Consider the following 144179-nt stretch of genomic DNA (forward strand, 5'->3'; position numbering starts at 1 on the left):
TCCCTTGGGGGATTCATCACAAAGGTCTATGAAGTCCTCTGTTAGATGTTTTATCGTAAAAAAGATGAAAAATTTACCTTTTTCTAAACCTGATTTTTACAATGTATCTGTTGACAAATAATTTTTCCATGTTAGTTAACATCTTGTAAAATTAATACTTTATAGAGCCCAAAATATTTAGAAAAGACTATTTTGCATTGATTTGATATTTAATTTTACTTGATTTTACTTTACTTTTTCTAAAGAAATTATCGATGAAACACAGATACCCTCATTTGTAATCATTTTGAATAAATACTAACTTTGTATATTGTTCTAAATGTCTTCAGATATGTTGATATTACTAGCACATTAGTGCTAAATTATAATTTTTATTGTCCTGAGTGTGCTGGTGTAACAAAAGAAGCCATCTAGCAGTCAGAATTTTTAAAATTATGATGTTACTACACATATATTTAATATGTATTTATATATACATATTATTTAAAATACTTATATTGTTTAAAAGCATTATATTTTTGCTATATGTCTTCAAGGTTTATACTATCCCAAACAATTAACCTGTATTATACTCTATCTTAACAAATCTTATAATAAAAGAGCACAGTTATTAAAATAATAGCATTTTGAACTATTTAAAGTAAATCATATTTATGTTTATTCACTTAAGAAGCTAAAGTTTTATTAGGTCAAGTATTATGGCTCTATCAGTAGCATTCTTGGGAACAATTTCATTGTTGCTAAATGGCTTTTCGATGACTTTTCTCATAAAAGAATAATGCCTGAGGAATATCATTAAGATTTTTCTTTGAAGATAAATTCAGTATGTGATTATAAGCATGGCATGATATATGTAATTTAAAATAAATATACAAAAGATAAAACTTTCTAAATAAAATGTTATCAAGATTAAATGATTAGACCTGGCTGGTGTGGCTCAGTGGATTGAGTGCCAACCTGTGAACCAAAGGGTGACTGGTTCAATTCCCAGTCGGTTCCCAGTCAGGGCACTGCCTGAGTTGCAGGCCAGGTCCCCAGGAGGAGGCACAAGAGAGGCAACCACACATTGATGTTTCTCTGCCTCTCTTTTTCCATCCCTTCCCACCTGACTAAAAGTAAATAAATAATATATTTTTTAAAATGATTAAATGATTGTCATTGTCATGTATATCCAAACTGTCCTCAAGTCAATGGAAAGGTAAAATAATACTAAAAATAGCAATGATAATAGAAAATAATAGCTGTCACAACAAAACAAACAATTAATGAATTCTTATAATGTGCCAGGTTCTAAAGGCTGTATCTCATTTAATATTTTTAAAAGATAAAAAAAATGATAGGGGCAAATAAAGCAAAGAAGGAAAAGAAGCTCTCTGTTAGCGAAGAAAAAATATAATTGAGATTAAAAAATGGAATATAATAAGAAGAAAATATGTACATCTTAACACTTAGTAAAGTTGGTGTTTTTAGCCTTTGAAATGAAGAGCAGCTGCTGACACTCTGAAACAGGACGGAAGGTTGAGTATTTGTATAGCACCCTCACACTATGCTTAGGAGTTTAGGCCTCTGCTGCTAGCTGTGCTCACCCAGCCAGACAGAGCAAGGAGCAAGTCATCAATTACTCCCCACTCAATTTGCAGGGCTACAGCCTGCTCTCTTGAATGTGTATATAACTCCCTGTGACTTGAATGAAAGTTAGGTGCGTGTAATTGAGGGCAGAATTTGACCCCGTGAGGTTGAGTGAGAAATGATTGATTGGTTTGAACACCAGTAGTTCTTCCTGAACTAATGGACTTCCACAGGGCCACACTGGCTCCTTGCAATTTGGTTCCTACTTTCTCTGGTCCTGGCTACACTGTGCAACATCTCCCCATCCCTCTCTCTCTTGTTCACAATTCCCAAATGTTCTGGAAAATTGAGTTGTTCAAGTGGCGGAGTGTCTAAAGTTTCATTTATTCTTAAATAATTCTTGAATTTAATGTATTTGCTTAGAGAATTAGAAAATAAATAGTACTTTGCTCATGATGAATAGAGAACAATAGTATTGCTAGGCAAGATATAAAGCTGCAAATATTCCTGTGTGATCAGGAGTATTGTTCCTTTTTCAAATACAAGGTAAAACTAAAGAAACTCAAAATGGTTGGTATTTAAAAGTGTTTACTAATTTTTCCACATGAAAAATAAGTATTGTTGCTTTTAAAGCAATAGTTCACACAAAGTATATCTTTTCTATTGTTATAATCTCTAAAGTTACCTGTTTTAAATAAAAACACGTATTGATTTATCATTTTAAGAAGAACTACATTTGACATATATTTTACATTTATATTTCTGATAGTTTGAATACAATCTCTCTTTTTTACTAATCTTTGAGTACATGGATGGCAAGGATTGTATCTATTTATCCTCACCACTGGCTATCTGGAACTATTCCTGGTACTTTCTGGACTCCTGGTATTTATTTCTTGTACCTATTCCTAGAACATAAGAAACACTCATTTTAAAAATCATGAATAGCCCTGGCTGGTATAGCTCAGTGGATTGAGTGCTGGCCTGCAAACCAAAGGGTCGTCAGTTCGAGTCCCAGCCAAGGCACATGCCTGGGTTGTGGGCCAGGTCCCCAGTTGGGGGCACATGAGAGGCAACCACATGTTGATGTTTCTCTCCCTCTTTTTCCTTTCCCCTTTCTGTAAAAATAAATAAATAAAAATCTTTTAAAAATTATGGACAGAGACAAAGGGGGGGAGGATAGAAAGTAATGAGGGGAAATGGGGACAACTGTAATTGAACAGTAAAAAATTAAATTAATCAATAAAGAATGTATTATGCAAAATCTTTACACAAACCAATTGCTCATAGATTTTATCAATTTAGATGTCTTGTTGCATTCATATTATTTGGAGAGTGATGAAATTCTCTGTAAACACTATATCCTAATTTGCTAGTTAAATAAAGACAAAGAGTTATTCTAGTTCATCTCTAAGTAATAGCCATTCTTTAAAGATTCATTTATATCAGCCAAAGTGACCTACTAGAAGCCTGGTCAATGATATGGCTGCCTGTTCTACTTAACGAAGTCCAAAATCAGTAGATGTGTTTGGGTTCAACATTGCACAAAGAAAATAAATTACATCCCCTTATCTTTGAAATATAAATGCAGTTTCAGAGCATGACAAGATTTTCACATGTTTTACAGATAATACTCAAGCATGAGGCAATTCTGTGAGTGCACTAAAAGCAGTGACCACATTATTTTTCAAATTTTACTAATGTGTTAGTAATTAGAAGCCAGTTTAAAAAAATTCTTTCTGTTTTTGTGTTCTTTACATTTTTTCCCCGGAATTAAAACCTTTCACTAGTACCCAAAGGCTCAAGATATCTGTGTTTTTTTAATTCTTTTGTGGTCTTTATAAATTTTGAGAAGTTATATTCTCATTGTCTTTTGACACTGGGCACTCTTCCAGGTATCTCTTCATTTCTCACGTGTTCTTGCAGGCTCGGTTTCCATAGACACCAGGAGCACACACAATATTCCTAGCAACTATTCTTAGATTTTCCTTTAACAAGACAATGTCATCATTTGCAAGTGAGGTTGTGTCCTATTGTTTGAGGTGATGTATAACAGGTGCGTCTTTCTTTTAATTTTAATAATGAAAATTCAAGTGATGCATTGATCGTGCCAAGTCATTGCACTTTGCTACCCTATTTATCCTTTTATTTTTCAATAGCACTTCTAACTTGTAGAGAGTTTTACACAGTATGAACTGCTTTTGAGCTATGCAAATATTCATAAATGTTACTCTCCAATTCACTTAGTGGAGCTAAGTGAAGAGTACATCAGCTTTCAACTACAGCAAACTGAGACAAATGTTGCAATTCAAGAGCAGTGCATTCTAAACAGTAGAAGACTCAGTGCATAGCAACCTGGAGCTAATTCAGTGTCTCAATTCAATGAAATCCTACACATATTTATTAAGCATCTGTACTTGGTAAGGAACTATGTTTGGCATTATTGTATATATAGAAATAAACAAGATACAATTGTTGTCCTTAAAATTTTATTACCCATCAGGTGAAATAGGAATGGGCATAAATTTCAAGTATTAAGCAAATTGTATTACTTGTGATAACAAAAATACAAACAAAATGCTGTGTAACACAGAAAGGAGTGAGATGCATGCTGAATAAAGACGTGTTAGAATGATTTATGAGGAAACAGACAATGGATCTGTATCTTGAAGGGTGAATAAGGTTTAAACTGATGAAGATAATACCTGATAATGACAAGAAATGCTTTTGATAATGAGAACAATTGTGAATGGGGCAAAATGGAAGCACGTAATGGAAGCAAACAATAAGACAAAAGGTGCAACTTTGTTGTAAGGTGGAAGGCTGGGTAGAGGGATAACACACGATGTACAGGGCAAATGTGTTTGAATTCAGATCATGATCTCTACAAATGGTCATGCCAAAATCTTTAGAGTTCATCTTGTATATTTATAAATCTTCCTCAGAATAAAGGTTATTTAATAAGCTGTAAGTTCATATCTTGATCATGTAGATAATATGTCTTACTCAATCCACCAGGTTCATTTTAAATATCACAGACTTATAAATTTATGCAGACACCTATTAGGATCACTCTTTATTATTTAAGTATTTTGTAGTCACTCATGAAAAAATATTTTTTATTTATTAATAAAATGGCTCCTTATTTCTGGAAAAGACCTAACAACACTTCATCTTTCTGAAATTTGCAAATCTGAGATCTCCCTTACGAATGCAGTTAAGCACAAATTGATAAAGAATGTAGAAGTGGGTAAGAAAAATTAATGTCTCACAGTCAGTGCATGGAATTACCTATTCCTTTTCACAAGAAGTACTTTTTTGGTGTTTTATTTTGTACACAGTCCTAATATGTGTGACTATTTGGTCCTTCAACACAAGAAGCAGCACATTAACAAGAGGAAGAACAGCCCTGCAAAGGGTCACTCAAGGTTGGTGAGACACGGCAGGGGTTGAAAATCAAACCTAGGGATTATACACATAATTTAAAATAATTTAAATTAGGTAACTTTGTGGCTAGGAAATAGTTGAAATAATTTTTAAATGTCTGATAGAATCACAAAATACAATTAACAAATTTGTATTGCTCTATCTCATAAAATAATGTGGATTTCTATGATCATTAGAAACACGTCCTCTTTGTTACATGTTTAAATGTATAAAGATTTAATAAGCACAGAGCAAAACACTCAGATATTGAAATCACACCATGCTTATTTTTAAATAAAAACTGTTTTAACAAACTAAGGTTATAAGAATTGGACCATAAGCTTCTTTATATACACACAAAATCTAGAAATGTTACTGATTTTGTTTCTATTGTTTGAAGTTGCCTGTTTTCATTTCACATTATTTCCTACAAGTATTTTTCTCAAAATCCAACTTCACCATACATCACATATTTCCAAACTATGATTAGCATGGTGCTAAGGTGCACAGTAGATTCCAGTAATTGTAAAATTAATGAATGAAGAAATAGATGTTGCCAGCTTTTGCTTTGTGGCATTAGGCTGTGTTCAGATCACTGACTCTATTAAGGAGAGAACTGCAAAGTTGTGAAGTACACCTACTAAGTCTAAGTTCACCTTTTGTCATATGAGCATTCAGAAGTAAATGATGATAGGAGGAACTGTTAACATGTCAACCCCATCGATGATAATGTTCTTCCATTCAATTACTGGACATATCTGTGGTAAAGCAGAATTGGTTTGATTAGTCTACTGCCAAAGTTTTTCCAGCATCACTGACAGAGTCAATTAGGATGTATCTACAAAGAAAGTGGAATTCTTTTACGCAATTTTCTTTTCTTTTTTTTCTTAGTACTACACATTTTTACAGAGAAAATGGATAACAGGCTATAGGGAAAAAATCTTAAAAGCATTAAAAAAACTTATGCTTTCTTTGGTAATATTTTTCAGTGCCAATGATTTATATTTTTAGAAAATGAAAATAATTATTTTAAATAAATGTGTAGTGGCCTTGCATAATCTAAACTAAGATAGATGAGCCATTACAATAATTCAAAGATCACAAATATGGAGGATGTTTGAAATATAGTAATTTGTTAATTATTTTTTAATCATCACCAAACAGTAGCAAATACTGGCAGACAAGACAAATGCCAGTGACAGTCTCTAAGTGACTTTTAGGCATGGTTTTAATATTCAGTTTATTAAAGATTGTATCTAAATTTGTATGTATATGCATGCTTCATAACTAAGGAAAATGGAGATGATCAAATATCACAGAAAGGGGAAAAAGTATTTTTTTCCAATTTTTTTTATTTAATTATTTTTCAAGTACTGTTTTCTGTCTATTACTCCCATCCCATCCCACCCCTGTGTTCCCCCGCCTCCCTCCCATTTCCACCCTTCTCAGTTGTTGTCCATGTATCCTTTATATAGGTTCCTCTAAATCCCTCCCTTATTTCCCCTGAAATTCCCTCCCCTCTCCCCTCTGGTCACTGTCAGCCTGTTCTCTATTTCAGTGTCTTTGGTTATATTTTGCTTGCTTGTTTGTTTTGTTGTTTAGCTTCCTGTTAAAGGTGAGATCATATGGTATTTGTCCTTCAACACCTGGCTTATTTCACTCAGCATAATGCTTTCCAGTTCCATCCATGATGTTGCAAAAGGTAGGAGCTCCTTCTTTCTTTCTGCAGCATAAAATTCCATTGTGTATATGTACCATAGTTTTTTGATCCATTCATTTACTGACAGGCACCTAGGTTGCTGCCAACTCTTGGCTATTGTAAATTGTGCTTCTATGAACATTGGGGTGCATAGGTTCTTTGGGATTGGTGTTTTAGGGTTCTTAGGATACAATTCTAGCAGTGGAATTGCTGGGTCAAAAGGCAAGGCCAATTTTAGTTTTCTGAGAAAATTCCATACTGTTTTCCATAATGGTTGTACCAGTCTGCAATCCCACCGACAGTGGACTAGAGTCCCCTTTTCCCCACACCCTCTCCAACATTTGTTGTTTATTGCTTTGTTTATGATAGCCATTCTCACTGGTGTAAAGTGGTATCTCATTGTGGTTTTAATTTGCATCTCTCTGATAGCAAGCAATATTGAGCATCTCTTCATGTGTCTCTGGATCCTCTGTATGTTCCCCTTGCAGAAGTGTCTCTGTTCAAGTCCTTTTCCCATTTTTTAATTGGGTTAGTTGTCTTAGAGTGAAGTCGTGTGAGTTCCTTGTATATTTTGGAGATTAAACCTTTGTCTGAAGTATCATTGGCAAATATGTTTTCCATACAGTTGGTTGTCTGTTTATTTTAATGCTGTTTTCTTTAGCTGCGCAGAAGCTTTTTATTTTGATGAGATCCCATTTGTTTATTCTTTCCTTTATAGTCCTTGCTCTAGGGGACATATCAGTAAAAATGTTGCTGCGTGAAATATCTGATATTTTCCTGCCAATGTTCTCCTCTAGGACTTTAATGGTGTCACGGCTTATATTTAAGTCTTTTATCCACCTTGAATTTATTTTGGTGTATGATGTAAGTTGGTGCTCAAGTTTCATTTTTTTGCATGTAGCTGTCCAGTTCTCCCAACACCATTTGTTGAAGAGGTTTAGAGCATAGTTTGTTCTCCTCTTATAAGGAGAGCTTTATGATATTAAGTTCTGTGTATTTACTGAACACGAACTCTCAGGTTTTGGATCCCTGGCACTAAAAAGTCCGTAGATTTGAATAAATAAATAAATAAATAAATAAGCGTCCTTAAGAAGTGTTATAGGCTCTTGTGTGGACTATGCATAAAATCTATGTTTTCCTTCTTTCTTTCTGCTGTTTGGTATTCCATTGTGTAAATGAACCACCATTTTTGGATCCACTCACCTACTGATGGGCACCTAGGTTGTTTCCATCACTTGGCTATTGTAAACAGTGCTGCTATGAATGTAGGATTACATAAATTCTTTTGAATTGGTGATTCAGGATTCTTAGAGTATATTCTCAGCAGGGAAATCACTGGGTGAAAAAGCAATTCCAGTTTTAGTTTTTTTTAAGGAAATTCCATACTGTGTTCCACACTGGCTGTGCCAGTCTGCATTCCCACCAACAGTGCACTGGGGTTCTCTTTTCTCCACAATCTTGCCAGCACTTGTGCCTTTTGTGACAGCATGGATGGAACTGGAGAGTATTATGCTAAGTGAAATAAGCCAGTTAGTGAAAGACATATACTATATAATCTCAACTATAAGAGGAATCTAATGAAAAAATAAGCTAACAAACTAAATGGAACCAGAAGCATGGCAACCTGAAACAGACTGACGGTGACCAAAAGGGAAGTTGAGGGGGATAATGGTGGAAAGAAGGGGAAAGGACTAGTCAAAGAGAATGTATGAATGACCCATGGACATGCACTACAGTGTGGGCATTGACTATGGGAGCGGGGGTGGAGTGGATGGAGAAGGTCAAAGAGGGAAAAATTGAGACAACTGTTATAAAATAACAATAAAAATCTTTTAAAAACATGTTTTCTATTATCATTTATTTTAAAATTAGAAAGCTCTGATTTCTGCCCCCTCTTTTTGTTAGTAGGTATATTTGTACTTTGAGTGAGTGAGTTTAAATGGAAATTTTGTTTTTTTTATAACTCTAGACATGAAAGTGGACCTTCTAACTTTATTATGAAAAAAAGCAGAAAACCACAGACTTCAACTTACTAAAAAATCCTTTATTAATTTCTTATTGAACTGATTAGAGCGGGATGACAGTGACAGGTGACATTTGGTATATTAAACAAAAAATTCATGTTTGAAATATGTTCTCTTATTCTGTCAAGTCATACTATAAGAGCTAGATGCTCTCATATCTAATTTACAAACCACCAAGGAACTGAAAATCATTCAAAACCCAGCAAAAAGTTAGTGATGATCTAATCATCACTTTGATTTAGAAATTGTAGATTTAAACCTCAGATAGTTTTCCATTATTCCACACAGTTAATCTAAAATTGACTAATAGAATATCTTATCTACATCCCTAAAAACTGATAACTAATGTATGATATTTGACTCATTACTTCCTAGAAATGGTTACAGATGAGGTTCGTGCCGTGGACGAAGGCTTGCTCTCTGTTACCCTCTCAGGACCAGTTTTGAGTCAACTTCTTTTTGCAGCTTTCTTTTCATTGGTAGATAAAAACAAACAAACAAACACAAGGACAGCAACACAACAAATGGGCCCAATATTCTTTCCTTGTTTTGCCTGCCTCTCCCAGTAGCCACTTCCCTCTTTGTCCTTGGGTCCTGATCCTGGCCCACAGGCTGACAAGCTGCCAAAGCTCAGAAAGCAAGATATTCAGTTCTCCCTTCATGGCTATCTCTGAAAACTGGAAACTCATCCCTGAGTATTTTTAGGAGAGTTTATTTAATGCTGGTATTTAAAAGAACATGAAAAACAATGAATAAAGCAAGATTCATTTGATTTACTTAGTCTCAGAAATAAAAACAAAAAACAAAAAAATCTAATAGTTGGTCATTCCTATTTTTTATTCAGACTTAGGTAAATTAAGTAATATAAGTCCCCTCTGTCATGCTTCCCTCTTTATTTCTAAAATCTAGAGAAGCATTTTACACATATCAGGTGCTCCATAAGTATTTGTTTAATGAAGACCTGCGGTGATGACCTACCTAAGCATATATATTCTTTGATTTCAGCCTTATGTTAAATGTAAATCTCTGTAAGTCTATCATTTGCCCATTTTTCTTGGCATGATTTTGCTTTCCTGAAATGTTTACACTGGTTATTATATTCAAATCTACTTCTTTGAGGTAAGGAATTATATTTTCTCCTATTGTCCAAGTAAGGGATTTGCAAACTGTATTCTCAGTATATTAATTGTAAATGTTGTTTGATAAAATGGGATTTTATTGCCTAGTTATGGGCACCACCAGCATAATTATGTTTCTGAAAGGCCCTGCAATGAAAGACCCTATATAACTTATGTCTAAGTTTCTTCTATCTTTTATTTGATCAAAGCAACTCCCCCCAAATGTGATATTTCAGCCCATGAAAATATCCTGTCCCAAGATATATATTGTCATACCCTGTTCTTAGGTAATATAAAGAATATTATTTCACAGAGTCATGTAATGGATATTTATTGATGAAATATATTCAAAACTCATAAGCTTTGTTAAAACAGGCTACACTTTTTGTCTCACCCTCAAGTTTTCAAGAACCTCTAATTCTGAGTCCATGGGCAGAACGGAGGTGAAGGCCGCACTCCGATTCCACAAATGATTCAAACCATGTATTTCGTTGCCAACTACAGCTACTTCCACAGGTTCTTAATATCATGGATGTATCCATGTATAATTCCTCACATATAGATCTCAGATTTATAGAACTATAGCTTGACAATAAACAAACTATCAAACCTGCAGTAAAAATAGTGTGTCCAATTCACCTAGAACAATAGAAATTTATTCTCTTCCAAGTTTTTAATGTATTTGTTTTGAAACAGAAATTGTCTAGAGTTGGCTGAGGGTCAATGAAGACTCATAAACAAATTTATATTCCATGGATATTTATACATGTGGATTCTAAAACAGAGTGACTTAAATGTTTTCTGATGAGCTATAGTTCTACTTATTTGTGCCTTGCAAATATGAATGAAATAATATATGTTAATATATACTTTGTGCTATAAACTGAGTTATAAAATTTAGATAGATGTAAAATATAACTTAGATAGAATTCTTAGTCTTGACCCACTACTGTTTATCCAATGAACTGAAATCAATTATGAATATGAAAACACATCTCAAGTATGCCTTCTGTGGAAGCCTGGCTCCTTGTTAGCCTTTCTTATGTTAACATCAATTATCTCCTAAATTAGAACTTGGGATACATCTTCATGGAAGACAAGTGTACTTTCAAAAATAAGAAAAATAATATTTGCTATTGAAACTGCCCTGGGGAAGATAAGATAACATAACTATGGTGTCATAAAGTATAGATATAATTGTAAGGTCTCCAAATGTGCTGAAGTAGTTACTCCCATAAAGATTAATTAATTAGTTCATTTAGTATTTGACCATATCTTTGTGACTTTTTCACATTAGTAATTTAAAAATCCATAAAAATTTATCCAGTTTTGTCAAGTTCTCTAACTACAAAATATTAATCACTTTCTGCTCATTGAAATCTCTTTTTAGTGGAAAACCGTTGTGATCGGCCTGCCAACTTATTTAGCACTTAAGAGTTCTGACTTATGGCACAGCCAACATCTTTGCCTAGCTGCCCAGGCAGCAAGGTTTGGGCTAGAAATCCTAACAGGAAGCTAGCCACTCCATTTCCGATGCTATTATAAAGTATCAAGGACACAACCCTCAAGATGATTTTACCATGCTATTGTTGTGTGTGTGTATTTACTAGGAAACCTGTTCCATATCTTCTCTCCCATGCAAGTCTTTCAGCCCCACTGGAGCGTATGTTGTAATGTGGGTACAGGCAGTAACACCACACAGATATGTATGTGTACTTGTCTGGGTGTGAATATAGTAATGTGTAGTAGGGCGAATCCAAGCAAAGTTCACTAGATTGAGGAGAATGAGTGAATGGGATGATTATCATAAGGTAATCATGCAGGTTTCTCTGAAGTGAAACAAAAAATAAAAAAATTCAATCAACGAAGTGAAGGAGCAAACTAAGTGACAGTGGTTCTCAAGTGTAGGCAACAACAAATAAAAGTCATTGACGAGGAAGCATGCCGGAGGGACAGCGGGAGACCCAAGTGGCGTTTGGATTTCCTTAGAGAAATGAAATGGTCGTTTCATTTCTTTAGATAGTATAACACTATTAAATCTCCAAAAACTGTTTTGATCTTTAAGGGAATAGTTTTGCTTCTTAAATTAAAGACACCAGTCTTGGAAGTCTTTCTTTTTATGATTCTGAATTATTTTCTCATTTTAAATTTACTTGTTTAATGCAAGGATAAGAACTTTGATATTTTGTTGAGACATGCAATTGGCAAGAGGTTAATATCATTTTCAGTACACAAAATAAGATATATGCTCATATTTCCTGTCTTCAATATATGTCTTTAAATTTGTTTATGTGATGTTTCTAATAAAAATAGTGAATTGTTTTGCAAAATACAGTTATGACAGTAACCAAGTTAAAGGAGGAAGAGAGAGCTAAATGGCTTCTACATTTGAAATGTAAAGTTATTGTTTATTGTTTCAATGGATCCCTGAGTGCTGGCCTCTGCCTGCTTGTTTTGAACTTGGATTAGTTATTGTCTGTCTTTGGTTTTGAACACACCCATTTTGAACATGTATCCCCCACTAAAGCCCCTCGACCATAGGTCTTTGCTCTGCTTCTTCACTGCCTGCCATGACTAAACTTGGGCTTTGGTGGCTTTGTGTGTACCTTTTGGAATGCCATGCTTCCCTCTGTAGGGCATGTGAGTATAATAAATTGTTGAATTTCTTGCACCTCCCATAGTGTGATTACCACAGCCATGCGGGATGATCCTTGCAGACCTCACAAAGTGGCTTACTCCCCCACTTACAGCACTGTATTGAACATAAGTATATAAATGGAGGGCTGAAAATAAATGATTTGTTTTTATAAAACAAATGCTTACTCTATCTTGGGATATACAAACCAGGCTACCACATTTGAGAATCCTCAGAACAACACCAGGTACATTATGTGATTAAATAAACAACTCCTTTTGGGTCCACAAGGGACTGAATGTAGTTTGTCTAATTGTCAGGACAGGTATAGGAGAGAATGCTGTGCACAGGGTGAGAGCTGCTGCCGAGACAGGAAGAGTCCAGGTCAAGTGGGCAATGAAAGATCAAGAGCAGCTTTGATCTCAGTCACTTCCCAGAAGCCAGTGATCAAGGCAGAGTTCGATGAGAATTCAAGATGTAGAGCTCATATAAAGGACAAAACAAATGGCAAAGCCATGGGGAGCAAGCACTGTGAGATTAATGGAACCAGGTCCTAACAAGATGTTAGAAATACAGGCGAGATGAGTTCAGAGATAAGTTGAGTAGTTAGGAAAGAAGTGGGGAATGAGCAATGGCAACGAGAAGTTGAAAGAGCAGTGATGCTTACCTCAGACTGAGAACTTGCAAAGAATTCTTGTGATGACAAGAGCCAGTCTTCAAAAATAGCCCAAATATGGTCTAAACAGAAGTTACTACTGCAGGACTCCAGCAACCTGGTTGTACTGGAGGATGTGTTTGAAGAGTTGTTTCTGACAGGAGGTGAACAAGTGTGGATTTATGGACCATTTCACGAGGCTACAGGGAGTTGCACTGCAGCTCTAAGGTATAGCTGACCAAACACCTTGTCTAAATCCAGTGTTTATCAACCACATTCCCTTTGAGGTCTCTTTAGAAAAGACAGGATGTGGGGCTGTTTATTTAATGGAAAAAAAGGTGTGCATGAAAAGAATTTTGCAAGCATCTCCCTGTGACTTTACAACACTCTGCTTCTTCTTACGCCCACATAGAATGAAATTAGACTTTAAATCTCATTACTGAGATTGAGTGCTTTACTTGGATTATTTGTGTTGATGCAAATATAAATTCTTTACTCAGTGGGTTTTAGAAAGTCTGGCTGAGGGGATATACCTGTGGAAATGAGGAGGTTCTAACCTCATCAGTTTAAGTGGAGACCATTTAAATAATTATGTTGCACCAAGTAATATATCCTAGTGTCCTATGAATCAATGCCACTTTTTATGTCTTTAATTTTCATTTGTACTAATAACTTCAATATGCCTTTATTAAAGGTGACCCTCAAAATATCAAAGATTAACAATGTCATTGCAGTGCACATTGATTTTTGATTGAATTAGTAATATTCTTTATATCTGCAAAGAATACATACTACCTAAGGCAGCACTTTCTTCTTTATTCTAATTATTCATCTTTGCAATATGTAGTTTTGGTATATTTATGCCATGAAAATATCCTCAAGAAAATTATAAACCTTAGGATAAAACATTGACCTAAGTGTACTCTTTTATTTTTCTCCACAGCCTAAATATTTCCATACTTAAAAACTGTAAACTTATCTGTGCTAACTCTGGGCCATTGTCTAACTTATGAGACAAGATACTCTTTAATGAAAAAATGCATGTCAAGAAAGATGTGGAAGTAGAAGAAATTAGTAAGTATTAGGCACCAACTGTATAGTAGAACTCTCTTGGACCATTTACAATAATAGTGAGTCCTTACAACAGACCTATCAGATGTGGTCCATTAAACTCATTTTTTTTCAGGATAAAGAAATGGACATTGAGAGGATGAATTACCTGTCTAGGGCCACTCAGTTGGACAGTGGCTCGATTTCACACTCAGGTCTCTCTCTTACAGCCTGGGTAGCCAGCAATTACTCTGTGAACCCTGGATACACGAGGAAGTGGGAAATGGAGCAAATCAAATATGAACACTTGGGCAGTGGTGCCGGCAGCAGGGAGGAATAGTCATCATCTGGAATAGATTGTATAATATTTTTTCTGTCCTCCTAGAATATTTAGTCTGTATATAGGGAAAAGATGTTAAGTATCTTTTGGCACAGACTTCAGTTAGTCTAAGAATTTTAAAAAACTAAAGCTAGCACATTCACTGAAATTCTCTCAAAGCCACTGAGGTACACTTTTTGCAAAACTGAGCACACATACTCACCCACTTGCTTTATCCACATCCAGCGCAATGCTAGGATTCTGGTAACGCTATCAGAAACTAGCATCTATTTTCTCCCATCATCAATATGCGCTGGCCTCATGAAATGCTTTGTTCAATAAAATGTAGGAAAAGAAACAGTGTAACAATTCTAAGACATGATCTCAGAAAGCTTGTGCTCTGAGAGCCAAATAAATAATAATTACTTGAAAGTGACTGTCCCCCACACTCAAACCTCCAGCTAATAGCAGACAGAAGAGTAAGCCCAGCTAAAAACAGCCAAACCTGAACACTGTCATCAGATGTACCCAAGTGATCCTTGGCAATATAAATGCTCTTTGTTTTTAATTTTGGGGTGGTTTGTTATGTAGCGGTAACTAACTAATAGCTGTTGAGCATGACTTAAAGCAACACATACTCAGATATTTTACTTCAGGGAAATAAATGAACGTCAGTGGTTATTGGTGGAAGCCAAGATGGCCCAGGGATTCTCTCTTCCTCTGTGAAGAATACACACATAATGTTTGACCCACGCATATAAGGTATTTCTCGATTACAAAAATTTCTAACATGATTCAGAAAGAAAAATAATTGTCTGGAATGCACGTCTTTCTCAGAAGTAAAGAGTTGTGGTAGGCAATGGAGTTTCATTGTTATCCCGTCTGGAAATATTGCATAGAAACTAATATCCTGGAGAGTTTACGTACAAAGCTATGAGGATTGTAAGTGAATTTTAAAATTTCACTGGGTATCTCAAAGAATTCAACAAGATTTCTTTCTCTCAAACTGTATAAAAATGATTAAAGCCTAGGTGTTCTGTGGTTTTAACAACATTTTCAGAAAGCACGTTCTCAACCCTCTGTTTGTGCCCTACCTTTATAGACATGAATAAATTGAACCTGTCAGAAGTGTTAGGAATTTTGAAATGAAAAGTCTGGCAGGAGAAAATAGATTCAATTTCTGCTGAAAGGAAATATTTCAGAGAGCAGGAAACCGGTGTTCCATTGTTCGTCATCCAGACATTAGAATTTAATGAACTGTTGGAAGGACTTGCATCATTTAGAAGGATTTTGATTTTATAAATGTCTGGTACATAAAGTATTCTACAAAATGTACACTATTGAGTAAAGTTTCACACTTACATAGATATATTTTTGAGCCCTGCCTACCTTCCCCAACAATTTTAAAGTAATTTGTGGTATTGAAAAGCCCATAAGACAGGATTATAAAAATGCATATCTGAAAGTAACACAAACACCATTTAAGTGGAGGAAAAATAAAATTACATTAGATATAGGATGACATGATTATCACTAACTGCAAAGTTGGGTTTTCTGCTTTCAGAGAGGGAGCTTAGACATAATGGGTTAATAGGGGATTCTTATGATTCTACTATATATTTTAGGCACTTCTTTAAGCATATTATCTGGTTTATCTCACTTGATCTACAACACAACAATCCTATGATGGAAATCCACAAGGTTGCGTACATATTCTATTTTGTAGCAGAAGAATTACAGCATTTAGAGCCAGGTGCTCTAGTTCATATCCTGGCTTCACCCTTTGCAAGCCATGTAACATTCTCAGGCTTCGTTGTTCTAATCATTAAAATGGAAGTACCAAGTAACTCATTCACTTACTTATTCATTCATTCATGAAATTGACATATATAGAATATTATTTTGTTATAAAAAATAGCTTATGTGTGTGTGTGTGTGTTTGACAGAAAGAGAGAGCAGATTCAAATAAATAAATGTGGCAAGTATTTTATACTCATCTCCTAAATAAAGAGGGAAATAATTAATAATCTTATAGGTAGCCCATAGCCTAATGTCAAAAATAAGTAATTAGACAAATCACAAAGTATCAAAAGGAAGTGGTATGAATAGTGTATTAGTATAAAACTGCTGTGTAACAAATGACTATGTAGTGTCTTAACCAATGTGTATTTACTGTTTTGCATTTTCTGTGGGTCAGGACTCCTGGCATGGCTTAGGTGGGTCCTTCGTCCGCGGTCTCACAAGGATATAGTCGAAGTGTTGGCCAGCCTGCTTTCTCATCTTGAGGCTCCACTGGGAAGGAGTTCAGCTCTAAGTTCATGAAGATTATGAACAGAATTTAGCTGCTTGTAGCTGCCTGAATGATGATCAGAGGTTTTTGCTTTTTGTTTCTAGGTGTGTTTCTTCAGTCTGGCTGTCCACTTCATCAAACCACAAGAAAAGGCTCTAGTCTAGTTTGCTAAGACTCTTGTTTTACATGACATAATGTAATTATAGGAGTGATACACATCATCTTTGACAAATTCAGTGGGTCAGAAGCAAATCAAATCTCTAGTCCTTCCAATGCTTGGGAGAAGGGGCTTACGCAAAGGCATAAGCACCATGAAGTGGGAAGCACTCACAGCACTCTGGGTTCTGTGTCTCACACATGCACAGAGAAGAGAATAAGAAATTTGATTCCAAAGTGTGCCAGAGAGAGGTTTACAGCTAAAATGACAATGTGACAGTTGAGGCTTTAAAATATGTATGAAATTTCACCTGGTGAAGTAGAATAACAGGAAAGCGAAGAGGAGGTATTCAGATAAGTCCTATGAAATTTTATAGGAATATGCAATGTAGAGGTTATTATCCCTCATATACCCTGCTGAATAATGATCAGTAAACATTGAGTAATTTATTGAAATATTTTAACCTAACTATTTCCCTTACATACACATTATCTCTTCCTCAAATTTGGCATAAAGTTAAATTTACAACTAATCACATTTAAAAATGAAATTGAAAAATTTCAGCTAGTTCACCAATGTCTTGCTTTTAAAGAAAATTCTTAAATTTACCAATGAGTTGATATATATTGGGGTTGTTTATGGTTTTCACTTCATTTATGCTTTCTAACTTGTATTAGGTTGTGTTCATATTTAATATGTCCTACTCAAGGTTTAAAACATTTTTGTGGGGTATCAATGTTGATTCGTGTGAGTATCAAGGCTTTAACCCAAAGCTTTGTTTGAGCAACATTTTTCTAATGTTGATTCTGTTCTCACCAAATCAACTAAATGAAGTGACAAGCGCCAAACTCAGTTTCAGCATCAAAAATGCTGTGTTTGCCAATCACTCAGTGGACAGTTTGGACCTCCCTTCTCTTTAACAGACGGATTTGCACTTGCATCATCTACAAGTCAAATCGATGTATCTGGATATAAATTTAAAATTAAATTATAAAATAGAAATAGAAATGGGAGCTATTAAAATATTTTTAATCTACTAGGTGGTCACAATAATGTTGGATATGCTTTGGAGAAATATTGTAAGCCTACATCTTTTATAACATAATGTTGATGAACAAGTAAAGAGCTGCCAATTATGGTCTGATAAACATATCAATAAATGCAAGGTATGTTATTATTATCTTTTTTCTTAATAGCAAATGAAGAGTTTACCAATAAAACTTGTGTGTACTTGCACCTTATCTTTTGCCATTTAATTAGATGAATATAGAAACTCAATCTTTCAGTGAGCAAAAGTGCAAGTCCAAACCCTTGGTACAAACCCTTACTCCACCATTACGAGTTATGTGGCTTAAATTAAATAAATTAGACCTTCTGTTCCTCAGGTTGTTCATTGTAAATTTAGGATAAAGATTGTATCTATCTCATATGGTTATTTTGAATTTTAAATCAGTTACTATGCATAAAACGTTTAAATAAGTGCATAGTTAAAGTTTCATGAAATGCACAATACATGCTAGTATTATTATTAATATTTTGTGAAATTGAAGTTATAAAAGGCCAATATGTTTTTACTTCTGGAATTATAGATAATTTCTTTTTAGAAAATTCAAAGAGATAACTAATTTTAATATCACTGAAATATGCCTAAATTAAATTAGAGGCAAATTTGTAGTCTGCTGCCATGGATATGACCTAAAAAATATTACATAACAACATACACATCTGTAAAATATTTTTGGATTTAGTAACCTATCATTTGGATAACATAATGATTTATGGTGCTAATTTTCATCATATTTTTTATTTTATTTTTTAATTTATTTTTTAATTTAATTCTTGTTCAAGTACAGTTTTCTGTCTTATATTCCCAGCCCTGCCTGCCCGCGACCCAGTGCTCCCCACCTCCCTCACATTTCCACCCCCCACCCTTAGTTATTGTCTATGTGTCCTTTATACTTGTTCATGTGAGTCCATCCCCTTTTCCCCTATGATTCTCTCCCCTCTCCCCTCTGGACCCTGTCAGCCTGTTCCGTATTTGAGTGTTATTGGTCATATTTTGCTTGCTTGTTTGTTTTGCTGTTTAGATTCCTGTTAAAGGTGATATCATATGGTATTTGTCTTTCACTGCCTGGCTTATTTCGCTCTCATCATATTTTTTAACTATGTTTCCAAAAGTAAACAGTTAACCAAAACAAATATTTGTATCATTGAAATACTGCATTTTCTAGAATTTTAGTTTGCAAGAGTTGTATTTGTGAAAAGCTTTTTGTTCTTTTATTGTGAAAAACAGTTGCTTGTTTTGAACATATATTTATTTTTATTAAAATATTTTTATGCAATTATATAGACTTTAAAAATTAAGTCTCTTGGGTTATCTTGGAAATGTTTGTTTTCTTGTTTATTTATTCATTTGTTTAGGTGGAGTTCTTTCCAGAGCCAATAGATATGGTGGCTTATTTCTATGTTCTCACAATGAGAGCAGCCAAATTGATATTTCACTTTCTGCAATTATTGAATAGAAAAGAAACTTTGAAAAATTTTATGAAATCTTTTAATTTCATAAAAAGTTACCCAAAGTTACTTTTAAAACATAAATGACCCTTAATATTTTTGAACACACTTGGTCTCCAATTTTGTTTTTTTTTAAATTTATACAAACGACTAAATCCAGTGACAGTAAGATTAAAATTCTTACTAGTTTTAGAACTTTTTTACATATATAGAGGAATACATATCTATATCTATATCTATATCTATAATCTATCTATCTATCTATCTATCTATATATATATACAAGGAGAGAAAGAAGAGATTCTCTATATTTTGAGATGAATAGAAGTAGACTGTTCAAAAATAATCAATAATGGTGTATCTAGATGTATAATTATAATTTTCATAGGTTATCATAGATCACACTTAGCCAACACTTAGATTAGAGTGATTAATGAATATGGGTGGATGTTCTTTTTAATTCAGGAAATTTTCTAATCTGTTAAGAAGTCTTACTTGACTTATTAGGAGAGATATTTATTTTATGTTCTCAGATTTTTTTCTTATAATATTTTAGTCACAAATTTATTTCTTCTGGTGTAAGTATTGATTGATATCTTTCCCTCCACTTAGTTCTAAAGAGACAGGAAGCATCTGTTTCTGATTCACTTTGAGTCCCGGTGGACGCCACCTATCTGGTGCATGGCGGCTGCTCAATAATTGAGTTGATAGATGAGTTAGACTGTGGAATTTTGTATGGATGAAACTCATGTGTGAGCATTGCATTATTAGCACGCAAGCCAATTTTGATTAATTCAGAAAAAAAGATGTAGGCATATAGAGTAGACATTTTATTAACAAACAATTTGGTAACAAAACTTGAAGAATGTCATACAAATGACCACTGAAATTGCTTGTTTTCCCTAAGAATATCATTCATAATTTTTCTATGAAATATTTTTCTGAAAGATATTTGTCAAATGCTCACCATATCCCATCAGAATACTGAGAGCAATATAAATGTGACAACACATTATGGAGTTCACTGTCTAGTCCAATCCTGGCTCCCTACTTGGTTGTGTGGTCTTGAACAATGGTTACATGCCACCAACTTCAGCTTTCTCATCTGTAAAGTGGGCGTGGTAACACCGTGTATTATGTGGAATTTGTGTAGGAGAGAACACATCACTGCATACAAAGAATTTAGAACACTAGCAGTTAATATGTAGTGTTCAAATGTGCTTATGCCTCTTAAGACATATATTATTTGGGCACTACTATACTAAATATTTAGGTAAAGAGATTTTTCACTTGAGTGCCTAAGTTTCATGACAATGTGATGTATTTAAAGTGTAACCCCTGCCTCATATCCAGGACCACCACCAGCTCCAGCATCTAAAAATTCAGTAAATTACTGCACATGTGTAGGGAATGAAGACACGTTTAACATTGTACATGTCCACTCACTACTTATTTTACTCTTAGATATTATTGTTCTGTTTTTGCCTCTTTGAAAATTTAAGGAAAACAGAAAGGTAAAGTTCTGTTACTGACTAAAACACTATGATGTTATGAACTGAAGAATTCAGCTGACTTTATTTCATGGTTTAAGGTAGAAAAGTACTGGAACAGTGGCATAAGACAGTAGAAATAGAACAAAACTTCCATTTATTATTTAACTTCTTTCAAGTGTAGGATAGGTACAGGTTTCTTATTATTGGAGATAAACCTCCAGAGGTTAGCTGAACTTAAAAAGAAGCATTGATTTGAATTGTTATAAAAGTAAATGTTCCTACTATAGTATTAAAAATTGACAGGCCAGAACCTTATATGACTATGTGCAAGTGTGTAGTAGTGGTGGGGGTTCTACTTGATCCTGGTTAACCCCAGTTTCTCCATTTCTTGTACGGTTATAAAGTTCACATCTCCAGACAGGAAGCTCTAGCTTGAGGTAAGAGCCTAAGGGCTACCAAATGGCAATTTAAGCCTCTCATCTTCTCCTTTAAGTAATTCTTTTCCAAAAATTCAGTTATTTACACTGATACTCAGTATATTACAGACCACGCTTGTGCGGAACTAATTCTCATCTACAGTGCTAGTTCTGTGATATCTACCTGCAGAAGGTAAAATGAGAGATGTGGTGGATGTGGAGGAAATGAGTGGTTCTGAATGATAACCGAGAGGTAATCTATAGCTAAAAGTAAAATTGAATGTTGAGGCCAAGACTGTGAATAAATAAATATTTCATAAAGTAGTAAAATATACTTTTTAAGAAGGTGAATTTTAGGGTAATGGCTACAGTGAAATACTGTGGGCCTCTGAGTTCAAATGCTGATTAGTTATGTGATGATCTTACTAGCTATGTGACCTAGGCAGGCTGATTAACCACTTTGAAAATAAAAGTACTTATTATTGGGAAAATTAATAACCTAATGTTTACAAGGTGATTAAAACATTTCCTGGCACTAGTAAAATAATAATAAATTCTTCTGAGTATGAAGAAAATATGAAAACACTGAATGGACAAACATATTTCAAATATGGCTACATTAGGAAGAAACATTATTGCCTACTCTAAAATTGCTGCATCTCAAATAGCTCACAGATTATTTTACCAATTATTTAAAATAACTGACAATTTCTATTTTGTACAAGTTGCCCCAAGAATTAGATAAAAAAAGAGAAAAAGGCTTAATACTCTTATTAGGCTAACATCTTCTTGATATAAATAATGCCATCATAGAAAATATTATAGCTACTGTTTATGTATTAACATACATTTAAAATATGTGAAAGAAATATCTGTTATTTGCAACTTATTAAAAATAAATTCTAATCAAATGCTGCCTACATTGTAAATGTTAGAATAGTTGCAATTTAGAATACCTAGCAGGGCAATCCATCCTATTAATAAAACAAGTCTTACACTTAAGTCTAGAGATTGTTTTAATTACACAAGTAAACACTGTTAGTGTCTTTAAAAAAAAAGAGAGAGAACTCTCAGATAAAAAAGAATGGAATAAAAATGCTTTCATACCTGATGGAGAATTTTTTAATGTAGTATCTTTAAGAATAAATATATCATAATGATGCCTACCATTGTGTCTGAGTTTCAATATTGGAGGCCAGGGCCATAGTTACTTTTTACAGCCTTATATATGTAAATACAAGAGAAAAAGAAAAAATGCCATTACATTTGAGTTATGTGATCATTCCTTTAAAAATATGATAGAATGAGAGAACGAAAATCTTGTAACCAATGTCAGCAAGTCTGACTAAATTCTTACACATGTAATGTTTAAACTTAAGGTTAGAGTAACTATGTTTCCCTAGTTCAACATTTCTGAACTAGAAAATATTTTCTCACTATTAAGACAAATCACAAGTATATAATGATCACTTAAATAGCATGGAATATGCTTCAATGGATAAAATTTAAAACCATCTTAAAGTACATAAAATATTTGAATTAACTTGATCATTGTAAAATGTTTCTTCCTGGTACATAACTCTGCAATGGCAATTATTTTCACAACTATACCTCCACAATTAGAAACTCCCATAGAAAGGTATCAGTCTTCTTTTTAAAGATTTTATTTATTTATCTTTATAGGGAAAGGGAAGGAGAGAGAGAGATAAACATTTATGTATGGTTGCCTCTCATGTGTCCCCTGCTGGGAATTGGCCTGCAACCCAGGCATGTGCCCTGACTGGGAATTGAACCACAATCTTGGTTCACCAAAGACCTGTGCTCAATACACTGAGCAGCCAGGGCAAGATATCAGTCTTTTAAAAGGAATTCTTTACCCATTCTAATATTTATATAAGATAGAGATAGCTATTTCTAATCAAAGTTAAAAACAGTCATTCGACTTTGATAAAAAGTTACAGAATAAGGATTGCTTTAATATAAAGTATTATGTTAAAATATTATAGAAATAAAACCAGTCTGTTTCTTGAAAGGACAGGCCTCAGATCAGTGCAAAAATTAGAATAGTGAGAAGCAATCCCATGTACATGAACTTGATATATGATAATGGTGCTACACAGACAGAAATGCCAGATTGTTTAGCAGATGGAGATGGGAAAAACTGAATTTCTGTATAGAAATACAATAAGCCTGGTCCTTGGTTTTGTACTGTATATGATGGAGGATTCAAAAAAGAATAAAAATATGCAGGAGAAAAATATTCGTATACTAGAGGTATGGAAAATGTATTATCAAAAGCACAGACCTTGTAAGATGAAAACTGATAAACTGAATTTTATCCAAATAAAATTATCTGATAAAAGAAGGGCATTACCAATCAAGAAGCTATTTTCAATATTTCTGGTGACTACTATGTATCCATTAGCAAGGAACGGTTAGGTGATGTGTCCTGAATTCATACTGAATTCATGAAATGGAGGCAATGCAACAATAATCTGCAACAGATACACAGCAACAAAAAGCTCAAGGTGTTGAACAAGAAAAATAACACAAATAATGGTAACCCTTAATATTATTTGTATGAATACAAACCTGCAGATTGACATTGGTTTTCTTTGCAAAGACACGTATTAGTTAAGAACCTATTTAAATATTTTACAGCATCTACATTCGGGAGGTAATGGTAGAAGTGGGAAAATGAACTGGAGAAGGGATTTACATGCATCATAGTAACAAGTGAGTTAGAAGAGTACAGTTTCTAAATTATCTACAATATTTTAAAAACCAGAAATGTATGAAATCTACTGTAGAACGATTTATTTTCTAAATAGAGTACATCACCAACATTTTTAGCACAACACTGAAAAATAGTAGTAGCAGTAGCAGTAGTACTGAAAATAATACATTCATTGAGAATTTACTATGTTCATTTTACCTACATAAAATAATGAGTAACTGTAATTTCATTATTTAATCCATATAAAGGTATATGGCTCCCGCAGATAATATTATGGTGCGTTTATCTCAGTTTGTTCTCTAAGTAGAGGGTGACCGTGTCATCCAGAAAATTCTTACGGTAAACAACAAGAGAAAATGCTTCTGTCATAGACAAAACACAGCCATCAGAAAGAACAAAGAACAAAGAATACTCAGGGTTTAAAAGATAAAGATTTGCCATCAATTGACCATTTTCATTACCAATAAACAGATACCAATTTAAAGAGTATAATCATGGAACACAAAGCAATTCAAAGACATATACTTACACTTAAAGGCAATCTTTAAGCAGCCCTGCGCAAAGACAATGATTAGTGATGTGCTGGAGGTAAAAACACAAGCAACAGAAACAGAGCCATCTTCTCAAAAGAAAATCCAGGCAAGAAATGTTCCTTTAACCATGATAATTAGGCTTTATTATCCCCTTTAATAGAGAGATGACCATTGAAAACCTACATTAGAGCACACCCTGCATCTTTTTATCCTTTTTACAGTCTGTGATTATACTTTGGGGGAGGAATACATTTTTCTCTAGCTTTTTAGGTTCTTATGGCTGGTCTAATAAATAAATTGCCATGAGACTAAGTAGTCAGAGAAAATACCAAGTTTAATTATATACACATGTATGGGAAGTGCACGTAAAGTTAGAGTCGAAGACCCCACATACATGATGTCCAGGGACAGAAACATAAAGTGTGGTATGTATGGCCTCCAGAGACAAAATATGAGGAACATGCCTTGGGCCTTCAGAGTGAGGGATGGTCATTTGGAGAATGACAAGAAGAACAAATGCTCAGTAATTTGATGTTTGATCTGCCCTATAGACAGGTCATAAAAAGTTACTTCTAGTAATAACTCTTATTATGGGCAAGGCACCAATTTAGATTCTTCTAAGGAGTTTAGGAAGGGACAGAAGTTTCTCCTGAGTCTGAGAGGTCTTGATCACCGTCAGTTCAAAATAGTCCACATTCCAAGGTGACACATCTTGGCTCCGAGGCCCATTTTGTACCCTTTCAATTCCCATGACAATTTTATATAATTTTACTATTTTAATTTTGGTAACTCTGATATTAATATGTCAAGTATATACTATCTTATTTGTTATATATTGAAATTTTGACCATCTTATGCATGTTTTTTAAATTTTAATATATTCCAACTTTTGTAAGATATTTCTTTAATGTATATAAAGTGATATAATTGCATGAAAAAAATCTTGTTTTTGTGTCTCATTCTCCACATTTGCTTTAGATTCCCTATCATTTATATACTATTGTATATATTTTATTCACAGCTGGAGTTCCTCCTAGTGGTTTTCTATATTTAAAAATGTAGTTGTGTTATTAGAAACTGCAGACTCGGGAGAAGCTTTGAAAACTCGAGCACACGTTAACCTTTTGTAAGAAAGATTTATATTTGCAAGAGAATCTTCATTGGTAAGGGTATCTCAGTGAAGAAGACAGAAAGTTAAGTCTTCCTAACAATCTCACACTGTTTTTACAGTGTTTTACATGAAAATCTCCCCAAACTGGCTATCCACCCCCAAATCCCTTGTCTTTAGGGGAAGATGGGATTTAAGGTGAGGTCTTGGCCATTTCAGGTGTTACTCAGTTTCCCTGCCGAGGAATACATGTCATTAAACTTCTGCTTGTTTTTCTCTTGTTAATCTGTCTTTATTAAGATTTGTCCTTACCTACAGTATTTTGCTATGCAAAATTTGTTTGGTTTCATCCTTAATTCTAGAAAACTTATATTATTTAACTTTTAAATATCAATCTTGGTACTTTGTGTGGCTATGTGAATGTTACTTATTGTTTCATTACAATGCTAATTTAGTAAAAACTCTTTAAATATCAAAACATCTATATTTATATTATATATGATACTGCTTATGTTCTTATATCATTTTGTATAATTTTACCATTTGATTTTATGAAATTAAAAGTATTTTAAGTTATGTGATTCTCATAAGTAAAAGACATTAGAAAATCTTTTAAAATATTTTTTGAAATTTATAAAACAAACTTGAGAAATTTTTGTCATTTTTCTTAGATATATATACATATGCACTACACTTTAATTAGAACATTCATTTCTCAATTAGATATTTTTCAATATTTTATCTAAATTTTATTTTACTCTATGTTCATGATTAAATATGTTTATCATATTTTTCTTGGAACGGGTTCATTTCTTGAAATCTTTCCTTGTAAAGTAGACTTCTTAATCACCAGATAAATCTTATAGCTCTCCTCTATACTTTTAAGAATTTGAGTCACTGTTCTCCATTAGAGTCTAAAATTGGACACAATATTTCAAACCTGATCTTTTGAAGGCTTTGAGTAATGGAAATACTACCTCCCTGATTTATTTCTAATCCTTGTGCTTGTGTAATTTAGGAATTTGCAAGGTGTTCACATTACTGACTTGCAAAGAACAGTCTTCACATTCTTCCCGACCTCTGAAAAAAACATTTTCATCTTTCTAAAATATAAATTTGAGTATCCTAAAAATATGTTAACAAGAACCTAGGCAAGTGTCATCAAGCCTTATTCACGACATTATAGTGTATGAACATAGTTTCCTACTAACAATTCCATTAGTAAGCCTAAATATAAAACTTCATTGAAGTTGATGTGAATCTGTTTCTTGAATGATATCTTTAAAGTCTTAACAATGTTTTTATATTTCAGAATATAAACTAAAAATTCTATTGTAGTTGTATTGACAATAAATGTAAAGGGGTTGAATGGAAATAAAGGAATAAAGAAGTTATTAAAATTTCTAAAAATATAAAGGTATTATTAATTCAAGTGATATTTTGGCATTTATGTCATTTGACATCGTTTTTAAAAGTCTTCATTCTTCAAACATTTCCCTAAATTATAGTATGTATTTCCACTTGCATATTCTACACAATCTGCAATTTATAAGTAACAAAGATTGTATGTTGAGTTTGGGTAAATTCCCACTGGCATAATTTTTTAATACCATTTCAAGTGACAATGAAAAACAGAACATATTTATTTTCTGCTTAAAAATTTAACAGAAGATCCTAAATATACCACTAATTTAAAAAAATGTTTGTCCTGGTGTACCAATTTATCTCACTTGTCTTAATTTATTGAAGTAGAGAATAAATTAATTGCCAAAAAGTCCACCAATTCCCCAAATTTTCTCAGTAACTCGGAATAACTTCAGTAGACAATCCATATAGTTAGCAATGAGAAAGAAAAGGAATCACAGTGGAACAGTCGTTTAATGTTTTCTTCTGCTGGTCCAGCTTATTCAAATGTGTACTTTTTCCCTATATGAATAAGCATCTTACTTTTTACTTATTCATTTATTTTTCAGTTTACATCCTTTTTATATGGAACTATAAAGAACATCATTGTAACATGGAATATTAACACGTGTGCATCATCTCCTGCTCTGCACCAATTACTTCTCTCATCAGGAAAAGCTAGCTCCTCAATGATATAGAGCACCACTGAAGGAAATAAGAGGATTAAGTTCTCAGTGCAATATGCTCTAGTTATATGGGCATAGTAATGAAACATCGAGTTAGGACAACCATGTATTTCATTAGCGACCATAGATTAAGAATGAATTCTCATACCAAGAACACTAGATTAATATCATTCAACAATTGGGCTGGGGTGGGGAAAATGTAGACAACTGTAATTGAACAACAATAAAGTAAAATTTAAAAAGAAAAAATTATAATTGTACCATGTCATATTGTCAACAGAGCAGGATGTATTAACTGACTAGAAAGCCTTGATCCAGATTTTGATCTCCGTGTAGAATTTGCTCAACCCAGTTACTCTCCCATGGCAGTACGTAGGTTCCTGGTGAGCAATGAGAGAATTCCTATGCGGTCTATTCTCATGCTTTGTAAGTGAGTGCTAGACATCACCTAAGTTGTTTCATTATCTAACTTCTAATTATTTCCATTATCCTGAACTATTTTTATCTTCTTGAACTATGTCTCTTCTTCCCAACATGATGATTATGCTTCCTCCTTAACAAAATACTAAGATATTCTAAAAATAACACATTCAAACTTCTACTACCTTACCAACTTTCATTGCCATTCATGTATTTCTTTTCCTTTCTTTCACATTATAAAAAATAAATCTATATGGCCACTGTCTCCAACATTACTTTTTGGATTACCTCGCACCCATCTCTTCATAGAACCCAGTGTAATAATTAAATAATCTCCTATTTTTTACTTCTTTTCTACTACCGCTGGTTACCTTCATTGTGGTTTTAACAGTCTAGACCAATTATTGTATTTAAAAAGAAAACCACATTACCAAAACCAATAACATCCACACATTTCTCTCTGAAGGTCATTCTATATGTCTCACTTTTATCGCCAAAACACTCAAACAGTTTGCTCCAATTACTCTTTGTACTTTCTCATTTTACTTTGTATGACATCTGTTCTTGGTGTGCACCCTTTCATCGACTTAGAGTATTCTGAGAAATGCTTCAGAAGTTTTTACTCTATGAGTTTAAGTTATTTTTTTAAATTATTTTCTTTAGCTTTTGAACCTCTGGAATTTTAATATTTTGTTCTTCTGATTTCATAGGTTCCTTATTTCTTCCTCACCATACTCCTTATTAAATAGTGATGTAGAAAATGATTAGCCAGAGTTCACAGCAATAAAATTTGTTCTTTATTTCTGGAATAGGAAAAATTAGTAACAAGTGAAGAATTAGATGGAATGTAATTTGGGAAATTAGAACCAGATTATCATTAAACACAATCGCACATTGTACCTTATTTTATAACATTTTATGTACATTTTTCATGAAAAAAATATTTTCTATCCCAAGTAATTATTCCTCCGGTATTTTAAAATTTACCCTGAGACTAAAAGGTAAAACCCCTGGGAAGTAAACTGACTGCTTGCAATATTTATGTCATGCATTTTTATAGTACTTAGCTTCATAGAATAATCACTCCCTTGTTTCTCTTGCTGAATGATTGGGAGTACTCATTTGGATTTTTTTCTCCCTTGATAAAATTTCAGACTTTAAATGAAAACTATTAAATACTTCATTGATCAATTAAAATAATATAACAGGGGTCTAACATAAAAAATTATTGACATTAACAACTCTAAATTTTTTTCCTATCTCATTAGAAACCTATTAATTTCTATAGGCTGTGTTTTTTATGATCCTATATCAATTTTTTCAACAAAAGTGATAAAGAAACAATATGGAATCTGCCATTGTCTCCTACACTTTGTTGCAGTTTGCTATTTCAAGTGAAATGTGCTTTGGGGCATTAACTAGAAGAAATGTTCAACAAATAAAAATTATAATATAGATTTTTTATTTGCTATATTTATTGTTATTACTTGGCATATTAAAATTTTATTTATATTTACTGCCCTAGGAAATCTTGATAATATTCAGATTCTGGTGATAATCATTTGACCAATAATTTCACCATAATTATGTAAACAATGACTGGGCTGAGGGCGTGATAACGTTTTTTAATGATGCTGTCTGGAAGGCTTGAGGGCTGAGGTATGAGGGCTGAGCATTTACAAAAATTCCTTGCATGTATCTGTAAATGCTCACATTCTTGATCACAATATATCAATATAATTTGTCATCTTGTTACCATCGGTATTTAGCTAATTAATGAGAAAGGTGAGCAAAATTAGGCATCGAGTTTAATAAACTAGGGAGCAAAAGCCTGCTTGCTAGACAGAAAGCTACAACTTCACATACCAGGGGATTACAGCCTTGCTCTGCCAAGGGGATTGACATTCCTCCCTCCCCCTTCCAGTACCAGATTGTTGGGGGGCACTGGGGGAGGTGCTTCATCAAAGAGGCCTGTCAGTATAACTAGGGAGTAGGGCCATTGAAATCTCAAGAAAACTTGGGAAATTGATTGGTCATTTTGAAAGAGCATCTAGTCTATTTCAAACCCCAACTCTTGGTTATAATCCCAGTGGAACAGAAAGTCTCTCTCTCTCTCTCTCAACCTAGATTTGAGAGAGAGCCTGAATTCAGGTTGGATTCAGCCTGTATTCAGGCTGAATCCCTCCCTTTTAGGAGGGAGCCTGAATACAGCAACACAGCAACACAGCAATGGACTACAGCTGGAAGCATGCACTAGGCTAGCCAGATGCTTGACTGGGCTGTACTTTAATATGGAGCAGAAACTCTGGTAATAACCTTTATATTAGCCGTACTGAAGACAAGATTGTACTTTTTCCATGATGAGATAGACAGAGATAGTATATTGGGAAGTCAGGAGGGGAGCCATCTTAATTTTATACCATCAGTAAAATTTACCATGGAATCCCATCCTCCTGTGTGTGTCTCAGGAAATTCTCGTCCTCATGACACCACAAAAAACTCATTATCCACTGTTTATATATGCATTTCATGTTATCTATATTTCATCAAGAAAATAAAAAAGTTTTAATTTTAGCTGGAGAAACTCTTGATAAAGGATTCCAGGTGGAAATAGCAGTCATATTTAAAAGTGGAAATGATAAAATTTGGGGGGGGGGGACAACAGGCTTTATTTTAATTAACAGTATTGACTTGGATAAAATAAAGTAGAATAGGACATACAGATTACAGTCTTGTGCTGCCTAACAACCAGGATACATTCTGAGAAACGTGTCCTTAGGCGACTTTGTCTTTGAGTAAATATCATAGAGTGCACTTACACAAACATCTAGTTTGGTTTAGATTATAATCATAATTGCTTACGTGCTATACTTTCGTATGACTGTCACCAGTAAACAAAGATCAGAGGTCAAATACACTAAGTGTGCACAGCCAGTCAGAGGATGACTCCGTGAATCTCAGCTGCAGCGAGGATATCGAGTTTCCCAGCGCAGCACCAGGTTGCACTTCCGCGGGGTGGGAGGGCACGTTCGTTGCCCAGGTAACTGAGTGCGTGCTTTGCAGACATTCTGCCCTGATGCAAGGCTGACATAGTGCCAGGGGAGTCTCCCTTCTCAGCCACGAAGGTGGCAGGGGAGGCTCTTACACTGACATTGCAATAAACCTTTCCCCTGCCTGTCCAAATAAGGGGTGGGACCAGGGGAAGGTAGGCATAAGTGTCATGCAGGTCAAAATGTCCCAGGGGAGGTGTTAGACCAAAGAGGGCTGTCAGTCTAGCCTCGGAAAAAATGGAATTTGTTAGAGGTTGTGCCACCCACCCAAAGTGCGTGAAAGTTTTGGAAGTCGATTGGTCATTTTGAGAAAGCACCTGGTCCATCCCACAGTCAAACTGATATAAACTGAGGGGAACAAAGAAATGCTCTCTCGCCCACGCTCAGGCTCAGGACCTGCACTCGCGTAGTGTTTTTGCCTATTCTCTCTATGGACCACGTGGCCCATGGCCTTTAGGCAGCAGTCTCTTTTTTAATTTTTTTAAATTTGCTAATGAAACATTAATATTAAATTTTATAAGAAAATACTATTTTCATTTATATAATATTATATATATATATATTTTAAATCATTTAGGAAGCAAAAACATATATTTGTCATTTGGACATAAATTTCCTTGTTAATTTTAAGTGCATATTTGAAATATCAAAAAATGAAATGAAAAGCTGTGGAAATGTGTGGTTTCTGATTCTTGGGAACAAAACAAGGCAAGAATTCTTTCTGCCTTTATTGAGCACATAATAAGCTGCAGGGTCTCTATAAAGCACAGGGAGATCAAGCCAGAGGGATAGATGAGGTTTATACCATGAGTGGCTTTGTGACTTAGATTAGGGAGGTTAAATTTTTCTTGCAAACTATGAACACATTTTATTTGGAAGTGTAATTAAGACCAGTGTTGCATTTTACATAGATTACGCAGGCAAGTGCTTGATGAAAAGTATTGAACCAAAATTAAAAGCAAGAAAATAAGTATAATTAACAATCAGAGAATTAACATGGACGTTTATAAAGTTGTCATGTTTAAATGACAAGGTGATTATACTGGAAACAGAAAAAGGGCACAAGAGATATTAAACATGCTACACTTCGATGACTAAAGGAGAAAATGAGATGGGAAAACCACCAAGGATGAATCCTTGAGGCCTAGCATTCATGATGTAGGTAGCAGTACACCTAAGTAGAGAGAAAAATAAAGAAAAGGGGGAATTAAGAATGATTGGAAGCAAAGATGAAGTTCATTTTAGACATGGAGCTTAAGGTTGGTTTAAGTCATTCAAATGTCAATAACCCGTAAGCAGAACTGAGAAATTCGGCTCTGGGTAAAACATTGGAGGCGACCCTGAGACTGGGTATAGATTCTAGAGGCTGCGGAGACAAGTAAAATCCCAGGTGGGAGAGGTCTTCCTCTTCTGGAAAACTAAGTTTGCATATAATTAAACAATTTCAGGAAAATTTATTTCTCTAGATCACCCCCATATAAACAGTAGCAGAAGTTTTAGATGTAAATAAGATCCCCTAGGATTTATATATAAATCAAGAAAAACAGAAGTCTGAGGGTGAAGATCTCTACATTTACTTTTAAGGGTCAAGGCTGTGGAATGGCAACTTGAGAATGAAAATCATTGAAATCCAGTTAAGATTAAGGGGGGGGCAGTAATGTGGGAACACGACAAACACTAGGTGGAGCTCAGAGTTCCCCTTTACCAATATTCCTGTTAGCAATGGGACACGTTAAAGGGAATGTTATTTTTCTGCACGAGACATGGGCATGGTCTCCTTTTTATGACTTTAAAAACACTGTTTTCTTTATTTTGCAGGAATATGGTGTTAGGGCCAATGTACTGTCTTTATTCAGAAGTGTTTGGGGCTTTGTGCTATACCGACTACATTGTTATAATATAGCACTTTGTTTATAGTGTTAGTTCTATATATGTAGTTTATAATTATTACATATTATATATTTGCATATTATAATTTATATATGTATGCATAATTATAAGAACACAATTATATTGTTATAGAAGAAACATGCAAAATAAATGGAATATCTTCAGATCAAATAACTAAAGGGCCTGTGCAGAGATGTCACTTGGTCAAACATTTGAGGAGGCCTCGAAACTGGATATAAATTCCATTTAATCTCATTACCTGAAATTATATTACATTATAATATATATCATATAATACTATTTTACTTTATGCTGTTATATGATATTGGATTGTAATATAAGTTTATTGTTGAATCATTGCTGTGTAACTAACCACTTCACAATTAGGAGTATAAAATGATTTTATTAATTTTCATATTCGTTTGTCAGAAAGGTGGGCAGGGATTATCTGCATCCTGATGCTTCACATGATATTTGCTGGGAGGCTTCAGTTAGCTGTATTCAGCAGGTGGCTGAGCGGGCCTGAAACATCTCAGACATTTCACTCTCATGTCTAGTGTTTCCGTATTCCTCCATATGTCCTGTCCATGTGGTTAGTTTGGGCTTCCTCACAGCATTGTGCTCTGAGAGTAGTTGAACTTCTTACATAGCAACTGGCTTCATGAGTGAAACTGGGAGTCTAAGATTCCTAAGGACCAGACCTGGAATGGGCACAACGCCACCTCTGCTGTATTCTGTGGGTCAAAAGGGGTCAAAAGCTGCTCAAATTCATGTGCTTCAGTCTTAATAGGAAACGAACCCCTGAATGATGTGATTTCTGCCCAATGGCATCTTCTTATGTCTTCTCCTTTCAAAACTAGATTCTTGAGTTATCATCTTTTATTGTTCCTCCAAAATAAAGCTCTGCCATCTGGGACCTTCACGCTTTATCCTTTTGCTTACTTAGGTCACTAATGTGTGACATCCACAGAAGGTTGCTGCTTATCTTGGAAAGCCCAGTCTAAATGTCACCTGTAAAATATCACCTATAACCACCTTATTTTAGTAACTATCTGATTTAATTGTAGGTTATCTTTTATGAATAATCGTCTTTATTATTTATAATTGCATCCATATGAATATACACAAATACATATTTGTGGTATTTGTCCAATTATTTATGTTCATTGTCTCTCTCCTCAATCAAATATCCATTTCAGAAAATAACATCAATTAATGTTCTAAATTTTTTTACAAGATAAGTAAATACTATTGTGGCAAATTGTATTTGCTTAATGAGTATTTTTAAATGAAGAAATGACAAGAAAACATCTTATAATTTAATGTTCAATGAAAAAAGAGATGGCAAATTTGAAGGAGTGGAATGAATATTGAACACATGTTTGTGTGTGTGTGGAGAAAGTTTAGAAAAAGATTCATTATGATATTTTTTTTATCTTTGGGTGATATACTTGATAAATTTTTTTCTATTTTTCTATTTGTTCAGACAATGAAAGATGGATACTTATATAAAATGTGTTATGTAGTTGCAATTTCTAAAATTATTATTTTTATTTTTAGATAATTGTAGGCTCATATATAATTGTTAAAAAATACACATGTATCTTTCACTCATTTTCCCCCAATATCAACACTTTCCAAAAGTATAATACAGTATCACAATCAGGATATTGACAGACACAAGCAAGACCTCACAGAGATCCTTAGAGTTGCACTTTTGTAGCCACACCCACTTAATTTTAAGCCCCACCCCTCCTTAATCCTTGGCAACTACTAATCTGTTCTCTATTTTTCAAATCTTGTCATTTCAAGAAATTTATATAAGTGGAAGCATATGGTATGTACACTTTTGGAATTGTCCTATTTTTTCTTACTCAGCATAACATGTCTGGAGACACTTTTAGGTTGTTCTGTGTATCAGTAGATTTTCCTATTTGCTGCTATGGTCTGAATGTACCTCAGTTTGTTTAAATGTTCACCCATTGAAGAACATCTTGATTGTTTCAAAGTTTTGTCTACTACAAATAATTGCTATGGAAATTGCTGTAAAGTTTTTGGTAAAGATAGGCTTTTATTTCTCTGGGATAAATAGCCAGTAGTGCAATCGCTGGGTCATATGATAGCTACATATTTAGGGTTTTTTGTATGTTTATTTTTTTAAGAAACTGCCAAACTGTTTTTTAGAGTAGCCATATCATTTTATATTCCCACTAGTGGTAGTTGAGTGATCCAGTTTCTTTTCAGTCTAGCCAGGATTTGGTATTAACACTATTTTTTATTTTAGTCATTCTGATAAATATGGAGTGATATTTCATTGTGGTTTTAAATTGAACTTCTTTAATGGCTGATGATGTAGGACATTTTATCATGTGCTTAATTGCCATTTGTATATTCTCTTTGGTGAAATGATTGTACATTTGCTTAGGTTCTAATTGATTTTTTAATTTATATTATTGTTGAGTTTTGAGATTTCTTAATATATTCTAGGTAGTAGACCTTTGCCAGAATGTGGTTTCCAAACATTTTCTCTGTTTGTAGTTTGTCTTTTCATCCTCTTGTGTAAGAGTAATTTTAAAAATATAATTAAAATTTAATATTATTTATCACTAAATAAATTTCTTATACAACTTGAAATTTTGTCTCATATTACTCTTGCACCTTGGATATATTAAGTGCCAGATAAGTGTGAATTGTAGATTTCCATGATTTATTTTCACTTAAAACTTATATTTTTCTAAAGCATAGAAATAACTCATGATATGGTTTTATGTAAATTAAAGCTAACTAGGTTAGATCAAATATTAGTTTTCTTTGAGGATGTCTTCAAGTAATTGTATAAATCACAGAGAAAATTATTACCCATATTGCCCTTGGCATGATGCTTTCTTTTTCTGCTATTTCGTGAAAATGGATCTCATACGTATAAAATTTGTGCTGTTCTTTCTGCTGACAGAGAAACTTAACTCAAGTCCCCCTGTTATTAAGCTAAAGTTAAAAGAGTAACGCTAAAGAAATTTCTCTCTTGTAAGAGAAATGTGAACTTTGCAGAAAGTAAATTGGCTAGGGGAAATTCAATGAGGTGCCATCTAAAATGAGTAGATAAGGTAAAGAGAGTGCTTAGCAGAACCTGTAAGAGAGCAATTCAGATATTCCTGGTGATAGCTCAGAGGTTTGGATGCCTACGAGTAACCTAAATCTGCAACCACTGGAAAGGTATTGACCAGGCACATTGCCTTGGGTCATTTTTGTGTTTATCTTTGCTTGTTATCTGCCATCACTGTTTACCATTCATTATTTATCATACCATTCCTTAAAAACAGTGGAAAACAAACACTTAAAACTCCAAAGTCTACGGCAACTTCCCTGCACATGAACTTTCTGTGTCCAGTGTTCATGAGCAGTGCTCAATTTGCTATTCTGTTCAAAATGGAACTACAAACGTTTTAATGAAATTGCATTCAAGCCAATATTCATGTATGTTTTGACAGTAAGTATATCTTGACTGTCCCAAGAATTAAATTTATATATTTTTAAATTCTTAACTGAGGACATTTGTTCACTGCTTTTAGAGAGAGAGGAAAGGAGGGAGAGAGAGAAATATCAATGTGAGAATCATCAATTGGCCACCTTCTCATTCGCACCCTGTCTGGGCATCAGACCAGCAATTTGCCCTGACTGGGAATCGAACATGTAACCTTTTGGCCTATAGGACAACACTCTAATCATCTGACTCACATTAGTCAAGGCAAATTTCTATTTTAAATATGTCTTTGGTAAAGTATACACATTTTAGTCCATATATACATGACATATACACATATATGCACACAAATCAATAAATCTTCCCCACCTTTATTTAGCATTTATGATAATCAAGAAGTCTATAAAGCCATTCATAACATTATCTAATCTAATCCCTATAACACCCAGTGAACTGGCAACTACCTGCTTCTTTTTAAAGATGAGGAAATGGGACTCAGTGATCCATAAAGTTGTCCAATGTTGAACTAGTAATGGACAAAGCTGGTGTTTGAACCCAGCTATCCTTAGATTGAAAGCTCAATAAATTAACAATTAAATGTTAAAATATAATTGTAAATATATTAGACAATAGATTAGTACATTTTAAACTTTAGTGTTAAAATGTCTTTCTAAATCACAAACCATTTCAAGAAAATATAATGATGAATTTGACCACAAAATAATTTTAAAGACAAAAAATGAAACAATTAAATTAGTGTCATATATGACAAATAGCACCATATTTAACATATAAGGATCCAGCATTAACCATTTAAAAACACAATTGAAACAGGAACAAAGATATGTAAAAGGCATTTCTAAAAGAAGAAATATAAATAGAAAATTAATCTATAAAAAGATGTTAATATACTTAGTAACTAGATAGGTAAGAATCTTTAAAATTGAAGAAATCATTTTATTAACCTATGAGATGGGCAAATATCTGTGAAGTAAAAAAGTTATCAAAGAAAATAAGTTTGCTTTTAAATTACTGGAAAACAGTCTGGTTGGTGTGGCTTAGTGGATTGAGTGCCAGCCTGTGAACTGAAGGGTCACTAGTTCGATTCCCAGTGAGTACACATGCCTGAGTTGCAGGTCAGGTCCTCTGTAGCTGGCACATGAGAGGCAACCACACATTGATGTTTCCCTCTCTTTCTCCCTCTCCTCCACTCTATCTATAGATAAATAAATAGAATCTTAAAAAAAATAAACAAATAACTGGAAAGGAAATCCAGGCTTTAAAAGCACTCATCATCATTTAAAGAACATAAAAACAACAAAAAAAATTACTAAACTTTGAAGAAGAAGCACAGCAGAATTATCAAATATACCAACTTTACAATAACCTTGTTTATGTTAAAATCTATCAATATTCTCACATTGGCATCATTATATCCACAAAGGTAAGGTCTTCAGGTAAGAGCTATGCAAAAACCAAGGATAAAGTTTTTCTGTTGGGAAACTAGCAATTTATGGAAAATGTCTGGGATTTCATTAAACTTGGAGCCTAGAACTAAACAGAGTGACCCACTTATTTATAGATTATCTCTCAGTGCCAAGTGTTTTGTTTCATTAGGTTTTGTGATGATGGGGCATAATGTACATGCTAATTCATAATCTGCTGGTATTGTTTTCGCAATTTAAACAATTGAACAGACATATTGTAAAAAATTCAAGAAAATGTGAAAAATCAAGCATAGCTAGTACAAGAACAAATACATTCACTGTTCCAAAATTAAAAAAATAAAGTCGTCAAAGTAAAAATCCTTTTTAATCTAAGAATTTACTTCCAGGAATATATAATAGAGATTTGAACATTTGAGCCACAATTCATGTATCAAAACAGCCATATTGATAATGTCTATAGGATCCAAATATTGGATACAATTCTACATGTCATTCTGAAAAAGATGAGTTAAATAAATTTTAATAAGTTATTTGAATAGAATAATATTTATTAATTCAAATTATAATTTCGATCTTTTTGCTGAAAATTGGTTAATAAATATAAGGAAGTAACACACTGATCTCACTTTAGCGAAGATTTATATATTAGTATAGCTAGGAAAACATGTATAACAAATGGTAACTAGAATTAATACTGGATGCCCCGTTTCTACTTTAAGAATTTACTTCTTAAACAGAAAATAATGAAAAATACATTTCAAAAATAGTATACTAAAAGTATGACAATAGACTGAAATAACCCAAAATTAGAATATCTAATTTTTATAAAATTTAAGCTAAATATAGGCCTGGCTGGTGTAGCTCAGTGGATTGAGCATGGGCCTGCGAACCACACGATCGCGGTTCGATTCCCAGTCAGGCCACATGCCTGGGTTGCAGGCCAGTTCCCAGCAGGGGACTCATAAGAAGCAACCATACATTGATGTTTCTCTCCTTCTCTCCTTCCCTTCCTCTCTAAAGACAAATAAATAAAATCTTAAAAAAATAAAATAAAATAAAATTTAAGCTAAATATAAAAGTACCCTTTAAAGGTTAAATCTTTACTAAATTACTTTTTTTGAGAATGAAATGTAAAGTCTTCAGATTTTCATATGCTCCATAAAAGACGCCATTTTGTTTTTTGACAACTTCATAATAATATTTTTTTTAAATTTAGGTTCTTTTTATCCCTACAGGGAAAACAGTGAATTGGCATGCACCAAATAGGTTTTTGACAAACAATATCTTGCATTTAGCATTACAAGTACTAAAAGTGAAGCTCAAGTGCTTAATAAGGTCTTAATAGAGCAATATTTTATTATAGCAGAAACACCTTACATGAGCTCATGAGAGCAGTTCTAATATGCTGTCAAAATAATCATATACTTTTATTCTGTTCTAACTGCAAATTTCTTCTTCTCCAGTTGCCCAGATATATTTTTTGTTGTTTATCTTCATTTTACCTAACTAGTTAAAAAAAGGCTTCATACCATAATATAAAAAATGAAGCATAGTTTAATAACCATATTAAAGTATTTTTGTTTTATTTTCATTTTCCATATTATGTTCTCAAAATCATATACACCTTGCTAAGAGAAACTAATTATACTGTTTCTTGACATTGTTAGTGAGGAGTTAGCTAAGATTCCTAACTCTCCAAATTGGCTGCTGCTTCAATGTTTCCTAAAGCAGTTAATGTTGACAAAATACACGTAGCTGTTCAAACTAAAAAAATTGGAGTGGTCCTTGATATACATCTAGGTCATTCCTCCAAAAGGTCATCAAAACCTTAACCATCTGGGTCCTTCTATTTAAACTACTATGTTTTTACTTGAAATGCACTTCATTTCACATTAAATACTGTAATAACATTCCAACTCACACATATATGTGTGTATGTGTGTGTATAAGGTCACCATTTATTTTGCAAGCATGTAAATCTGATATTATCACTTTCCTATTTAAAAACCTTTATTATTCCCAGTAGAAAGGAAAATACACTTTCCAATTCTAGTTCAAATGTCTTCTCCTTTTCCTTCTAACTCTATATCTAATAGTAAAATGTCTCTATTGGACATTTTATTGTTGACAGTAGTTTTACTTGTATTTGTTGGAATTTTATCTTTAAAAAATTGTATTACATTTATTTGGGTGACATTGGTTTATAAAATTATATAGCTTTAAAGAATATGGCTCTGTAATCATCTGTATACTGCATAGTGTGTACACAACACAAAGACAAATGTCTTTTCACCACTATATGTTTGATCCCCTTTACCTCCCCTACCCTCCTTTCCCTCTGGTAACCACCATACCCTTCTCTGCATCTGAGTTTTCATTTGTTGTCTTGTTTGTTCCTTTGCTGCTTTCACTTTTATATCCCCCATATGAGTAAAATCATATGGTTCTTGAATTTTTCCATCCGGCTTATTTTGCTTAATATACTATTCTCAAGATCCATCCACTTTGTTGTACATGGCGGAATCACATCTTTTCTTACACCTGAGTAGTAGTCCACTATAGATGTGTACCACATCTGCTTTATCTAATCATTGATTGAAATACACGTCTGGCGTTTCCACGTCCTGGCCACTCTGAATGAAGCTGCAACAAACACAGGGCTATATAGAGCGTTTACAAATAAATGGTTTCAATTTTGTGCATGTGTGTGTAGATACCTAGAAGACAGAGTTCTGGGTCATATGCTGACTCTATTCTTAATTTTTTATATTCTTTTTTTAAGGTTTTTTTAAAAATTAATTTTCCAAGTACAGTTTTCTGTCTTCTATTCTTAATTTTTTAAGGAACCACCATAGTAGCTTTTAAATATCACTCCAGCTCCACTCCTTTATTTATTTACTTTGCTATTATCTTAGATCAGTGTTCTTAAAGAGGAGTAGAGGGTAGGGAGAGGCAGGTATGTGCTCCCAAGGGACATTTGACAGATACCAGAGACATTTTTGGTCATCAAAACTGGAGATGGGAGCCGTGGGTGTTGCTGAACATTACACAATGCACAGGACAGCTCAACATGGCAAAGGATTAGTCAAAAATATCAATAGTGCTGAGGCTGGGTAACTCTGCTTCAGATCAAACCATAATTTATTGTCACCTAGATAATTGCAACAATCTGACAATTGATCTTTCTTAATCAATCTTGCTCCCATCCATATCATTTTCCAAACTGCAGCCAAAGTATTCTGTCTACAATTTAAATATGGACCTGAATTTTGTACTTAAGACTTAAATAGTTCTTGATTATAAGGTCTGAAAAGACTTATAAGTGGCATCATCATTTGGTTCCAAATTAACTCTAATTTCTTCTGTCATGTTTTTCCTTTCTCATAATAAGTGTCTACTGTACTGAAGTGCTTTGCAACTTTTGAACATCCATCCTGTCTCTTCACTCTCTGGTTTCCAGCATTTTAACACGGTGCACTCCCAGCCTGAGGTTGTGACACTCAATATTGAGCCTTGGTCCCTTGGGACATGTGTCTACCTCCGAGGAAAAATGGAATGTAATTAAGAATCAGCACAATAACAATTGTATCACTGGAGTTTCTGGGGGAATGGGTCTAGCTGTTTTGAGACCAAAAACTTAGTTTGTTTTCTACTTTAAGGGTTCAATAAATGTTTGGTTTCATTATTGTTGTTATTACTACTGCTTTATTTAACATAACTTCATGATTCTCTGAAGGCAACGTTTTCTCCTGGTTTGTTTGGCAGTGGAAGCTGGAGTTACCCCACCAGGGCAGAGCTCCAAAGACACGCTTCCCTTGGCTTGCAGACTCCCTGGGGATCAGTGTGGGTGTGAGCCTGCAAGTGCATGTTGAGAGTCCTGTGCACATTGGATACCATTCCATCTAATTAACAGGCAGCCAGCCACAGAATAATAGCGATGAAGAGGACAGGTTTGGAGACATCTGGGAATTCCTCCTGCCAAACTTTGAGCCAGAGGGAAAAGTCAATAGAGACAAAATTTCTGGTGATATTAACTGGTATAGAAAAGGTAGGGCATGTTGTATTTTTCTTTTACCTTGTTTGATATCAAGATGCTTATGTACAAAACAAGTCACATAGATACCAATATTTCTATTTTAAATTTTAAAGCGTTTTTATGATAAAGAAAAATCAGTAATTTTTCTAATCTGAAGGATAGTACTTTGTTAGTAAGATTAAAAAACATTTCACTGGCTATGCAAACAGAACCCACATTTTTCTTACACCATATTGTTTGATTTTTGTTGACCTTACTGCCTAACTTCTCTTGAATTTATTCTAAATCCTCTCCTCTCTCCAAGTAACTGCATAGCAGGTTGGACACAATTTTTTTCTTTTATGTTACAATGGAAATAAATTTCATAAAAATGTATATCAACAATTTTCTTATGGAGTTTTTAATAATTCTCATTTTCATATTTAAGTCCCAGAAAAGGAAAACTCAAACAGATTTTGTTTCTTAAAAAAGACTTCCCACATAGAAAATTTGAATTTCTATGATTCTACTGATATTTTTCAGTTAGCCACAGTAAAAATAGTTGTTCAAGAGAAGAAAAGTTAGCTTTTATCTTATTGACATATTGAAAAGAGGAAATGAAATGAGTTCAAGTTTGATAAAAAAGTTATTTTTAGAAAATATGTAAGTTTAAGTTTTCTAAACACTATAACTGAACATTTCTAAATGACTGCACTTAATTTTTCAATCATTTAAAACTGTTTTCCTGGTAAATGTAGGCATTTCGAAGCCCTCCCAAAATCCACAGAGGAGTTATTTCTCACTTATAAAACCCAACTATTTATATTTTTCATTTGTTTTATTCTGTTAGAGACAAATGGAGACATAAACTTTGAGGAAAAAGGAACTATTAAGTATGTTTCATGCTGCAGAAGTGTTTAAAATTGCAACTCTATCTTTTAAAAACTGTCAATTAAAAAAGTAATTCTCATTTTGTCATATTCAAGAGGAAATTTATTCAATGATATTCAGAAATGATCTATCTAATGAGAGGTCAGATTATACTGGGTAAGAAATAGAATATATTACAGGAAAACATTTTTTAAGTAGTGTGCATATGCAATGTGGAATTACAGAAAAATAAAGCACTGTCAGAAACTACTACAAAATGAAAAGTGAATATGATAGCTTTAATCTTAGATATGACACAAAGTAAAGAAACTATTTGGGAGCTTTATCTATCAGATATTCTTTCACTCCTTCTTTTATATATCAGGTATTGAGATTACAAAGAAAGACACGATACAATTCTCACCTCGAAGGTGTTCATATCCTCATGAAGAAAATGTCAATTTGTAAAACCTGAGACAAGGTGTACTAACTTTTATAATGGAGGTTTATACAAAAGGTTGTGGACTACAGATAAAAGAGCTATTACTTCTAATAGGATGGAAAAGGATAGATGGTATTGAAGAAACCCTTTCAGGTGAGAAAGAATTCAAGCTAGAACTTAAAGGAGGTAGAGGCATTGGGAGGCAATATTGGCGGAGTTTGAGCGTGAACAGCAGCAGAGGAGCTCTGGGAGTCAAAGAGAAATTAATGAGAGAAGCATAGAATATATGTATATATTCTGTGTATATATATATACACACATATGTGTATTATAGGTGGAAATGTATTGGTGGGATAGAGTTTGTTATGTTAGATAAGTTGGAGGTTTATTTGAAATCATGCTTTATAAGTTAGGGACCATACAAGTAATTTTGGAGTTTATTACATTAATAAAAGAGTACCCTGATACCTTCTTAGGTGGGGTGTGGAATGACTAAGTGTTTGCTTTATAAATTAACTCTTGTGAGAGGTGGAAAGGGGGGAGTGTAGATACTGGGGAGAGAGGCTAGTATCAAGGAGAGCAGTTCGAACCAGTCACTGTTGTTTAGGCCAGAGAGAGAAGGACTGGCTGGAAGCCCTGGCAATAGTAATAAAAGGACAACATGTTTCGAAAAGAGAATAAACAAAACATAGTAGCTTGGCGATGAGTGAAACAGATTAGTGAAAGAGAAGAAGGAATCAAAGATAGCACGAAGTCCTCAGGTTTTTCTGACTTCTGGTCCCAGATAACGATATCATCTTGTCTCAGATAACCTCCTCTGCAGAAATTTGCATGACTTCACATTCTTTACAATTTAATTCTTCCTTTTTCTGTGTTATGTCTGCACCTTATAGACATTTCGATTGTCTTAATCACACTGTATTGTATTTGTTTTGACTTCTCTTGGGAGGGATAGAGGTAAGAATGAATTTAAAAAAGCAAATTACTGAAGGAGTCAAAGTGAAATTATTCAACCACTATCAAGTAAGAAATTACTACGGAAACTGTTACACTTGAAGTTATATGAAAACTAGATTTATATGTGACATTCAGTTTCTAAATCTATAAAGCATGGGAACTGTAAAGAATTAGTAGTAGACATTTGTTTTCATACAGCATACTCCAGCTATGAAAAAAAGTTGATTTCAATGTTACCAGTTAACATGCAGTGATTGAACTGTCATGAAACTATTTTATTTTTCCTCATGCCTCAAACATATTAATGTCTTTGTTATTTAAATAAACACATAATCTCCCCTATTTAATAATGAAATAAGTTTTAATGCTTGTGATTATAAAAGCAATGCATATTTAGTATAGAAATTTTAAAAAATTAAAAATATATAAAAATAGAATTTGACATATAATCACACCATAATAAATATAATATCACATTAATAATTCTTAGTGATTTCTCTGTATATTTATTTCTTCCTCTCTTGTCTTCCTGTGTGTGTATACATATGCATACATACACATAGTCCTCTTTATTGATTAATTATTGAGAAGAATTTGTGGATTGTCTGGGACTATATGTCAGTAAAATATTGTCCCTCTTTTAAAGATTCTATATTATATTCCAAGTTATGTTCTGATTTAGAAATGTCTTAGTTGCTTTTTTTAAATTTACAGACAGAAGTGCCACAAACATCATAGGAGCTACTCATAATACACTTTTTTGTTAGATTTTATACTTTTTCATGGACATTATTTATAACATATACAGACAAAAAATGAAGATACAGAATTAAAGATAATTTAGAGAATGGAAATATTCCAAAATTTAGTTTGAAAATTAGTATGTTGAATTGAAAGCATGTCAGTTTAACAATTATTAAAACATTTAAGTGTCTCCCTGGCTGGTGTGGCTCAGTGGATTGAATGCCAGACTATGAAGCAAAGGGTCACTGGTTCCATTCCCGGTCAGGTCACACGCCTGGGTTGTGGGCCAGGTCCCCAGTGGGGGGCGTGCAAGAGGCAACCACACATTGATGTTTCCCTCCCTCTCTTTCTCTCTCCCTTCCCTCCTCTCTAAAAACAAATAAATAAATAAAGTAATTGCTTTTAAGAAAACATTTAATTCTTCTGATGTCTCCATTCGAAAAATAAAAGAGCCCTAAAATGAATGTGTGCAATTTCCAAACTGTTTTGATAAGTGGGAAAATTGCCATTGAAATTTACAGTCAAGGAGTGGTTCCCTGGAGGGAGGATCTTTTCTTAAGCTGAGCAAGAAATAACGTTATTAGAGACATAATATCTTATTATTATTACTGCTTTCATAAATTTAGTCAACTTTAATGTAACTAAATTCTCCAAAAGTATTGAAAGATATCATTTATATTTTGTTTAATTATCTAATTGGACTTAATTATTCATAAATTATTTTATTTTTATTATTTTAAACTTTTATTTATTACTTCTGTTAGACTAGTTTTAGTGTTAGGAGCATCAGTGAGTCAAATGTAAAAAATGCCAGGTATTAGAAAGGTTAAATTATAAAAATGGTGTGGGGAAAGGAAATTGTCTTTGCCATGAAATTTCTAAGTAGAACCTACCAGCTTGTGCTTTAATTAAATTGCAAATGAATTTTTTTAGTATTAAGTATTAACAGCTGGTGAGTTTTTGGATTAGCAGAGCTATGTGTGGGGGAGGGGAAGAAAGTTAAGCATTTTTTTCATGTCTCGTTAATTTCAATACTTTTTACGCCGCAAACTCACATATGTATATACACACCTTGTACTATTACATTCTTCTTTTTATTGGAACAAGAGTACTGGATACACATTTTAAAATAGCCCAGAACTTCAGTTCCTGTAGAAAATGGCCACTAATTTGTAGGACCTCCCTGAGGCTTTTATTAACATGGTGCTAGATCTCTGTAACTGCAGAGGGAGATGTTGCTGGTGGTCCAGCTGGCCAATTTACTGAAACCAGGACAAAACTCCAGTTTCTATTTAATTATCTGTGACATTGCTACAAGCCTAAGAAATTGGGTTGCCTGGTAATTTTGCTGCATTGCTGAATCTGTTACAAGGTGAAAATGGTGAATTCAAGAAATTCATTGACTTACAGGCCTGGAATGAAACTTTAATGCCTATTTCATTCATCTCTCTGCCTTAATCCTAAATCTGCAGTAAAGTAATCCTGGGAAGATAGACATCTTATTTTTATCTTTAAAGAATAAGAATCTGCAATCTTATTTGGAATACAAGTCTTTTATCTCTCCATCATTGCAGGCAGAACATTTTTCAAGCTCTTACAAATGTTAGCCAGGTTGCTATTTTTTACTTCTTATTGCAAATGGATTGAACTTTCATTCATGTGACATCCTGAAGACTTACTATCTATTAGAAGAATAAAGGTAAATGTGTCTATTAAATTTTCTTATACTCTTGCTATTTAAACTCCTACCTTTGTGATGTGGAACCAACAAATTCCATTGGTTCTCACTTGAATGCTGTGTTTTAAGAGGAGCCTCTTATTATTGAGATGGAGAATTATGTGAATACTCTAGGTTGCATCACAGTGATAATTTTTTAAAGGAGTCTTAAATTAGTCTTTGAGAATACTCAGGTCTATTAATATGTATTCATACTTCCATGATTTCCCCAGAGGAACACACACAGTGATACACATAAATAAAATTATCTTTTTTTGGAACAGATTTCATTGGTATCATTGGCTTCTCCAGGCATAGAAATTAAAGTATGTGGAACAATGTACTAAGGTTTATTACAAAGAACTAAAATAATCACAACAACAAAACAGTATAAAGTAATAAACTAAGATCAGGTAAATAAATGTTGTGACTTCCAAAAATATGTGATAGCGGTGTAGTTATTTCCTCCTCCACCACTGAATAAGGAGCTAAAGAGTTGAATTGTATCAAGAGTAGCCTGAGACACTTGAAACTACCATGAAGGAAATAAATTACTTGGGTTTTTATTGTTGCTTGTTTTAACTAATGTTTTTGTTCCAATATTATTCACTTCTATCTGTAACTTTAGAATGTTGCATAGACGAGATCTTACAGGGAAACCAGAAATGAAGATGGAGAGTCACTAATTCCTGAAAGACAGTTGAGCACAAACTCTGCTTTCCTGCCCATTCCTGTGAAGCCAGCCATGCTGACACTGAGGGAGAGCCAACACACACAGAGTTCAATATTTGTAAATATTCTTTTTAACACAAACAGGCAGAAGAAATTGTCCATGTAAATCCTTGACTAGTATTGTAAAAGTTCTGAGGGGAGGAGTAGAAATCAATAAGCCTCTATAAAATTAAGCCTCTCAGCCAAGGCGAGACCTTGACTTATATGGATGGTATCACAGGGGATTATATAATTTTTGCCAGAGAACCTGAGATTTTGGGCCAAAGAAATTGTGATGGGATATGCTATATCAATTCCTGTTCTGTGAGGCTACCACATGGATGCTAAATTTCTACATTCTTGGCTAGATTTGTTGGGAATGTGTAATTTAGAGGTTTAGAACATACATATATATGCTAGAAACTTACATATGATAACTTATGAGGTCTATCCAGAAGATATCCAGCCATGTAATATGAAAAATAGAGACATTTATCGAAGAAGATACAAGAAACATTGCACATAGGACAATGACAACTCAGTCTCCTTCAAAGTAGGCACCTCGGGACCTCACACAGTTCTCCCAACTGCAGCACAATGTTCCTTCTGCTATAGTAGCAGAAGCTGTGGAACGAATTTGGCCACGACGCGTTTCATGCCAAGATCCTACATCAAACTCTTGGACACAATCTCCAGACTTGGGAATCCCCAGATCAGCTGCCAGTTCTCGCGCTGTCAGTTGCTGATCTCTGCTGATTACAGCCTGTACGTGTTCAACATTCTCAGGTGTTCTGCTTGTTGCAGGCCTTCCAGAACGTGGGTCACTTTCTACAGATTCTCAAACTTCTTTGAAGTGTGTGTACCACACTTTTATTTATGCCACCGTCATGGAATTATCTCCAAAAGCCTTCTGAATCATCCGAATAGTTTCTGCGGAGGAAAGTTCAAGCTTAATACAAAATTTGTTCCAGTTTCTTTGCTCTACTCCCCCAGTCCTTTTGAATACCACACAGTACACGTCCTCACTCAACAGCGCCTACCACCGCACTGACTAATATAGTGAAGTCATCATTATTCATGCGTGTGATTTCCAGTCCACTCTCCTTGCACATTGATGTTGTGCAAACTGTTTCCAGAGTATTGACAATAGCTGGACTTTTCTGGACAGACAGATGTCATATGTGTGTGCATAATACATGTCCTAGACATGTGTGTAGGGTGCATACACATATAGGTATGTATATATCATGTGTGTACATGTACTCATATACATACATTTGTGTATATATATTTAGAAATATATAGCACAACACTGCAATGCATCCCAAATGAGAAGAATCTATGCAGATTTGTACACATATTATATATCAAGTCAATGATAATATAATATAGAAAATGTAAAAAGAACAGTTTAAACATGAGGGAATCTATGTCAGTCATGTGTGTGATATATGTGTGTACTTAAAATCGCATACTTAAAACTAAAATCCAATGCTAAAGACAGAATCATTTGATGTGATAAATTATGCATGGTGGATTTTTTAATTCCTTGGAGGAAAGTTATAAATTTTTTATCACTGAAAGAAAGTTATTTTACAACATTAGTCATTTTTCTTTTGGTTCAATTTCTAGTTTAAAAAAAATTTTGGCCTATAAAATATTTTTTTTTATTTTTAACTTGTTAAATGGGCAGATACAATGACTAACAAATTTGATTAACAGAACAAAATAATGTTATCCATTAATTTGAGGATTTCCTTGTTTTACAATAGTTTACAATGTAAAGTATAAGCAAATTTTACATTGTTGCCACATACAGCAGATATCAATACTTAAAAGAATTAATAGTGATCGCTTCAGTAAGATAATCATATTGGTAGCAACCTTTTATTGAAATCTCTCATCAATCAAGTTTTATAAAAAGCCACATAATTGAAAAACTGGGTTCTCCCTCTAAAGCATTAAGTATCCAAAGCTTGAAACAATCTAAAAGCAACCAGCTAAAACAACAAACCCTTACAGCAGATCCTGCTGAAAGACTGAAAAAAATCTAAATGAGCTTAATCTTTACAAAAATTGTTTTATCTCAAAGGCATAAAGGTATCTTTTTATGATATTTTATTGATTATGCTAGTACAGTTTCCCTAATTTTCCTTTGCCACCCAGCATTCCCCCACTCTTGGAGGCGATCCCCCACCATCGTTCATGTCCCTGGGTCATGTGGATAAGGTCTTTGGCTACTCCCTTCCCTATACTCTACATCCCCATGGCTCTTCTGTAACTACCTATTCGTTCTTCTTAATTCCCCTCACTTCTTCACCCATTCCCCTCACATCCTCCTCCCATCTGGCAGCCATCAAAATACTATCCATATTCACGATTATGTCTCTGTGGTACTTCTTTATTCTGTGTGTTTTGTAGATTCAATTGTTGACAGATATGTGTTTTGCCATTTTATTGTTCATAGTCTGGAAGGGATTGTTAAGAAACATCCAAAGTCATGAATGGCAGGGCCCTACAACCAAGATTGCTCTATACAACAAGGCTATTAATTAAAATGGAAGGCCAGGTAAAGAGCTTCCTAGACAAGAAAAGGCTAAAGGAGTTCATCATCACCAAACCATTATTACATGAAATGTTAAAGGGGACTTAAGAAAAAGTTATCTTAATTCTACAAAGAAAGGAGGAGGTTGTCATGCCACCATTTCTTTAGAAACCCATACTTTTCATTTGTGTTTTTAAATAAAAAATGGCCACAATTTATATGTGTTCTTGTTTTCGGATTCCTCTTGCAAATAGGCTCAGCACAACATGCAAGTACAGCTGCCTCAGCCAGTAGGAAAGCGTTTCATAATAGTTTACAAAGAACATAGAATTCTGGGTTAACATCTGAAACTTGATCTGGACTGAGACCTTGACTTTGAACAGGATCTAGACTGGGATCCTGAGGCTCTTTTTGGTGAAGGGGACACAAGGATGAGCCTTGAGGGTGGAGCAGGTAGGGAAGCATTGGAGGGAAACTGGCTCCTCCACTTAGATTTGGCCTTTATATCACCTTTTCCATTTCTTAGGATTGAAATGGAGAATGAGACCTGCTTCAGGATTTCTCATACTCATCTTTAGACTTCCTTTGAGATAGAGAACAGGGAGCTGAATAAGAATTGGATTTTTTTTTATTTGCTCTTTGATCTAGTTCTCTTGCCTTTTGAACCAAAAACGTGATTGACCTGTGCAGCCCGATCTTTTGTTTCTACAAAGGAGCTACTTTGTAGACACGTCACAATCTACTGCGGCTGCTCCTGGAACTCCTATTTCGTGACCTCTTTCTAGAGGGAGACCTTGATAGCTTCCAGTGTAAGCATGACCATGGCTCTTCCATGCTTTATCTTACGAGAGCCTTATATTTCTGTCATTTATTTCTATACCATCTAGTAGTTCATCCAAAGCCTGGTTCATGTTAGAATCAGAGCTAAATTCAGTTGCTCCTTTGTTGATGTGTTCTTTGTGAGCATCTATACAGGTAACATCACCTGCTTGTCTCATGAAAGCCTTTAACACTGGCTGACTGGCAAGGACCAAAAGATGTCCTACAACAAGCCTGAATATTTTACAAACAAGTGGTATAATACATATTTGTCTCTGCCAGAGGTTCTATGACTGCTGCAATCCACCTTCACCACTGTGGCTTTAGTAGCTATGATTCCGGGGTGACCTGCGAGTGCTCTGTGGCCACACGGCTCTCCCCAGAGGTCCTTGCTGTTCTGCTCCACAATGTCCTCATTGGTTTTGTGGGAGTCCTGGACTCCAGCAAGCTGTGCCCATTTATGAGGTCTGTCCTGAGGAGGCAGCCATAGCCACTGACAAAGCATTCAATGCCCTTCTGCCCTCTGTAGTAGCTAAGGGATAGACACGTGGCATGTCTGTGGCAGGTGAGGGGCAGGAAGGTGGGCTGTTCGACCATGGACCACAAGGTGGAAGCCAGGGTGCAGCTGCAGGGACATAAGAGCCCAAATAAGCACCTTCCAAGGGAGCACAGCCAAGTCCAGCCACACAATCCAAGTTACACTTTTTTAAAAGCCCACTGAAATTGTTTGCCCTGCTTATATTATGCTCTCAGGTAAGAGGGTAAAGGTAAGAGTCATTTATGAAGGTAAGAGTCATTTAGCTATTATATCCAATAAGTTTATAAAAGTGCAAACAATATTCAAAATTATAATTGCCATTATTTATCTTGCATTGCCTTGGATGGTTTCATTCTTAACTCACTTCTAAGTATAACCCTGGAGGAGATTGTCAAAAGAATGTGACCACTGGTTGACCCGTGAGTTGAACCAGGGCATTTGGAGACTTCTCACCCTGTCTCCTGTCCTTGAAAGGTATGCTCTGCTCCACATGAGCATGACCAAAGCTGTTTTTAATATTTAGACCTCACTGAGCAATATGTTATTAAGACCGTTGCATGTGACCAAACCCAGACCTTTGAATAAATGTTTGAGGTTCTAGAGGCTAAGTTTGAGGTCTACTCCTCTTGAGACCAGCCAAGACAATCTTCCTTTGTAAGTTCCCTTGCTTATTCAAATTGCCACCTACCAATCTGTTGTGGTCTGCTTCCTTCAGTCTCCCCTTGCCTTCTGTGTATGGGGGCCAGTTTACAAACCAACAAACCCTATGTGATGTCTACTATTCTGTCCATTTTACAGATGAAGAGACTTGCTTGTTAAGGCTAAGTAATTGTGTTCCATAGTCAATAAATGTAGAGCCAGCATAAACTTGTATGGTTTGGCTGCAATGCCTATTTTTAAACATTGCAAAATAACTCACCCTCTGGTGAAAAATCACAGCCCTGCATAAAATGGATATACAATATCTATATCATGTTTAATTTAAACTAGGTATTTAAGCTTGCTGGGAGAATCTGTGTGGAACTAGTAGGTTGAAAAGGAAAACACAATAGACTATAATGATAAAGTAGCTTTGATTCTTCTCATCACAGTCCTTTTATACCTGTTATGATTGGCTAGTTCTTCTCTGTCCATTGGATGATATCTGGGGTAGGATATATGACTTTTCTGATCACTGTCTTAGATAATAAAAGTCATCTCTGGTTAGTTTAGCCACAATTAAGTTTTATTTTTGTATGGCAGGATTCAGGACATGCTACTCCAAAATATGGCACCTCGGCATATTGAATATTTTAAATTGAAGGAATTTGAGAAATAGCGAGTGAAGGAAGGATTCTGAACTGCCCTGCCCCGCAGAAGTAGGTCATAAGACCCTTATGTGAGAATTGCCCATCCCACACTCAGAGGAAAGATGCATCCTGTTTTCTGAAGACTGAGGGATGCTGAGAGGAATTCAAATAAATAGATCATGCTAGGTTTCTCCCAGTTTATTCTTAGCTCACATCCTTTTGTCCTATCACATTTCTTTCCATGATTATCCACTCTTCATGAAACCTAGCAGAAAAGTGCTCAGGTGTAACAGCGTCTTGGGTCTCATTTTCTTATGGAAGTTCTCTTGTGACATATTAAATACATTTGTGTGATTTTCTCTTGGTGATCAGTTTTTTGTCACAGAGCTCCAGCAAAGAATCTAAAAGGGAAGAAGACAAACATTTTTCCTCCCTTGTGGTTATTAGAATAGCAATTATCATATTATAGTAAAAACCATAAACTTTAAAAAATTATACTTTTTCATTTTTCCTTATATCAGCTAGGGGCGTACAGTGGTCAGCCTCTTCTATATTCTTTTGTTTTTTCCCCCAGTATTATTATGGATACATAACATGTATCAAAGTTGAACATATTTTACAGTGAGTGCTCATATGCACACATCTAGATTATTACACCACAAATCTTTTGCTGTTCTTGCTTCACCAGATGTACAACTCTTTACCCAAACCTCTATCTGTCCATCAATTTATCTTATTTTTTGATAAATTTTGAACTAAATTACAGACATCAAAACATTTCTAAATATTTCAGCATGAAAATCTCATCATTCAGTTTTTATTGTACATATGGTTCTTTTTTTCTGATGTAAAATGTATACATGAGAAACCACACAAATTTAGTGTATGATTTCTGAATTTTGACAGATATACAGTCTTGTAAACCAATTTAAGATATAAAATATTACTGTTATTTTCAAGTCTTTGGTAATCCACTTTATACTCAAACCTCGTGCCCCCCACAAAAGGTAAATACTGTTCTGATGTTTTTAGAGCATATATTACTGGTGTCTGTTTCTGAACTTGAAAAAGTCTAATAGCCTGATCTCTTTTTATTGGTGAGAAGTTTTGCACTATATGGATATACATCAGTTCATTAATATAGTCACCTTTTAATGGACTTAGCTGTTTCCTATTTTTTAAACATATGAATGATGCTGATTTAGAATTTCTATTTGTTTTGGAGTACATAGATTTACACTTTGGTGAATAAATATCTAGTAACGGAATTACAGAACCATTGGATAAGTGTATATTTAGTTACATGGGATTATATAGTTGCTCCACATTCTCACCAATTTTTGGTGACCTCAATCAATTTATTTTAACCAGTCAGGAAGGTATGCAATGGTAGGTCATCATGGTTTTCATTTTTCATTTCCCAAATCATTAAAAATGTTGAATTCCTTTTCAGGGGCTGATAATGTATTTAAAATGTTCTATAAATGTTAACTGGAACAAATCGCTTGTTTTTAGTAGCTGTCTCATGTATGCTTCTGGTCCTGATAATGCTTTGAATCTTCAGAATTTATTTTCCTTGACCTTTTGTATACTTTATAATTTTAATTGGAAGCCTGAAATGTTGTGTAGGACAGTAGATACTGAGGTAAATACTTTGCTTAGCTTATAGAACTGAAGTCCTTTCATTCTGCTAGGGCTGTGATGTGTGGACATCTGCTAATGCAGTTGGGAGTTCAGCTGGGTCCTTGGCGGCTTGTTGCTATGATTACTCTCATTGCACTACAGCTTCCAAATTCCTATGGTGGTAATGTGGCTTTGAGGTGGGGGTTAATTTGCAGGTTTTGTCGTTCTTGTTGTTTGTTTCCTCAATATCTGCTCCCTTCTAGACCTTGGGGTGTCCTTTCTGTGCTGTGGCCTAGAGAGAATCTTTTCTTTTCCTGCCATCCCCCCAGCTGTGTTCCATTATTCTATCCGCTCAGTGCCTGTTAGCCTGCGGTGGCAGGTGAGGGTGGGCCATTCTTTGATGTTCTGATTTAACCTCAGTCTGAGTAGGAACTGTGTCCCTGGGTCTTCATCTCCAGAGCATAGACTTCCCAAGAGCTACTTGCCTTCTTACGCGAAGTACTGGACCTAGTGTGTATTTCTGCAGTCTCCCCTTCAGACTGTGCTGGTTTTGTTTTTATTTTGTTTTGTTTTGTTTGTTTTCTCCAGCTGTATTGGATGAAATCCAATGACCCCTAAAGGCCCCAGGTAACAGTTTTTATTGCTTTTACCCGACAAGCAAAGTTTGTTATCTGAGGGGAAGATGAGAGAGACCCTGCTCTATAAATTTCTCTAGCAACTGGTACTCCCCACCAATCAGGAGAAAAGCTTCTGGATTTCCCTCAGTCTCCTGTGAGGAGCTGGTAGGATATGCGGAGGAAAAAATCTGCAAAAGGTATGACCTTGCTTCCCCATGCTTGTCACTCCCAAAGATTTCACCCTTTCATATTTGCTTACACTTGACTTTCAGAGATCCTTTACAATGTCACAGCTGTACCTTCTTTCAGGTTTATATTTTGTTTTACTGCATTTGTCCTAGGTGAGTAAATGCTGGAGTGCAGTTTATTGTTTCATGGGAATGTGTTTCTACAAATTTCAGGCTACTTGTTTGTCCAGTGAATTCTGTTCTCTGGTGGCTTCAAGAGTATGTGTTAATTTGAATTTTGTCCAACTTTTGCCTTGTAAAGGCCAGAGGGAGACCCATTCTTCCCTCTAGAACTCAGAACTTATTCTAAGTCTCCCAATTTTATTCTAATTAATAGCCTTTCTCAGCTGGTATATATATATTTTCTATCACTTTGCTTTTCCTCTGTTTGTCCATGCATAAAGTACAGTCATATTTGAAGTAGATTTCTTGTAGGTAGCATATAGTTGAGTTTTTTTTTCTACTGACTATACTATTTCTATATGTTAAGTTCAATTTTCTGCTTTTTATAAGAGCTTTATTGAGGTACAATCCAAATATCAAAAATGCTTTTGAGCATATTCTCAGAGTTATATGAATGGCTTTTATTATAATCAAAGAATTACCAATACAACCTAATTTTAAAACACTTTCATCATTCAAAAAAAATACCTTCACATATGTTCGCAGTTGTTTAACATCCTCAGGATTCTTAGCCCTTGGACACCACTAATCCACTTTCCTTCTCTTCTGATTTGCCTGTACTGGACATTTCATTTAACTGGATTCAGGAAATGCGTGATATTTTATTACTAGCCTCCTTCATTTAGAATAATGTTTTCAAGGTTCATCTATGTTGTAGCATGTATCAATACTTCATTATTTTTATTGCCAAATGATATTTCATTACTATAGGAACATAAAACATTGCCTTTGTTTAATTAGTAGAATGGGTTTTGGTCTTTTACTTTTTGGTTTTATAACCAATACAGCTATAAACATTTGACATATGTTGTTATGTGGACATATGTCTTTATTATTAGGTTGATACTGAGGATCGGAATTGCTGTGTCATACAGTGACTATAGTTCCCGTGCGAGGAACTGCCAAGCTGGTTTCTGAAGTGGCTGCACCACTTCACATTTCTGTTTTGTGAGAGGGCTGCCCGTGCAAATGCCCAGGGAGTAGAGAGGCCGAAGAGCAAGGCGGACACATCTACCTCGGTGGTTTAAAGCCTTACTACTTGGCCATAAAAAAGAATGAACTCTTACCATTTGCAACAACAACGATGGACACAGAGGGTATTAGGCTAAGTAAAGTAAGTCCGACAGAGAAAGACAAATACCATATGATTTTACTTACATGTGAATTTAAAGACCAAAGTAAATGAACAAAACAAACAGATTCATAGATATAGAGAACAAAGTGATGGTTGCCAGGTAGGTGGGGTGTGGGGCACTGCCTGAAAAAGGTGAAGGGATTAAGAAGCACAGATCGGCAGTTATAAAGTCGATATGGTGATGTGAAGTACAGCATAGGCAATGTAGTCATTAATAGTGTAATAACTATGTATTGTGCCAAGTAAGTACTAGACTTATTGGGTAGGGGGTTCACTTAGTAAGTTACATAAATATTTAACCACTGTATACTTGAAACTAATATAATATTGAATGTCAAGTGCAATTGAAAAAAACTAATAACAGTCTTTAATAGGAAATTTACAGAAATGCAATCTTAGATGGCAGCAATGTAAAGCTGATCCCCACACCATCCTCACCACCAGACCAAGTACTTACATCTTCTAAGCAGTGGAAATAGGTGGTTTGTTGAAGGGACCAGACACCAGAAGCCCTGGTGTTGGGCTGAGTTATTAGTTACCTAACATTGAGGGAACCTCACCCTGGAGAGAGAACTGAGAGTCCTATGATTAGCCCAGAGCTTTGTACGTACTCCCTGCTCAGCTCAGAAAAGAGGAGAGGGTTAAGGGGTAGGTTCACCCAGATGTCAAGATGTTGTATTATCTTTAAGATGGAGTCACTTATGTTCCACACAATTTTTATCAGCAACACATGAAGGTTCTAATACTCAAAATTATAATAGCTTACGTATATCACATTGACCAAAATAGAGTTGCCATTTTTTCTTTTCATATATTTTAATGAATCCACTCTAATTTTGTTGGCTAGTTACTTTAATCACATATATAATAGAAACATGTTGATAAGAGCAATGATTTGAATTTACAGCTTCAGGAAACTCTAGATAAAATAACTATTTCTCAGTGTTTCAAAGTTCTGTGGGTTGAATCGTGTTTTCCCCAAATTCATACATTGAAAGCCTAACCCCTGGAACCTTAAAATGGGACCTTCCTTGGAGATAAGTTTCACTGAAGAAGTAATTTATTTAAAGCGAGGTTATTAGGGTGGGTGCTCATACTACATGATATGACTTTCCCTTGTAGGAAGTGGACATTTGGACACAGAACAAGGTATAGAAGGAAGACAATATAAAGACATAAGGAAACATAGACATCTACAAGCCAAGAAGAGAGGACTGGAACAGATTATTTTTTCACAGCTCAGAAGGAACAGACTCTGCCGACACCTTGATCTTGCACTTCCCCCCTCCAGAACCAATAGATAATAAGTTACTATTGTTTAAGCCACCCAATTTGTGGTACTTTGTTATGGCAGCTTTAATAAACACACACAAGAGAGTAGAAAATGAACTAATTTCTTTTAGGAACCCAGCCACCTTTTACCTCCATTACTTTGTCCTTTGCTATCACTATTAGATTTGCCTTTTATTTTCATTAGTCTTGCAGTGAACTAAAGAACAAATGTTGACTTTTTACAATGCTGACACCATGTTCAACTCCTGTCTGCTCCTGGCAGGTATTCCCTTCCTTAGACAAGAACACTTTACCCAGTGACAGAACCTAACACGAAACAGTAACCTGCCAGCAGCTTTAATACATCTATGGCAACGAGATTGGAATGCCATTTACCACTAAAGTTCAAGTCAACAATTCTGTGGCAGGAAGGACAGGATGCTAACATCCCAAATAGCTCTTATCCAAAGGCTAAAGAAGCTACAATATCTTATTATGTTTTTTATGACTTCTGTTCAATGAATTTTTGACAGCATATAAAGGGTGGAGCAAAAGTAGGTTTACAGTTGTGAGTGCAGGAAACACAGAGTTCATTCTTGTATTAGTAACTGTTATTATATTGTTTTCCATAGGAACAACTGTAAGCCTACTTTTGCCCCACCCTGGACAGAAAGAAACTAAGATTTTTTTCTGTAACACTTAAATATTTTACTCTACTCTCTTATTATTTGCATGGTTTCTAATAAGTCGATTGTGATTCTTATCTTTATTCCTCTAAAATAAGGTTTCATTTTATTTTTTAAAATTTTCTTTGTCTTAGGCGTTCAATAATTTGAATATAATGTGCCTAGATACTGGGCACATTATATTCAAATTATTGAATGCCTAAGACAAAGAAAAATTTAACCTAACATTTAGGGACTTATTCTGTCTGTTGTTCTCTGAGCTTCTTATTCTTAAGTCCCTAACATTTTGGGACTTATTCTGTCTGTTGTTCTCTGAGCTTCCTGAATATCTAGTCTGTTTTCTGTCAGTAATTTTGCAAATTTCTGATTCATTATTAATTTAAATATTTCTTCTTCTTTTTATTCTTTTCTGCCAGTAATCCAATTATATATGTATTACACATTTTGAATCTGCCCTGCATTTGTTGGATGCTGTATTATTTTCTCTTTTTCCTTTTCATTTTGCTCTAATTTTCAGTTTGGTAAGCATCTATTAGGTTATATTCAAGCTCCCTGGTTCTTTCCTCATCAATTTTTAATCAACTAATGAGTCCATCAAACCAAAATTTTTTGGTTTCTGTTACTATTTTTTTGCATTTCTACCCTTCCCTTTAAATTATTTCTTAATAATCAGGGTTATTTTAATTTCCCTGTCTGATATTCCAACATGTGTGTCTATTAGTCTGGTCCTAATGCTTGCTTTATCTCTTCAAGCTGTGTTTTTTATTGTTCTTTGTCATGCCTAGCAATGCTTTATCTAAATCGGGGCATGATGTTGTATTGGATAATAGAAAGTGAAGTAAATGGACCTTTACTGTAAAGGTTTATGTTGTTACTCTGGCTAGAATTTGACCTTGTTTAATACTTGCTGTGATTATAGATAACAGAGGCTTCAAATTCCTCTAGTGTACGTTTTGTCTCTCCTGTTGACTTTGGGTTAGCCTATGTACTTTTCTCAAAAATGATGCTTCATAAAGTTATTTTAGCAAAAATCCACTGTTATTGGCTAGAGCCCTGTTGGTTGGGTAGTGTAATGTAGAGGAGGGGAAGCTTTCTATAATCTTATAGTCAAATTCTTTCCAGGGACAATGTGACCTTCACTCAACTTTCTTAGCCCTTTCTTCCCCAGCTAGGAGAGACAGAAAGTAGATCTTGGAGTGAGAGAATGGCTTTTCACCTGGGTGGAGGAGGGGCTGTACTAAAGCCTGCGTTCCTGGAGAGGAGGCCTTCTTTATGAAATGGGCTCTGGTCCTGTTTCACAGAGACTGCTGTTTCTCTCTCCCCCTGGAGCCCTACGGTGATCTCTCTCAGATCTTTCCTGTGAAAAACAGGTGCAGTTCCCGTTTCTTGAGGTAAAACCTATGAAATGCTGCTTCCCTCCCCACTGAGAGCGTGGTCTCAGGAGTTCCCCACACCAGCTAGCACTTCTCAGCCTCTGGCAACTTCTCAAAATGACCATCTAACTGTTCCTACTGGCAGCCTCTGCTCCAAATCGGCAGATCTCTGCCCTGACTCCAGACAAAACTGTCTCTCCAGACTTGCAGGTGCTGGTTTGAGTTGTGACATCAGGCTTCTGATGTGTCCAAGAAAATTTTGTTTAGCTTTTTCTTGAAAGGGTGGAGATGAGGACTTCCAGACTTATTTGATTTCAGAGCTGAAACCAGAAGTTTAATTTAAATGTTGAGAACAGTGAAGTGTTGTTTTTTTGTTTACTTACTGTGTCTTTGCATATTATGATTATGCTATGGAAGTCCAGATTGGTGTACATTTAAATATAATCTGTAAAAAGATTTTTTGACACTGGAGACAAATCTTGCTACAGGTTGAATATTCTTATATCATTTTTTGGTTTTTCTTCAAGCAGGTAGTTTTGATAATACATGGGGGGGGCAAAAGTAGGTTTACAATTGTAAGTACATAAATCACTAAATTTATTCTTGTATCATTATTTATTAATTCACAACTGTAAACCTACTCTTGATCCACACTGTATCAGTGTAAAATATTTTGAATTTTTTGTGGTTGTTGTAGAAATAGAGAATTTGCCTAAGAAGCATTTTGATAGATTAATAATGTTGATTAATTTGGACCAATTTCATTTTTTCTTAAGGACAATAAATATCCCTAGTTGTCAGTAAGTTCTTTATGTATATGCTTCAAAGAACATGAAGAAAGATATGTTATAACTAATTTCTGAAGAAAATCTTATAAAACAAATATATACAACTTCTTGTTCTTTAGTCACTGCTCTTCCTTATGTCTCCCTATTTGCGTTTGTCCCAGACAACGTCCCAGCGTGGTCATTCCTACAGACATGCCCCAGCCACCAGGAACACCTATGACCACCATTCTGTTTCCAGTATAATCCTGGTTCACTCTTCACAACGCCTCCTTTTTTAGTCTGAAGAGTTCATCTGACTTGGATGATAAACTATTTGGTCATTGTCTTCTGATGCATATTAATGGTGATACTCAAATTTATTCTTATATCACTGAAAATATCATTACTAATAAGGCAGCTATTAGTCCTTGATAGAAAATAATAGGACAAATTAGAACTTTTCATAATTCCATTTGGCAAGCTAATCGGTACCCATTAAAATTGTAGTGTGATACATTTTACATTACAAAAAATAAAACGTAAAACAGACAAGGAAATGGAGGGTTTTCTGCTAATGCCAATAGTCTTCCTGACTTAGACATGACTAAGATGAGATGTAGCCAATTACTATCACCATTCAGAATGTAACAACAAACCTAAGTGTATCTGAGGAATTCATTTTTACAATTCTTGGTAAAACTAACTTTCTTAATTTGAAATACAGATGAATTTGTCATCGAAATTTTACTATCTGAATATTCAACCTGCCCATTTTCCCTCTAGGCAGAAGTTTTTTTAAGCTTTTTCTTGTGACTGACCTGCTCTCTGTATGGATATATGGCGGGGGAATCGTTCCCTGTTGTTACTGTAATAGCTTTCTGTACTTTTTGACTCTGTTGGCCACAACTGATTTGTCTCGTGAATTAAGTGCTGTACCTGCATTGATTTATCTGCTATAGCACTTGTCCTGGTTTAAATTTAATTATGTTTGTGTGTGAAGCTTGCTGCATTAGGTTTTATGTGTTTATCCCATGTAAAATACATTTTCTCATGTAATGCTGAAGCACCTGGGCACCCTAAAATGAATGAGTTAAGCACATTTACATACAATAAATCTATCCATTTAGCCAGCAACCTATTTCCACACTAACAGATGTAACCTCCTGCTGAATAAGATCACACTTATACCTAGCATTTTGAATCAAAGAACTCACAAAATAAAATGCATCCGTATTGTTCCCAATTCAGTTTACTTAAAACCCAAATGTTCATAGCCATTACTTTATCAACACAGTTGTAAACTATGGTTTTCAAGTATTTTGAATTTAAGCAGTAATGTTTTTTGGAATGCCTCTGCCAAAGAGTGGCTTTGGAAAGTGCTTCCTACTGAGTGCCTTCCATGGTTAGTACATTCTGTAATAGGGGGATGGGTGGTGTGATGGCAAAGAGCTTAATGGGTTATTTCAACTTGATGGGAGTTTGATGGCTTATTCTCACATACAGTTTGTTGAATGATGAGGTGAAGAGTATGACTTTGATGTGGTGTTTTTAGGATAGAAATAACGTTGTCCATTGATAGTCAAAAACCTAATGTCTTTGAATCAAGAAAGAGCTTACCCTGGTGGCCCCATAATAAGGGCTCCCCAAAAGCAAAACAAATAAGCAGACTGAAGGTGAATATGGGCTTTCAGATGCAAAAGAATTAATAAAATAGCAATACGGATGGAGGTATTACACAGTCAATGCACAGAGAAATGATATCCAATGTCAAGTTGCAGTAGGAGGAATCTGTCAGGAAGTTCACCAAAAGAAAAAGAAAGAAAAGGGTAAGCTTCCAGTGATGTTTGCCACCAAAGTAAGAGCCTTTGCGCTCATATTTGCACTTCTGACTATAATCTTAATTCTGAATTACATCAGTAAACTATTTCTGTGTAATGAACCAGCCTACAATTTGATGGTCAGGACACTGAACATTTATTTCTCAAGACTTAAAGTGTGAGCTTGGTGGTTCTTCTTGTGAGAGTCGTATTGGCTAATCTTAGGGTTCAGCTGGCAGCTTGACTGAGACTGGATAATCTAGAATGGCCAGTCTTTCATGGGTGGCCACCAACCAGGATGAATAAGATGACTTGGCCACAGAGCTCTCATTATTCAGCAGGATATTCCTGACTTGTTTATGTGGTGATGGTCACAGTGTTCTCAAAAGCAGCAAGCAAGGGCAAGCCTCAATCCTTTTAAGTCTCTGAATGCATAACATACTGTCCTATTGTCCAAAGCAATTAACACACATAAGCCTAGGACCTGGGAGCGGTATGGACACAAAGAAGGAGAATATTGTGGCAAACTTTGCACAAACTCTAACATATGGAGATTTTAGAGTTTAGGTAAGCAAGCCAAAACGCTTACCTGAGGGGAGGGGAAAAATGTTCGCCTTTACATAAAATGTATAAGGTTGACTATTTTTGCAGGGCTGTATTTTTCTAGGAACTAACGTGATTATAGTGCTTTTATTATCAGAGAATGACAGAATGAAATTAACACACCATTCTCAGATTTTATTGAAGTGTATAGAAAGTACTGGCTTTCTGAATGATTTGAGCAGGTGTGGAAAGGGAATAATAATATTGCTTTATGACCACATCCTTCAAGCTTTTGTTCAAGGTATGGTTAAAGCTAAGAAGTAATCTAATAGACTATTACTGAACTTTAAAACTGGGATCTAGCCCACAACTATGTTTCACTTGGTCTATTCAGTGTTAATAAAATATATATGCTGGCCAGATGTAAAAATAAGGAGATTCTCATTAAAAAAAACTGGAGTTTTGGTATTGGAAAAAGTATAGCATTCCTGAAGCAAGTTTGGGCTACAACTGAGTATTGGCTTGGATTCATCACTTATTCCTACTGAATTCTCAGTGAACCTACACCAGGTTACATGACTGATACAAGTATGACAGCAAAATTTTCTTTCCTTGCTACACCTACACCATATATATTCTACCAATACAATGTCATATTGTTGATATAGTATGGAATTTTATGTCTCAGATTATGGCTGTGTTTCCTCTTTTTCTCTTTTCACAGCTTTGTTATAAATTTTTTTGAAGATTCTATTCATTTATTTTTAGAGAGGGGGGAGGGAGAGAGAAGGAGAGGGGGAGAAATATTAACATGTGGTTGCCTCTCAAGCGTCCCTTAGTGAGGACCTGGCCTACAACCCAGGCATGTGCCCTGACAGGGAATCAAACTGGAGACCCTTTGGTTCACAGGCCAGAACTCAATCCACTGAGCCACACCAGCCAGGGCTGATATTAAAATTTTCAAGATACCACATTAATGAAAGTATATGACCCCCCTTATTTTATATATTTTCTACATAATTTTCTAGATTTGTTTTCTTTTATGTATTCAGATGCTTCATTCAAATTTTTTTCTTTTAAAGGGCTTTTTAGCATTTGTCATGAGTCTTGTGTCACCTGAAATTTAATGTCACCTGATTCTTTTTTTAAAGATTTTATTTATTTTTAGAGAGAGAAAGGGGAAGGGGAGAAAGTAAGGAAGAGAAACATCAATGTGTCAGAGGAACATCAATCGCAGGCATCACAATGGGGAACGAGACCTGCAACCCAGGCCTGTGCCCTGACAGAGAATCAACCTGTGGCCTTTTGCTTTGAGGGACAACACTCAACCAGCTGATCCACGCTGGTGAGAGTAGTACCATCTTATTTTTAATTTTAAAAATAGCCTATCCTTCATTTGGGGGGCTCTAATATTTTCCTTGTATCAGTATTTCAACATGGTACTAGACGTTTTGAGGTTCAGATTTTCATCATTTCATTTGCTTGGCAAATCAGCTGATTTCAATCTAATATCATTTATATATCCTTAGATTTTTCAAATACATGAGTATATCCCTTTTTATAAAATAGTTCCACTTTCCCCATTTAAATCTATCTCTCTTTTGAATATTCACATATTAATGCTACTAATTCTATATTATGTATTTCTCAATGTATTTTATTTATTTATTTTTCTTTAGCCCTTCTCCTTTTTGGGAGGTGGGGAGGTTTTCTTTGTTTAGTTTACACTCACTGTGCCCTGAATCAAGATAATTTCAGTAGTAACTTAAAATCAGAAAAATTTGAGAATAAATGTGTAAAATGTTTTACAAATACTTAATATTTCTCAAATAACCAGTGTTTTATAAATAAATAATAAACAAATATACTTGCATTAATCTTTTATTCATAATAATTTTATTAATAATAAAATTACATCTATAAAGTTAGATGATACCCAAACTTAGGTCAAAGGTTTAGGTATTAAATAAAGCACATAAAACAATTCAGAGAACATATTAGTAATGCAATTTGAATTGCTACTTTAATTATTCTTAATATAACCATGCATTTATTAAATATGGAACAAATATTTAATAAATATTTGTTTATTAAAATCATTTTAGAAATAATACTGTTTATTATTTTAAAATCATAAATGTCCTATTATTTTGTCCACCATGGGCTGATTGCAGTACATACTATTAGTACATAGATTCTTTTTTTACCACTACTTTATGATAATATTTTTGTTTTAATAATTCCTATATATACCAGTGTTTCTTATTTTAAATAATTTCTTGATTTATTGAGTTATTTTATAGGGATGGTGAAAACCAAAATATTAAAACAAGTTATAAAAATGCTTAAAATATTTTATATATTTACAATATATTAAGAAAACATATATTGAGCATTTAAAGCATTGATTTGTAGGTAGAATATGTTTACATGTATTTTATCCATACAGGCTAAGAAGATAATGCTTGCATAGTCTTTAAAAGGTAATAGACCAGAGGCTTTCAATAGGAAATGAATTAATGGGTCCATTGTGCATGAAATCCCATTTTGTTAAATGAAACAATCCCATCGGTCTTTATTGATCTTGTTGCTTTTAGATTGGTTATGCCTCCTGTTTTCCTCTTATTTAATCAAGGCTATTATGCGAATGTAGTAAAATAGTCTTGAAAACTTATGATGATCAATTTCTTAATTCCAAATTCAAATTGACCCCAAATACACTACCATAAACACATCTCAATTTAAATATAGTACTAAAAACAATCAATATGAGATCTGTCTGGAAAAAATCCAGCCATTATTAATATAACAAGAACAGTTTATGCACCATCAATGTAACCTGGCAGCCAAGGAGGGTGGACTGGAGTGCACATACATGAATAATGATGACTTCACTGTACTAGTCAGCGGAGGCAGTACAGCCCATTGAGAAGGTATGTGTACTGCATGGCTATTGCATTCAAAATAACTGAGCTCGTAAAGCAACAAATCTGCATAAAATTTTGTGTTAAGTTTGAAAACTCCTCTGCAGAAACTATTCAGATGATTCAGAAGGCTGCAGCTATGAGTAACTGGTAATTGGCAGCTTCATCACAACAGTACTTCTGCTCAGGAATCATGTCTTGTGCAGAGTTTTTTGGCGAAACATCAAATCATCCAGGTGACTAAGACCCACTACAGCCCAGATTTGGTACCATGCAACTTCTGGCTTTTGCCAAAACTAAAATAACTTTTGAAAGGGAAGAGAGTTCAGACTGTAGATGAAATTCAGGAATATATGATGGGGCAGCTGATGGCAACTGCGTGTGAGGTTCCAAGCTGCCTACTTTGAAGGGGCGTGAGGTGTCATTGTCCTCTGTACAATGTTTCTTCTATCTTCTTCAATAACTGTCTCTATTTTTCATATTACATGGCTGGATACATTCTGGACAGCCCTCATACAGTAATTAAGGAGAAATTAATATAAAGTAGTATCAGACTACGCAAAAACAATGAATTGCATTGAATGTTGAGGGTTAAATTTTTGTATCAGGGAATCTACATAGAGAAATGTGTAATTAATGTGTATGTAATCATAACTTGAATGTAGATTCAAGATTCAAGATTCATACACATTAATTACACACGCATATGTTCCTTATCCATATTTTCAGGCCTAACAGAGAAAAATAAGAAATTTTACTGATTTTTAGCTTTTTACTTGAAATGTGATAAAAATTTTTGTTGAACGCAAAAATCTGGCTTATTAATAGATATATACTTTTCCAAAATCTTAGAAACAGGGAACAATCATTAAGAGACACTTTATAGACTCACAAAGTTGAATAAATTTAACATAGGACTATACAATTTCTTCATGATTTTTTTCTCTCTTAAAATATATAGGAATATATGGACCCATATGTATGTATATATGTGTACATGCATACATATATTTATAATCTAAAGATTTATATCATTATATTGGGACAGAAATGTCATCATACTGGTTGTTTTAAAATTAATACTTGGGCTCTGGCTGGTGTAGCTCAGTGAACTAAGCATGAGCCTGGGAACCAGAGGTTCATTTGTTCCATTCCCAGTCATGGCAGATGCCTGAGTTGTGGGCCAGGTCCCCAGTAGGGGGCGTGTGAGAGGCAACCCCACATTGATGGTTCTCTCCCTCTCTCCTTCTCTTCTCCCTGAAAATAAATAAATAACACCTTTAAAAGACTAAAATTAAATTAATACTTGGAAGACAGCATTCATTTATCGCGTCTCAATTTTCAGAGGAAACAGTACAACACACAAAAAAATACGAGCATGATAGTTTGGACCCTCATTATAAAAAAAGATTAGAAAACTGCATCTCTATCATTTGTGTTGTTTATTTTTTCTCTTAAACCTACTAACTTAACCTTTCAGTAGTAATTTGTTTTATGTTGCTATTTTACTAATTCAGTTGTTACAGTTTTGTTAGACTATGTTATTATTAAGTTAACCTTTTAACAAATACACTGAAACAACCAAGAGGAGGTCAACAATTTTCATAGCAAATTCATGGGAAATTAAGATAAATAAATCTGACTGGTTCTTAATATAAAAGGAATATCTTGATAATCAACTATTTACTAAGTTACATACTATACATCTGTAATATTGAGAAAATAAATATTTCAAAGATTTTAGTGTACTTTAGAAGTTCAATTTTTACTTCTATTAGAATATGCACCTAGCATAAATTTAATCTATTCCTACCCACTTATAGCTAACTTTAAATTTAACTAATTTTTGAATGTTTTATAAACTTTATATAGAATCTTAGAAATGACGAACAAAAAGAGAAATATGAAAAACTATTTTTAAAATTGTTTTTATAAGTAAATTATTTAAGATGCAACCAGAGGATCGCGGTTCGATTCCCAGTCAGGGCACATGCCAGGGTTGCAGGCTGGTTCCTTGCAGGCCAACTCCCAGCAGGGGATGCACAAAAGGCAACCATACATTGATGTTTCTCTCCCTCTCTCCTTGCCCTCTAAAGATAAATAAATAAATAAATAAATAAATAAAATCTTTAAAAAAAAAAAAGATGCGATTATTTCCCCAAAGTACAGTTAAATTATTTTAATTCCATTAACAATTTCAGTTACAAATCTGTTTTTGAATCTGAGTGTTGTATAGTATCATATAAATATAACATTTAATTGCTTTAATTAGTTTTACTTCCAAAAAATTTTATGTACAGAGAAGATTGGATAAAACATAAAGATCATATTCATTGAAAAATGATATATTTTATAGTTTTGCAATTTTTACAAATCTAATGTTAATTTTGACAAACAGATACTTAAAATATCATAAGCATAAAAAAGCTTTATGATGCTAGTTATATTACATTATTAACTCTGAAATATTTATATAACCATCAACATACCATGCAAAATCTGAAATCCTTAAAAATTACTTGTACACTATTATTTATCCATTAAAATAAGAATGAAAATAACACTAAGTGACATCAAGTAACCAAAAAATTGGTTCTAAAATTTAACTCCTTTTCTTAATTCACTTATAAAAAATACTTAACTAGTAAATCTTTTTCCTTTATAACTCTGATAGTCTCATTTCACCAGTACTGTAAAGGTTTGTTTGGACAAGTAATAATATTACTTTTCACACTGTAAGTTCCCTTTTTTATAGAAATATCAAATATACTGTCTGTGACTTAAAGGCTAACATATGTACATCCATAGATCTTGGAAAAAAATTTAAGTCCAAGTTTCTGAAAAAGTTTTAATGACTTTAATAACATTTTCATCTAGTGTTTCTTGACTATTATATCTGATGTCTCAAGTCTGGCCTTTAGGATACTTGCAAACTAGCCCTTTTATAGCACTTGCTTTTATGTGTACATGTTAGTTGTCACTCGTTCTGGTTCAAGAAAAGCAATTCTTTATTCAAATGACCTTATGCATAAAAATTAACTTATCATATCAGTTAACAAGAGTAGAGGGGTGGGTTTATTGAGGACTCAAATGAGTCACCAAAATCCTTTCCCAAGTGTTGCTTTTCTTGACAGATGTCCCAGGTTTAAATCATTATAATTTCCAGTTTACTGCCTAAGGCTCCCATGGCAATTCTTCTCTCTTTTGGTTCCCAAATTAGATCATATGTCAATCTCTGAGTCTCTCTCTGTGTTGACCAAGATTTAACATAGGCCAAGGATTTCACTCTTAGATCCAAGAGGTGCAGTCAGCTTTATTCAGAGGACATAGAATAAAAGAATAGTCTCCATGTGAGTCATCATCAGAATTACATGACTAGAAGGAAGAATGAACTATTCCATGAGGCAATGACAATAGATAGCCAAGAAAGTCTTGATTTTTATTTTTCTATGAGTATCAGAAAATTTGGTTAATGTTGTAAATCAATGTACGTAACTCAAGTTTAAATTGTGACATTAAATTAACATTTTATTACTCTCCAGTGAAGACATTAAATGGTATTGTCATGCACAAGGACTAAACAGACTCTCATTATTATTCAAGCACTCATGAAAGTGAACATAAGCCAGTGATTCTATTGTACTCATCTCCTAGCTTCACCTTTGAACATTTCATAGCAAATCATATTTCAGCTCTACCCTATAACTCCTCTTTCTTATTCCAACCTTCCTGGACCATTTTCATGAAAAATTGTAATATAATTTTATTCACAAGCATTATATAAATTATATAATTTGGCCTATAAGCATAGTGGGATTGTACCTTTAAGGAAGTTTTAAATGTTTAAATATGATTAGTACTCTTAATTAATATTGAAAAAAATTAGAAACAGAGGTATAAATTATATGTATTCTATTATTTCATGTTATGCAATCGTTTTTTTATAATGAGGCTTACTCTAATTTTTTATCAGAAACTTTTAAGCAGGAAAGATACAACAAAAAATACTAATATGTACTTGCCCTTTGTATTTTTTGTTAATAGATTTGGAGTCCTAATGTCTAGAATAAATAAGTACTGCTTAAATATATGTGCATAGTGATTACTTTAGAGGTATTTTTAAACATTTATTTTGACAAATGTATATGAATACTAAATTTTTGATAATAAATAAAATGGTTATTTTGAGTCAAAAAACATAAATTATAATCATAATTAGTCATGTAGTCCTGGTAAAGTTATATATTCTTGGCAAAATCATAATCTCTGAACCCCAGGATAGTCTTTTAATTGAGGAATGTTATGTTCACAACATAGGAATGAATATCCATAAAACTAAGAATATGTGAAAAATCTGGAAATGCATCTATTGAAAACAATGTATTTTTTTTATTTTTATTGCTTATCTGTTACAGTTGTTTTCACTTTTTCTCTCTTTTCCCACCTCCACCCAGACCTACCATCCCCCACTTCAAGCCAATCTCCACGTTATTTTCCATGTCCGTGGGTTGTGCACAAAAGTTCTTTGGTTAATTCTCTCACCATCTCTCATCCTCCTCCCTGACCTTTGCTTTCCAGCAGCTGTCAGTTTGTTTTATGTTTCTAAGCCTCTGTTACTATTTTTAGCTCATTGATTTATTGTGTTTATTAGATTTCACATATAAGTGAGAGCATGTGGTAGTTTTCTTTCACTTACTGGCTTCATTCACTTAGCATAATTTCCTCCAGGTCCATCCAGGCTGTTGCAGAATGGAAGTTTTATACTGCTACATACTATTCCATTGTGTAAATATACCACAGTCTTTTCATCCACTCATCTACTGATAGGCACTTAGGCTGCATCCAAATCTTGACTATTGTAAACAACACTGCTAGAAACATAGAGGTGCATATAGTTTTTATCTTGGGATTTTGGAATTTTGGGGGTATATTTCCAGAAGTGGAGTCACTAGGTCAAAAGGGAGTTCCTTTTTTAATTTTAAGTGTATTCCAAATTGTTTTCCACAGTGGCTGCACGAGTCTGCATTCCCACCAACAGTGTACTAGGGTTCCCTTTTCTCCACAACTTCACCAACACTTGTTGTTTGTTGATTTATTGATAATAGTCATTCTGATAGGCATAAAGTGATATCTCATTGTGGTTTCAATTTGCATTTCTCTGATGATGAATGATGTTAAGCACTTTTCATATGTCTGTGAAAGACATATGCTCAACATATGATGTTAAGCACTTTTTCATATGTTCTGTATGTCCTCTTTGGAGAAGTGGAAGTCCTAGTCACAGTGAACAGATAAGAAGAATAAATAAAAAGTATCTAAATTGTAAAGGAAGAAGTAAGGTTGTCATTATTCACAGATGACATGATATGGTGCAAAGAAAATCCTAGATTCCATCAAAAATCACTAGACCTAATAAATTAATTTGGCAAAGTATCAAGATACAAAATTAATATCCAGAAATTGATGGCTTTTTATACACCAATAATGGGCTATCAGAAAAACGACAAAAACAATTCCATTTACTAGTGCAACATCAACAACAAAATGTACCTAAGAATAAATTTAACCAAGGAGGTAAAAATACCTGTACACTGAAAACTGTAGGCCACTAGAGGAAGGAAATCAAGGAAGATACATAGACAGAATACTGTACTTAAAAATAATTAAATAAATTAAAAAATAAAATAAAAATATATATAAAAAAGGAAGATACAAATAAGTGGAAGCATATAACATGCTCATGTATTAGCAGAATTAACAGCATTAAAATGGATATTATATGAAAAGCAATTTATGCATCCAACACAATTTCTATTAAAATACCAATGGCACAGAACTAGAACAAATACTCCAAAAATTTATGTGGAACTAAAAAAGAGCCCAAATAGCCTCAGCAATCTTACAAAAGAAGAGCAGAGCTGGAGGTGTCACAACTCCTGATATGAAACTATACTATAAGGCCACTGCGATAAAAACAGCTTGGTGCTGGCACAAGAACAAACATATACATCAGTGGAACAGAACAGAGAGCCCAGGAATACACCCACACTTGTATGAGCAACTGATATTTCACAGAGGTGGCAAGACCATAACAATGGAGCTAAGAGAGTCTCTGCAATAAATGGTGTTGGGAAAATTAGATTGGTACATCCCCCCAAATGAAATAGACCACCAACCCACACCATACAAAAAATAAACTCAAGATAGATAAAAGACTTAGATTGTAGGTTATGAAACCATAAAAACCCTAGAAGAAAATATAAGGAGTAAAATCTCAGATATTCAGCACAGAAATATATTTGCTGATATATCTCCTAAGGCACTGGGAACAGAGCAGAAAATAAATAAGACTGCAGCAAATTAAAAAGCTTCTATATAGCTAAAGAAACTATCAGCAAGACAAATAGGGAGTCCACTGTATGGGAGAACATTTTCACCAACCATGCATCTGACATGGGTTTAATCTTCAAAATATACAAAGAACTAACACAATTCAACACCAAGAAGACAAACAATTTGATTAAAAAATGTGCAAAAGACCTGGAAGTAATTTATAAAACAACAAAATATATTTCAAAAAATAATTAAGTTAAATATTTGAGCCATTAAAATAGTAATTTAGTTATTGTTCATTATTATAGAAATATTATAAAAGATATAATCAAAATAATACATTGGGATTAATTCATTAAAACATTTATGGGACTGAGTGGAAAAATCAGCAGTATTAAAATAATCAAAGGTTGACTAACCTGGGTAACATCCTTCTAATTTTTCACAAGGTTATTTGATTTGGAAAAAAATTGTTAATATAAAAATGATATACATAAAATGTTTTCTGCTTTCAGCTCAGCTTCTCCCAATGAGAAAATCAACCATATGCACTATTTCATAAAATAAATTATTTTAAATATTTTTCAACAATGAGAATAACAAATAGAAGAGCCATGAAAGAACATCAGTTAACAGAAGTATATTTGCATATATGATTCATGATAATTGATCAATAGTAATATATTCATAAGTGATCAAATCTTGAGACAGCCTTGGAAACTTTATTGTAACCATATCATTTTATCAGTTTAAAATGCAAAGTTCAGGGAGATAAAGTTTCCCTCAGTTGTGTTTCTAGTATATGACAGAAACTACAATAAATTAATAAATAATTCAACCAATTATTTAATAGGTATGCTACAACACATTTTTAAAAAGGTAACTATCAGTATCTCAGAGTTTACATTATACTTAAATGAGTTAATGAAGATATGCTTAGAAGAATATGCTGGTCATATGAAAATCTCAGTATGCTTTGGAATAAACAATGGAGATGATTATGTTGACGATGATCAAAACAATGACAGATATGAGAAGTGATCTCATCACAACAAAAATTCCCATGCTCTTGTGCTATATCAGACTCGATGCCAATGTGTACATATATGGTATATTATTTAATGGACACAATTCCTTCTGGCCTAGTCAGCATGCCACCTTGCAAGGTAGCATTGCTCATCCTCCTATCCAGCACGCAGGCCTTGTGATTTTCTTTGATCAACTAAATGTGACAAAACTAACACTCTCTGGGTTCTGGATCTAGGACTCAAGAGATACTTTGGATTCTCCACACTTGCCATCTTTAATATTGCCCTGAGATGGTTACATATGGAAGGCCACCAAGCCTAATGGAGAAGGAGAGGCCACCTGGCACCTTGAATAACAGCCAGTCCTGTCTGTCAGTGTGACTGAGTCTATTTTATATGCTATATTCCAGCCAACACTCTAGTTGATTACAGTTGCTCAGACAGAACAGCAGAATTCATGGGAAATATTTTCGTGGTGTAAACCACTAAATTTTAAGGGAAGGTTATACATGATGTATAATAGATAAAAGAAAACCTGAGTTTTATTATTTTGCTTATTTTTATATGATTCTTAAAGTCTATACCTTCTAAAGCTCAAAATTATATTTATCTTTTCTAAATATCATGGCACAACAGTGAGCTGAGTAAAATTCAACATTTTTAGCAAAATATTTACTTATATACTCTAGCATGTGTGTGAATTAGTAATAATAAATATATATAATGTAACACTTTATAAAAATAATCACTTTTTACAACTAAATAAAATCAATTAAGCTTAAATGGCTTTCTACTATGTCATTTCTTTTCTGGATGAAAGAATTGAAAAGTATTACAGAAGTATAAATTATAGTTAACAGTGTGTATTATATAAACAAATGTTAGTGAGTTAATTAATTTGCTTTTGGATATGAAGTGTTGATATCATTTGAAAATCTATAATATAGTAGTAAAATTTTTAAGTAAATTTTTAAATAAATATTTACTTTAAAACAGTTTTAATTTTCAGAGAAATCGTGAATATAATATAGTGAGGTATCATATAACCCATACCAAATTTTTTCTAATATTGTCTTCAGTTGGTAAAGTACATAGATTAAAATATATGAACTGATATTGATATATTAGGCAAAGTTTACATTTTTTACAGATTTCCTTCAGTTTGCCTAATTTCACTTTTGTCTTCCAAGACTCCATTCATGATATTACATTTAGTCATTACGTCTCCTTAGGCTTTTTGCTGGTGACAATTCCTCAGACATTCATTGTCTCTGAAGTTTCGAGAGTGCTGGTCAGGTCTTCTGTAGACTAGTCCTCAACTGAAATTGCTTTGATCTTTTTTTCTTAGATTGGTCTGGTGTTATGTGTTTCATTTTGTTTTTTAATTTAAATTTAATTAATTAATTTTGTTGTTCACTTGCAGTTGTCCCCATTTTTCCCTCATGTCCTACCCGTATCCTGCCTACCACATTCAGTCCTCCCCTACCCCCACCATCTATTGTCCTTGTCCTTGGGTCCATTATGTATGTTCTTTGACTTGACCCTTCCCCTTTTTCCCCCTGGTACTCCCCACCCACATCCCTTTGATCACTGTCAGTTTGTTCTTTATTTCCATGTCTCTGGTTCCATTTTGCTCCCTTATTTGTTTTTTTTTTATTAGGTTTCATTTATAGGTAAGATGATATGGTATTTGTCTATCACCACCTGGCTTATTTCACTTAGCATAATGCTCTCCAGTTCCATCCATGCTCACCTCTGGATGGTGTTGCTCAGTGAATTGAGTGCCAGCCTGTGAACCAAAGGGTCACTTGTTCAATTTCTAGTCAGGATGCATGCCTAGGTTGAGGGCCAGGTCCCCTGTAGGGGACATTTGAGAGGCAACCACGCATTGATGTTTCTCTCCCTCTCTTTCTTCCTCCCTTCCCCTCTCTGAAAAAAAAAACAACAAAATAATAAAATAATAGAAAATAAAAGCATGCTCAGCATCACTAGCCATCAGAGAGATGTAAATTTAAACCACAATGAGATACCACTTAATATTGGTCATAATGGACAAATCATGAACAAATCAACAAATAATGAGTGCTGGCGAGGTTGTGGAGAAAATGGTGTTATGTGTTTTTAGAAGGAAGAAGTAAAGTGGTATATCATCGCATATTGAAACTAAGCATTCAAAATGATTTCCCTGGCTGATGTGACTCAGTGGATTGAGCATCAGCCTGCGAACCAAAAGGTAGCCAGTTTGATTCCCAGTCAGGGCACTTGCCTGGGTTGCAGGCCAGATCCCTGCAACCACACATTGATGTTTCTCTTCCTCTTTTTCTCCCTCGCCTCCCCTCCTTAAAATAAATAAATACAATATTTTTTAAAAAAATGACGTACCACAGTAGGTACTGAAGTAACTGGCACATGAATATTAGAGCAACTTTATTCACAATCACCCGAAATTGAAGCTGGTATTTTTTAGTTTTCCACTGAAGGGTTAGTGCCCTCCCCAACAATAGCCTCATGCCCTTCCATGGTGTACTGTTCAAAAAGTAATTGCTATTCATAGGCCAAATTTAAGGAGTGGGGAATTATGCTCCACCACACTGAGGGCAGCGTATCCACACAAATACAGATTTGAAATTCTGCACTTGAGGTATATTTTCTGTGCCTCATACATTCATTCATTCATCCATTCAGTCTCAGTCATTATTGGACATCAATATAAACTCATGTACATTTATTTTATGCTTTAGATTATAATTTCACATAACTTTATTCCTTTTTGTTGCTCAAATTTTCCAGGTCTTGGCATTAGAATCTCCTTCAGTTGGCTTCTGTTCCATTTGACATAGCCACATCAACATAGAGATTTTGTGTAGTTTCTGTTTTTTGAACAGTATCCTAATTTCTGGTACCGCACAGTACTTCAGGCTCATCTTGTGCATTTCCTGCCCCAGTCCTGGAATCACTCCTTCTTCTGAGAAGCTCTGCTCCGTTATATGGAAGAATATTGTTAGAACACTACTGTGGTGTTGCTACTTCCAGGCCCTTTCAGGTTAGACAGAACAAAAAAATCATATGTGTATATACTAACCTGCATACATGCCTACATATGTAAATATTTCTATATGTAACTCTCTATATATTAAGCTAAAAATTAATTTGTACTGATATCTCCAACCCTAACTCATTTCCACATGGATTATTGTGACCATTCTCATTTCTCACAGGTAATAGGCACTTGAACAGTGAAAAAAAGTGACTCCTATCATCTATCATTTATTTACATTCAGTCATGGAATACATATATGGTTGGATTAGAGTTAACTTACACCCTTGTAGGAAATACGTTCACCAGCTGGAGTACAGGAATGATAAACAACTGTTTTTCAATCAATCAATTAATTAATTGCCTTTACCCTTACAGATTTAATTCATTCCAAAGTAACTTAGATTTAGGAATGAAACCTTCCTGCCACCTACTTCAGTGAAGTTGCGTCATACATTTTTAATAAATTACCTTGTCACATACTGCATTGCATACTGAAATGCCCCCACCTTCTGATTTTTTTGTATCCTCACCTGAGGACATGAGGACATTTTTTTCATTGCTTTTAGAGAGAGAGGAAGAGACAGACAGACAGAGAGACAGAGAGAGAGGAGAGAGACACAGAAATGGAGAGAGAGAGAATCATTGACATGAGAGAAACATTGGTCATCTCCCATACATGCCTTGACCAGGGACAGAATGCAACCCAGGTAGATATGTTCCCTGACTGGGAATTGAGCCTGAAGCCTTTTAGTGTATGGGAATGCTACAACCATTTGAGTCTCACTGGCCAGAGTGTGTGATTTTTTTTTAAGTCTTGTATACAGAAAGATTTGCTTTTTGTGCTATAGAGTTCTATGTGGTTGGACAAATGCATAATAAAATGTAACAACTATTACATTGTCATGCAAAATACATTAACTACCATAAAATAATCCCATTTCATCTGTACAATTTTTTCTTTTCCCTCAAACCCCTAGTTGCTTCTTATCTTATTTTTGATTTTTCCACAATGGGATAAAATCAGAATCATATAATATGCAGCATTTTCAAACTGGCTTCTTTCTCTTATCAATAGGCACTTAAGAATCTTTATGTCTATTCATAACTTGATGGCTCATTTATTGGTTTGACCAAAATGCATGATTTACCACAAAAAAGACATATTTTTTTATTTTCAACAATAACTTTATTGCTTTGGGTATTTTGAGGACGTTGGGTATCTCCTACGTGGTATAATGTTAATAGTTTTCAATTAATGTGTTGATTTGATTACTATCGACTTGTACTGGTCTACCTGAAACAACATTTCGCAAACCACTTTTAACACATTCGATCAGTCTCAGCCACTTCTCCATATACTGCACAAACCTGTTTTTGTGTTTCAGTTGTGTTTTTACCTTTCCTGAAATAACAAAGCATAATATATCAAAATGTTGCATATTTTCTTCCATCTTCAGTATTAAATAGATAACAACAATCACAAATTTTTTATTTTTAAATGAATGCTGATAACACAGCTGTCACAAAACAATACTACAAAATTCTTTTAAATGATGTTCAAGAAAATGAAATGCTATTAGAGCCATCTTACAGAAAGATCAAATGGACTTTTTGGTCAAGAAAATATATTTTTATCACTGAGTAATATTCCATAATTTAGATGTACATCCTATAGAATATTATTTATCCTTGATGCAATATTATTTATTCTATCAATTATTGAAAGATGCATTGGTAGCTTTAGTTTGGGGTGATAATAAATAAGGCTGCTATAGAGATATTCCTGTGCCAGGTAGTTCAAAGTTTCAGATCAATTGGGTATTTATTCAGGAGAATAGTTGCTGGTGTGTAGTGTAAAAATAAATATTTTTTTGAGTGCAGGCTTACAAAATTGTTTTACAGAATGTCTGTACCGATTTTGGTTTTGTACAAAAAAAGAACAAGAGTCGCTCTTCCTCCACAACTTAGCCAGCAATTGATAATATAATTTTACAATATTATATTAGCTTTCCTATTAAGTGAGATACTAGATATCTCACTTTTAATTTATATTCCCCTAATAAAAATATTGTTGAGCCTTTTTTACATGTATACATTCTATCTGTATAACCTTTGTTGTGAAATATCTGTTCAAGTTTTACGCATTTTTAATTGAGTTTTTGTTTTACTTTTTTTGAGTTTTAAGTTTCTTACCTGAGACAAGAAGTCTTGAGTTGTGTAGAGTGAGAAATTGACTCCCATTTGGGAAAAGATGATCAATACAGTCTTCTCTTCTGGAGAATAAGCCTCTCCTTTTTTTTGTTTTTTCATTTCAACAACTCCTTTTTAAGTATTTACTAGATGTCAGGCGCTAGATGGGGAATATAAGTAAAAATGTGTTTGATTCTGAAAGCCTTACTTCTTTTTAAATTGTTTAAAGTTTCAGTTTTTTCCCAACCACACTTTGCATTCAGTAACGTTCCGCACCCTTTCACACGTACATCGACGTGGCCAGAAAACCAGGCACTCGGCAGGGCGGCCCCCACACCGGCCCACACACCCCCCTGGCTGCATTCCCGGTTATCACGACTTTGATATACTACGCATGCTGCAATCTGCATCTCTGTGGCTATTCTGCAACTCCCAGTTTGTACAGAGGAAGCTGCTTCTTTTAAGAACACTCTGTTTGGTTCCCAGTGCTTACATTGCTTCCAGCCAGAGCCACGTGGGACTGGGGAACAGGAATCTTTCTCTGCTCTTTTCCATCATTTGCTTGTGGAGTTACTGGAAGAAAACCCCATCCAATAAAAAACAATGAACTGGTGGGAGACTGAATCCCCCAGAACTGTTTTTGTTTGTTTGTTTGTTTGTTTTACTCTAACAATAGTCCACACTCAGCATCCAGCAACTTACACAATTACCATTGAAATGTTCTTCCCCAGTTTGTGGCTTCAGTGGCTTCTGCTTGATGCACAAATCTCCCCCATGTCTCTCAATGCGCCTCTCCCTTTAGAATTTGGGCGTGGCTATTGGTTGTACGAACTCATTTCTCTGAGGAGTCCAAAAAGCTGTTGAATTTTATAAATTTTTTTTTTGTAAGGATGAGTTTGATACTTCGGAGCTCTTACTGTATTACTACTGAAATAAGAATCTGGTGTTAAAATTTTGAAGAAAGAAACTAATACCCTTCCTTTATTTCATGAAAATAAAACAAAGTACGATGAGTGTACAAAGTATCTTATTTTAATCTATTAAAATGCCAATTCTACTTGATTGCCAGGAGCGCCTTTGCATTCATAAATTGAATTAGGTAATTTTATTAGATAATTTAGATTTGGACAATAAAAGTGATTACCCACATAGTAATCATTAATAAATGGAATTTGAAGAAAAATTTATACTTTTAAGAAGTCCAAGTAATAACACTTGGATAGTCAAACTAGATGAATGGATTAATTTCAATCTCTGTTTAATTCCAGTAATCTATTTGTGACAGCAATGGAAAGTTTCAAGTATATCCTTGTAGTTGATGACTTTTGTCACTTTGTCTCTATGTTGTTGACAAAGTCATGTTAGTTTTATGTGTTCTTAAAAATTGTATGCATTATAGGAAAATTACTGAGAACATTTAGGAATACACAGCTCATATCTACAGATTTTTATTATATAAAATTGTTAATATTCAGATGTTCTCACCTTGTATTATAAACTTTACAAAATTAATTGCATAGGTTGAAAACTTTACTAATTAATAAAAATGTAATAAAAGTTTGACATCTTATAAGAAGCAGAAAGACTACACAGGTGAATAAATTGTGGTTAAAACATTAAGCATATAAATCCAGGCTGTAAATAAGGTAGTATATATGCTACTCTTGAAATGTTTACCATAACAATTTCATAAGAATTTTTTTATTTATTTATGTCTTGAAAATAGAAATAAGTTTTCTCCAAGCATTTATAATTATCTTTCATGAAGTGTAAGAAAAATGAATCAGGGCAATTATTTTATATGAAAGGATTCAGATTACTCAGTGAGCTAAATGAATAGAGACCAAATCTTTAATCTTTGCATATTGATGTCTCCTGAATAGTTGTTATAAGGGATATCCTTCACAAATGCTGATGGATTAAGAGAATGGACTGATTGAGCTATTAGAACACATATTCCTATTCTTCCATCACAAAATGAGAAAATTTGTTACCGTAAGCTTGGAGTTTGTAAATAATATCATAGTGTAAGGTAAAATCCCCAAATTCTACTATGAATATGATAGCATATTAGGTGTTATCTTTCTCTCAAAACCATTAAATTAGTTCAAGAAATTTACCTTTAATACAAATGAAATGAAAAATATTAGATTCAAAAAAATAATTAAAACGTTTTTGGTAATAAAATGACCAGCAAACAGGTGAACACTATCTTATGGAAAGCAAAAGGGATGAGCAATAGAAGAAAAATATTTATATGGAAAGTTAAAATTTTAACACTTATCTCTCAGTGACTAAAAAAATAGATTAAAATGAATTAAAATACTTTAGAGAATTTTCTTTAAAGTAAACATACAGCAGGGATCTACTGTAGTAAAATATCTCCAGTGGTTATTTAATGCTACTGAGAGTCCTATGTGGTAAAAGGGGACATATAATTCCACTGACAACATGGTCAACTCGGAAGAGAGCATACATTTGATCTGAAATAGCAGAGATTATTTTTGATATAATAATAACATGAGGAAATTCAGAGAGTTTAAAATGAGAATTTCAAAGTTTAAAGTGAAGATATTGGTTCAAGCGGGGAACATACAAATGGGAAAAAGAAGGCCCCCAAAATTCTACAGTAATCCTGACTAATTTTGTAATGTTCTCAGTCTAATTCATATTCTAACTTCTGTTTGATATCATAATCTGTAGTGATAGTATGAATTTTATTTTAATAAAAACAGTAACACTCTTATTGATAATCAAATGCATTGGAGAATTAAAATCTCTCTTCACATAAAGTTATTTCAATAGAGGCATATTGTCCAGTAGAAAAATAGATTTAGTTAATAATTAACTAATTTTTATATCAATTTAATCTGTTAATACTTTAATAGGGTCCAAAAATCATAATAAAAGGATTGTCAAGCTTTTACATGATTATGAAAAGTTTGTACCAATAAACTAATATGTCCTTTAAAGCAATATATACACTTTATTTTAATGGCACAAATGAATATTTCAACAGTGTCCACTTGCTTTTATGTTCTATAAATTGTGCAAGATCTATAAGAAAAGAAATAATCATGAGTAAATTATAATGACAAAGTCTTGACCAAGAACCAGAGCTTGAATTTTAGAGATGCTATTGATTATCTGAATAGGAAAAGCTCTGTATTTATCTCTGGGCTTATGTAAGTATCGGTTATTAATTTTTCTCTAAGTTAAGGACACTAGAATTTATGATGTGCTGCTTAAAGACACAAACTCTTCTGGCAAACCCAGAGGATAGTTCCTCTACTGATGGTTTGCAACTGGCCTATGTCCCAAATGTACCCATGGAATTTTAATTTATGGAGGTGCCCAAGTGGCAACACAGAGAGGTAAGTGCCATTGAAAAAAAAAGTTATTACTTATAATTGTCAGGAAGAAAGAGCAAGCCCTTCCATACAGGGCACATGAGGGAGGAGTAGATTTGATCATGAGGCAGAAGGAACAAGGGGGAAATTACAGCCAGGGCTGACCAAACTTTTGGCATCTCTGGGCCGCACTAGAAGAAGAGTTGTCTTGGGTCACACATCAGATACATTGTGACATGTAATTACAAAAAAAATCTGATAATGTTTTAAGTAAATTTATGATTTTGTGTTAGGCCACCTTCACGGCCATCCTGGGCTGCATGCACTCTGTGAGCTGCAGGTTGGACAACCCTGGCACTAGTCCTTTATTAATGTGCTTCCTATTGGAAAGGTAAAGCAAGGCAGGGCAGGAAAGGGCATTGGACTGGCTAGTTTGAATGATGTCTGGGCATAATTGTGGTCTGCAGTTGTCTGGTACCTTGCATAGGCCAATTTAGGACAGAGGAGGTACTGTCTTTGTGTATGAGATTTATATGTAAAAAGTGGTTAAGGTGTATTATAGAATTAGGATTGATTGCTTTGCTGTTTGGAAAATCTCTTGAGTGTACTGGAACTGATCTCAGAGAGTAAAGAAAGAGGCTGACTATTCCAAAATTAAACAAAGAGTTTATTTAAAAAACACTTAAGTACAGAAGCAGGGTCTTGGGTGTTAGTAAGACAATGGATCTCCTGATCTGGGATGGGAGTTTGATATACATCACTTCCAGGAACACAGGTGGCTTCTAACCAAATGGCATATGCTTGTTAAGAGCTGTATATTTCGACTCCTCAGCTATACAAATGAAGGAAATACCTTCTGCAACAACAAGGACCTGGAGATTATTATGCCAGGTGAAATAGCCAGTCAGATAAAGACAAATACTATATGATTTTACTTCTATGTGGAATTTAATGAACAAAATAAACTAACAAACAAAATAGAAACAGACCCATAGATAGAGAGAACAGACTGGCAGGGGTCAGAGGCGATGGGGTAGTAGGGCTGGGTGTAAAAGGTGAAGAGATTAAGAAAAAAAGCTGATATACACAGGCAGTATGGTGACCACCAAAAGGAAAGTGGGGTGGGGGAGATGGAAGGGAGTAAAGGGGGATAAATGGTGATGGAAGGAGACTTGACTTTGGCTGATAAACACATAATACAATGCACAGGTATTGTATTATAGAATTGAATTATATTTTTGCAACCTGTATAATTTTATTAACCAATGTCACCCCCAAATTAGACAAAAATAAAAGAGCTGTATATTCCAAAGCAATGAACAATTTAAATGCCTCTTTATTATGTAGGAACATTACTACCTTCAGGTGATATGGGCCCATTCCTCCATCCTGGGAATTAACTGCTTTGGGAGGAGCAGTTTCTCCTCAGCCAACTAGGCCCACCCTAGACATCAAAATATTATAAAATATAAAAAATAAAAATATGATTGATACAGTCTAATCAGCTTGAATAGACTGATTTGATTGGGTGACCAAGAAAATGTAAATGCACCTTCTGAAAGGTGAAATGCACCTTTTCCCTTTAAGTTCTCCCAAAGCCAAGATTCCCATTGCAGATATCAACACAGAAGTTGTCTCAAGCTGGACACAGCATAGTCTGCTGCCTTCTAGACCTGGGGTATATGCATACTGTTGCCTCCCACAGCTGTCCAGTACCTTATATACTCTCCTGTGCTGTCCCATAATCTTTGTCTATAAAGAAAATCCCCTGGAAGTGTGTTTTGTGGTGTCTGGTGGTCCTTTCAAATACATTAAACACAATCTTTGCAGCTTTACATCATATTAAATAATGCATATGATAAGATGAGCAAACTTGAAAATATAGTGATTAAAAATAAGCCAAAATGAGGTTCAGTTAAAAAAAATAAGGACCTTCAGTGTCATGGAGGAAAAATCAAGGAGTAAATGGGGTAATTGTGTGATTTGAGACAGAAAAGAGGGGAGAGGAGGACCTAGAGCAGAAAACAGCAATAAAAACAACTTAAATAATGTAAGGTTAATAAAACCAGTAAGTTAATGACCCAAGAAGTTCATTAAAATTGAAACAGGATTACCAATAAGCCACACCATATATGTAAATACTGAAAAACCAATGATGAAGAAAATTTTGAGATTAAAAATGAGAAATTTTACAGACTTCTCAGAAATAATGTGAGACAAATGAAACAGATTGAATCTTTAAAGAGCAGAAACAGACATGCAAACCGAAAAACTATAATGTTAACCTATAATCCTAAATCTTGCCAGGTAATCCATAAACAATGATGTGAAATAAAAATATTTTCAAAAAAATGTTGAAAAATTTATCTGCTAACTTGCACTACAAGAATTTATAAAGATAGTTTTTCAGGGGAATGAAAAATGATACAAAGTGGAAATTTTAGTGTACACAAAAGAATAGAATACTAAATATGCTAACTCTGTGGGGAAGGATATAAAAATGATTTTTTCAATAATTTTTGGTACTTGTTAATGGTAATTGACTGCTGAAAGAAAAGTTAAAACAATGTATTTTGTGATTTGTGATGGAGGCAGCAGTTACAGTATGGGACAGGAGGAAGATTTGTGGTGTATGTGGTATAGCAATATTAAAATAGACACTTAAGTTAAAGATGAGTTTTGCAGATCCATCAAAGAAAGGCAATAGAAATAATTAAATAAATATAGGTAATCAGTGCCTCTAAAACAGAATGCTAAAATTATTTAATTAATCCAAGTGATATTAGGAAAAAAAGAAAAAAATGAATACCGTAGATGGAGCAAACAAGAAACAAATAACAAGATGGAGAACTTGAACCCAAACCTACAGATAATTAAATTAAATTTGAATGGTCTTATTATTCCAAGTAAAAAGCACATTGTCAAATTGAATAAAAATCAAGACCTAGCAAGATGCTATTTAGAGAAAAACATACATAAATTATAAATACATAGCTAGGTAAAAGGTAAAAAGATTAAAGAAGTGTAAGGTGTTAACATGATCCTACTTTAATTGCAGACCATGGACAAACATTCGTCTTCAGGACAAACATTTCTAGAAAGAGACATTCATATTATAAAGTATTATATTAGCATAATCATAAAAGTAAGAATTCGTCAGTAAGATAAAGTATACCATCTCGTAAGAATTTCAAAACATACACACCGTTAATGATTGAACTGAAAGGAAACAGACATTTCTTCAATTATAGTTGAAAATTGCAACTCCTATCTCAAGACAGACATCAAGTGGCACATGAAAAACTAACACATGTGGAATCTATATATAGGGTCTAAAAATAATCATGCTGTGGCTGGTGTGGCTCAGTGGATTGAGTGCTGGCCTGTGAACCAAAGGGTCTCCAGTTCGATTCCCAGTCAGGGCATAGGTCCCTAGTAGGGGGCATATGAGAGGCAACTACACACTGATGTTTCTCTCCCTCTCTTTCTCCCTCCCTTCCCCTCACTCTAGAAATGAATAAATAAAATCTTTTTTAAAAATTACCACAATACATACGTACCCTGATGGGTTAGTTTATCAAACTTAAAGAACGCATTTTATCAATTCTAGACAACCTCAAAAATAGGCAGAAAAGAATCTTCAGGTCATTTTGTGCCATGACCTTGATATTAAATAAATTTTTTAACATACCTATAGGGAAACAAAACTATACAATAACATTGCTTATGAGCCTAAATGAACAACTCTTAACAAAATGTTAGGAAATAGAATCCAGCAATATAAAAACCATATAATATACCCAGATCAAGTAAGCCTTACTCAGGAATTGAAGGTCAGTTTAACATTCTAAAATTAATGCATAGCATTCACTATATTCATTAAATAAAGAAAATCCTTATCTGTCAATAAAAGCAGATAAAGCACTTGGCAATGTATGAACACAGCTCTACCCAAATTGACTTATTGCTTTATTCTAATCAAAGCATCACTAAGCACCTTTTTGGAAAATTGAGCTGCTGATGCTAAAATTCATGTTGAAATGCAAAGGATTTTGAATGCCAACTTAGTTATGAAATAGGAGAACAAAGCTGTAACCCACACTATGTGATGTCAATAATTTTTATGAAGTTACGTTAATGACAACAGCCAGATACTGACATTAGGATAAACATGGATATCAATGGAACGCAATACAGTCCAAAAATGGACTTACACACGTAGGACTTTTGACAAAAGTTCTAAGGAACTTAAGTAGGGAAAGAATAGTATTTTTAATAAATAATGTTGCAACAATTGTATGTCTCTGAGCAAAATGGATTTCAAACTTGCACTGATATTATCTCAAATGTAACATTAGCTTAAAAGCAAAAGTCAAAATTAGAAAATTTTAGAGAATAACATAAAGGAAAATCTTTATAACCTTATGAAAAACAAGGACATCTCATTCAGGACACAGAGAGCAATAACTGGAAAGAGGAACAAATAACTAAATTGTACTTAATAAAAATAATAACCAAATTTTAAATATTGTGTGTGTCTTCTAACAAAATGCTTAAATTAAAAGGAATGACATTGCTAAATGTTGAAAGAAAATAGAGGAACTGAGACTCATACATATTGCTGGTGAGCATATAAACAATAGACCCATCTTGGAAAACAGTTTGGCAGGCTCTTATTCATTTTACTAATCCAACAATTTCGCTCCTACATATGTATTCAAGGCAAATGAACGATTATGTTTATAGAAACACACTGATATCAATCTTACAGAAGCTTTTTCAGATTAGTCCTAAGCTGAAAATATGACTAATGTATGCATACAGGGGACAAGACCATAAATGGGTATTACAAATGAGAAATGAATATCTGTACAATGGAATACTACTCTGAAATAAAATGTCATAACGTACTAATGCACAATACAACCTAACTGAATCTCAAAAATCAATTTCTTCAGTGAACGAAGCCAGACACTACCAATAGATGTTGTATAATTCTATTCATATTAAATTATAGGATAGACACAACTAAGGTAATGTGACATGAAGATAAGTGTTGGCCAGGGCCAACGGATGAATGTTTTGTCTCTAAGACAAAACATCGGGAACTGTCTGTGTGGTGAACATGTTTTATAGCTTATTTATGATGGAGGTGACATGAGTTTGATTTGTCAAACTACATCAAATTGTAAACTTAAAGTTTACATTGTACTGTCTTTCAGGTATACACAAATGAAATTGATAAACAATTTATCGATTAAAATGTTTTCAATTTTTAAGAAATTCAATACTATTTTTAAAGTCAAAGTGTCACCTTCAAGACTAACATTAATTAAATAAATCACCACCCTAAAAGAAACTATACTGTTATCACTCATCTTAACAGCAACATAAATTACATTTTTGTAATTTTCAAAGGATGTAGATGTGCTTTTTTCAGGGGACCCACTTATAGATATTTATAGGTTTCTTTAAAAATATAGGAGACACAAGAGACAATTTCAGCATTCCAGGAAAGCCTGCTGGAGGAGGATAGTGCTTATTCTGTTTTAGAGAAAAACATCATAGTGTCACAATAGCGGTTCTTGCTGTCTATTCATGTTGCCATCCCTTCAGAAGTTGCTATTCATTTTTCTACACTTCAGTGACTTGCGCCCATTTACTAATCAAGTTCTCTCTGAACCTACTTCTTTACTTGTGCTTCCCCGCTATGCTTGTCATCTAGTACTAAGTGCATCTTCTACAGTCGCTTATACCTTCTGTCTCTACATCTCACTTTTAATATAGCACCAATACGGAATTTGATTATTTAAAAAGTTTGCTATTTAATATGCTTACTATTGGTATCCCCTTATTTATATTTATACTACATTCCATAGATTATAATTCTCACAGTCGAGAGCATTTTTTATTAATCTATTCACCATTTGTTTATAGCATCGTTTCCATGGTATAATTTATTTTGAGTTTCAACTAAACAATGAGGCTTGGAATATGTCTCTTTTCTAAATTGGAGACCACCTGTATTCGAATGCTAGGTGATTGCATTCTTTGAGTCTGCAGTAACTAGGCAGCAGAGTGAAGTAGCCTGAGCATGCATTGGGAACTAATGGAAAAGCTGTATGATTTATGTATGTATTAATGTATAAATGTTATTTTATGCAATGATACATAATAGATCTAAGTAAACATCTACTTCTATAATAAGTTTAGAAGACAGTATAAACTAGTTGTAAACATTTTCAATATTTATATAATCATGTATGCGTTATTGGACTGATTTCACTTTGAAATACTCATAAGGTTTAGTTTAAAGTTTTCTTTATTATAAGGACTACTACTTACACCACGGTGTATCCACACAAACACAGTGAGGTGCACATAGGCAAAACTCACATGCTGACACAATCGAAATGTCATATAGGTACATAGATAATAAAATGTTATATACTTAGATTAAAGAATAGAAAGAAAATCGAGTCTCACAAATTAAAGTGCTACCTGAATATCTTATGAGGACTTTTTTAGTTAGAATGTCTTATGTTTTCAATTATAATGTAATGTCTACCTTTGAAGAACCAGAATCTTTTCCAAATATTTTTAAAGGATTTCTATTTATATTATATACACAGGATTACAGAAGAAAATTGCGCTACTCCACCTTCTGCAATTTCATTTCAATGTAAATTATTTTCATTAGACTTTGTTGGTTTTTTTTGACAATTTCTGTCAGCTCCTGTGAATTTTGATGATTAATACATTTCCTCTGATCCTTAGAAGAAACAAACATCGGAAGCAGGCCGAACCGCACATAAAGGCACAGTCACTTTTGTTTAAGTAATAATTTCTTTCCACTCTTCACTTCATTGAACTTTTAAAAATTGACTCAGTAAACAATACTTAATTCTTATTAGTAAAGTAAATATCGTTATACTTTTAATGAAAGTGAAAAATAAGGCTGGGGTTTTTAGTTTTCAAAAAAATGAAAAGTAAAATAAAACCTGATTCTCAGTATCAGGTTTTGTGTCATTATATGATAGAAGACTTCAACCCTGTTTATAATCTATATAACTTTTTTCTGGTCAGTGGTAGTAACTGTATTAACGTGTATCTAAAAGCTTATAATCTCTCTGGGTATAGTTAGCAGAAAATTTTGCAAAAGTATTAGAATTTTAGATGAGCGTGTGATCTTTGATTCACTTTATGCCAGTTAAATTCAATAACATTTATTGAGTCACAATTTGTGTCAAGACACCATGGAAACTTCTAGGGGTAAAAAGATAAATATGAAACATTGTTTGCTCTCAGGAAAAGATATGGAAATAGTTTATATGCAAATAAATCATTGGGATAAAAAGCAATAAATGCAATTTTGCAAGTATTTCCAAAATAAGATATTGACACAAACCACAGATCATAGACTTGAATACATAAGGTATATTCTCAAAGAAGAAATGTTTAACATGGGTTATAAAATAAGAATAGGCTTTTTCCCAGATGGAGCAGCGTGAGATTGGGAGGAAAGAAGAATATTTCAGGAGGCAGAACAGTGTGTGCCAAACTGGAAATATATTAAACAATTGTGAGAAGAGCAGTCTTGGTGGTAATAAAATGTACACTATATTTATATAACAAAGCAAAATTAGGATGCATTTTGGAGTGTAACTCATGACATTCTAACAAGTTCTTAAGCAGAGGGACCCACTGATAACATTAAAAATGGAACAAACAGGTGTGCCATAGCCGTATTTGTATTTTGGCTCAATATCTGCTGAAGATAAAATGATAGAAATAAGACTGTGGATAGAAGGCAATAATGGAGCTTACTGTGGTTGATATGAGAGACAAAAATGTGACTTAAGTCATTGGTAGTGAGGCAGGGGTTGATATCTACAGATAACCTAACACAGGAAAATCAATAGGGTTGCATAACCCTTAGATACAGCAGGAGGACTTGGAGTCTCCTCCATTTGTGAGTCAAGTAAAAAATAAATGGTTTGTTCACAGTGGAACTACAGGAGGATGAGGAAGTTGAGAAGAAAGATTTTAAGTTTGACTTTGGACATGTTGACCTGGAATCTGTACATTAAAAAGCATTTTAATAACTGGCAGTTAGTGTGTGCTGTGCATTTATAGATGAAATGTTGGGCAGTTTTTATTAGACTCATGTTTCATTTGTATAAAGTGGTCACATTTTAATTAGGCAAATTTTTGTTTGACTTATTAGTGCTATTTAATGTAGGTATTTAGATGATATTGACCCTAAAGAACAAGACTATGTCTCTTTTATTGTTTATATATTTCACTTTCATATGTTGTTCCAGAAAAAAGTTTAATGAAGGCAAACAATGTTTGTTTTCAACAATTTGAACATTTCTTTGAACTAAATTGCCTCAGGTTGAATTTGAAATGCAAAGTAAAATTTAAGAAAGCCTAATGCAAGGGAGAAAAAGAACAATTGGTTTACATTAAAGTCATAAATGCTAGTTTATGAAGTTCAATATTGGAACTGTCTTCTTCATGTTTTCCCTACATCCTGTGAATGAAAAAAGTTCTGACTTCATTAAATTAAAATTTGACATTGAAAGGCTTTACAAGGAAATCCACTGCTGAACACTACTATTTTAAAAAGCAGAACTAAAGAAAGAAGTTGCCTGAATCTAATATGGCCATGCTCCCATCGATCATAATATTAACACCTCATTAAGTTCACAAAGTTAAGGGAGTGCTGAGTTCGTTTCATTGATACTGCTATTCAGCTAGATATGAGTTTCATTAAAATTATTATTGGTGAATTTTATTTATATAAATAATTGAAAAGTGTGCTTTCTCTCCCATGTGCAAGGTAACTCCCTCCAACCTACCGATCCATTGCAGGCAAAGATCAGTCTTCCTTTTGACCTTTCTCTCCTGATTTGGAGAGAAAGTATAAACCTATTTCTTTTACAGGTTCTTTTAAGATATAAACTACAGCCCTGGCTGGTGTGGCTCAGTGGATCGAGTGCCAGCCAGTGAACCAAGAGTTTACTAGTTCAATTCCCAGTTAGGCACATGCCTGGGTTGGAACCCAGGCCTCCAGTTGGAGGGCATGAGAGAGGCAACCTATGGGTGTTTCCCTCACACATCAATGTTTCTCTTCCTCTCTTTCTCCCTCCCTTCCATTCTCTCTAAAATTAAAAAAGTGAAATCTAAAATAAATAAATAAACTACAATAATAATTTTTCTAAAATCTTTTTTTCTATGATTTTTTCTTATGATACACTCAAGTCATTGATGTTGTATCAATACATAGGGAAGCGGTTAATCATTTCATTCAAATACTTTTAAATGAATGAATTATATTTTATATCACTAGAAATATATATCAGAGTAAATGACAGCAGCAATATGAAAAGTGCCCCGTGGCATTACAACAGTACTAGGATTGTGATTAAGACTGTATTTAGATACGCCTGGAACAGTCAAGTCATCGCAGGACAAAAAACACTTCTAACTAAGATCTGTCTGTAAGAAGGAGATTGGCTTCATTCTCCACCACCATCTCTGAGGCGGCACCCATTCTTCCAACGAGAATTATTCTTAAAAATGGTTCCTTTTATTGGATTGCTTTAATACTTTGACCTACCATAAAACAATGTAACTCAAACTGTCATGTCTTTCATTTTTCAAAAATCTATTGTTTTTTCTTGACAAGCAAACCTCCTAGTATTCAGAAAACACACACAGTCCTCAGGCAAAATTGAATTATGGATTCTCCACAGAGCTATTGCTGATCACTGAGAAAGGATACAAATAAACCTGTTCTTTCCTTTGGCAAAAAATTATATATACACACACACACATATTTTAAACTATGTCCTTGGTTTTAAAAGCCAAAATAATTCAACCTACACTTATTTCATTATGTGATCATTATTTTCCCCCCTCCTAAAAGGAAGCTTACAGTTTTTTTCATGAAATCAACAAGTAAATCCATAGCCTGGAAGAATTCACACATTGCATTAGATTTCTTTATCTAGTTATCACTCCCACATTGTCCAAGCCATCCAGTCTCCTTAACAAAAGCATGTGCATGAGAACAGAAGAGATACAGAAATCAGAGTGGGCAACAAGTTCATTAGAGTTCAAAAGATATAATCATTCATATTCTAGATTGTTTGAAAATTTTCTTTTAAAAATTTTTTGTGATTTGGTTTTTTAAATTTTATTGTATTTTTCCATTACCATTTATTTCCCTGGTACTCCCTCTCCCCACAACCACCACACTGTTGTCCATGGCCATGAGTCCTTTTTTCCTATTTGCTGGATCTCTGCAGCTGCTAGTTCCTCCCCACACTTATAGCTGTCATCTGCTCTCCATCTATGGGTCCGTCTGTTTTGGTTGTTAGTTCAGATTTTTCATTAGATTTCACATACGAGTGGAATCATATGGTATTTGTCTTTCTCTGACTGGCACATTTCACTTAGCATAATGTTTTCTATGGTGAATTTTCAAAAATATCAGCAGTTAAAGAGAAAAAAAGTCAAAATTCTAAGACATATCCTAGTGGTAAGTGTTGTCTCTATAGCTATAAGGTGGTGCTTTCAGCCAAATTGAAATGTCAGTAAACAGAATAAATAAGATACTTTTCACAGAAAAGCCATGAAGTGCAGCCAATTATAAATACTTCTATGACCTTCCTATTTTATTTCTACATGTCCACAGATACCTATGCTTTGGTCCTGATTCTCTATTTTTAAATGAATAAAAATTTTTAGGAGTATCATTTTCTACTAATATTTGATAGAAATTTAATGATGTGAACAAGCCTCCCTCCACTCTTCCTCTGTTCATAGTTTGATTCTTCTTGAGTTGAATAATCAAAGGCAGAAAACAAATATATCTTCTCAATTTAAAAAGTTTATAAATACATGGACATTAAGAATATGTTTTGAAAAAGGAACCAGTACCATTGATACCTGTAGATAAAGCTTTATAAATAAACTGTCTGAGAAATACTATAAATGTGTTTGTTTTAAGTTGTCCTTAAACAAAGTAAGAGATAACTTTCAAGTATCTATAATCTAAAAGAAGTTCTTATCTCAGCACCAGCTGGTGTAGCTCAGTAGATGGAGCATGTGCCTTCAAACCAAAGGGTCACTGGTTCATTTCCCAGTCAGGGTACATGCCTGGGTTGTGGACCAGGTCCCCAGTGTGGGGTGCGTGTGGGGCAACCATACATTGATGTTTCTCTCCCTCACTTTCTCTTTCCCTTCCCCTCTCTCTAAAAATAGATAAAATCTTGTTTAAAAATTTTGAAAAACTTCTTATCTCTTGAAAAAAATAATTAGCTTGAATAACCATCCTCCTAAATATGGAATTAATAATGTTGCTAATATATACAAAAGAAACCAAAAACACTTTCATAAATTTGCTGTATTTAGTTGGATGTAGACGCAGATAGTTAATCATGGGGAGGACACTGGGATCCAAGTGGGAAGTTCGGAACAATCTATCAAGTTATGAGTCTCCGAGAAGAAATTGTTGGGAGGACCTATACCTGATGCAATTTGGAAAAGGTTCACCATTGATCAATAAGGCAAATTCTAGTCAAGCAAAAGAAGGACTGGTCAGAAAGTCTCAGATTACTTGATATCTGGAGACAAAGTAGAGTGATCACAAAGTTTATCATTGAGTTCAGGTTATGTTAGAGAGGAAACAAAGGTGAAAAGCTTATGGATTATAAATCCAAATAGAATCAATACTTAAATAAAATGTAAAAGGTCTAGTTAACTAATTCTGATGTTTCTGAAAAAGAAAATAGTTGAACAGTTTAAGCATAGTAAAAACCAATGGTTCTGATAAACAAACAAGATTGACCTGAATTTCTACTTTGTACCACAGAAATTGCTTTTATATAGAATTGGATCACATCATAATGGAAAGTCTGATTTCAAATTCATAGTCTATTATTGTCTTTAGCACATCAGTTAGGTGTGAATAATACATTCTTGTGACAATTTAGATAAATTGTACAGGGCAAGCTGAGTTGCATGAGTAAAGATTTTGACTTATGACAATATTTTGTTTTCACTTTAGATTGTTAGTGGAAGGTAGGCCAGGTGATTGGTGCTATTTCAAATGTATCATTTTAAAATATCCAATTATTTGAAATCTTTTACTTTCAAATGGTGGCCTAAATCATTCAAGCTGCACAAATAGCCTAGGAAAAATGATTCAGACTGTAAAATATTAGAGTGAGCTCAAAGAAGTAGTTTTACAAAGATTTTAGATGAATAAGGCCATGGCCATGCAGGGAGGCAGAGTTAAGTTCAGGCAGAAAATAAATCCAAAATGCATAATAGATCCAGGCCCATCTTCTCAGACAATAGGTTTGTACTATTGCAGATGGGAGCTGTCATAAGCAGAAGACGGATCTCAGTCTCTCTTTCTTTCCCATCTTTTCCCTTCTTTTCTCCTTCCTGCTCACTCCAAGATTTACATCTGAGTTCTTGCTATGACAATGCTTTCTTAGTTAGGTGTGTCATAGTAATGTGTCCCTTGTGCAAATGGGCTTGAGAGTAGGAAGTACACCCACAATGGCTACCTAATACAAATTATTAAAATAACATGTAAAAGCAGGATTTGCTGAATATATACCAATCTCAGTGACTGCTTTAATTTTCATTTTTTTTTAAATTATTTATTTTAGAGAGGAGAAGGGAGGAAGAAAGAGAGGAAGAGAAAGATCAACATGCTTTGCCTCCCATGTTCCACTAGCCAGGAACCTGGCTCACAACCCAGGCATGTGCCCTGAGTGGCAATGGTGCTAGCAACCCTTTGGTTTGCAGGCTGGTGCTCAATCCACTGAGCCACACCAGCCAGGGTTCTGGTGAAGGTGATGAAAAGCAAGGACCTACAACCAAGGCTACTTCACCCACCAAGGCTATCATTTAAAATTGAAAGAGAAATAAGGAGCTTGCCAAACAAGAAAAATGATACAAAAAAGTCAGTACATTTAGGAAGGTTGAAATGCTATTAAGCATCATTTCTGATCGCAATGACATGAAAAACACTGAAATACACACAAAGACATGGAAGCTAAATAACATGTTACTAAACATTGAATGGGTCAACAACAAGATCAAGGAAGAAATCAAAAGATACTTTGAAACAAATAAAAATGAGAACACAACAATCCAAAATCTGTGGGACGCTGGCAAAGCAATCCTAAGAGGGAAATTCACACTGTTACAGGCCTATCTCAAAAAAAAAAAGAAAATAACCTATCTAAAATAAAATAAACAATCTAACTTTATACTTAAAGGAACTTGAAAAAGAACAGCAATCAAAGTCCAAAGCGAATAGGATGGAGGAAATAATAAAAATATAAGCAGAAATAAGCAAAACAGAGTCTAAAAAATGATACAAAAGATCAATGAATCCAAGAGATGGTTCTTTTAAAATAGAAAGAATATTGACAAACCTTTAAACAGATTCTTCAGCAAAAAAAAAGAGAGAGCCCAAATAAATAAAGTCAAAATGAAAGAGGAGCAATAACAACTGACACAAAAGAAATACAAAGGATTGTAATAAAATATTATGAATAAGTATATACCAATGAACTGAATAACCTGGATGAAATGGATAAATTCCTAGAAACATACAACCTTTCAAAAATAAATCAGGAAGAATCAGGGAATCCGAAAAGACAAATTACACCTATGACACTGACACAGTAACCAAAAAACTCCCAACAAACAAAAGCCCTGGACCAGATGGCTTCACAGGTGAACATTACCAAATTTGCCAAGAAAAACTAACACCTCTCCTCTCAAACTATTTCATAAAATTCAAGAGGAGGAAAGACTCCCGAACTCCTTCACAAGGCCAACATTTTTCAGATAAATTTGAAAGCCAGATAAAGACACTACAAAGAAAGAAAATTATATCCCTGATGTACATAGACTCTAAAATCCTCAACAAAATATTAGCAAAACAAATACAGAAATGCATCAAAAAAGATTATACACCATGATCAAGTGGGGTCTTTTCCAGGAATGCAAGGTTAGCACAACTTTCAAAAATCAATAAATGTTATTGACCACAGAAACAAAATGAAGGTTAAAAACCACAGGACCATATCAATAGATGGAGAAAAAGCTTTTGATGTAATCCAGCACCCACTTATGATTAAAAACTCTCAGGAAAGTGGGAATAAAAGGAACATACTAAAACACAATAATGACCATATATGGCAAACCCACTGCCAGCCTCATACTCAATGGGCAAAAATTATAAGCATTCCCCTTGAGATAGGGATGATGACAGGGATGTCTTCTTTCACCTCTTTCACTCAACATAGGACTGGAAGTCCTAGCCAAAGCAATCAGAAAAGAAGAAGAAATAAAAGCCATCAAAATCGGAAAGGAAGAAGTACAGTTTTCTTTACTTGTAGATGACATGATACTATACATAGATAATTCCAAAGAGTTCACCAAGAAACTGCTAGAATTGATAAGTGAATTCAGCAGAGTAGAAGGATGCAAAATTAATATCCAGAAATCAGTTGCACTTTTAGATACCAATAATGAACTAACAGAAAGGGAAAATAAGAAAACAATCCTGTTCATAATTGCTACAAAAATAGTAAAATAACTAGGAATAAACCTAATCAAGGTTGTAAAAGACCTGTACTCAGAAAATTATAAGACACTGAAGAAACTGAAGAATATACAAATAAGTGGAAGCACATACTGTATTCACTGATAGGAAGAATTAACATCATTAAAATGTCTATACTACCCAAAGCAATCTATAAATTCAATGCAATTGTTTTTAAGACTCCAATGGTGTATTTCATAGAACAAAATAAATATTTCAAAAATTTATATGAAACAACAAAATATCCTACATAGAAACAGAGTTCTCCAGAAAGAAGAACAGAGTAAGCACTCTACCTAATGTGAAACTATACTATAAGGCCATAGGAACCAAAACAGCATGGCACCGACAAAAAAATAAATAAAAAACAGAGACACATACTAATGGAACAGAATAGAGAGCACAGAAATAAACCCACAGCTTTACAATCAGCTAATACTCAAAAGACAGAGCAAGCCCATACAATGGGGTAAAGATAGTTTATCCAATAATTGATATTGGGAAAATTGGACAGATACATGTAGAAGAATGAAACTAGACCACTTCCTTATACCATGCATAGAATAAATTCAAAATGGATCAAAGACTTAATTATCAGACCCAAAACTATAAAAATCCTAGGAGAAAACATAGGCATCAAAATCTCAGAAACTGCTCATATATTATTCTATTGGATATATCTCTTCAGGCAAAGGAAATAAAAAAATGAACAAATGAGACTACATCAAACTAATAATTTTTACACAGCAAAGGAAATAATCAACAAAATAAAAATACAAGAATAGGAGAACATATTCACTAATATACCTGGTAAGGGGTTAATATCCAAAATTTATAAAGAACTTTAAAAATTCAATATAAAAACGATTAAAAATTGAGCAAAGTACCTGAATAGACACTTCTCTGAAGAAGACATACAGATGGTCAACAGGCATATGAAAAGATCCTCAACATCACTAATCCTCAGAGAAATGTAAATTAGAACCACAAGGAGATATCATCTTACACCTGTTAGAATGGCTGCCAACAATAAATCAACAAACGATTGCTCTCAAGGATGTGGAGAGAGAGGAATGCTTTTTGCACTGTTATTGAGAATGCAGATTGGTGCAGCCCCTGTGAAAAGCAGTATGAAGCCATCTCAAAAAAATAAAAAAATGGATCTGCCTTTTGATCCAGTAATCCCACTTCTAGAAACAGGAGGTCTGTCTGGAAAAGTCCAACCATTGCTAACATAATGAGAATGTTTTGCACAACATGGATATAACCTGACAGCCAATGAGAATAGACTGGAATGTGCATGTGTGAACAATGATGACTTCACTGTACTAGTCAGTGGGAGCAATAAACCCACTGAGTGAGCATGTGTACTGTGTACTGGGTGGCCATCTATGCGTTATGTCTCGTGCAGAGGGTTTTTTGTGTGAAACATCAAATCACGTGGGTGACTCAGCCCCTTTATAGCCCAGATTCAGTGCGCTGTGACTTCTGGCTTTTCCCAGAACTAAAATATCCTTTGAAAGGGAAGATATTTCAGACTTTCAGTGATAGCAATGGGGCAGATGATGGCAATTGGAAGAACTAGGTAAGGTCCCAAGTTGCCTACTTTGAAGGGGACTGAGGCATCCTTGTGCTATGTACAATGTTTCTTGTATCTTCTTCAATAAGTGTCTCTTATTTTCATATTACATGGATGAATACTTTCTGGACAGACCTTTTATATCCAAAGTAACCCAAAACAGTCAAAAGAACCTAAGCACCCCTATGTTCATTGCAACGTTATTTACAATCCTGAAGATATGGAAGGAGCCCAAGTGTTCTTCAGTAGGTGAGTGGTCAAACAACTATGGACATTTACATAGTGGAATACTACCTGGCCATAAAAAGAAGAAAATTTTACCCTTTGCAACAATATGGATTGACCTTGAGAATATAATGCTAAGTAAAATAAGCCAGTCAGAAAAAAAACAAATACCATTTGATTACACTCACGTGTGGAATCTAATCAACAAACTGAACGAACAAGGAAAATGGGGACAGACTTATAGATGGAGAGCAGGTTGATAGCTCTTGGAATGAAGGAGTTTAGGGGGTTGAGGAATTTAGCAAGAAGGAAAAAGGACTCATGAACTTTGACAGCAGTGTGATGACTGCTGGGCTGTGTGGAGGAATATAAGGGGACTTAATGGTAATGAGAAAAATACAAAAAAGATTTAATTAAAAGTACTTTTTGTATGACTGCATATACTTTGAATCTATTATGTTACAAGGAAATTTTCTTCCAATCTTTCATTTCTTTATAGATTTTCTTCATTTGGGGGCAGAAATTCTAATTTCTTTTGATCACCATGGTGATGTTTGTATTTAGTGAGTAATATCGGTGGGGAAAGAAACTTTACTGAAGTTAAAACCAACAAAATTAACTGACCCAGAGAGCTCCTCTGCAAGTGACAGTAATAAAGACTTTAACATATTTAATGAGATAGAACTTTGTTATAATTTAGTAAATTGATATTTGAAAATTTAAACCTCTAAAATGATGCCCTGGCTGGTGTAGCTCAGTGGATTGAGCATGGGCCTGTGAAGCAAAGGGTCACTGGTTCGATTCCCAGTCAGGGCACATGCCTGGGTTGCAGGCCAGGTCCCCAGTTGCCACACATTGATGTTTCTCTTCCATTCTTTCTCCTTCCCTTCCCCTCTCTCTAAAAATAAATAAATAAAATATTTTTTAAACCCTCTAAAATAATTTCATCGCTGGAGAGTAAGAACACATGAACATTAAACGGTAGAATTTAGACAGCACTTTTAAATACTTTCTGTAATTTGATCGTCAAAAAATGTTTTTTGATAAGGTAGTTGAAGAAAACAGTACTCTGAAAGATTATTCAATATATTTTGCCATTTAAGTTTTTTCTTTTTTTCATCCAGTATTTCAACTATATTAATTAAGCAGGAAATTCCAGAGTTAGGTAAATTTTCTAAAAACCAAAACCAAACGGCAGAAAAATAATTTTTTTCTTCATGTAGCACTAAACATACTAATGCTCAGTAAATGATAAATCAATGATAATGATTTCTAATGTGCAGTTAACAGAAAGTTATTTTCTACAGGTATTACTACTTGTGGTTACTTGTTTTTACGTAGAGCACCTTTTTTCTATTGTTTCCTATTTTTCTTTATTTGGTAAAGTCATGTTAATAAAAAAAACTTGTACTATTTTTAATTTATTTCACATAAGACTATATGACGCAGTGTTAGATAGCTTGTGGAGGGGAGCAGCAATGAACCACAACAACGAGACGTAAATTGTTCCATGTGGTAATCTATTAAATACTCCACAGGGGGGTAACAAACACTACAAACAAAATTTAAATTTTTTAAATTAGAATCCTTGCTAAATAAAACAATGGGTCACAAAGTATTAATAAATTGAATTGATAAAGCATTCCATGGAAAATGAACCCTTGCATTTGAATTTTCTGTTCTTAATTTAAATTCTGGAAATTAGGCCAAGATTGCCAAAGTTGATGTAATAAAATGTCATTTTGTAAAGTTCATTCTGATACTAACAAATACAACTTTTGAAGTATACTGTATACTAAAAAGAAATTAATTTTCCAGAAAAAGTGACATTACTATTTATAGTGAACAGACATATTTTTAAAAGGGAGGAGTACTGCAGAAAAGTAGAAGAAAAAACATACTTTGGAGTTTAGATAATCTCTTTCTGACTCATATCGGTAGTCTTCTCCATTGCTAGCTGCCTGCCATCTATCCACCAGATGGTCTGTAATACTGGCTATTTGAGCAAATGCTCAAATTTCTGGGAAATACCTATTTGTCCCCTTACACTGTGACTATATCTCCACATGCTAAACACTGTATTGTGATAAAATAGGTACAGTTAAAATACATATTTTATCAAACACTACAAAAATTTGAATTTCATACCATCTATGTTTAAATAATTGTATTTCTTTCTAGCAGTATGTATGTGGATAAGTATAACCATTTCAGAAATTTGGAGTGTAAAAGGCAGTTCTTTTAATAAGTAAAGCAATACATATGTGATTACTTCTAAAAAATTTTAAATCTTTGACTCTAAATGTAATTCACATTTTTTGAAATAATTCAAATAACAAGGACATATATAAAGGAAAAAATTATGTTGTTTTATATACTAACAACAAAATGTTATACCTTAAAAAGAAAGAAAACAATTCCATTTATAATAGCAACTAAAATGCTAACATACTTATGAATAAATTTAACTGAAGAGGTGAAAATTCTGTATGTTAAAAGTAAGGCTTCATTACCCTGCCTGGTGTGACTTGGTTAGTTGGGGCATTATCTCATACACCAAAAGTTCATATGTCCAATTCCTGATCAGGGCACATGCCTGGGTTCTGGGTTTGAACTCTGGTTGGGCTCATATGTGAAGCAACTGATAAATGCTTCTCTCACAACTCTTTCTCTCTCTTCCTCTCTCTTTCTCTTTTCCCTTCCCTTCTCCCTCCTTCCCTCTTTCTCTCTCTCTCTAAAATCAATGAATGTAGCCTGGGGAGTTAAGAAAAAGAAAAATAAGTCTTGATTTTAAAAAATAAAGATGTAAGTAAGAAATATATCTCAGGTTCATGGGATGGAACAATGAATATTTTTAAAATATCCATAGAACCCACAGCCACTTACAGGTTCAAAGCATCCCTGTAAAAAGTCTAATGGCAGTCTTCACAAAAATAGGAAAAAAAACTAAGTTGCCACAGTAACCCTGAGAAAGAAGGACAAAGCTAGATGCACCATTCTTCCTAGTTTCAAACTATATTACAAAGCTGTAGTAATCAATGTTGTATGGTACTGTCTTAAAAGCAAACATATAGATCAGTGGGACACAATTAAGAGTTCAAAAATAAATCCAGGCGTATATGAAGCACTAATTCTACATGGAAACCAAAAATATTTAATGGGGAAATATAGTCTCCATAGTAAATGGAGTAGGGAAAATTGAATATGTATATGCAAATAATTGAAATTAAATTCTTACCTTATGTCATTTATAAAAATTAACTCAAAATGGATTAAAGACTTAAATATATCCTACAATTGTGGAACTCCTAAAAGAAAACAGAAGGAAAAATCTTTTAGCCATGGCTCTTGGCAATCTTTCTATGGATATCACCAAAAGATCAAGTAACAAAGCAAAAATAAATTAGCAAGACTACATCAAACTAAAAAGCTTCTACACTGCTAAAGATAGTGTACAATAAACAAAATGAAAGGTGCAACCCAGAGACTGGGAGAAAGTATTTGGGAGTCATCCATCTGATAAATTAGTATCAAAAATATATAAGAAATTTCTACAATTCAATAGCAAAAATAATAATCATCTGAATAAAAAGTGGGCTGATAACCTGAACAGACATTTTCCCAAAGAAGATACACAGATGTCCACTATTTACATGAACAGATCTCATCAGTAACCTTCAGGGAAACGGAAATAAGAACCACAATGTGATGCCATTTCGTACCTGTTGGCATGGCTGCCATCAATAGAAAACGTGCTGGCGAGGATGCGGAGGACAGGAAACCCTCCTGCTCTCTTGGTGGGAATGTGAACCGGTATAGCCACTCTGCAAACAGTACAGAGGTTTCCCCCAAATTAAAAAGTCATTACCCTATGACCTAGCAATCCCACTTCTTGGTATATATCCAAAATAAATGAAATCACTTTCTCAGAGAGATACCTGCACCACATATTCATTGAAGCATTATGTCTAATAATCAAGATTTGAAAACTAGTTGTGTCCATCAATGGATGAATGAAGAAAATGTGGTATGTATATATATATATATATATACACACACACACATACATACATACACACATATATAATATATAAGTTATAATATATAACTTATATAACAAATAAATATCTGTTATATATAACATCATTACATATATGTATGAAACAATGGAATATTATTCAACATTATAAAGAAGGAAACCTTGTCATTTAGGAAAGCATGGATGCACCTTGGGGACATTATACTGAGTGAAATAAATTAAACAGAAAAAACAAATACCATATGACCTCTCTTATATGTGGAATCTGAAATGCTGAATCCCTAGAAACAGACACTGGGAATGGTGGTTAACAGGAAGTGGGGGTTAGGAGAAAGGGGGAGATGTTGGTCAAAAAGTACAGACTTCTAGCTATAAAATGTACAAGTTCCAGGGATGTGCACACAGCATAGTGACTGTAATTAACAGTAAGTGCACCGTTGTTAACTGTATGCTCAAATGTTCCCACCACACACACATGCACACATATTATCAGATTATCACATTGTACACCATAAAGTTATACAATGTAAAATGTCAATTATATCTTAACAAAGCTAGAAAAAAATTGAAAACATAAAAATCTGAAGTCATTTGGAAGGAGAAGGGAAATAAATATTCTGGAAACATGTAGTTAGTTAGTATATCCAATTGAAAGCTTAATGTAGTTTCCTGACAGCCACAGGAATAAGAAAACCGTGACAAATTTAAATCTCATTATGTAGTAAGGCCAAGCCAGCATGGTTTTTTAAAAGAAATATTTTCCTGAAACTAAAATCTATACAGAATCTATTGAATTGGTCCTCATACATCTTGAGAGACTTGAGAAGAAAAAAAAAAGAATAGGTCTTGATTTTCTTTTTGCAATTAGGCTTTTCATTTTCAATAGAATTGATAATGTACTTTTCTAAAGTACATTGATGATATAAATAAGATTTACAAATTTCTTGATTCTAACTTATCCTCCTAGTGGCCACAGTGTGTTAATACATTATTCATTTAATGTATTCTTAAATTATTAATAATTTATTAATAATTATCATTCATAATTCATTTAATAATGAATTATGAATAATTCATGTATCCATAATTCATTTAATACATATTCATTTAATGTGCTACTGAATTGATATTGCTAATATTATATTTAGGGTATTTACTGTGATGTTCATATATAAGAATGATCTCTATTTTTTCAAATATGTAGATCATAGATATTATCATATCATAAACGCTTTTTTCTTTTTATATTCTCTGGATTATTGTTAATGCAATTGGAAATACCTTTTTCTCCCTCTGGAATATCATTAATGATATTCAAATGATATGTTTTCTCTCCAACATTTGGTGGAACCACCCTAGTACATTTTTTATGGGTAGTGCTTTTGTAATTTTTCATGCCCTAGCTCAAAATAATTGAATTGTGTAGTATTTCAGTTATTTTGCAATCAACAAATTTAATTTTCCTTGAAAATTGTCCATTTGTTGTATATTTATAAATTTATTTTTATGGAGAAACTTGTGATTATTTTAATTTACTTTTATCTGTATATATTTTTAACTTGGTATTTAATTGATGTATTTATCAGTTGTTTATCATTCCCACTTCTTTATCAAATGGGAATAATTTTTGTATAGCATATATATGCATATATATTCTACTATTTTACTTTATTCAAATGCATAAATGCTCGCTTTTGCCTTTACTAAAGAAATCTTCATTTTACCTTTGCTTGAATATTACCTCTTCATAGAGAATTTTACTGACAAGCCTTTTGATGTAGTGATTCTATAATTAGCTTCTTCATAACAGTTAACTCTTTATGACATTTTACCTGTTTGTTAATTTAATTCAAGAAATAAATCTAAATATCTCTGGAGAACATCTTTTAAAACATTTAAGAGAGTAAGGGATAAATACCATGTTTCCATCAGTATATATTTATGATTTTATTATATCAGCTACTTTACCTTATGGAATACTCCCTCAACTAAATTTTCTTTTTTTGGTTACAATGTTTTTTCCTCCATAATATTCACTTCAAAGTTTCTTTTATGTGCAAAATGAAAGCAAATTGTTTTTTATCTAAGATACTATTTAGTATGTAATTTTATTGGCACTTTTAGTTTTTTAAAGCAGTTTTAGATTCACACAGCAAAACTGAGATTTCCCATGTATGTCCTCACATCCTAACCTGTGGGAGTCCGCCAGGTCACAGGGGACCAAGGACAGAGTCCGCCACTGTGAAAATGGTGGAGGAACTTGGTTTCTGGTCCCTGGAGCCGGCGGGTGTCTTGACATTTTCCTGACCTTCTTGTTCCCAGCCTTGAAGGAGATAACAAGATCTTGGCATATGCGTCATGTTCCAAGGAAATGACGGTTATGCGGACACCATTGTCCTCGGGCTAATGTTCCAAGGATATGAGAACATCTTGCCCTTTTGATAACTCTAGGGTGTGTAACATTGTTTCTAGTTCCTTGCGGTCTTGCTTTAGGCCACAGCAGTTTGTATATAAGACAGTTGTTTCTTGAATAAAGTTGCCATTTGCCAGCAGAGCATTTGGTCCTCTCCTTTCTTTTAAGTCCCTCGCCTCACCTGGCGACCACCCTTGCTGCTGCGGGCAGCGGCACTAACCCTCTAATGTGTATAGTTTAAATGGCCATTCGCTGTATTGTTTGGGTTTGGACAGATTTATAAAGATACACAACTGCCATATCATCTGGGACAGAAATCTCACCATATGATGATTCTGTGCCTTTGTATCAGTAAATACTGTGCTTTCCTTCTTTGGAATTGAGGGGATGCTAACGTAACTGCCAGGCATCTCAGGGCAAACCAAGGGAAATTCTCCAGAGAAGGGTCTAGGCAGAAGCTACTGCCCACTGCCTCTGTGGTATGGGACCACTACTAAGAAATGGGACCTAGGTGTGTCATATCTCCACATAATTATGTCATAACTCGCCAAATTCTTTTTGATTCAATATCTCCAGAGAGTAAACAGGGTGGGTAAGAAATGCTTTAATGTTTAAATTGTGTCTTATACATTTTTGAACCAAAAATACTACTTTCTGTGCCAATATATGTTGAAATGCAGCTAAACTTTGTCAAGAATACGGTCCCTCCACTTTTGCAGTCTTTTTATACTGGGCTGTGATGTATCTTACATGTGAAATTCACCTATTGTTGATTTATGGTTAATCCTCTTCACTTTTTCTAAGTCACTTATGACTTATTTGATTTTCAGTTGTAAAAGGGTTGCTGTCATAATGTATTTTCTTTATTCTTGAATACTTTATGTGCTTATGCTTTTCATCTATCTTACTTTTAAGAGTAGTTTTAGCAGGGGAGAGGTTGTAAGCATGATTTAATCTGTTACACTTAGATAGAAGTCACAATGGTTTACTTCCATAGAGTGTTCCCATTTGAGAAGAGTGCTCTGAGAAGCATAGTATACGAGTGATAAAAATCAAGACAGCATTATATAATAGTAATTAAAATGTACTGTATGCTAAGCATTATTTAAGAATTTTTCATATATCATTTTATTTGGTCCTGACAGAATCCCTGAATGGTGGATGAGGTCATTCCGAGGCATTTATTTCTACTGTTATTGCTCAGTTGAATGATCTGTGAAGTGAAGGTAGTACCAAGAATACAGGTTCTTGTGAACATAAATTACTTCTCTAATCATTTTAATTTATTGAATTTAATCAATAAAATATGTAAGATAGTGTCTAGCACATAGAATGCACTTGTCTGAGGCAATATAATGACCCCCCTGCCAGTGATGAGTGCATCCTAGTCCTCCATAAAGTTGTAAATATTTTATGTTGCAAGACTGGGGAAATGAAGTTTACAGATGAAATTAAGGTTTTTAATCAGGTGATATATTGCCCCAGATTTCTCATTTGAACTCAGTGTAATCACAAGTGTCCTTTAAACATGTAGGATGGAGGCAGAGAGTCAAAGGAATATGATGGGGAGAAAATTTGGAGGAACGTATTATAAGCACTCAACCTGACATGCCTGGCTTATTGGGCTAAAATAAATAAATAAATAAATAAATAAAGGAAACCACAGGCCACAGAATACCAAAAACCCCTAGAAACTGGGAAAATTAAGGAAAAATAATTACCTTCTAGACCTTCCAGAGAGACCATGGCCCTACTGATAGTTTGACTTTAGTCTGGGGACATCTATTTCTGAGTTGGTCCTTATGTTAAAATAAACTTGTGTTGTTTGGAGCCATCAAATTAGTGGCAATTTCTTGAGGCAGCAATGAGAAGCACAGTGTGACTTTTTATCATTTCAATTTTAAAGGTGTTGAAAATTAACTAACATTCTAAAGTCATATGCTAGGTTGTACAGCCAGAATATGAACCCAGATTGTCTGAGTTCCAAAATATCCTGTGCTTGTAGCTACTCTGCTGAAATTTTTAATGCTTGTTATACTGAAATAAAAATTTTTTAAATAGCATCTCAGTTTTTTTCTGTGTAGTTTAAAAATGTTATTAATTATAATGAAATAATTCATTCAAATATCACAAAGCAGTTTTTTTTAATCTGAAGAAGTAAAAAGATATTTGTAACTAAACCCTATCTTGGTAAATAAAATTTGTACTAAAATAATTATAGAATATATATACCATATTTCTGATATTTTTCCTCAAAGATTTATTCTTTAGACCTTTATTATTGTTTTAGACATGCTTATCATACTTCAGTACAAATAAAAATATTTATATTTTAATTCCTGCCACATCTTATATAATACTATATTCACACATACATTTAGTAAGGTTTCACTGTGGATTTGAATATATTCAAATCAATATTTGTAGTCACAGTTTTATAAAATAATAAATATATCCATAAATTATAATTATATAAATATAGCTCATAAATAGTGTACATATTTTTAAATTTCTACTATAATGCACTGCTTATAGTATACACTAAACTGTAAACAACGTAAGTATAAACATATATCATTTTTTATGTGAAGAATTTTGAAATTTCTGTTTACTTAATATTAAGCTTCCCTGCAATTCAGGCAAATACAGCAGGTCCTCCAGTAACATCACTTTGTTCACCTTAGTTACATTATAATGATGGGGGGGGGGATGAAAATTCCTGGCCAGGGCCACTCTGTATGCATTTCCATGTTCTGCCCGTGTCTGGGTGGGTTTTCTCTGGGGACTCTGTTTTGCTCTCACATTCCAAAGACATGTACATGAGACAAACTGAATTGTCTCCACACCCCAGTCTGAGCAAGTGGATGTGTGTGCTGTATCCTCCCATGGAACAGTGTCCTGTCCATGTTGGGTTCCTGCCTTGTGCCCCAAGAGGCCCGGATAGGCTCTGGCTACCTGTGACCCTGAACTGGAATAAATTGCAATACAATTATTTTACTTGTTTCTATTAATATTTTGAAAATATATGTATAGCTCACATGCATTTCAATGTTTGATATTAGAAGTGTTTGGGGCTTTTATTAAAGGGTTTGGTAATGTTTTTGTGACCAGAAATATACTATGGGAAATTAACTCTTGTTTGTATCAATTAGCTTGTGATAAAACTGACTTTGTTATATGTTGTTTAACCTAAAGTCTCAGTTCCAAGAACCTATTTGTGACATTAAGAACTGATTGTATAACAAGATATTGTGTGCTTAAAAATAGGACTATCTCATTGTGGTTTTAATTTGCATCTCTCTGATAGCAAGTGATATTGAGCATCTCTTCATGTGTCTCTGGATCCTCTGTATGTCCTCCTTGCAGAAGTGTCTGTTCAAGTCCTTTCCCCATTTTTTAATTGGGTTAGCTGTCTTTTTAGAGTGAAGTCGTGTGAGTTCTTTGTATATTTTGGAGATTAAACCTTTGTCTGAGGTATCATTGGCAAATATGTTTTCCCATACAGTTGGTTGTCTTTTTATTTTAATGCTGTTTTCTTTAGCTGCGCAGAAGCTTTTTATTTTGATGAGATCCCATTCGTTTATTCTTTCCTTTATATTCCTTGCTCTAGGGGACATATCAGTAAAAATGTTGCTGCGTGAAATATCTGATATTTTCTGGCCAATGTTCTCCTCTAGGACTTTAATGGTGTCACAGCTTATATTTAAGTCTTTTATCCACCTTGAATTTATTTTGGTGTATGATGTAAGTTGGTGCTCGAGTTTCATTTTTTTAGGTACATATACACAATGGAATTTTATGCTGCAGAAAGAAGGAGCTCCTACCTTTTGCAACATCATGGATGGAACTGGAAAGCATTATGCTGAGTGAAATAAGCCAGGTGTTGAAGGACAAATACCATATGACCTCTCCTTTAACAGGAAGCTAAACAACAAAACAAACAAGCAAGCAAAATATAACCAAACACACTGAAATAGAGAACAGGCTGACAGTGACCAGGGGGGAGACGGGAGGGAATTTCAGGGGAATTAGTGGAGGGATTTAGAGGAACATATATAAAGGATACATGGACAACAACTGAGAAGGGTGGAAATGGGAGGGAGGGGGGAGCACGAGGGTGGCATGGGATGGGAGTAATAGACAGAAAACTGTACTTGAAAAATAATTAAATAAAACAATTGGAAAAAAATAAAAATAGGACTATCTCAGAGAAAAAAAATGAGCATAAGTATATAAGTTTGCTTAGGTACTAGATTAAATTTGCTTAAATTTTCCTCCCCAAAATGTGTATGTTGAACCCCTATCACTCTGTGGCAGAGAAGGAGCCTTAGAGATTTAGGTTTAGATGAAGGCGTGATGGGATTGTGTGATTTTCTAAGAGACACCAGAGAACTTTCTCTCTTTCTTTCTGCTGTGTGAGAGGAAGCCAGGAAGAGGGTCCTCATAAAAGCTCCACCTTGCTGGAGCTTTTCACCCACTCAGTCTGTGGTATTTTGTGATGGCATATGGAGCTTAAATATACAGACAACTTACACATTCAGGGAGAATATTAAATTATAGAATTATTTTGTTTACCTGAGCTAAGTAAAGATAATGTGTTGTAGACTATATAACTTCAAAGTTCAAATTGTTAGTAATGGAATTTTATTATTCTTATAATAAAGACAAACCAATAGTATTGACCATATCAGAGAGCATTAAAAGGTTGTCTAGACAGGTGTCTAAGGGACACATCAGCCATGTTTCAGAGCTGAATATTTGTTGTGAACCAAGACTGTTATCTTTCCATTTTGAACAATGATAAGTAAGATATGTTTACTTATTTTATGAACTCTAAAACGATTGTAGAGAATTCTACATATTCTATTTTTTCACAAAATAAGTACGAGACAAAATGTTGTATAATAAATGCATAAGAAATATAGATATTTAAATAACATATATACTCATTTTAATGAAAATACTCTTCCGTAATTAATTAAAATTATTATATTTTATATAGTAACACAATTACTTTCTGAACTAAGAAGAATATAATATCTAACTCAGCTACATAGCCTGCTTTTATTGGATTAACTATGACATTTTCTATTGTAGTTCTGTCTTTCTCAATGAGCCTTGCCAGGAAACCCTAATCTTTGTGAATTATCTTCTAGCCAAATGTATTTTACTTTTGATTAACATTAGTAGATAATAAGAGAGTTAAATACTATTTTACAAACTGGAAGATAGAAGTAAATAAACAACTTTTTGTTAGCGGTAATCACTAATATATATTTTTTGGTACTACAGGATCTTAGAAAAAGGAATATTTGAGGGGAAAAATAAATCCTAGTATGAGTACCAAAGAAAATATGCTACAAATATACTTCAGCCAAAAATAAGACATGTAACTCCTATTCAAAAAGAACATATATTTTATTTTTTCAATGAGTATTATCATTATTATTCACAAAACTACTGAGCCTTACTTATGTATTTATTTTTCACATTTTTTGTCATTATTCAAGTACAGTTATCTCTCCATTTTCTTCCCCACCACTCCCCTCCGCCCCAGCCATCCCCACTTCCCACCCTTGATTCTAACCCCCTTTATATTTTAAAAGAGGGAAAAGAATAACATAATCAAGTTGAATTAAAAATTAAATTTTCCCTGTATGAGGAATATATAATACTCATACCTTTCTTGAAAAAATTCTTTAAATTTTTTTTAGATTTATTTTTAGACAGAGGGGAAGGGCAGGAGAGAGGGAGAGAAACATCAACATGTGGATTGCCTCTCATGCACCACCTACTGGGGACCTGGCCCACAACTCAGACATGTGCCCTGACTGGGAATCGAACCGCAATTGTGTGGTTCACAGGCCCACACTCAATCCACTGAGCCACACCAGCTGAGGCTCACCCTCTAGTCCTTTTATTAAATGCTAAGTTCTGTGAAAGCAGAGAATGTGTCTGGTTTTATGTTCTCAGGTCTTTCCTAAAGGGTCAAACACATGGTGGATCCAACAGTCTGTATTAGTTTGAATGGGTCAATGAACTTGGCTAATTTTTTTATCCATCATATTATTTTGAAGGCTAGAGTGATTAATTTGAATTATAGAGTAAATCATAAAAATATAAAGAAACAAATATTATAAAACTCACAAGAGTAAATTTTGTTTAAGCTTAGAAAAATGATGTTTTTATTTGAAAAAGTATGGCTAGAGTCAATTGTATAAAAATAGACAGTTCATCACTAATGTATTCTATCTTCTGAACATAGGGGATCATAAAGTAAAATAAATTTACAAATATCAAAAGTAGATTAAAATAAATCTTAGTTGAAGGATTATTTATTTTATTGTTATACTATTTTCAGTCTATTTTGTTTATGCCCTATATTTTATATTCAATATGACAGCATTTATTTTTCTAAATCTATCTACTCATTATTATATAACAATCTTATTCTTATTATATCAAATTGGATGTATTCTTGGTGTTTAAATGATATTTAGAAATGCCTAGTATCTCCTCAGAAATAAAAGAAATCAAAAAATTATGACAGATAACTAAATAACCTGATGCTCAGCTGTTCATTTTGATGATCTAAGTGGAAATTACTTGAAAAATAACAGTAGGATAAAACCATTTTGTCCCTGACAGAATAAAAATACAATCCTGTAATTATAAAAAAAAAAATTTTTGAAAATCACTAAAGCCCCATATATACTTATGCTAACTGCATAAATAAATGTTATGTAGATTAAAACATAAAAAGTGAGATTATTAAAATGTAATTTAATCAGTTGAATAACATAATTTTAATTCTTTGAATTAATGTAGCAGCTAACATTAACTTATTTTTAATAGATAACAATTATAATAATTTTTAGGAAAATTCTGAAAATTAAATATGTTTTGACTTTGAATCTGTCTTCATATTTAAGACTAGATTTACAGTAATTTTTTTCTGTTGCATATACTGATAGAACAGATTTATAGAGCTATGTTTAAAGTTTCTTAATTTGGAAATAATAAATGTGTGACATTTTTCTGCTTTTAATTTTCTGTATCTACTCACAAGAACAGATCAATAAATAACAGGCCACTATATAGACATTTTATCACACTTTTGGTGAAAAAAGTATATAGCTGAAAAATATTATAGATACATAGCAGTCTCAACTGTGAAAATCTTAAAAGAGGTGTAAACTATGAAAATATCTGCAGCTTTTGAAGTGTGCTGTTAAAGGAAGTGGTGATGGAGATGTTGCTAACAGGATCAATCTCTCTAGCACATTATTTGAAGGGTCAGTGGAGAGCCTGTGATGTCCACGTGTGGTGAGAAAAAGAACAGTCTCCTGTGTCATATTCATTTTTTTAACAGTTTTGTCATAGTACCACCAGTGAACTAAACTTTTAACAGTAAGAGGCACAATCGAGTAAAAAATAACAGTTTGTGGATTCCAGATAACAGTTCTGCAGTCAAGCATTTTTCTGAAAACTTGGTAACACTGGACAAATAAGTATAGAGGATGCATACAAAGTCCCTTGGACAATTACTGTACCCTTACTAAGCGCCAGCCAGGCACAATGCTGGATGCTTAGAATGTCTAATCTTTGCCCTTACAATGACCACAGTCTGATGGGGTAACTAGCAAATAACAACACTTCTTAATAATACAGAACATATTATAAATAACAACATGAGAACATTATAACTACAGTGGAGGATATTTTCACACAGTTATGGAGACAGAAAAAAAGGATCTCATCCATCTCGGAGACAACAGAACAGTTTTTAGAAGGTTTTTTATTTTTATTTTGTATTTTGTATGTCTTTTTTTAAAGAAGAAATAGGCAAAGAGAATGCCATAAAAAGTGAATAGCATGCAAACTATAGAGGTGTGAAAAAGCCTGGCACGTTCAAGTACGTACAAGTAGCAGTGTGACGCCACACAGAATGCATGTGGGAGGACCCACAGAAGACCCAGGAGAAATGAAAATGTAGCTAAATAGTTGCTAAATGGCAACTGGCTTACTGATGCTCTCCTACAGCACTTAGAATTTATTCACATGATGAGAGGTAGTCACTAATGAAATCCTAGTAGGGAGATGACAATAAATGGATATTCTGGAAAGATAATATGATCATATATAGTTTCAAAGGGTATGGGAGAGGAAGGCTCTGTGGAGGAATTTAGTAAGTTACTGTATTAAATGTTTGGAATCTTGAAAAAACTAATGCCAAAGAAAATATAATGAAAGAAAGCCATTATTGAAAAAATTCTATAAATTGTAACTGATTAGATAAGAGATTAAAATAATAGAGATGAGAAATTATCTAAAAAGTGATAATATGTGCTAAGGGCTTCATATGGATTGTCTCTAATCCTTGAAATATTTAGAAGAGCACCATCTTTTTATTCTACTTATTTTTTAGCTGAGAAGAGGACTCAGAGTCCTTAAGTTACTTATCTTGTCTAAAAAACCCAATTAGTAAATCTTCATATTCAATTAATCCAACATCAAATACAGGCGTCATTATATCTCTACTATCCTGAAATAACCTACTCTAAAATTTTGGTTTGGGCAGTGAGACAGGTAAAAGTTTCATTTATTAAAATAAAGAATAAGAATAGAATAAGGAATGGAGGTGGAAAGAAAGATAGTGAGTTCAGTTTAAAATATATTGTTTGACAAGTAGTAGAACATTTAGTAAGATATGAGTGATAGGAAAATTATACTTCTGAAAAACAAAATACAAAAAGGAATTATGCACTAAAATATCAATATTTTGACATAAAATAACTCATCCTCTTTGGGGAATTCACAGTATTAGAAAATATCAGTAATGGAATCTTGAGAAAAAATAACATTAAAATAAATAGATAGACCTCAGGTAAGCAACAGCACCATTAATGGAAGGTTATAATTGAATACTGTTTTCATATATATATTATATAATCATATCTTTATAGCAATTGAAAACATATATTTACTTCTTCTATCAATTATTCTTTTAATATTTAAAGATAGCCATTATACATTATTTATACTTTTTCCTTTCAGGAGAATCTCATGTTATTATGATCAGAGTCCTGAAAATTAGAACTATTAAAAACACTTTTTGGATGAAGCTATTAACTCTAGAAGTCACCTGTTAAAACATCTGGTCCTGGGTAGAGATTACATTCACTTTTAGCATAGATGTGTGCATTAGATTAGCTTTATTGAGAAACTTAAACTTTTTAACTACAGTCAACATGAAACGAGGCAGTTTTCCCTATGAAAGCAGAGGACAACTCAGAGAACGGGTCACTCTCCATGACAGGCAGCTCTTCTGTGAGACACTGAGGACACAGTCATTTTGAACACCCAGGAGCAAATGATTTGGATGAAAAATCAGAAAGTGGAAAGTAGCTAAAAGCCTATTCTTGCATTTTATAAAAATGTCCAATGTTGAGCTTATATATACATAAAGGGTAAAGTTAAAATCAGTGTAAACTAGCTTTGGAAAATACAGTCTCATCACATGTTTTTTATTTGTACTTAGTATATAATATTATATTACATTAGTTTCAGGTATCCAATATAGTGATTCAGCATTTTTATAATTTACAATGATACCACTCCACTAATTCTAGTAATTAACTGTCACTGTGCAAACTTATCACATTACTGACTATATTTCCCTTCACCTTTTTCATCTATCTCCCACCTCACTCCTAACCCCCTCTGGCAACTAACTGTTCCTTTGGTCTCTGTTTCTATGTGTCTGTTTTGCTTGTTTGTTTTTTAGATTCCAGAATAAAGTGAAAATTAAAGACTTAAATGTAAGGAAGCCCTGGAAGCATAAAACTTCTAGACAAAAACCATAGGTAGTAAACTATTTGACATTGCTCTTAGCAATATCTTTTTGGATATGTCCCCTCAAGCAAGGGAAACAAAATAAAAACTAACCTGTGGGATTTTGTCAAACTAAAAATCTTCTGCACGGAGAAGGAAATCATCAACAAAACACAAAGACAACCCACAGAATGGAAGAATATATTTGCAAATGATATATCCAGTAGGGGTTAATATCCAAAATATATAAGAAACTCCTATACCTCAATAATAAAAAAAAACTAAGAAATCTGATGAAAAACAAACAAACAGGCAGAGGATATGAAACAACATTTCTCCAGAGAATTCTTACAGATATCCAACAGACATATGAAAGGGTATTCAACATTGCTAACTGTTGGGAACTGCTCTGCCTGGTTTTAGGAATTGTAACTGCCTCCCATGACTAAGTGAGCAACCTCCGGAATTCGAGCCACAAGGAGACAAAGCTTGTCTCTGGTCACAAACGCTGCCTCTCCTTCAATCCCCTGCCCCCAGTGCATAGTCAGATAGTTTATGACGGGTACGACCCCTCAGAGGGGGACACCCTAAGCCAGACATGATCACCTAGAAGGCCATCATGGAAGGACTGGGGAGGGTGCAACAAAGAGGGAGTGATGGACCCTCGCCCCTTGGCTATTCTGACATAGCCCAGTCCCCAAGTCCTCTGGGAGAAGTGCTTCCTGGTTCTAATCCACTTAAGCCTGAAAACCTGTGATGGGGGGAGGTAGTACAGCCCCTTGCCTGGCTACAGGGGGATTCGGGGTGAACTGGCATAAGAGAATTTCTAACAATCCTGTGAAGCCTGCTTTGATGAGAATGCTTTTAGTTAAGTGATAAAAGCCTGAGCAGAAAATGAGTTTGGTTTCCCAAAGTCGTATAGGCTTTTAGCTAATAGACCCTGACTCAGAAGAAGCCCTAATAGTTCTCTGTATGCTATCTACTGTTTACTGCCTGACAATGATTAATAAGTCGTACCTGTGTTCCTGTGCAAAAAAAATTTAAAAAAAAAGCCTGTCTAGACAAGGGTCAGCATGCTCTCCCCTTGAAAGAGTTGCCAGGCTGCTCCGAAGCACTCCCTACTTGAGGGAGTAGCCTTGCCATCCCTCTTCCTTCACGGGACTTGGTAGTCCATGTGGATCCGTCTCATGTCTCAGCGGGCACTGCTAGCCAGTGCACGTGTCAGCTAACCATCAGGGAAATGCAAATTAAAAGCACAGAGATACCATCTCCTGCCAGTCAGAATGGCTGTTACCAAAAAAGTCAACAAATAACCAGGAAATCCTGTTTACTGTTAGTGGGACTGCAAACTGGTGCAGCCACTATGGAAAACAATATAGAGGTTCCTCAAAAAACTAAAACTACATCTACCATATGACCCAGAAATTGCACTTTCGGTTCTTTATCCAAAGGAACAAAAACACTACTTCTAAAAGATATATGCACCCCTATGATCATTACAGCATATTTACAAAGGCATGTTTTTCATTGAATATTTAGTTTTGATGCTTACTTAAAAGTATTACTCTAATGCAGCTGTAATTCATAGTTTTCTTAATATATTTAGGATAAAGTTTCAGGCTATTTGCTGTGTTCAAAGCCCCGTGCTGGTTACCAGAGACACAGGGTGGGTAAGACCCATTTCCTTTTATTAGAAGGCAAAGGAACCACTCTTCAGATTTTCAAAAATGATTTATACTTTCTTTTATGATGGAGTTTAAATTCATAAACTATAAAGCACTAGATAATATTTTAAATGTTATTGATGAACTTGAGTATATTGAATAAATTTGGTACATTTTAGATTATGCTAGAAATAACAGTCAAGCTGTATTTTTAAGTGACTAGCATCTCTTGATAAGATATAGAAGGAAACATAAATTTGAGTGTTTAGCTTCACATTTTTCCAAAGTAAGGACACGGCCTGGTAGCTGTTTAAACACTGAAAACTGATTTTTTTTTTAAAAATGTATTTTTTGTGGATGATAAATATGTTCCTGGCTATAACCCAAACTGTAGAGTTTAAAGATATAAAACCACAAAATGGATTTCAACCATTAATCTGTTAGCACTAGTGTCAAATATCACATTAAATAGCTGGAGTGGCATTACCATAAAAGCTTTGACACATTTTTGATATTGGACAAAAACAAATTATTCAAAAAAGCAATTTATCATGATCACAATTTTTACTTAATTTACCTCTTCTCTCTGCACCTCAATATTCTTCCCCATTTGCCTTGAAAAAATTCAGTTAGTGCACATAATAGGTTCAGAATCTTAAAACAAGGCAGTCTTACACTTTAAAACTATACCAAGCACTTATAATAAGAGACTAAAATGAAATTATGTAATTCAGTTACAAAGACTTTTTGAGTTGTTCTTCAAGAAAGAATACAACCGTAATGACAATTTTCTTGAGGACCAACTTGTTTCTGATAGTGAGGGTGGTTTTTCCATCAAGTTGCTTTAGGATTCATGAAAATGCTTGTACTAGTGCATTAAAAATGGAAATAAAGCAGGCCATTGATGAATGGTGGTTGTGCTGGCAATTATAACTATATTTATTATTCTGTGGCTTTCTCTCATGGTCATAACTACATAATTCACCTTTATTCTAATCAAGCCTTGATAAACTCCACCAAAAATTTTAAAAAAACTAAATAAGAAATCAATTTCAATAAGACGGGATAAAATGTATAATCATGACTCATGACTATTATCAAATAAAGTATTTCATGGTGTTGTTGAAAATTTTATTACAGCAATATATGGCAAGTCCTCAATATTGCCAATAGGTTCTTGGAAGTGGCGACTTGAAGTGAAGTGACATACAGTGAAATCAGTTTTACTATAGGCTAATTGATAGAAATGAGAGTAAAGTTCCTACTGCTACGTATGTAGGTGTCTCCTGAGTAGATCTCTCTAACCACAACTCAGTTGAGTTCTAAAACCTTATATCTAAATACGTTCTAGATTTTTTTTACATAGATAACAAGTGATCACAAAATTAACGTGTTCAGATTGAATTCATTATCCTTTCCCCAAAGTACCCTTTTCTATTTTTCATGGTGTACTCAGACATCTCCATGTTCTTCAAGTCCATTCTCTCTGTATTATCAGAGTACATACTCTCCCTGGCTCCATAGATCCAATCAGTTAATAAGTTCCCCAAATTCTATCTCCTTCACTGAGGCTTAAAATTCACATATCTCATCATGACACTTCAATAACCTTTATTATGAATTTTATGCCTCATCTTTGCTGAATTATAAAAATCACTGCACACCTTTTTTTCTCCTCTAGTAGAATTTTGATAGATGCAGCCTATCTATCTATCTTCATGTGCTCCCTTCAAAGTGCATCTTGAGGAAAGTTCTCAGCTATAGAGTTGATTTGGTGACATTATCTCAAGTGAAAAGAATTAAAAGGGGAAGAAAGATAAGCCAAGACACGGAAGGATTACCTAGTCAGAGGTCAGCACCACTGGGTACTCTGAGGGCCTCAGAATTGCCTGCTTGGAAAATAGGAAAGGGGATCATTTATCCACTGCTTCCTGCTCTCATTGGTCAAATACCGTTCCATGGAATGTTGACTCTCTTGTGCTTCAGATTTATGCATGCATGAGTGCTGAATGGTTTGACAGGTGTCCAAAAGCATAACTTCAGAAAGACTATGGGGCGCAGAGCAAGTGATGCAGCGAGACTGAGGCCAGGTGCTGTCCATTACAGCCATTCAAAGTTGCTTATTACAGCAGTGGCTGAAGTGAACTGACTGAGAGGTAGGAACAATCAGCTTCTCAGGAAGTGCTTTCTCTTCTCATGATTTAAATCTGATTATGCAGTGCCCATTCTTAAAAGTCTTCTTGGCTTCATAAAGTCTAAGCTCCTTAGCATAGTGCCCAAGAATTCTCAGGGAAGCCATATGTGGCCCTGCAGATCTGCATCAAGTTTCTTCTTAAGTGATCCCGTGTTATTTACAGTGTTTGGAACAGGCACATACAGGAGTTCTTCATTATGAAAATACGGCCTAGGACAACAGAAAGACAAAAATCAAATCCATTAAGACTGGAAGCAACATTTCACAGGAATTCATGGCAGTGGCGATAGCAGAGTGGAATGAGGTGGTTAATGGAGAACTCACATTCTCATGAAACCAAGCAATGAAAACACAGCTTATTTTCTTGCATTGTATATTTTGATAAAACTTAGAATACAAGACAGCTGTATTTTGATTCTTAAATACATTTTAAAAGTTTTACTTTTTTGCATAGAATTTTTCAGACATTCTGTAACAGTATGAAATAACATCCTTTATCATAATTTGAGTTTTACAAGAGGATCATAGAAATGTAATTTTTATTAAAAAACATTATTTTCATCAGTTTCCCTAGAGGGCTACATTAAATCTTAATTTCTAAAACATTTTTAAAGAAAACTCACCTATAAAAACTTATCCATATTTCTTTTTATTTATTTAAACCTTTTAAAATTTTCACTTGGCAGTGGCTTTTATGTGGCTGGAATAGTCACCAACCAAGTTTATTGGCATAATGAAAATATGACTCTTGCAAGATATGCACTTTTACTTTCTAATCAATTTGCATTGTATTTGCATTGCATTGATTAATGTTAATAGAACACTACAGTAAGTGAAATAGTTATTGGTAATGAACCTAAGGAGAGAAGGAGGAATACTTAATAATATTAAGTGGTTCACAGAGGAGAGAGGGAGGCATTTTGCTAGAGAATAATTTTATAGACTGTCAGTTCTGTAGTGATCATTTTTGCTACACCAAATTTTATTTATCTTTTAAGCCACATAACTGTGGGGATTCTGAGAACAAATAGATAATGAAAATACACTATATACTTATTTTTTCTTCTTTTATCTTAGGAGCCTTCCTTCTCTATCAAAAGTGTTAGTATATTCCTGTGTCTCCAATTCTAAATTCTAGACTAAATTCTGTCTTTTAATAACATTAAGGCAAGAAATAATAGATAATTTTGATCATGAGATTTACTTCTGGACAATAGTTTTGGCAAGACCTGTACTTGAATTATCTAATTTACTTTTCATGACAACCCTGAGACATTGTACATTTGAGATTCTGTTGTTCTTCCATCTTAGACACCAGAAACTAAAGTACAAAAGATAAGTATAAAAATACAGGAAGAATTGCTGAGTGAAATAAGCCAGGTGTTGAAGGACAAATACCATATGATCTCACCTTTAACAGGAACCTAAACAACAAAACAAACAAGCAAGCAAAATATAACCAAAGACACTGAAATAGAGAACAGGGGGACAGCGACCAGAGGGGAGAGGGGAGGGAATTTCAGGGGAAATAGGGGAGGGATTTAGAGGAACAAATATAAAGGATACATGGACAACAAATAAGAAGGGTGGAAATGGGAGGGAGGGGGGAGCATGGGGGGGGTGGGATGGGATGGGAGTAATAGACAGAAAACTGTACTTGAAAAATAATTAAATAAATTTTGAAAAGGAGAATGAATAAAATCTTAAACAAGATTTAAAATAAACTTTCATATATTCAACCAAAAAAAAAGTACAGAAATAAAAGTCACTTTCTCAAGCACACGCATAAAAGTAGTAAAACTGGAATTCAAATTCAGGTTAAATATTAATTCCTCTATTCCTAAATATGGCAATGAAATAAGATCCAGAGCTTGATAGGATGAAGTCCACTCCATTTTTTATTTTTTAATAATCTGTCATAGTTGATGCTTTGTTTTTGTTTTTGTTTCCTTTTTGCAACATATCAAGAGGCACAAAATGTTGGCATATCTTATTGATGTCAAATTTTACCAATGCATTTGTATACTCAGTTTGATTGTTCTCTTATAGTCTTTTACCGAATGATTTGTACAGCCATTAATGACAGACCCATGATTTAATAAGCGACTACAAAATTGTAATTTTCTAATTCTATTGTTTTCTGCATTTATTAGATAAAGTTATTTTATTTTTAAAATATTTTATTTGTTTATCTTTAGAGGGGAAGAGAAGGAGAGAAGGAGAGAAACATCAATGTATGGTTGCCTCTGGTGCGCCCCCTGCTGGGAACTGGCCTGCAACCCAGGCATGTGCCCTGACTGGGAATCGAACTGCGATCGTGTGGTTCGCAGGCCCACGCTCAATCCACTGAGCTACACCAGCCAGGGTTTAGATAAAGTTATTTTAGAAGAAAAAAGTCTCACATCAATAAGGAGTAATAGGACAAATACTAAATTATTTCCCCTCTTTTGTGGGTTTTGTCTCTTCACATACTCCTTTCCTCTTTTCTTCAAAGTCCTGTTCATGAAAGAAAACACTGAGCATTACTTCTTCAAGGAAGCCTTCTAGATTTCTCCCCTAATCCCCATCTAGTAACCTTCCTCTGTATTCCATTTTTTCCTCATCCTATCCATGTTATAGCCTCTGAACGATCATTTTCCCATCCTCCTCCCTTTCTAAATGATACACCCTGGAGATAGGGATGGTTTATCATAGGCCATATTTTCTCCCAGGGCTTAATATCTTGCTTTCTAAATGGTAGACAAAAGAAGGGCTGACTAATATAATTATATTAGAAGATAAAAAACAATATGCATTATGAGTTCTACCAGTTCATCACATTAAGCTTTTCAATCGTCGAGTGAAAGAATTGTTGCATGAATAAATAATAAGATTAGGAGCAACTTTGGACTGGCATCTACATATTAAGCTACTTGGCTTTAACACAGCTCACTCTTTGTCTGCTTCCACCAGCACATCCCAAGGGGGCCATCCTGCGTAGATATGGACTGAAGGAGAGGCGCTACTGCATTAGCAGTGGGTGATAGGCATTTGAGTCAACTGCTCCTGCAGTTTGCTTGTTCCCTATGGCTCTGTTTCCATCCTATTCCAGATGCACCACTTTGATCTTAATGTGGATTGCTGCCGATTCGTCTGACCTTGTGGACTGGTGATATGGTAGGTGGTTCTGCCCACAGGGCCTCTTGAATAACCCAGAGGCAGATTCTCTGTGTCCACCAAGGTCTAGTATTAGGCCAGAAACTACTTTTTGAGTGGTGTAGAGTTCTCTGCTGCAGATGGCATGGCGTTACTCCAGAATTTCAGAGGACTATATTGGAATTGTCCTAGTAGAATTTGTCATAAACATCGCATAGTGTTTTTTCCCTCTACTCTAACAGAGTAGGGAATTGAGCTATGTAAATACGTATCAGAAGAAACAGATGAAAGAGGAGACAGTGTTGTGTCTTTGGATCAGGACTGCTGGATGGGGAAGTGGGGAAGGAGATTGTTGTATCCCTTTTATATGTTAGCTCTGTGTGAATTTTATTCAGATCATGTCATTATTTTATTCAGATCATATTACTTTGATACAAATAAACATTAGTTGAAAGATTAGGGTCTCCCTGGCCAGTGTGGCTCATTTGGCTAGAATGTCATCCTGTAAACCAAAACACTGCAGGTTCGATTCCTGGTCAGGAGACGTGGGTAGGTTGTGGGTTCATTTCCCCGTCAGGGCACGTGCTAAAGGAGACCAAGCTCTGTTTCGTTCTCACATTAATATGACTCTTCCTCTCTTTCTTCCTTCCTTTCCTTCTCTCTAGAATCAATAAGCATGTCCTCAGGTGAGGATTAAAAGAAAAACTGGGACTGTCTACACGATTACACAATCTGAGTAAATACAAGCGGTCCTGGCTCCGCAGGAAGACATAGAGTTAAGAATGCTGTGCTTGTGTAAGTGAACATCTGTCATTATAACACTCCAGTAATGAAGGATACTTATTTCAAATTAAGGTTATGTCAGTTCCTTGTAAATGCCAAGAGCATAAAAGGAAATTACAGTACTTTGTAAATGATATGAAAAATGAGTATTGTATTTTCCCACACCTGGATCTGACCAGTTGAAGCTTAACAGGCTAAACTCTCAGTTAACACATTACACTGATTGTAACTGGACAGAGCTGGAGACATTTTCCTAATCAATAAATAATGGGATTTGTTTTAATCAATTTGTTTTAATCACAGACCTGTACCCCTGCTTTGCCTTAGTTAAATGCTGGTTTTCAATCCTTAGATAGCATTGCCATCTTGTATCATGTTCCTTCATGGTACTTTAAAGAATCCTGCTTTTTCCCATTAGTGAACTACTCAATGAATAGCTTCACTAGAGGTGAGTTAACAAACTCGGTTTTATATTTTTCTGTGTGCTCTCTCTTTATGGTTTGACTTCTGAAATGTGATAGAAGCAATGGAGTATAGTCCATCACATGATATAGATCATAGTCTTAATTCCACCCTTCAGATTTGTGTTGTTGTTTAAGTTCTACATGCTAAGTCAGGTGCTTAATTTTTTTTCAGTACTGAAATGTATCTTCGAGGTCATGATTTAAGTTTTGGTTAGTTCTTATTCTATTTTTTGTGTTGGTCTAACTGTAGGCTCTTTGTGGTGGATTGGTGTGAAATTCCCAGTAGTAAATGAAGGCTTTTGATTCATTTCTGAGCCTAAGTGAAATATAACATAGTTTATGATGGCAAGGTCTGAAGCCAAACTGATTAGGTAAGTGTGCAAACTTTCTAGATAAATGTGCAGGCTTTATTTAATCTATGTTTAAGTTAACTGCTGTAGATTTTATAAGATATAAATAAAGGGATAGAATTTACACATTTACAAGAATTCCAGGCAGCAGTAACCACTAACAAAAGAATTCCCTGAGCATGGTTGCAATCATTCACAGAGAAGAATCTCAAAGTGATGATAGCTATGCGATGCTCCTTTCAAAGACTGAGGTCCTAAAGTACATCTCATCAGATTTTGTACAAAAATTCCATGACCAATTAGTTAATGTTACTAGGTGGTTGACAGTAGTGTTAGGTGGTGATATATTAGTTTAAACACTGATTCCTTGGATCATGAAAAATTAACACCCAAAGAACACACCACATTATGCTGACTACCACTATATAAGGAAATACAACACTTTACTTATTATAATTAAAATAGAGAGTAACAAATTCACTTTTAATTTTTATAAACTCCCTGATGTAAACCAAAACAAAGAACCAAAATAAATGTAAATGAAGTTTCAGATGCCCTAAACATACATTATTTTCAGTATGGATATTTTTAGATTGGTGTGTATTTAAAATCGCTATCATAGTTTTTGTCTTTCAACAAAAATAGTATTAAAAATCCCATTGTTAGATGTTGATACAACTTTACTACTGCCTAGGAAAGCTTTGCCTTAAGAAAGGCACTTGAAATTCACTCATTCCCATGCTTTCTTGTCTTCGTAAGAACACTGTGCTTTCTGTCACTAACCGTATATCGTCCCTTTTAGAATTCCCTTTCTTCTTTCCATCAACCACTTTTCTGAACTAATCTCATCTGTGTCTGTTCTCTTCTCCTCCAGGTGGCATATGATGAGTATATGCCTTCCCAGCTGTTTCTAATTTAATGATGCTGGTTGACTTCGGAAAATAACTTGGCAAATTTACTCTTTTGTATAAATGGAGGCAGAATGTCTTACTATATAATCACTATATGTTAAACAGAGTTTTGCATCCTACGTTATGTGGGTAAGACAAACAAACACATATTTTCGCAGTTGGATAATGAGAGGGAAGAAAGAATTACAATTTTTAAACTTTATGTGTACTCTGTGAAAAAAGAAAATAGGTTTTATAATTCATTACACACAAACACACACACAAAACCAGTGAAAACAGATTTTTTCTTCTATCTAAATTTTTGAATATACTGACACTTGTAAATATTGTCTATATTGACACTTGTAAATAATACCAAATATCAAATGCTAACATAGTGTGCTTCAATCATATAATATTTTCTTTTTTAAAAAAATCTATTCCGGTGTCACTGAATAAAATGTAGGTAGGTTTTATCTGATTATGAAGTTAAGGCAATCTAAATATTTACAATTACTCTTTGGGCTGTAGAACCAGCATATGCTTATGGATCCAGTTAAATATAGCATATATCAGTAATTTTAGGATTTTTGATTTCCAATCAGAAACTGAAATGCTACATTTTTTCCTCTTACCTTTGACTTATCAACTCATGTGCTTCCTGCTTTCTCTCTGCTTCTCCCCCTATACTGACCCCTCTATACTGCCGGACCCACCTCCATGCTGCATGGATGATTCTATCCTATTATGAATATTCCCTCATTATCATCCTTCACAGATGGAGAGAGAACTTAAACTGATTTATTCTGCAAATGCTCTTCTGATAGCATTTTAGGGCAAGAATTTGGTGGAATTGCCTATACTGTATAGGCATCTGAGACAGATAGTATCTCTTTCATTTTTTATTTACATTAATGTATCTTCCCTTGGTAGCAATTTTGTAGTTGTTTTGCAGAATAGCTTAAATTTTCACTTTTAATAAAATAAATTATTTTTGCGTAGGTATTTATTAGGTGATTTTATGCACATTTCTTTATTTGGTTAATAAAAACAGCAAACCATGTATTTTTTTAAGGGTAAGCCATTAACCCCTTCCAACCAGTGGTTTTAATGTACTTTGGCTGTGTTGCATGATTGAAATAGAAAAGGACAATAAAGTGCTTTATAAGGATACACTTTTCAATCCAGTAAACCAGTTAACTTATTTACCGTCTTCAAAATAGGGATATAGTGACTGTTACCGTTTTATAAATTAAATCAGAAAAGTATAAACTATTGTGAGCATGATATAGAGATCATAAAGGTTAATCATGGTGGATGTTACCAGAAGCATACTGCATAACATAAAGTTCAAAACAACCACTATCCTGAATGATATAGTTGTCATGTTATGGACCTAAAATGATGAAACCTGCCATATTGTGTACAGAAAAATTACTGATTTTTTTTTGTCATAGTCAGTCAAATACCTAGACATATTATGGAACACACTGATTCATTTTTAGAGTCTAAGGATATGGACCAAGAAAACTTCCTTAACAAAATGTGAAATAGGTATGCAAAATGTCTTAAAATTCTCTGAATCAAGTAGGAGTTGGAGTGCATGGTTCAAGGTGCTCTTGAAATATAACAGTGAAGGCAAAAGGAAAATAATTTTTAAAAGTAACAGGGAAGAATAAGAAGCAGCAGGATGGAAGGGGAAATGTAAGGAGAATAAAAAGAGAGGCAAAAAAATAGAATGTTCAGCCTCACCCAAGAGCTGATAATTACCTTGCCAACTACCCTAGCCAGCCCTGTCTCTGCCTTACTGCTTCTTGAGAGAGAAGACTACAGGTTGATGTGCCCCATGACATTTCAGAAGGTGAAAATCCAGGGAAGATATCCAGAGGGAAACAAACTGATACAGCTGAAGAAGAAAATAGAACAAAATGTTCCAACCATTCATCTTTTACTACAGTTCCAATAAGATGAAGAAGTTCCCATATGCATGTAATGGGAGTTCAAAAAGAACTTAACCAAGTACATGGGAAATAGGACAAAATCAAATAAATATTAGAAAACAATCCTCTGTTTTGAGTGAAGGCTTTAATCTTTACTTTGAAACACCCTGTGAAATACTAAGTAATAGAAGTAATAAAAATTATTTTAAATTACAAATGTGAGGTTATAACAAAAGAAAATCCTAAAAATTAATAGAGATAATAAAGGGAAGACTGTATGAATTAAATGATCAACTAGATATTAGTGGACCATACTTCTCAACTTTCTCTGCTTGTATTGAGCCTAGAATGTACAGCCAAATTTATTTTAAGAATGAATACAAAATAATAAAATTTCAGACCTGTAAGTTTTACTAAAATGCATTATCTACTTCTTTCAAATTTAATTATATATATCTTCTTGTAAAATATTGTGTGTATCTTTCAATATATATTGAAATTATTAAAATGTAAATATTTAAATTCTTGTAAATATTGTATATATAATATTGTAAAAATTATATATATATCTTTCAAATTTAATTATATATATCTTCTTGTAAAATATTCAAAGAATAGTCAAATTAACTTACAAATACAAGACAGAAAACAAAATAAAATTATAACAAGATATCAGGAAACGGTGTGAAGAATGATTTCAGAAGAAATTATAAATCATCTTGTAAGCTTAATAAATAATCTGGAAGTAGAAATAAGTGCAATAATATACTAATGGAAAGAGGGTGTATGAGTCTTTTGATATATTAATATTTGGATTTCAAAAAGGAAGTCAAAACTCAGGGAAGAAAAGCAGAATAAATAGGTCATGGTGATGGATGTTGCTTGTTTAGGTCAACTATGACTTTATTGATATTCTTCCTACTTGATCTATCAATTACTGAAAGAAGGCTACTAATGACTCCATATACAATTATTGATATCTATATCAATATTAATATTGATTATCAATATTATTTTGATATCTATATCAATATAGATATAGATAGATAAATAAATACACACATATACAGGGTCTGGCAGAATTAAGGTCTGTTTGAGTGTGATTGGTAGGATAAGATATGGGTGTAATAATTTATAGTTAGAACATTACATCTAAAATGTTCTAGGATGTGCTTGAATATAACATCATTATGTTACAGAATGACATGCTTATGATTTTATAATAAAATATTTTGTAATAAAAAAGGGGCCTTATTTGTACCAGGTCCCATATATCCTTGAAGTTCTATCAGTTTATTTTCTCACAGATGTTGACACTCTGTTTTTAGGTTTACATAATATTTATTATTCTCATGGGAAAATTGTTATTCTGTTGTTGTGTGTATACAACCTTTAAGATTGTTATTATTATTGGAGAATCAATTCTTTATCATTTTTTATGCCCCTCTCTATCCCTGAAAATTTTCCTTGCTCTGAAGTCTATTTCATCTGTAACTAATATAACTTCTCCAGGTTATGTTTGATTAATGTTAGTATTATATAACTTCATTTATCTCTTAATTTATCTCTTATTTTTAATCTATGAACCTTGATTAATACAGTTGAATTGTTGTTGACGACAATAGTTATTTTTCTTATCCACTGTGATATGTCTTGGCTTGGTGTATGCAGACAAATTTTTCTTCCCTTGTTTTCCTCCCTTCTCTGGATTTAATCGAGCAGCACATTAGTATGCTAAAGCTACCATAATAAAATACCACAGACTGGGTGACTTCTATAATAGAAATGTGTTTTTCACAGTTCTTTAGGCTAGAAGTTCAAGGTCAAGATGTCTTCTTCTCAAACCTCTCAGACCTCTTTGGTTTGCAGACAGCCACATTCTTGCTGTGTTTTCTCTGGGTTTCTGTTACATGAGTTTTCTCTGGGTGCATGCGTAAGTGGTGTCTCTTTCTGTGCCCAAAGTTTCTTTTCTTATAAATGCACTAACTAGATTGAAAGAAAACCCATTTTGACAGCATCATTTTAACTCAATCATCTTTTAAAAAGTCCTATCTCCAAATCTCCAAATGTAGTAACATTCTGAGTTACTGGGGTTTGAACTTCAACATATGATTTTTGTAGGGATACAACTCAGCCCTAACAAATATATTATGTGTCTTCATACTCTCTCCACATGATATAATTTGCATATATATAATTTATTTTTTCAAAATATTTTAGTGATTGTTCTAGAATTTAAAATACATATTTTAAGTAATCTATGCTTATTTTCTAATACTACTATACCATTACACTGGAGTACAGGTAATTTAGAACAAAGCATTCCCACTTCCTCCCTCCGACCCCTTATGGCATTCCTGTTATTTGTTTCACTTATTCATATGCTATAGTAACCTAGCACATTGTTATTATTAATACTCTAAATAAACCATTTTATTTAGATCAGTTAACAGTACATAAAATAGATTTTATGTTACCTTCATTTTTCCTTATCTGGTATTATTCTTTTTTAATTATTAATTTATTTAATTGTTCAAGTATAGTTTTCTGACTTTTACTCCCATCCCAGCCTTCTCCCCCAGTGCTCCCCGCCTCCCTCCCATTTCTACCCCCCTTAGTTTTTGTCCATGTGTCCTTTATACTAGTTCCTGTAAATCCTTCCCCCTTTCCCCTGAGATTCCCTCCCTTCTCCCCTCTGGTCATTGTCCCCCTGTTCTCCATTTCAGTGTCTTTGGTTATATTTTGCTTGATTGTTTGTTTTGTTGTTTAGATTCCTGTTAAAGGTGAGATTGTATGGTACTTGTCTTTCAACACCTGGCTTATTTCACTCAGCATTATTCTTTTCTTAATGTAAATCAAAGTTTTGGAATTATATAGTTTCCTTCCTCTTTACGACATTTATTATTGCAGGAAAGATGTGCTGGTGAAGAACACTTTTGCTTTTGTTTCTCAGAGAATTTATTTCTCCTTTAGTGGTAAAGAAAAAATCCCCATTGCATATTAGAATTCTAGGTCAGCAGTATTTTTTAAAAACATTTTCATTATTTCACCCCATTTTCTTCTTGCTTTTATGGTTTCTGATGAAAATCCACCATAATTCTTTTTTTCATCTATAGATGATATTATGTTTTGCGATGTGTTTTAGATACACTACCAATGCATTGTTAAAAAAGAAAGAAACAGAAAAAATGTACTTATTAAAATTAAAAACCTGTGCTATGTGAAATATACTGTTAATATAATTGAAAGATAAACCACAGAGTGGGATAAAAATATTTGAAAAACATACATTTAATATTTCTGTTCACAGTATACAAGGAACTCTTAATAATGCAAAATCAAACAACACAGTTTAAAAAATGGACAAAATATCTGAACATAAATACCACCAAACAAGATATACAGGTGGAAAATAAGTACATGAAAAGATTCTCAATCTTTTCTACAAATAAAGCTTTGCAATTTAAAATATACCAACAGAATGGCTAATATTGAACAAACTAGTAATACCAATTGCTGGTGAGAATACGGAGCAACAGCAGCTTTCAATTATTGATTGTGTAATTCCAAGTGGTAAAGCCACTTCTAAGGACAGTTTAACAGTTTCTTATAAAGTAAAACATAATCTTATCATATGATCCCATAATACCTCTCATACATCTTCATCTAACCATCTGAAAGGTACATACACATGAAAATTAATAGTAGTTTTATTTATAATTACCATAAATAGGAAGCAACCAATAAGTCTTTCAGTAAGTGAATAAATAAAAAAATATTTGGTATATTTGTGCCATGAGGTAGTTATTCGTGGACAAAAATAAATGAATTATTAATCAACAAAAGACATGAAGGCTTCTTAAATGTATACTTATTAAGGAACTGGTCTGAAAAGGCTACAGACTGTTTAATCCCATTTATTTGACATTCTGGGACTGGCAAAACCAAGAGGTGGTGAACAGATGGGCACCTGCCAATGGAAAGAGGGGAAGGTTGACTATGTGAAGCAGAGGAGAATTAGTAGAGCAGTAAAATCACTCTGTGTGGTCCTCAAATAGTCATATGTGACACTGTTACTTCTCAAAACCTATAGAATTTTAGAGCATAAAGATGATATCATCTATAGATGATATCTATATTTATGGAAATTTAAAAATAATGAATTAGGGTTTAGGGGTGTGTCTAGGTTTGGAATGAAGACAGTGACCAAAAATCTGAGTGCTTTAAATGGACAAATCGCCACAACAAAGAGGGTGAAGGGGAAGGTGCTAGACTAGGTGACTTTAGAAATGAGGGAGGTTTTTAAGTCTCTAGCTGATACTGTTGTTTCCCACGGTGTGTTTGTTCTGATACTGCTATTTATGTGTACTGAAACTGAACAATTAATAGATAGGTGGCAGATGGTGAGTGTCAGGTTTCTCACTGCTGGCATGGGAATTAACAGGTAGGAAATGAGGAGAGGCTAGAATGATTTATGTGGTAATGAAATAGAATTGGAGACATCAGTAGGAAATCGTGTTTAATTTAATATTGATACAGATGGTTACATTTAGAAACATTAATAGATATGTGTGTATACACAGGTAACTATACAAATACATCCCCTTCCTATGTCAGCTGGAAGCAATAACACTTCAGTGGCAACAAACTACAGCCCAGTCCTTGAATTCAAATAGTATTCCCTAGTTAGAGAACCAGGAATCTTGGGAGAAATGGCAAATTTGAGGACGAGGGCAGGAAATGCAAAGTTAAGAAAGTATGATACCATTTAAACAAAACAAAATAAAGCCCTTTGTGGATATGGAAATGTCAAAGAGACTCAGAAACTAAATGAAAGAGCTCCCAGTGGACAAGTTATAACAGTTTGAGCAATTAAATGAATAAAGTTTACTGGACTATAACCCAAAGTGTAAAAGAAAATACCCATGAGTCCATATTGATATAAATGATTGTATAATTTAATGAATCAGTGGAAGAGACAACAAATTTTATGTGGAGAGCCATTCAAAAAACAAACAAACTTCTAAAGATATTCTATCCTTGAGTTGTATGAGTTCTCTATTGTAGAGTTTATTCTGTTGGTCAGAATTGGGTTGGGTTTTAGAGAAGCAAACCTAAGTAGTAAAGTTCCTAAGGGTTTCCACCTAAAAATAAGTTTCAGTATGTGACTTAAAAAAAAAACAGGGATCATTGAAAGCTCTTACTTAGCTTTTAATACCCCACAAAGACCAATCCTACCTTTATAGACCTATTGTGAAAGTCAGAACAATCCAAATTTAAGGAAAAGAGCTCATTCCAATATTTGGCTGGCAAATACTTTACAGATGAATTCTTAAAGGAAAAATTATATAATTACATTAAAATTTTACTATGTAATATCAGGATTATATAAAAATTTACAAATACTACTAAAATGTACAACACTTCATTGAAAACTCCATATAGCCAATAGATACATAAAAAGTGTATAAGTTTTTGAGGAACCTCCATGTTTTCCATAGTGGCTGTACCAGTTTACATTCCTACCAGCAGTGCATGAGGATTCCCTCTCTTTCTCCACATTCGTTCCAAAACTTTTTTTGTCCTATCCAGATTAGCTATTCTTTTTTTTTTCCAATTTTTTTATTTAATTATTTTTCAAGTACAGTTTTCTGTCTATTCTAACAGATGTAAGGTGGTATCTCATTATGGTTTTGATTTTCATTTCCCTTATAGCTAATGATGTTGAATGTATTTTCATATATCTGATGGCCATCAACATGTCTTCCTTGGAAAAGTATTGAATTGGGTCTTCTACCCATTTTTTAAAATCAGATTCTTTTGTTTTTGAGTTGTATGAGTTCATATATTTTAGGTATTAGCACATTGTCAGAGGTATCACTTTCAAGTATCTTCTCCCATTTGGTTGAAATTTACATAATTTTGGTCTTATTAAGGGTTGGAAGTGGGGATGATTAAGGTGGGGGAAATGGAGACAACCACACTTGAACAATTAAAAAAAGTTTAAAAAAAAGAAGTTACATAATTTTATTAACCAGTGTTAACCCAATCAATTTAATAAAAATGAGTATCACGGAAAGCTTTTGTTGATTTTCACCATATTCTTGTATCCTTTGACGGCCTGTAGTTGCATTTGATGAATTAGTGTAGTTTTGATACAATTATTCATTGGTATTTTTATTTACATTAACAAATATGGTAAAAGTGAAACAGCAAAGGCATATGTGGGAACTTTCCTCATTTGCCATTTCTGCAAGTACATTACTAAGTTGGTTAATTGTTTTTGAATACTGCAAGTATACTTCCAGTTATTCATGGAGTGATAACTGCATAAAACATACTTTTAAGTTTAGTGTACATTAACTTTTCCCCATCATTCCTTACTCTGAAAAATCAACAGCACCATAAGCTGAATTTTTAAATTTATAGTGTTTGTTTATTTCCATAATTTAAAAACTCCCACCATGACCAAAGAGATGTTTCAGTGCAGAACTGAGAAGAGATGAGCAGGAGCATAGCATTGGGAAGTACTTAAATCACACAGATACAGAAGATGTAAATAATCTGAAGAACATAGTTGATGATAATAAAGTACAGTAAAGTATGGGTGGGAGGACTGCTGAGTAATATTTTATTTTTAATGTAATTTATTTAACTAAATTTATATGATTGGATTTTCAATAATGTTTGTGTTATTACTACTATCTTTCAAATAGCCTGAAAAAAATTACAATTCACTCTCTCAAGCTGGTTCTAGTACACCACTGACTCAAGCTGGTATGTGAGACTATTTGATTTAGAAAAATCTGTTAGAATTTACATCAATTTTATTATTTGTTCATTTTATTTCAGGGATCCTAGTCCACATTTTCTAAGCATTCTGCTTAATGTTCTCTCTGGCCCACTAGAATAAGGAGCCTTCTTTTCACATGTGTTGTGTGTATTTTGTGCCTCTAGTCGTATCATAATGAATTGCTAAAATGTTCAAATTTTCTCAACCCACTTACAATTTGAAATCACCAAACAACTAATCCACTCATCTTTTTGGACCAATGATTAGTTTGATTTTGATAATGTGCTGCTTTTATTTATCTTTTGTGAGTAAAATTAATACAACATAAAATTAACTTTTTAAACATTTAAGTGTAAAATTCAGTGTAATTTAGTGCAGTCCCAATTTGTGAAACTATCACCTCCATCTAGTTCCAAGTTACTCTTATGACCCACATGCAGACCCAGTGCCTGTTAAGCACTTGCTTCCAATTCCTCTGTGAACCCAGCAGCTGACAACCATAGTTGGCTTTCTCTCTATCAATTTATTTATTCTGTATATTTTATAACAATGACACCATATAGTCTGTCAACTATGGCATCTGACTTACGTCGCTGTTTTCAAGGATCATTGACATTGTAGCACATATCTGTACTTCATTCATTTTATGGCTGAATAATATTCCACTGCATAAATATGCAACAATTTGTTTATCCACTCATCTGTTCATGGACATTTGGGTTGTTTCCACTTTTTGGCTTTCGTAAAATATTCTACTATGGACATTTGTGTACAAATATTCATTTGGATGCTTTGATCCCTGGGATATAAAACTAGGAGTAGAATTATTGGGTCATATGGTAATTCTATAGTTAGTTGTTGTTTTTTTTAAACCTGCTAACGTATTTTCCACAGTGGTTACACCATTATATTCTCAAAGACAGTACATGAAGGTTGCAGTTTTTCCACATCTTCACCAATAGTTATTATCCGTCTTGTTTGTTTTTAAAATTATAGTCATCCTAGTCAGTGTGAAATGATATTTCATTGAAGTTTTGATGTGCATTTTGTTAATGACAGTGTTGAACATCTTTTTTTGTGCTTATAGGTCATGTGTAATTCTACCGTGTGTCAATTCAAGTTCTTTGCCTGTTTTTAACTGAGATTTTTTTGTTGTCATTGAATTTTAAGAGTTCCTTATATATTTTAAATATTAGACCTTTATCAGATGTATTATTTGCTAATTTTTTCTCTTATCCTTTGGTTTGTCTTTTAACTTTCTTACTAGTTTCATTTTGCTTTTATTTTATTTTTAACTTTTTTATTGTTGTTCAAGTACAGTTGTCTCCATTCCTCTCACACTCGCCCAACCCCAGCCATACCCACTTCCCATGCGTGATCCTACCCGCCTTTGGTTTTGTCCCTGTGTCTTTTATAGATGTTCCTGAGAACCCTTCCCCCTTTAAGCATAATTTGCCCGTGTTTCCTTTTGTTGCTTTCACTTTGGTGTCATATCTAAAAATATTTTTTAAAATGTACTCCTATATTGTCTTCTAAGGGTTTTACAGTTTTAGCTCTCACATGTGTGTCTTCGATCCATCTTTAAATTAATATTTATATGTGGCATAAGAGAGGGATCCAACTTCATTCTTCTGTAAATTCATATCCAATTTTTCAACCCATACCCAGCACCATTTGTTGAGGAGACTATTACACCTTTAAATGTTTTTGGCAACCATGTAAAAATCAATTTGTTATGGACAAATGGATTTATATCTTGATTATCAATTCTATTTCATTGGTTTACATGTCTGTCATTATGCCAGTACCATTCTATTTTGGTTACAGAAGCATGGCACTAAGTTCTGAAATTAGGAAAAGTAGTTTTTCAATTTGTTAAAGAATGTGGACTCAAGGAGGAATACACCAAGGCACATCATAATTATATTAGCCAAGATTAAAATGAAGGAGAGAATTCTAGAAGCAGCAAGAGATACGGGGACAGTCACCTACAAAGGAGTTCCCATCAGACTGTCATCTGACTTCTCAAAAGAGACCTTCCAGGCAAGAAGGGGCTGGAAAGAAGTATTCCAAGTCATGAAATCCAAAGACCTACATCCAAGATTGCTCTATCCAGCAAAGCTTTCATTTAGAATGGAAGGGCAGATAAAGTGCTTCTCAGATAAGGTCAAATTCAAGGAGTTCATCAGCACCAAGCCCTTGGTATATGAAATGTTAAAGGAACTTATCTAAGAAAAAGATGATAAAAAATATGAACAGTGAAAGGACAGCAAACTCACGGTTATTAACAACCACACCTAAAACAAAAGCAAACTAAGCAGACAGCTAGATCAAGAGCAGAGCCACAGAAATGGAGATCTCATGGAAGGTTAGCAACAGTGGGGTGGGAGAAGGAGACAGGGCAGGGAAGGCACAGAGAATAAGTAGCATAGACAGTGGGGAGAAAATAAACAGGGGTAGGGCAAGAATAGAGTGGGAAATGTAGAAGCTAAAGAACTTATGACACATGGACATGAACTAAAGGAGGGAATGGGGAGAGGGGGTGTGTAGGGTGGAGGGGAATGAAGGGGGAATGAGACAACAACTGTAATGGCATTATCAATGAAATATATATATATTTTAAAAGAAGTGTCCTGGCTATTTAGATAACCTTGAAATTCCACATAAATTATAGGATTAGTTTTTTAAATTTCTACTAAAAGACAAGTAATATTTTGATAAAAGTTTTATTGAATTTACAGGTCACATTGAGTAGCACTGTAATTAAAAATATGTATTCTTCCAAACCATGAACATGATGCCTTTCCACTTATTTAAGTCCTCTTATTTTTTTTCAACAACATATTATACTCTCAGTGTGTAAATTATTTTCTCAGTGTGTAAATTATTTTCATCCACTATTTTCATTAAATTTATTCCTAAGTATTTTATTATTTATAATGGTATTCTATATAGTGTATTTAAATTAGTATATTTGTATAATAGCCTAGTTAAATTAGCATATATTAAATTAGTATGTTAAATAGTAATTGTTTTCTTAATTTTATTTTCAAATGTTCATTGCTGATATATAAAAACACAAATGACTTTAGTATGTCAATCTTGGTTCCTAAAACTTTGCCAGACTGACTTATCATTTCCAATGTATTTGTGTGCACACAAATTCCTTAGTACTTTCTGTATAGAGAATTATATGTGGAAATAGAGATGATTTTACTTCTTCCTTTACAATTTACTCTTTATTTCTCTTACTCATGTAACTGCCCTGGCTAGAAGTTCCAGTATAATGTTGAGTAGGAGAGGTAAAATGAACATCCTAATCTTGGTCTTGATCTTATAGGAGAAATTTTTAGTATTTTTTAGCATAATTCTAGTCCTTTATTATTTAAGTTTCTTTTTATTACTAGTTAGTTTACCATTTTATCATGAAAAGACACTGAATGTTTTCAAATGCTTTTTCTGCATCAATTGACAATCATATGTTGTCTGTTTTCTTATTCTATTAATATGCTGTGTTACATTGATTTTTCCATATGTTGAACAGCCTCAGTATTTCTGTAATGATTCCTGCTTGTTCATAATGTCTAATTCTTTTAATAGCTTATGAATTTAGTTTACTAATACTTGTTAACTATTTTATATCTATATTCATATTAATTTTTATTGTTCTTGTGATGTCTGTATCTGGCTTCAGTGTCAGGAAAATGCCAGCCTCACAGGAAGAGTTAGGAAGTACTTCTTCTTCTTTATTTATTTGAAAAATTTGAAAAAAATGGTGTTAATTTTCAAATGTTTTGGAGAATTCACCATAAAAGCCATCTTGCCCTGAGCTTTCATTTCTGGGGATGTTTTTGATTGCTGATTCATTCACCTTACTTGTAGGTCTGTTCAAATTTTTAAATTGTTCTTGAGTCATTTTTGGTAGTTTGTGAGTTTGTAGAAATTTTTCTATTTCCTCTGCGTTATTTAATTGATTGGCATACAATTGTTCTCTTAGAATCTTTTTTCTTTTCATAAGATCTGTGGTGGTCATGGCCCCCGATATTTTTTATTTTAGTAATTTGATTGTTTCTTTTTTTTATGGAGCTCGTGGAGCAACACTGCTTAATTAAATTATATAGGTTTCAGGTGTCAATTCTATAGTACATCATCAGATGTACTCTTTCCATCATCATTTATCCTCTTCTACCTTACCCTGCTCCTTTTCTCTCTGGTATCTCTTTCTTCTTATCCTAGTTAAATATTTGTTGATTTGCTGATTTCTTTAGAAAACCAAGTTTAAGAAATTTTTCTGATCTCCCATTTTATTTTTCTCCACTCTAATCTTTATTATTTCTTTTCTTCTGCTAGCTTTGTATTTACCTTACTTTTCTTTTTCTAGTTCCTTAAGATGTACAGTTATGTTATTGATTTTAGATCTTTTTTATTTATTATATATAATCAAAATTTTAATTAACTTTAATTGAATTGTTTGTATTGTTTTGTTGAGTTACTTCTTTGTTTTGGATGTTAAGTCCTTGTCAAATATAAAGTTTGCAAATATGTGCTCTCATTTTGAAAGTTGCCATTTTATCTCATTTTGCTTTTGGGGAGAGAACTGTAGAGTTGCCTACATCACCATTTTCAGTGATGTCATTCCTAAAATACTACTATTATATCAGTATATCAGACTGACTCTAATTTGTTTCAATTTGCATTTCTACTCATATGGCTCCTCTCTCCGGTAAAGGACCTGGGAAGCAGAGGAAAATAAAAATATATTGTTTTAGTTTGTTTACAAAGAAAGTATTTGAAAGTCAAAATGCAAATAATTTGGGAAAGAAATCTTTGATAGCTATATTTATATCCTGAGAAATATGACCTAGCTTCAAATAAATACACAGGATAAGCTGAATGCTAAGATACAACAAGAAAGTGAGAAAAGTAAATTACTTCTAACATTATTCAGTACCCTACAATGTAACTTGTCTCCTCTCCCTGCAAATGCCAATATAAGATAGTTAATTTTTTGAAGCAAACAAATCACCTTAATTGAACACAGTTTTCATTTTAAAACAAGTTGTAGAGCTTAAGGCTAAAGTCCTCCAGATAAAATAGTCCTCTGATTTATATCAGCACTGCTCAGACTTAAAGCAATTTGTAAGGTTGCAAATGAATAATGTAGGGTTAGAATAGTGCAGGAGGAAGCCATTGAAAGAAAGTAAATGAAGTCCTTTAAAATGGAATACACAGTAAATGATTTAATTTGAATTATTCACCAACACTAGTGATATTACAGAATAACCATAGATCAGTGAATACTCCAATGTTTAAGATGGGGTCCTGCTGTTTCTTTTATATATTAAAAATAAAGCATTCACCAGGCATGTAAAAGAGAATGAGAAGTTCATTATAGCCTATTAATATGCACACATGTACTGGAGTTCATCTGAAAGAAGAGGAAAGTGGTCTGTTGAACTCTGTGACACACAGCTGCAGTGTTGACTTAAGATCCACAGAGGCAGTTTCTGCCAGCTTGAGAGGTCAAATGATCGGTAGAAAATGCACAGTGTAGATGTGTTTTAACTATTGCTGACTCTACTAATAAGCTGTATGTTTTGGAAGAATTCCAAGCACCTGAGTAGTATCATGGTTCCTTTACATGTGGGAAAAAATGCAGGTTGTTTATTTTTTCTTTTATGTAATCCTATATGCCAGAATATTGAATAGTTTATTATATAATTATTCCAAAAGAGTCAAATGAGAAAGTAAAAGGGTAGATTGTTCAATATTGTGATAATAGCTGTGCAATTAAAATACCACATTTAGCATTTGATATTTACTCCATTAAAAATATATAAGGCTTTATCAATTTTCATATCAATTAATCCTTTTAACATTGTAGTTTATTTTTAGCCTTAGAGTTCCTTAGCTATACACCTACTATGTGTATTGACACTGTTTCAGAATAAGAGTTGGAAAGTCATCTAGTCTATTGAAGTTTGAAATCAATAGTCATTTAAAGTTAATAGTATAAGAATTCTAAATGGTCTGGGAAAACAGCCAGTGACCAATATTAAAGTAAATGACTATACTCGATGTTTGTAAGGAATGTATCTAACGGGAACTCAAGTAGCCATTGCTAAAATCTTTTAATTCAAAGAGATGCTAGACCATGTTTTGTAAGGAGACATAGAAACAGCTTCAAACCATTCAGCTTATACAAATACTTCTGGAAATCAATTCCTGCTGAAGGGCCATAATGTCATATAGTTGGAGAAATACAAATCTGAGCAATATCATCTACAATATCATGACTGTGTATAGTGCAACTTAAATGACGGGGGAAAGGAGAACCATTCAATTTGTTCAACTAGATCACACATCAATATTTAGGCCAAACCAATATTTGATTTCAAGTTCTGGTGAATACTATAGATCAATAAAAATAAACAAAATTCTTTCAGTTTTAATGTACAGTTCTGGTCTGTGAGTATAACTAATTTGATTTGGCTTGTTTTAGCATCAACTTTAATTTTAGGCATGCTTTGTGCCTCCCTAATTATTTGTTTGCATTCTGTACAAGAACTTCCTCCTCATGCTCATATTTTTAGATCTCTATGTATATCACAGTGTACTCTGAAAATTTCCTAAAACTTGTATTTTGTTTACCTTGAAGGTGGTATGTGGTAGGACAGGAGCAGGGTGCAAATGTATAGGGACCAAAAAGGTTATTGTATTTCAGAGTTTTCTAGATTGCTTTCTGATGATCTCAGGGGATCTGGATTCTTTTACACCCAGTTGCAAAGACCTTCTCAAATGTTATGAAAGCTCAAGCACCCAGTTCTCTGATAATTCCCATTAACATAAAAGTCTCACATTTTTCCTTATCAGTAGTAACTCTTGGACAGTCCATCTGTGAGATACAAAGAAGGTTGGAGAGAAGTAATCCTTTTACTTGGTTTCCATCAGTTTGATATTAGCATCAAAGTGAAGGTCTGGTAAATCAATTGGTTTTGGTATAGCTGTTTAGCCTGAAAATTCCCCATTAGTGTGACTTCCTATTATGTTGAGGTAAAAGGAACCATATCTAATGATAAGAATCTTCAAGTATATTTATAAATACTTTGTTCACTTAGTTGTAGAATAAAAGAAATTTGAAGAGAGAAGATTCTTCATATATGGAAAGATATATAATAAAAGCATAATTTATTATATATAGTATGAAGAAGAGATAATTTTATATAAAATATTATATAGTATAATGAAAATAAAATTCACAAAATTGCCTTCAAACAATACATAATTTGTGGTATTTGGATATGCCATAAAACTTAAGAACCCATGCATTAGAAGCAGGTTGTCTGGGTTTAAGTTCTATTTTCATAACATATTAGTTGTGATCCTGTGACAATCACTGAACATCTGCAAACTGTGCTAATCATTATATTGTATTTAACCTTGGGGTTGTTGTTGAAATTAAATGAAATAATTAGAGGTTATCATTGTACCTGGAACATAATATATGCTCAAGAAATTTTAGATTTTAACATTATCTTCTGTTATATATTTAAAATATATAATAATATTTTAAATTAAACTTTCAACAAATAATTTCCTCAATGAAAAGTTTTACCTACATTGTGTCATCAACTTTTAATGAGTGTACACAAGCTTTCTGTATCAGTCAACCATGGCCTCAATAACACTGTATGGTAAAACTCTTAAAAATCGAGTGACTTAAAATAGTTGTCCTTAAATAGTTGACTTTAAAATAGTTAAAATAATAATAATAGTTATTATTTCTGACACTGGCAGTGTACCCTGCATGGGCTCATCTTGGCAAGATTTAGCTGGGAGCCCTGCTTTCTGCTGCTGGGTCAGCTGGCCTTGGCTCTTCGCTGTTTCCTGTTCATATGTCCATTGCATGAGATGAAGCGGGGGGTGTTTCTCTTCACTAAAAGAGTCACAAGTAGCCCGCATGCTGCACAAGCATAGTTCAGACCTTTGCATTCCATTTGCTAGTATCCCAGGGGCTAAAGCAAGCCATGTTTCAGGCACATATTCTTTTGTGAAGGTAAGTGGAGCAGCAAATATCCTCAAACTAGGTTCTAAATCTTCTGGACTCTCTTAATTTAAAAACTATATGATGGATTCATAAAAATTTGAATATCTAACATTAAGTGGCAAAACTTACCAACAATATGATTTGAACATTTATTATTTTCTATTTTTTTACAATTAATACCTCATTAATGTTCACATCAGTCCTTCCCAGTGAGATAACATTATGTACGCGTTCTCCACAGTATTTAGTAAATATCAGGACAGAAAATTTAGAATTATTCTGCTTGAAATGCCATAATAAAATACTACAGATTAAGTGGCCTAATTTCTGATAGTTCCGAAGGCTGAAAGTCCAAGATCAAGGTGTTGGCAAAGTTGATTTCTTCTGAATCTTCTCTTCTTGGCCCGCAAAAGGCCGCCTTCTTGTGGTGTCTTCCACGGTCTTCCCTCTGTGTGCACATTTGACTTATGTCTGTATGTTCAAAATGCCTCTTCTTATGAAGATACTGATCATGTAGGGTTAGAGCCCACTCGAAAAAATAAACAAATAGCTGCATATTAACTTAATCACCTCTTTCAAGAATTTATATCCAAATTCAGTTATATTCTGATGTACTGGTGTTTGGACTTTAATCTATAAATTTTGGGGTAGGGGACAAAATTTGGCCCATGACAAGATTTAATAAAATGGGTTTTCAATTTCAGAAAACTTAAAGGGACAATCCTTTTTTTTTTAAATAGGAAACATGTTGAGATGATGAAAAAGGTATATATCCCAGTATTCAGAGCAGGAAAAAGTTAAATTGGTGTTGAGATTAGGATTCAGAATTTTCAGTTAAAATTGTCACTAATAAGCATATTTTTGCTGACATATAATGATAAAGGATTTTTTAAGTATAAGTGAATACCATTAAAATTATTTAGAAAAATCTGGGGGTGGGCTGGTTTTTATTTGAACACAGATATTTGTGTGTCTTACCTTTTGGCAGACAACTTTAATAATTAGGGCAGTTACTTTTCTCCTTCAAAACAGGCTATTTACCACTAATAATTTTATTCAAAGTTTATTAACTTAAATTTTTCTACTTTCAAAATATTTCTGGACAATATAATCAGCAACTTTTTAAACCAAAAGAATGAACACAAAGTTAGAAAGTGTTGCTTTCAGGTGTTTTTCTTCTTACCTGGGGTGATAAAGATTTTTCATTAGAACTGTGTTTTACTTCCTATCCCTTTTCTAATCTCATATTTTAAGTGTAATTCAATCCATTTGTACTCAGACGGTAATTTTCAGGGTCAATCTCAAATGTCCCATCAGGTAATAACACATGACTAAGTCTGTCATTCTGAATATCTTCCAACATTTTACATATTCTCTAATTTAACCACAGTATTACACCTGTAGATTTTTCATTATCATTCCCTTTTTCTGTGTGGAAAACAGGTTTCCAGAACTTTTCTGTACACAAGAAACAAAAATAATAGATTTTCTCTGTCCCCGTCCACTCTTCTTTCCTTCCTTCCTTTCTTCCTCTCTCCCTGACTTGTTTCCTGCCTCTGTCTCTTTTGTCTTCCTTCCTTCCTTCCTTCCTTCCTTCCTTCCTTCCTTCCTTCCTTCCTTCCTTCCTTCTTCCTTCCTTCCTTCCTTCTCTCTCTCTCTTTCTTTTCTTTTCTTTCTTTTTTCTTTCCTTTCTTACACTCTGCCTGGTTTCAGGAGTTGTTACTGCCCTCCGTGGACAAGGCTGAGTGACGGACCTTCCAACTGTGAGCCACTAAGGAGACAAAGTTTATCTCTCTGGCAGGAACGCTGCTTCAGCTTCATCCATCTCTGGCTCCCAACACTTGGTTGGTTAGTCAATGATGGGTATGACCCCTCAGAGGAGGGGCAACCTAAGCCAGACACGATCACTTGGGAGGCCATCATGGAAGGACTCAGGGGGCTGCAACAAAGAAGGAGTGATGGACCCTCTCCCTCACGGCTGTTCGGACATAGCCCAAGTCCCCAGGTCCTCTGGGAGAAGCGATTTCTGGCTCAAATCCACTTAAGCCTGACAACCTATGATGGGAAGGTGGTGCAGCTGCTTGCCAGCTAGAGCAGGATCCTGGGTAATTGGGCATAAGAAAGAATTCCTGAAAGTCCTGTGAAGCCTGCTTTGCTAAGAGTGCTTTCATTTGTATGATAAGGGTCTGAGCAGGAAATGAATATGTCTCCCAAAGTTTCTGCAGCCCCCTTAGCTGACAGACATTGAAACTAAGCCCTCAGATTTCTTTGACATGTTATCTACTGTTTGATTCTTGCCACCCTGTATTCCTGTGTATTACAACCCAATAAAAGCCATTGAGGAAGGGGCTCCTGGCCTTTCCTCTGAGAGATTGGCCACCTCTCCTCCCCAAGCAGATCATGTCTTGGTAGTTTCACTGTCATCTGTGGTGGATGAGGGTACTTTGCTGGCAGAGTTGCCCCCACATTTCTTCCTTTCTTTCTTCCTTTCTTCTTTCATTTATTCTGTCTGTCTCTGTCCTAATAGACAAATCAAAAGCCTGTGAAACATTAAGAGGAAGAGAAGGAAATAAAGGAATTTGAGAACAGGTATTAAATGTCAATATTATTACCTTTTGATATTATTTACTTTAATTGCTAAAGAATTAAATAAGTATGAGATAACTTTCTTCTTTCTTTGTCATTAAGCCCATAGAAAAGAAATTTTGAAAGAAATATTTCTGTAAAACCAATTTAGTGTAATATTTTAGAAACTTAGGAGTCAAAATTAAATACTCCATCAAATTATGTAAAATATAACTGGCCTAAAGTAACATTGATTTTAAAGACTCTTTAGGGAATTTTAATAATGAATATATATGCATATTCATTATTACATATTGATATATTCATATACATGTAGTCTCTCTCTGTCATATATCTCTTATCACAGTTTAGGAAGTTAGACCTTAAGCTACAAGAAGATAAAATATATATCAAGCTTTGTAGAATATTTGATCTTGGAGATAATTAATCATAAATGATTTCCTTATAGTATATTCTCCCCATTCCATATATTTCATAGTCTCTATCAATGTTATATCAGGTATTCAAACAAAGCAAAACTTCAACAGCAGGAAGAGAAAATAAAGGAATTAATATATAAATTTTTATATTACTCACCAAGAGATAAACATCATAAATGCTAATTTTGTGCTTGTTTGGTATGTCTGTAAAATGTGTAGCATGTATTTTGGGCTTGATTATTAAAGAATCTGTTGTCATTTTAAAACTTTCTTGACTGTTTCTACTTGTCCATTAATAATGAC

Source organism: Sturnira hondurensis, unplaced genomic scaffold (genome assembly GCF_014824575.4).
Source record: "Sturnira hondurensis isolate 20B ecotype Veracruz unplaced genomic scaffold, ASM1482457v3 Scaffold0022017, whole genome shotgun sequence".
NCBI classification, from domain to species: domain Eukaryota; kingdom Metazoa; phylum Chordata; class Mammalia; order Chiroptera; family Phyllostomidae; genus Sturnira; species Sturnira hondurensis.